At 46.1% G+C, this 141,135-nt stretch overlaps 1 protein-coding gene across 1 annotated transcript; it reads left to right on the plus strand.

The window, feature by feature from the left end:
- Window positions 1-684: 684 nt before the first annotated feature.
- LOC139274797 (transmembrane protein 182-like) lies at window positions 685-93,998 on the plus strand. The gene is made up of 5 exons (XM_070891492.1): window positions 685-965; window positions 24,757-24,877; window positions 60,106-60,204; window positions 63,315-63,452; window positions 93,528-93,998. Exons 1-5 carry the CDS (start codon window positions 816-818, stop codon window positions 93,752-93,754), a joined length of 735 nt encoding a protein of 244 aa, XP_070747593.1. The 5' UTR covers window positions 685-815; the 3' UTR covers window positions 93,755-93,998.
- The last annotated feature ends 47,137 nt before the right edge of the window (window positions 93,999-141,135 follow it).

The following is a 141,135-nucleotide window of genomic DNA, read 5'->3' on the forward strand; positions in this document are numbered from 1 at the left end:
AAGGAAAATTTTTCAGGGCTATGGGTAAAGAGTGAGGTAGTGGAATTTATTGGATAGCTCTTTCAAAGAAGGTCAAATTGCCTCCTTCTGTAAGATTCTATGATTCTATGAATGAAACTGTATAAGAAATACATTCAGTCTTTTGTGCATGGATTCTATTTTTGTTGTTTTTTTTAGGTATTGTACTCTGAGTATCTTGAAATGTCTCACTGTTTCTATGTATTATTCAAACAGTAAGTAGATTGAAACATATAGGCCAAGAATTTCCGATGTATCTTAATCTTATTCTCCTTTTGTTCCTCTCCATATCGCCAGCATTTTAAAGGAACATCCACAAACTTAATGTACGCGTGTGCTACTCGAAAGGCAAGCGATGTAACAGGTTCAGACATGAGGCACTCCTACAATATCGTGCTACATTTTGGCACGGCACTAAAAAAAGTTGCAGGCTTATAAACACTTCCCACAAATACTTATCACAGCTGTTTTCAGAAGCGCGATGTAATTTCTCAGTGAATTGCATTCTCCAGCATCTTAAACACTTTTGAGATCAAAACGAAAAGGGAGCGGTCAGCCAAGCCTTCTAAACCCTGCTCTGATATGCACATGAGAATTGTAATATGTCCCTCTCATGGTTACAAGAAGGTCGGTTATTTTTGAATCACCGCACCCGTGTGCAAAGAGGAGGGTAGCAGGATCAGATTCCTAAAACAGGGTGGAGACGGAGAGTGAGCGTGAGCGAGGGATCTTCTTGTGTAACGTCCTTCGCTCAATTAACAACGGTTAATAGTACAGAATAAACCAAGTGGATCACTATGAAACTCAGCGTGGCCCTATTCTTTGCCGGTGTGTTTGGAGCTCTCGGAGTTCTACTCTTTCTACTGGCTTTCGGCACAGATTACTGGCTGCTGGCCACTGAAACATGTCCCTCTGTCCGAAATAGAACGGATTCAATCTTTGCAGAGGTGAGTGTCAATCTCCGTTACTTTGCAGACTTCTGCAACCAGAACTAGTGGAGGAGCAAAGAATAAAATGGTTCAACAGTAATCTGGATGTATTGATTGCAGTGCGTGAAAATGAAAACGTGTGGCAGTTTCATTCATTTATATTCATCTATTCACACAATCTGAAAGCATGCATTGAATTTTGTTCAGGAAAGATCCAAAGCGGTTCCAGCGGGGAAAAAAGTGATCAATTTAAAACGTGTAACATGCATTTAAATGTGAAGCCCCACAATATGCCACACAGCTTCCTCTAAATACGAGTATCAGTCGTCCTAAGACTTTTATCATTTAATTTGCAGTATAATATTGTGCAGTTTGTGCAGTCGGGTCGTTCATTTTTCTTTGAGACATTTACACTCAATGCTGTCAATGCAAGTCACAATTCCAACATTAACATTTTTTAAATAATTATATAAAATGCATTATTTTATTAATTATGAATTGCATTTCTTATAGCATGAATTATTGTATCGGAGGAACCAACAGTAGGCAATACAACAGTTTAAATTTAATTAATATGTGAAAATTAAACCGGTTTTCCAAGTACAAAAGCAAAATACTGTGGATGCTGGAAATCTGAAATACAAACTGGAAATACTCAACAGGTTAGGCAGTATCTGTGGCGAGAGAAACAGAGTTAATGTTTCAGGTCGATTACTTAATAAGTATCTTGTGTTATTAACCACAGAGATTGCAAAACGTATTCCTTATAGGATCTTTATGGGTTCAGTCAGAGCAATCAAAATTCCATTATATACTCTCTTGCACTGTGGAAATGTCTTCAAATTCTTTAAAATAACGTGATCAGAGTTCCAAGTCTTGGTCCCGTTTTATGATAGATATAGTGAAAAATATAGACCTGTTAATTTGCAACACTTAAAGCCATGATTGCTGATTGGTCCCCTTGGAGGATAAGACACACCAAGCAGTTCCTCTGGAATGTGTATTGCCGACCGAATCAGTGACTTTGGAAAGTGCAATTTGAGCCATTCTGACTACCCTCCAGACAGACAGAGCTCACTTGGAACAGACACGGCTCACTCTCACAGGTTAAGACCATCTTCCACCCCGCAAACAAATTCCTGCCCCAACCTCCCACTGCCCAATCTCCTGACCTCCTCCCCACCAGCCCAAGTTTCTGACCTCCCCCAAGTCTCTGACATTCTCTACCTCCCAAGTTTCTGACCTCCCCCTAGCCTAATTTCCTGACCTCCATCCCCGCCCAGTTTCTGGCCTTCACCACCCACCCTGCCCAAGTTCCTGCCCTCCCCCAACTAAGTTTATGATCTCCCCTCTGCCGCCCCCCCCCCCACCTGAGTTCCTGTCCTTCCCTCCCTGCCCAAGTTCTTGACACTTCTCCCTCCCACCCCAGCTTCCTGACCACCCCTTGCCCAAATTCCTGACCCTCTTCCTTCACTGCCCCCCTGTGGGTTCCTGACCTCGCCCTGCCGAAGTTCCTCCCCCATTGATTCATGACTTTCTCCCCACTCCCAAACGTTCCTGATCTTTCCTCCACATCCCCTCCATAGATGGGGCATTGTGTGTGAGTCACAGATTGTTAACAGGTTTATTGGGTATGAAGTGAATAGTGACAGTCGTGTGAGTTCTGGATTTCGTCCAGTCTTACCATGTTCTCGCTCTCAGCCTCCCTTTTAGTCCTGGTTCACATTCTTGTGCCATCCCCATTGTGCTCTCTGTACTCCTTAACTCCTACCCAGCCCTCCGAGTTCCTGATCTCTCTCTCTGATTCCCCCTTTCTTTCTCTCACTCCAATTGTCCTCACTCTCAACCCTCTCCCTGCCCCTCACTCTCTCCCTCCGATCCTCTTTGGATCTGGGCTGGTGCCGGAGGATTGGAGGACTGCTAATGTAGTACCCTTGTTTAAGAAAGGAGAAAGGGATAGGCTGAGTAATTACAGGGTTTAGTATCTAGTAAGCAAGGAGGTTTTCCTGTGCTGAATGGTATATACTTTAATGTAAGGAGTATAGCGAATAAGGCGGATGAGCTAAGAGCACAGGTAGACACATGGGAGTATGACTTTATAGCCATTACAGAAACATGGCTGAAAGAGGGGCAGGTTTGGTAGATCAATATTCATGGCTACAAGATTTTTAGACAAGATAGAGAGGGGGGTAAAAAGAGGGGGGGATTGCGGTACTGATTAAAGAAAATATTACAGCGGTGAGGAGGGATGATATGTTAGAGGGACCATCAAATGAGGCCATATGGGTAGAATTGAAAAATAAAAAAGTGGCGATCACACTGCTGGGCATGTATTATAGACTCCCAAACAGTGGGAGGGAGATAGAGAAGCAAATATGTAGGCAAATTGCTGTGAAGTCCAAAAACCATAGGGTAGTAATAGTAGGGGATTTTAACTATCCAAATATTGATTGGGACAAATTTAGTGTAAAGGGTATAAAGGGTGCGGAATTCTTGAAATGCATTCAAGAGAACTTTTTTAGTCAGTATGTAGCAAGCCCAATACGAGAGGGGGCGGTCTGGATTTAGTTTTGGGTAATGAAGCTGGGCAGGTTGAAGGGGTATTAGTGGGCGAGCACTTGTGTGCCAGTGACCATAATTCAGTCAGATTCAAGTTGGTTATGGATAAGGACAAGAATAGGCCTGGAATAAAAGTTCCAAATTGGGGAAAAGCTAATTTTGCTAAGTTAAGGAGTGATTTGGCCATGGTGGACTGGAAACAGCTACTTGTGGGTAAATCAGTGTAGAAACAATGTGAGGCATTTAAGGAGAGAATCCAGAAGGCTCAGGCCAAACATGTGCCCTTAAAGAAAAAGGCTGGGAAAAATAATTCTAGAGCCCCTTGGATATCTAGGGACTTACAGGGGAGAATAAAGAAAAAAAGGGACGCTTACATCATAAATCAATGACTAAATAATATAGAATCTTTAGAGGAATATAGAAAGTTAAGAGGTAAAATTAAAAATTATATTAGGAATGCTGAGAGAGCACGAGAAATTCTTGGCCAGTAAAATTAAGGAAAACCCAAAGATGTTCTTTAAATATATTAAGAGTAAGAGGGTAACTAAAGAAAGGGTAGGGCCTATTAGAGACCATGAGGGTAATCTTTGTGTGGAGGCGGAAGATGTTGGGAGGGTTCTTAACGAATACTTTGCATCTGTTTTCACAAAGGAAAGGGCATACAGCTACTGCTATCAAGGAAGAGTGTGATATTCTGGATGAAATAAATATAGTGAGAGAGGAAGTATTAAGGGGTTTAGCAGCTTTGAAAGTAGATAAGTCCCCAGGCCCGGATGAAATGCATCACAGGCTGTTGAGCGAAGTAAAAGAGGAAATAGCAGAAGCCTTGACCATCATTTTCCAGTCCTCTTTGGATCTGGGCATGGTGCTGGAGGATTGGAGGACTGCTAATGTATTACCCTTGTTTAAGAAAGGAGAAAGGGATAGGCTGAATAATTACAGGCCTGTCAGCCTAACATTAGTGATGGGAAAATTATTGGAAAAATTCCTGAAAGACAGGATAAATCTGCATTTGGAAAGGCAAGGATTAATTAGGGGCAGTCAGCACGGATTTGTTAAGGGAAGATCATGTCTGACTAACCTGATTGAATTTTTTGAGGAGGTAACCAAGAGGGTCGATGAGGGTAGTGCGTACAATGTAGTATATATTGACTTTAGCAAAGCTTTTGATAAGGTCCCACATAGTAGACTGGTCATGAAGGTTAAAGCCCATGGAATACAGGGCAAAGTGTCAAGTTGGATCCAAAATTGGCTTGGAGGTAGGAAGCAAAGGGTAATGATTAATGGATGTTTTTGTGACTGGAAGAATGTTTCCAGTGGAGTTCCACAGGGCTCAGTACTATGACCCTTGCTTTTTGTGGTATATATCAACGATTTAGAGTTGAATATAGGGAGTATGATTAAGAAGTTTGCAGACGACAGTAAAATTGGCTAGGTAGATTGATAATGAAGAGGAAAGTCATGGGCTGCAGGAGGATATCAATCTACTGGTCAGGTGGGCAGAGCAGTGACAAATGGAATTTAATTCAGAGAAGTGTGCGGTGATGCACTTTGAGAGGGCGAATAAAGAAAGGGTATACACATTAAGCGGTAGGTCACTTAATAGTGTAGATGAACAAAAAGACCTTGGAGTGCTTGTCCACAGATCCCTGAAAGTAGCAGGCCAGGTGGATAAGGTGGTTAAGAAGGCATACGGAATGCTTGCCTTTATTGGCCGAGGCATAGAATATAAGAGCAGGGAGGTTATGCTTAAATTGTATAATACTTTGGTAAGGCCACAGCTGGAGTATTGCATGCAGTTTTGGTCGCCATATTATAGGAAGGACATGGTTGCACTAGAGAGGGTGCAGACGAGATTTACTCGGATGCTGCCTGGAATGGAGAATCTTAGTTATGAGGACAGATTGGATAGGCTGAGTTTGTTCTCGTTGGAACAGAGGAGGTTGAAAGGAGACTTCATTGAGGTGTACAACATATTGAGGGGCCTGGACATAGTGGATAGTAAGGGACTATTTCTATTGGTGGAGGGGTCTATTACGAGGGGGCATTGTTTTAAGGTGGTTGGTGGAAGGTATAGAGGGGATTTGAGGGGGGCTTCTTTATGCAGGGGCTTGTGGGGATCTGGAACTCGCTGCCTGGAACAGTGGTGGATGCAGAAACCCTCACCACTTTTAAGAGATGGTTGGATGTGCAGCAATCTGCAGGGTTACGGACCTAGAGCTGGTAATTGGGATTAGACTGGATGACCTTTTGTTGGACAGAGCAGATATAATGGTAAGTACTGCAGGGAATAGAATACAGCCAGGGTGATCTCCTGGACTAGTTTCGATCACCTGGATGGGTCGGAGAGGAATTTTCCCAGATTTTTTCTCCCTAAATTGGCCTATCTGTTTTTTGCCTCTCCCAGGAGGACAAATGGCTCCGGTTGGGGTGGAGTGTAGGCATAAGGGGTGTTGCAGTTGTGGTGAGGTGGATTGGTTGGGCTGAGTGCTCTTTGGCTTTCCGTCATTGTTCATACGTTTATATGTAACCTTTAGGGCTGTTGATCAAGGGCCGTATGGCTGTTTGTCGGCCGGTGTGGACACGATGGGTCGGAATGGCCTCCTTCTGCGCTGTGAATTTCTATGTTTCTATGATCCCACACTCTCCCCCTCTCTCTCTCCCTCCAATCACCCTCTACCTCCCCCCTCTCTCCCTTTGTCTCTCCCGTCTTTCTCCCTTTTGCTTTCTCCCTCCAATCCCTCCTCTCTCACCCCTCTCCTTCACCCAACTCTCTCTCCTTCACCCCACTCTCTCTCCTTCACCCCACTCTCTCTCCTTCACCCCACTCTCACTCTCCTTCACCCCACTCTCACTCTCCTTCACCCCACTCTCTCTCTCCTTCATCCCACTCTCTCTCTCCTTCATCCCACTCTCTCTCTCCTTCATCCCACTCTCTCTCCACCCCACTCTCTCTCCTTCACCCCACTCTCACTCTCCTTCACCCCACTCTCTCTCTCCTTCACCCCACTCTCTCTCCTTCACCCCACTCTCTCTCTCTCTCTCCTTCACCCCTCTCTCTCTCTCTCCCCCTCACCCCACTCTCTCTCTCTCGCTCTCTCTCCCTCACCCCACACTCTCTCTCTCTCTCTCTCTCTCTCTCTTTCTCCCCCTCACCCCGCTCCCTCTCTCTCTCTCCCCCTCACCCCACTCTCTCTCTCTCTCCCCCTCATCCCGCTCTCTCTCTCTCTCCCCCTCACCCCACTCTCTCTCTCTCTCTCCCCCTCACCCCATTCTCTCTCTCCCCCTCACCCCATTCTCTCTCTCCCCCTCACCCCACTCTCTCTCTCTCTCTCCCCCTCATCCCACTCTCTCTCTCTCTCCTCCTCACCCCACTCTCTCGCCCCTCCCCCACTCTCTCTCTTCCTCTCTCCCCCTCACTCCACTCTCTCTCTCTCTCTCTCTCTCCGCCCTCACCCCACTCTCTCTCTCCCCATCACCCCACTCTCTCTCTCTCTCCCCCTCACCCCACTCTCTCTCCCCTCCACTCTCTCTCTCTCTCCTCCACTCTCTCTCCCTGCCCCAATCTCTCTCCTCTCGCTCTCTCTCTCTCTCTTTGATTCTCTCTCTGCCCCACTCTCTTTCTCTCTCTGCACCACTCTCTCTTCGCCCCACACTCTTCTGCCCCACTCTCTCCCTCTATCTCTCTTCCCCCCTCACTCGGTCTCTCTCTCCCCCTCTCTCCCTCTCCCCCCGACTCTCCCCCCCCACTCTCCCCTCCCACTCTCTCGCTCTCCCGCCACTCTCTATCACCCTCCCTCCCTCTCTCTCGCCTCCTCCTTCTCTCTCCCACTCTCTCTCTCTTCCCTCCCTCACCCCACTCTCCCTGCCGCTCTCTCTCTCCCACTCTCTCATCCCCCATTGTTTCTCTCTCTCCCCATGCTCTCCCCCAATCTCTCACCCCCCCAACTCTCCTCCATTCTCTCTCTGCCCCACCCTCTCTGCCAAACCCTCTCTCTCTGCCCCACCCCCTCTCTCTCTCCCCCTCTCTCTCCCCCCACCCCCTCTCTCTCTCCCCCCCACCCCCTCTCTCTCTCCCCCCACCCCCTCTCTCTCTCCCCCCCACCCTCTCTCTCTCCCCTCACCCCCTCTCTCCCGCCACCCCCTCTCTCTCTCCCCCCACACCCACTCTCTCTCCCCCCACACCCCATCTCTCTCCCCCCACACCCCCTCTCTCTCCCCACTCCCTCTCTCCCCTGATACGTCCTTACTATACAGTATAAATGCACACGAGGCCCATACTTGAGAGAAGATCACTCTGACCAGTTACCTTTATTACTAAGACCTCAAGTGATGAAGGTGGGTGGAGCTTCCCCTTTTATACCTGAAAGTCCAGGTTAGGAGTGTCTCCTACAAGTTCGCCCCTTGTGGTCAATGTTCTCAAGGTGCACAACTTAGGTCAGCTTATACATGGGTTACAATGATAGTTGAATACATGACATCACCTTCCCCCCCAAAATCTTATTGGGATCACAGGTTAAGTCTCTCTAGTGGTTTACGCTCCCTTGTAGAGCGCCTGAGTTGGGGCTCCAGTCGTTGGGCGCTGGCCTGAGTTTCTGCTGTTTGCGGTGCCTCAGGCCTGTCCGGACTGCCCACAGTGACTGGGTTCTCCTCCACTTGGTTCTGATGTTTGATCACCTGTGGTGGAGTAAACTCTATGTTGTGTTCTTCCTCTGCTTCTTCTATGGGGTTGCAGAATCTCCTTTTAGTTTGATCCACTTGTTTGGGGCAGATTTGTCCATTGGTAAGTTTAACTATCAAAACCCTATTCCCTTCTTTGGCAATCACAGTGCCTGCAAGCCATTTGGGCCCTGCAGTGTAATTAAGGACAAAAACAGGGTCATTGACATCAATACATCGCGCCCTCGCATTCCTGTCATGGTAGTCACATTGTGACTGACGCCTGCTCTCAAAGATTTCTTTCATACTAGGGTGTATAACGGATAACCTGGTTTTGAGCGTCCTATTCATTAGCAGCTCTGTGGGTGGAACCCCTGTGAGTGAGTGTGGTCGGGATCTATTGGCCAACTGGAGGCGTGATAAGCGGCTTTGTAGGGAACCCCCTTGGATTCTGAGCCTCCCCTGTTTGATTATCTGCACTGCTCATTCCGCCTGGCGGTTTGAGGCCGGCTGTAACAGTGCTGGTCTGAGATGGTTGATTCCATTGCCTGCCATGAAGTCCTGGAATTGAGTGCTTGTGAAGCACGGGCCATTGTCGCTGAACAAGACATCCAGTCGACCATGGGCGGCAAACATTGCCCGTAGACTTTCTACCGTGGCAGAGGATGTGCTTGAATTTAAAATGGTGCATTCGATCCACTTTGAAAATGCATCTACAACTACGAGGAACATTTTGCCCATGAATGGGCCCGCATAATCTACGTGCACCCGCGACCACGGTTTGGTAGGCCAGGGCCAGGGGCTCAGTGGAGCCTCCCTGGGGGCATTGCTGAGTTGGGCACAAATGGTGCACCTTCGGACGCAGAGCTCCAAGTCCGCGTCAATACCAGGCCACCAGACGTGGGATCTGGCTATGGCCTTCATGAGAACGATCCCCGGGTGCTCGCGGTGGAGCTCCCGGACAAATGCCTCTCTGCCTCGCAGAGGCATGACTACTCGGCTGCCCCACATCAGGCAGTCTGCTTGTAGTGATAGCTCATGCATGTGCCTGTGAAAGGGTTTTAATTCCTTGGGGCAGGCATCGCGAGCCTCTGCCCAGTCACCGGTTAGGACACATCTTTTTTACTAAGGATAACGTGGGGTCGCTGGCCGTCCAGGCTCTGATTTGGCAAGCCGTCATGGGCGAACCTGTGGACCCAAAGGCATTGATTGCCATGACAATCTCACAATCCTGTTTGTCAGACCCTTCCGTGGTCGCCAGGTGTAGCCTGCTGAGCGTGTCGGCACAGTTGTCTGTGCCTGGTCTGTGCCATATGGCATAGTCGTAGGACACCAGCATGAGTGCCCACCGTTGAATTTGTGCCGAGGCGTTGGCGTTTATTGCCTTGCTCTCGGATAGGAGGGAGGTGAGGGGCTTGTGGTTGGTTTCTAATGCGAACTTGGCCTCAAAAAGGTATTGGTGCATCTTTTTGACACCGTACACGCACGCGAGCGCCTCCTTCTCTACCATTCCGTACCTGCGCTTCGCCCGCGAAAGTGACCTGGAGGCATAAGCTGTGGGTTGTAATTTGCCCGCACTATTGACATGTTGCAAAACCCACCCGACCCCATACGCTGACACATCGCATGTGAGAACTAGCTTTTTACCTGGGTCAAAGAAAGTCAAAACATTGTTGGAACACAGAAGGTTGCGTGCCTTATTGAAGGCGCGTTCCTGGGCGTCCCCCAAAAACCAATCGCATCCCTTCTTGAGTAGCATGTGGAGAGGCTCCAGCAGCATGCTTAAGTTCTGCATAAAGTTCCCAAAGTAATTGAGTAGCCCGAGAAAGGCGCGCAGTTCTGAGACATTCCGGGGCCTGGGTGCCAGGCGAATTGCTTTTGTTTTGGACTCTGTTGGGCTGATTCCATCAGCGGCAATCCTTCTGCCCAAAAATTCAGCCTCGGGTGCGAGAAACAGACACTTGAATTTCTTGACTCGTAGGCCTACCCGATCCAACCGCTTTAGTACTTCCTCCAAATTACAGAGATGGGAGTCGGTATCCCTGCCCATGATAAGTATGTCGTCTTGAAATACAACCGACCCCGGAATGGACTTGAGCAGACTCTCCATGTTGCGCTGGAATATGGCAGCTGCCGACCTGATGCCGAATGGGCATCGATTGTACATGAAAAGGCCTCGATGTGTGTTGATGGTGGTGAGTAGCTTGGATTCCTCAGTCAATTCTTGCGTCATATACACAGATGTGAGGTCTAATTTTGAGAAAAGTTTACCTCCAGCCAATGTGGCAAATAAGTCCTCCGCTCTGGGCAGCGGGTACTGGTCCTGTAGGGAGACTCTGTTTATGGTAGATTTGTAGTCCCCACAGATTCGTACGGATCCATCAGGCTTCATGACTGGGACGATGGGACTTGCCCAGTCGCTAAATTCCACAGGTGATATACTGCCTTCCCGCAGAAGCCTGTCTAGTTCGTGTTCAATCTTTTCCCTTATCACATAGGGTACAGCTCTGGCCTTGTGATGGACCAGTCTAGCATCCTGTGTGATGTAGATTTTGACTTTGGCCCCTTTGAAAGTGCCCACACCTGGCTGAAAGAGATGTTCAAATCGCTTTATAACTGTTGAGCAGGTGGTCCGTTCCTCTAATGACATGGCATGGACATCATCCCATTTCCAGTTTAGTTTTGCCAGCCAGCTTCTCCCCAGCAGTGCTGGGGGGTCTCCAGGGACAATCCACAGGGGAAGTCGGTTCACTGTCCCTTTGTGTGTGACAGAGAGCATGGTGCTGCCGAGGACTGGTACGATTTCTTTGGTATCGGTCCTTAGTTTGGTGTCGACCCTTGTGAGTCTCTTTTATGCGGCTACAGTTGTTCAAATTGTTGAGTGCCCATGAGAGATTGACTCGCTCCCGTATCCAGCTTCATGTTGACAGATATCCCGTTGAGTAGGACCCTCATCATTATAGGAGGCGTCCTATTGTAGGAGCAGCGGCCATTGATCGTGTTGACCGTGTTGACATTGGTGTCCCGTGTACTGTCCCCACCATCTTCTGGTCCTCTTTCCGACCCATCCGATTCGTATACCAGCCGAGCTGCCGTTTTTTTGCACATGTGGGCCAAATGCCCTGTATATTCACAATTTTTGCAAACAGCCTGCTGAAATCGACATCCCCTTGATGAGTGCCCACCCCCACACCTCCAGCACAGACCTGTTCCATTGTTCAAAGTGTTCCCAAAGAATGAGCTGCGTCTGGCTGATCTCTCTTGAGCTTCTCTCAGTTTGTAGTTGATTGCTCGCATTGTGGGTTGATGAGGTGTGAACATCCGTTCCTGTGGCCCTTGATGGCTCTGCCTGCTGTTGAGAGCTTGTTCTCCTGGTTTTGTCTGTGTGTGGGGGTAGCAGCTTGTTTAGTGCTGTGAACTTCTTGTTACGATATTTCGTTAGTTGTCGTACCTGCATTGTAAATCAACCTCATTTCTTCTTCCCCTACCAAGAATGTCTGTGCAACCAGTGCTGCTGCCTCTAAGGTCAGGTTCTTGGTCTCTATGAGCTTTCGGAATATGCCTGTGTGGCCTATTTCTTCAATGAAAAAGTCTCTCAGCATTTCTCTCCTCAGTTCATCGGAGAACTCACATAAACTAGCCAACCTCCGAAGTTCCGCCACGAAGTCGGGTATGCTATGTCCCACACAACATCTGTAGTTGTAGAACCTGTGTCTGGCCATGTGTAGGCTGCTCGCTGGCTTCAGGTTGTCTCTTACCAGTGTGCTCAATTCTTCAAACGACTTGCTTGCTTGTTTCTCGGGTGCCAACAGATCCTTCATTAAAGTGTATGTTTTCGAGCCACAGCTGGTCAAGAGATGGGCTCTTCTCTTGTCTGCCTTATCATTGCCTAACCAGTCTTTGGTTACAAAGCTTTGCTGGAGCCTTTCTATAAAGTCCTCCCAATTGTCTCCCGCATTGTATTTTTCATCTGATCCGTTGTTCGCCATTCTGTGGATTCTGTAATCCCGTAACTCGTCACCACTGTAAAGTCCTGTCCCCTCTGTACAGATTCACATGAGGCATGTAGTGAAGTCAAGGTCACTCTGGACGTGCACCTTTATTTCACAGCTCTGGAATGCTGCACTTGCCTGAGACCTCACCTTATATACCTGTCTCTTGCAAGTGCACCCCTGGTGGTAAGCTATGCTGGTGGTTACAGGTCATATCTTAATACAGTCATGTATAGCATGTTAGGATACAGTTATATATAATAATATAAGATACATGAAAGTCTGCAAATGTCGCCAGCTGTGGCCTGAAAAGAACCCAAGGCATAGAACGACTGTGCTGTGGTGACTTTGACCTCGACAGACAGCGCAGTACTGATGGTGCTGGCAGGCTGCAGATCTGCCCTTATCAGCTGGCATACCTCAGTGATAACCTGATAACCTCTTTGTGGAAGCGCAGTCTCCGAAGGCAGGTGGTGTCGGGCAAGTCGAGGTAAGATTACTTCTCCTTGTACTTGTGGGGGGTGTAACGTCTGGTCCTCCTCATCTGCCTGTCACTTCGTACATTGGGCTCATAATGCAGTGCAGTGTTCCTTCGGCGATGTCGAGTCTGCTGCATGTATTTGGTCACCAAGAGAGGGAAAGAAAGGACAGACCCCATTGCAGTAGCTCTCTGTTTTCCATCAATTGCTCACAAACAAGGAATGTCCCGACAAAACACCTCTTCAATTCCAATCGATCACAGTATGGTCAAGATGTTTTTACAGATGTTCACATCAATTCCAACAACCTGCAGATTACATCCGAACTCCACCGAGGTTGAAGCACAGCAGCCTTTTAAAGGACATGTGATCTACAACATGGCGTCCATAACGCTGTGATTTGTTTCGGTTAGATCCACTTTTTGTGGGCATTTTTTTGGACGAGCGATATTGTGGGCGATATGTGTGCGATGTGGTGAAATTGACGATGGGCGATCTCCATGGCCGCCAGTTTGGGTAAATATGCTCGTTACGACAAAAAACAGTGGGCAGGCGTTAATATTGAATCTCGGCGTAAATTCCATGTGAAAAGTAACGCTGGGCGATATTATGGGCATTCTGCTGATTCCGCCAAAAAAAGTAGGCAGGCGGTAATATTTTTTCTCAGCGTCAAGCACAAGGGGAAAGTGACGATAAGTTTCTGAAAAATGCCTGCCAGTTTCTATTTTGTGCCAAAATGGACGATATATGGGTGTTATACATCATTTTAGCGGTAACGTGGGCATTAAGCATGCAAAAAAAGTGGAGGTTCTAGCCCCAGGACTTTTGCCTAGAATATCAGTGTGATTATCTATGGATGTGTTTATTTGTACTAACTGAATTGCAGCCATTTCTCTGATTGGCTCTTCATTATCACATGACTTATTGCTGATTGGTCCCCTTGAATAATAAGCCACACCCTGAAGTTTCTCTGGAATGTGTAAATGGGACCGCCCAGCCTAACTTTGCACATTGTAACATGATCCACTTTGACTTCAGAAGTCAGAAAGGACACATCTTTCCCCCAGCCAAAGTCCCTCCTTACCCAAGCACAAGTACATCCTTCTCCCAACCAAAGTCCTTTCTTACCCAGTCGACACATTGGAGGCTGGTTCCGGTTCTGGGCATGGTCGGGGGGGGGGTAGCAGAGAGAGGATGCATGTATAGAAAATGGTTAGTGGAAATTGCGCTGGGGGGACGAAATCAGAGGGCGCATGCGCTGAAGTGAGTTGGGACAAATAGTCACTCCGTTTTAAAAATGTGCTACTAAGTTGATGCTTGATTTAAGTTTCTACGGCCAATTTCCATATGGGATGTCAATCAGAAGCCATGAAGCTAGATGGTCTCAGACAATAGGAACCCATTAAAATACTTTTCAGCATACATTCACACCTTAGGGATTTGAATATCTCATTCTTTCAAGTTTTGCATGGAGCTAATTTCAAGAGGGGGATCTAGACAGAATTGATTGATAGTTCCACTGGTCAGTCCACGGTCCTGAAAGTCAGAGAAAGAAAAAAACAACCTTACTTCTTGTCCAGGAGAACTTTTGAAGCAGCAAGGCAACAAGGGCACACAGTCTATTATTAAAGAAAAACGGCCTTCGATGAGGCGAAGAGGTCACAAATATGGGAAGATTAACTAGAAAATCTGTTGTTTAGGTTAAATAAGAGCACCCACCCAAATGGGGTAGTGTTGTCTGTTCTTTATTTTGCATTCTTACAGGAATATAAGGTATACAGACTGAACTAAACAATTCTGATCGCACCTGTAACTCTGTACATTTCACCATATTGTGAAATAAAAAGAAGTTTATGATTCAAATCAAACTTTGGCTCATTTAGTGTTAATTTAGTCCACCTTCAGAGAGATTGAAGAAACACATGTGCAAGAGACATGTGTACCCAGTTCAAATTGCATGGCAATGCTATTGTAACATTCCCACATGCTACAAGTATTTATAGGGAAGTGTGAGGCAGCTCCCATAAATGTTGATGGGGTGAATAAGGAAAAACTTCCTTATGGTTGGAGAATCAGCAACAAGGCGGGGGGCAGAGGGTCATCAATTTAAAGTGATATAATGGGAAGAAAGGTTAGAAGAAATTTCCTTATGCAGACAGTTAAAACATGGAATGTTTTACTAGAGGGAATAGGTGAGGCAGAAACCTACGCATCATTTGAGAAAAAAGTAGATAAATGTTGGAGACGGCAAAAGATACAGGACTACGGGGAGAGAGCAGAACAGTTCGATTAGTGTTGGATTGTTCAAAGAATGGCCACAGATGTGATAGGCTGAATGACCTTCCTCTGTGCTGTAAAGATCTATGGCTCTAAGATATCCTAAGACAATTGAAAGGTCAGCCAGTCTAACAGACCTCCATCTTACACTTACTCACTTGTCTTCACCCCTCATCTCCTTTGCTCCACCATCACCAGTGCCCTGTATTTTACCCAGTCTTTCCTCAGTAGGCTTGGATGCTGCTACGGTAAATGTTCCCGTGCAAACTACTAGGTTCTCCTCCATCTGTGAAAAGACAAAATGTAATATTTGTCATTACACAAAGGCAGGGATTTTCTTCAGAGCTGCTCCCGGCCTGTAATTTCACTGGGAGTGCAGCCGAAACCTTGTTTACATGCGTGAAAGGGGTTTTCACCACACTTCCAGTGTAGTTACGGATACAGACTGAGATTAGCTCCAAGGAAATTCCAGCAAAACTATTAAGCAAATGTGCACAATTAGACTGCATGGACATGCTGTTGTATAATATAGAATAAGAACATAAGAAATAGGAACAGGAAAAGGCCATACGACCACTGGAGCCTGCTCCGCCATTTAATACGATCATGGCTGATCCGATCATGGACTCAGGTCCACTTTCCTGTCCACTCTCCATAAACCATTCTTCCCTTATCATTCAAGAAACTGTCTATTTCTGTCTTAAATTTATTCAATGTCCCAGCTTCCACAGTTCTCTGAGGCAGCGAATTCCACAGGTCCACAACCCTCTGAGAGAAGAAATTTCTCCTCATCTCAGTTTTAAATGGGCGGCCCCTTATTCTAAGATTATGCCCTCTAGTTCTAGTCTCCCCCATCAGTGGAAACATCCTCTCTGCATCCACCTTGTCAAGCCCCCTCAAATTCTTATACGTTTCGATAAGATCACCTCTCATTCTTCTGAATTCCAATGAGTAGAGGTCCAACCTACTCAACCTTTCCTCATAAGTCAACCACATCATCTCTGGAATCAACCTTGTGAACCTTCTCTGAACTTCCTCTAAAGCAAGTATATCCTTTCTTAAATATGGAAACCAAAACTGCATGCAATATTCCAGGTGTGACCTCACCAATACCTTATATAGCTGTAGCAAGACTTCCCTGCTTTTATACTCCATCCCCTTTGCAATAAAGGTAAAGCTTCCATTGGCCTTCCTGATCACTTGCTGTATCTGCATACTAATCTTTTATGTTTCATGCACAAGTACCCCCAGGTCCTGCTGTACTGCAGCACTTTGCAATCTTTCTCCATTTAAATAATAACTTGCTCTTTGATTTTTCCTGCCAAAGTGCATGACCTCATACTATCCAACATTATACTCCATCTACCAAATTTTTGCCCATTCACTTAGCCTGTCTATGTCCTTTTGCAGATTTTGTGTGTCCTCCTCACACATTGCTTTTCCTCCCATCTTTATATTGTCGGCAAACTTGGCTACGTTACACTCAGTCCCTTCCTCCAAGTCGTTAATGTAGATTGTAAATAGTTGGGGTCGCAGCACTGATCCCTGCGGCACCCCACTGGTTACTGATTGCCAACCCAAGAATGAACCATTTATCCCTACTCTCTGTTTTCTGTTCGTTTGCCAATCCTCTATCCATGCTAATATATTACCCCCAACCCCGTGAACTTTTATCTTGTGCAGTAACCTTTTATGTGGCACCTTGTCAAATGCCTCCTGGAAGTACAAATACACTACATCCACTGGTTCTCCTTTATCCACCCTGTTCGTTACATCCTCAAAGAATTCCAGCAAATTTGTCAAACATGATTTCCCCTTCATAAATCCATGCTGATCAAATTTTGCTTTTCCAAATGTCCTGCTACTGCTTCTTTAATAATGAATTCCAGCATCTTCCCAACCACAGATGTTTGGCTAACTGATCTATAGTTTCTGCCTCCTTTTTTAAATAGGGGCGTTACATTTGCAGTTTTCCAATCTGCTGGGACCTCCCCAGAATCCAGGGAATTTTGGTAATTTACAACCAATGCATCCACTATCCCTGCCACTACTTCTCTTAAGACCTTAGGATGCAAGCCATCGAGTCCAGGAGATTTATCCAGCTTTAGTCCCATTATCTTACTAATTGTGTTAAGTTCCTCTCCCCGCCCCCCCCATAACCTCTTGACTATCCACTGCTGGAATATTATTAGTGTCCTCTACCGTAAAGACTGATACAAAATATTTGTTCAGAGTTTCTGCCATCTCCATGTTCCCCATTACTAATTCCCCGGTCTCGTGCTCCAAGGGACCAACATTTACTCTAGCCACTCTTTTCCTTTTTATATACCTATAGAAACTCTTGCTATCTGTTTTTATATTTCGTGCTAGTTTACTTTCATAGTCTATCTTCCCTTTCTTAATCATTTTTTTAGTCATTCTTTGTTGGCTTTTAAACACTTTCCATTCTTCTGTCCTCCCACTAGTTTTGGCCACTTTGTATGCCCTTGATTTTAATCAGATACCGCCCTTTATTTCTTTAGTTAGCCACGGATGACCATCTTTTCTCTACGCCCTTTCCTCCTCACTGAAATATATTTTTCTTGAGAGTTGTGAAATATATCTCCTTAAATGTACACCACTGTTCATCAACCGTCCTATACTTTCATCTATTTTCTCAGTCCACTTTAGCCAACTCTGCCCTCATACCTTCATAGTCTCCTTTATTTAAGCTTAATACGCTGGTTAGAGATCCAACTTTCTCACCCTTCATCTGAATTTGAAATTCAACCATGCTATAATCACTCATTCCAAGGGAATCCTTTACTAGGAGATTGTTTATTATCATAACATTCTCGTTGATCTGTGCACCTGTGCTTGTTGCTAACTTCATCAGCTGCAACTCCTTCAAATTATGTCCTTCTTATCATTGCAACAAGTCTCCTCTCCTCCATGAATTTCACACCCATATATATCTATAAAGGCCCTCCTCTGTCCTTTAGTGATACTATATTAAAGCCTACCTGTAACAAATGAGTTGGGAAACATCAAATGTGTTCATTAGACTCAATCAGTGCTCATTTCTCACTCGCAGCACTGTACTTACTAACTGTACTTACAGCGGTTCAGCTAGGACTCTCTGTTTGGCTCCTACTCATTTGTTGAATTTTTACTTTCAGATTTATAATGCTGGTGAGTTTCCACTGCTTTTTCTTGAATATGAAAGCTCTACACCTCAGCGCTATGCCAGGCAAAGACCAAGTTGTAAATTCTAAACGTTGTACCCATGATGTAATGAGGATTTGCTCTGTGTTCAACTGTTGCTCACTGACTTGTATTCATTACATTTGATTATAAATAATTAAGTTAACTACAGCAAATCTACAGGAAATATAACATTATTGTCTTATCTTGCTGATCTTTTTCATAGGATGAAACTATTTGTGCATTTCTTACCATAGAATCATAGGGGTCGAAATTGCCCTGTTTTGCAACGCCCGTTAGCATCTCCGGGGGACAACAAACAGTTTTCGGCTGGTGTGGGGGGGTTGGGAGTGGTGGGGGGGGGGGGGGGGCGGGGGGTGCTACTGGCTCCTGCAAAATTGTGCAGGAGTTAGCAGAGGTGCTGCCACGGTAACACCGTGCCCAGCTGGTAACGTCCCGGGCCACCACGCAACTGCCGGTAATACCATCGCCCTGCACGGCGACCACATAACGCCACTCGCCGACACCTTTCTGCCCCGTGGCGGAAATTGGGCAGTGCCCCTGAGAGGCTACCACGAGCGGTGTCAACGCCAGCCTCGTGGGTCGCGAACCGGGCCGACCTCTATTTGCAGGGCAGAAGTTAAAGGGGAGGTGGGGAGCACCCGGAGCCGCCATCTTGGCGGCTATGCCGACTCACCGGTTGGCCCGACTTCTTCCCTTGCGTGCAGCCTGGCACTCCGTTTTGGGTGCCTAGCTGTGACCTTGGTACCACGCCGCCCTGGTAGCCCAGTGGAGGCCCAGCAGAGTGTGCAGCGATCCTCCCCTTTAACTGAAGGGGAGGGGCATTGAAATGCGTCAGCGTTATGCAGAGCAACTGGGTAGCGCTGACCAATGCGCCCCAGTAGTGCCCCAGAACCCGCCCCAAGAAGAAGTGGAGCGCCGAGATTGCACTCCACTTCCTTTGAGGGGTGGCAACCGGAATGTTGCACAAGTTGGTTATCGCCCCCAATCAGGGTGCTGTCTGTTTTGTGCACATATACCCCTAGGTCTCTCTGTTCATGCACCCCTTTTAGGATTGTACCCTTTAGTTTATATTTCCTCTCATTCTTTCTACCAAAATGTAACACTTCACACTTTTCTCTGTTAAATCTCATCTGCCACATGTCCACCCATTACACGATTCTGTCTATGTCATCTTGAAGTCTATCACTATCCTCTTCACTGTTCACTATACTTCTAAGTTTTGTGTCATCTGCAAATGTTGATATTGTGCCCTGTACACCCATATCCAAGTCATTAATATATATCAAGAAAAGCAGTGGTTCTAGTACCGACCCCTGGGGAACACAACTCTATACCTGCCTCCAGTCCGAAAGACAACCGTTCACCACTACTCTCTGTTTCCTGTCATTTAGCCAATTTCTTATCCATGCTGCCACGGTTCCTTTTAGTCCATGGGCTTCAACTTTGCTGGCAAGCCTATTCTGTGGCAATTTGTCATGTGCCTTTTGGAAATCCATGTACACCACGTCAACTGCATTGTCCTCATCAACCGTCTCTGTTACCTCATCAAAAAACTCAATCAAGTTGGTTAAACACGACTTGCCTTTAACACATCCGTGCTGGATTTTCTTAATTAATCCACACCCATTCAAGTGATTGTTAATTTTGTCCCTGATCACTGTTTCTAAAAGCTTCCCCACTACCGAGGTTAAACTGACTGGCCTCTAGTTGCTGGGTTTAGCTTTACAACCTTTTTTGAACAATGGTGTAACATTTGCAATTCTCCAGTCTTCTGGCACCACCAGGATTGGAAGATTGGAAAAGGAGGATTGGTATATTATGGCCAAGACCTCCGCAATTTCCGCTCTTAATTCCTTCAGCATCCTAAAAATCATGGTTTAAAAACTAGGATTAAAACACTCTACCTAAATGCACGCAGCATTCGAAATAAAGTAAATGAGTTGATGGCATAAATCATTACAAATGGGTATGATTTGGTGGCCATTACCGAAACATGGTTGCAGGATGGCCAAGACTGGGAATTAAACATACAGGGGTATCTGATGATTCGGAAAGGTAGACAAGAAGGGAAAGGAGGTGGGGTAGCTCTGTTAATAAAGGATGATATCAGGGCAGTTGTGAGAGACGATATTGGCTCGAATGAACAAAATGTTGAATCATTGTGGGTGGAGATTAGAGATAGTAAGGGGAAAAAGTCACTGGTGGGCGTAGTTTATAGGCCCCCAAATACTAACTTCACGGTGGGACGGGCAATAATCAAGGGAATAATGGAGGCATGTGAAAAAGGAACGGCAGTAGTCATGGGGGATTTTAACCTACATATCGATTGGTCAAATCAAATCGCACGGGGTAGACTGGAGGAGGAATTCATAGAATGCATGCGGGATTGTTTCTGAGAACTACTATGTTACAGAACCTACAAGGGAGCAAGCTATCTTAGATCTGGTCCTGTGTAATGAGACAGGAATAATAAACGATCTCCTAGTAAAAGATCTTCTCGGAATGAGTGATCACAGTATGGTTGAATTTGTAATACAGATTGAGGGTGAGGAAGTTGTGTCAGAAACGAGCGTACTATGCTTAAACAAAGGGGACTACAGTGGGATGAGGGCAGTGTTGGCTAAAGTAGACTGGAAACACAGACTAAATGGCGGCACAATTGAGGAACAGTGGAGGACTTTTAAGGAGCTCTTTCATAGTACTCAACAAAAATATATTCCAGTGAAAAAGAAGGGCGGTAAGAGAAGGGATAACCAGCCGTGGATAACCAAGGAAATAAAGAAGAGTATCAAATTAAAGACCAATGCGTATAAGGTGGTCAAGGTTAGTGGGAAACTAGAAGATTGGGAAAATTTTAAACAACAGCAAAGAATGACTAAAAAATCAGTAAAGAAAGGAAAGATAGATTATGAAGGTAAACTTGTGCAAAACATAAAAACAGATAGTAAAAGCTTTTACAGATATATAAAACCGAAAAGAGTGACTAAAGTAAATGTTGGTCCCTGAGAAGATGAGAAGGGGGATTTAATAATGGGAAATGTGGAAATGGCTGAGACCTTAAACAATTATTTTGCTTCGGTCTTCACAGTGGAAGACACAAAAACCATGCCAAAAATTGCTGGTCACAGGAATGTGGGAAGGGAGGACCTTGAGACAATCACTATCACTAGCAGGGTAGTGCTGGACAGGCTAATGGGACTCAAGGTAGACAAGTCCCCTGGTCCTGATGAAATGCATCCCAGGGTATTAAAAGAGATGGCGGAAGTTATAGCAGATGCATTCGTTATAATCTACCAAAATTCTCTGGACTCTGGGGAGGTACCAGCGGATTGGAAAGCAGCTAATGTAACGCCTCTGTTTAAAAAAGGGGGCAGACAAAAGGCAGGTAACTATAGGCTGGTTAGTTTAACATCTGTAGTGGGGAAAATGCTTGAAGCTATCATTAAGGAAGAAATAGCGGGACATCTAGATAGGAATAGTGCAATCAAGCAGACGCAGCATGGATTCATGAAGGGGAAATCATATTTAACTAATTTACTGGAATTCTTTGAGGATATAACGAGCATGGTGGATAGAGGTGTACCGATGGATGTGGTGTATTTAGATTTCCAAAAGGCATTCGATAAGGTATCACACAAAAGGTTACTGCAGAAGATAGAGGTATGCGGAGTCAGAGGAAATGTATTAGCATGGATAGAGAATTGACTGGCGAACAGAAAGCAGATAGTCAGGATAAATGGGTCCTTTTCGGGTTGGAAATCGGTGGTTAGTGGTGTGCCACAGGGATCGGTGCTGGAACCACAACTGTTTACAATATACATAGATGACCTGGAAGAGGGGACAGAGTGTAGTGTAACAAAATTTGCAGATGACACAAAGATTAGTGGGAAAGCGGGTTGTGAAGAGGACACAGAGAGGCTACAAACAGATTTAGATAGGTTAAGCAAATGGGTTAAGGTTTGGCAGATGGAATACAATGTTGGAAAGTGTGAGGTCATCCACCTTGGGAAAAAAAACAGTAAAAGGGAATATTATTTGAATGGGGAGAAATTACAACATGCTGAGGTGCAGAGGGACCTGGGGGTCCTTGTGCATGAATCCCAAAAAGTTAGTTTGCAGGTGCAGCAGGTAATCAGGAAGGCAAATGGAATGTTGGCCTTCATTGCGAGAGGGATGGAGTACAAAAGCAGGGAGGTCCTGCTGCAACTGTACAGGGTATTGGTGAGGCCGCAGTTTTGGTCACCTTACTTAAGGAAGGATATACTGGCTTTGGAGGGGGTACAGAGACGATTCACTAGGCTGATTCCGGAGATGGGGGGGTTACCTTATGATGATAGATTGAGTAGACTGGGTCTTTACTCGTTGGAGTTCAGAAGGATGAGGGGTGATCTTATAGAAACATTTAAAATAATGAAAGGGATAGACAAGATAGAGGCAGAGAGGTTGTTTCCACTGGTAGGGGAGACTAGAACCAGGGGGCACAGCCTCAAAATACGGGGGAGCCAATTTAAAACCGAGTTGAGAAGGAATTTCTTCTCCCAGAGGGTTGTGAATCTGTGGAATTCTCTGCCCAAGGAAGCAGTTGAGGCTAGCTCATTGAATGTATTCAAGTCACAGATAGATAGATTTTTAACCAATTAAGGGTTATGGGGAGAGGGCGGGTAAGTGGAGCTGAGTCCACGGCCAGATCAGCCATGATCTTGTTGAATGGCGGAGCAGGCTCGAGGGGCTAGATGGCCTACTCCTGTTCCTAATTCTTATGTTCTTATGTTCTAAGATGCATTCCATCTGCTCCTGGAGATTTATCTAATTTAAGCACAGCCAGCCTTTCTAATACCTCTTCTTTATTAATTTTTATCCTATTAAGTGTCACCACTACCTCCTCCTTCACTGTCTCTATGGCAGTATCCTCTTCCTTGGTGAAGGCAAATGCAAAGTCCTCATTTAGTACCTCAGCCATCCCCTCTGCCTCCATGTATAGGTTTCCTTTTTGGTCCTTAATTGGCCCTACCCCTCCTCTTACTAACCTTTTACTATTCATATGCCTATAGAAGACTTTTGGATTACCTTTTATGTTGGATGTCATTCTATTCTCATACCCTCTCTTTGCCCCTCTTATTTTCTTTTTCACTTCTCCTTATTCTCGGATGTATTTGCAACCTGACATCTGTCATACGCGCTCCTTTTCTGGTTCATCATATTCTCTATCTGTTTCGTCATCCAGGGATTCCTGACTTTAGTTGTCCTGCCTTTCCCCCTCGTGGGAATGTACCTCAACTGTACCTGAACTATTTTCTCTTTAAAGGTAGCCCATTGTTCCATTGTAGTTTTGTCTGCTGATCTTTGATTCCAGTTTACCCGGAGCAGACACGTTCTAATCGCACTGAAATTGACCTTACAATGTCAATTCTCCACCCCACAGATATATTCGTTTCATTCTTTAGCAATTCCAACCACACCACATACCAAATGTCTTGATTACTCGAGATTTACTCTAGATTGCTCACTGTCCTTTTTCATAGCTAATCTAAACCTTATGATACAATGATCACTGTTCCCTCATCTGCTGCTGAAACCCTCATCCATGCCTTGGTTACCTCAAGACTTGACTATTTCAATGCTCTCCTGGCCGACCTCCCATCTTCTACCCTGCATAAATTGGAGCTCATCCAAAACTCTGCTGCCTGAATCAGTTTTTAAAATCTCCTCCTTCATATCAAATCCCTCCATGGCCTCGCCCCTCCCTATCTCTGTAACCTCCTTTAGCCCTACAAACCTTTGAGATCTCTGCGCTTTTCCAATTCTGGCATCTGGTGCATCCCCGATTTAAAACGCTCCACCATTAGCAGCTATGCCTTCAGCTGCCTAGGCACTAAGCTCTGGAATTCCCTCCCTAAACCTCTCCAACTCTCTACCTTTAAGATGCTCTTTAAAACCTACCTCTTTGTCCAATCGGTATCAATTTTTGTCAGATGATCTCTCCTATGAAGCGCCTTCGGACATTTTACTACATTAAGGGCGCTTGTTGTTGAGGGAAACAGATACCATTCTCATTACCAGACTCTAAAAGAGCCAAATATACCACCAAATCATTTTTAATTCCATCTCCCTCACATCTCCATCATTGAACAGGCACTGATTACTGCAGGTTTGTTCCTGAGATAAGGCATTATGGTGGTACTAACATTAGCAAAGTTAAACATTGAAAATCATGATAATATAACCACTTACATGTGTAACTGGTATTGCAGGTAAATGGGAACGTTTCCATAGGACCAGGTTGCTATAGGAGTTTACAATGCATTTTAAATGTAATATTGTGACCACTAGTTAATTTGCATAGATAATAGATGCTTTAATACAATTCATGACTTCAAACATAAGTTCATATAAAACATTTTGATGAAATATTCCACTTTAATAGAAAATGGTGCAAAAGTGTATTTCAGAAGTTTTTGTAATACCTGTAGTAAAATTGATTTTAGTAGTTTTTGCATTCAATCAATTTAATTGAAAAATCAGCAGAAATCTGAGAGAGTAAAATCGTAATACAATAAAGCTGATATAAGTTATTTATTTTTGTAATATAGAATGCTGCAAGCGATGAAATGACAAAACATTTCCTTTCGTGTTTAGAAGGGAGATATAATTGTGTCTCCCCATAAAGCTGGTGCCACTTTTCATCACGAGGGCTTTTTCTGGAGATGCTGGTTTAATGAAGCAGTGGTCGATGACAACATCTGGAAATTCTGGTTCAGTGAGTAAAATAATCGTTTAATTTAGAAAATAAAAAAATAGCGGAAGACCTTTCCAAATTTTAGTTGCAGTCATAGTAATTTTCAAAATGAAGCCTAACAGGCCAGATAGCCTAGTATCAGTACAGGTTGAACCTCCCTTATCCAGAAATCCCTTATCCAGAACCACCCCTCGTTGAGAACCATTCCCAGGTGGCACATGCACAGAACTCCGACATGAACAAATTGAAGTCCTTCCTCGCTGCTGACTCCCGCAATCGCTGGCCTGACCCCATGATCCACCGCCACCACCCCCATGATCTCTCTGCTGCACTCCCAGCCTCAAGCCAGCCAGTCCCGCTATCCCCTTGCTCAGTACTTGTACCATCCATTTAACGTCACCGCCCCTCGTCCGGAAAAATCCCTTTTCCAGAACGGACCAGGTCCCAGGGATTCCGGATAAGGGAGGTTCAGCCTGTAGTAGGAAAAATGTTAGAATGTATTATTAAGGATGTGGTAACAGGGCACTTGGGAAAATCACAATATGATTAGGTAGAGTCAATACAGTTTTATGAAAGAGAAATCGTGCTTGACAAATCTATTAGAGTTTTTCTGTGGTTGTAACTAGCAGGGTAGATAAGGGGGGACCAGAGGATGTAGTATATTTTGATTTTCAGAAGGCATTCGATAAGGTGCCATACAAGAGATTGTTACACAGGATTAAGGTTCATGGGATTAGGGGTAATATATTAGCATGGATTGAGGCTTGGTTAATGGACAGAAAACAGAGAGTAGGAATAAACGGGTCGTTTTCAGGATGTCAGGATGAAATTAGTGGAGTGCTATAAAGGTCAGTACTTGGACTTCAGCTATTTACAACATATATCAATGATTTAGATGAGGAGACCGCGTGTAATATATCCAAGTTTGCTGATGATACAAAGCTAGGTGGGAAAATAAGTTGTGAGGAGGATGTAAAGAGGCTGCAAAGGGATATAGATCGGTTAAGTGATTAGGCAATAATGTGGCAGATGGAGTATAATGTGGGCAAGTGTAAAATTATTAATTTTGGTAGGGAGAATGGGAAAGCAGAATATTATTTTTTAAAGTGAGAGACTAGTAAATGTTTGTATTCAGAGGGATTTAGGTGTCCTGGTGCATGAACCACACAAAGTTAACATGCAGGTACAGCAAGCAATTCGGAAGGCAAATGACATGTTAGCCTTTATTGCAAGGGGGTTGGAGTATAAGAGTAAGGGGGGCCAAACTTGCCTCCTGTCTGAAACAGGGCGCATGCAACCCGTTTTGAGTGTTTCGGGCAAAATTCCGTTCTTTTTTTTCCGGAAGTCGCTCTTAATGGGGGCGGATATGCGGGTGCCAACACTAGACGGGCGGAAGTTGGGGGCGGGGGGGGGTTGCGGAGTGGCCGCCTTGATGACATAATCATAGCGCCGTGTTACCACAGATCTGCGCGATCTTTAAACTTCGGTCCACTGGGCCACCAGGGTGGGTTTCGGCTGCATGGGCACCAAAGACATGGCAGTTGGCTGACAAAAAAAAACATGGCGGAAGCGGCAGTAGGTCCTCCCATTTTAGGGGAGCCGCACCGCCATTGCAGAAGGCCTCAGCCTCACTGGACCACCGCAAAAAAGCTTGTTTTGGCACCGCCGGGCGGGCCGAAGATTTTCATGGCGGAATTTTGCTGTCGGGGGGTAAATCTGTAGTGCACACTGATGACACACTTAACATGGATCAGCAGCAGCGGAGCGTTGGGGGAGGGGAGCGGGACACCGCCGGGATAACACTGGAGAGGAATTTTGATAATGGCTGCCATTACACGAAAAGTCATCAGCCATTGCACTCCACAGCATGGCTACCGCTTTCCGGTGTTAAGAGGCCTCAAGAAAAAGGGCAACTTCGGCTGCAATTATGGCTTTGGTGAGACCACACCTGGAGTACTCTGTACAGTTTTGATCTCCATACATAAGGAAGGATATACTTGCCTGAGAGGAGCTGCAACAATGGTTCACTAGATTGATTCCCGGGATGAGAGGGCTGTCCTAGGAAGAGAGATTATGAAGAATGGGCCTATATTCACTGTAGTTTAGAAGAATGAGAGGTGATCTTATTGAAACATATAAAATCCTCAGAGGCCTTGACAATGTAAATGCTGAGAGGTTGTTTCCCCTGGCTGCAGAGTCTAGAACTCGGGGCTGTATGGCCTACTTCTGCTCCTATTTCTTATGTTCTTAAAAGTGGAAAGGTATGTGCCAAACAAATAAAGTCTGTATAATAGGGGATTTTCCTAGAACACAATAGAAAAAAACTGCAACATCAGTGAAAGAGATTGAGAGCCCAGATGCAACAAAAGCAAGAATAGAAAAGAAAAAGAAAATGAAACTCCCAACAAAACCATGAGTTGTGCAACAATAAGAATGCAGAATAACAGATTATTACATCAAATGAAACACTGAGGAGTCAATTACAAAGAAAATATTTGGGAATATTGTAACAGAGGTCACAACTGGAAATCAAATAAACCATCAATATTGCTCTATACGTCTTCCTATCATGGGATCAGTTCACACCTGGCAGGAATAGAATTGTTTGGTGGGAATGTGTAATAACCCCTTTACATAATGATATTTTAGAGTTTGAGTACAGCTGATGAAGACTCAAGCTATCGCTCCAAAATATCAAGCATGGCTGAAAGAGGGGCAGGTTTGGCAGCTCAATATTCCTGGTTACAGGATTTCTAGACAGGACAGAGAGGAGGGTAAAATTGGGGGGGGGGGAATGGGGGGTCGCGGTATTGATTAAAGAAATTATTACAGCTGTGAGGAGGGATGATATGTTAGAGGGATCATCAAATGAGGCCATATGGATCAAACTGAAAAGTAAAAAAGGGGTGATCATACTGCTGGGCATGTATTATATACCCCCAAACAGTGGGAGGGAGATTGAAGAGCAAATATGTAGGCAAATTGCTGTGAAGTCCAAAAACCATAGGGCAGTAATAGTAAGGGATTTCAACTATCCTATTATTGAATGGGACAAATATAGTGTGAAGGGTATAGAGGATGCGGAATTCCTAAAATACATTCAAGAGAACTTTTTTAGTCAGTACGTAATGCCCAACACGGGAGGGGGCGGTTCTGAATTTAGTTTTAGTGAATGAAGCTGGGCAGGTGGAAGGGGTATCTGTGGGAGAGCACTTGGGTGCCAATGACCATAATTCAGTCAGATTCAAGGTAGTTATGGATAAGGACAAGGATAGACCAGGAATACAAGTCCCAAATTGGGTAAAAAGCTATCTTTGCTAAGTTGGGAAGTGATTTGGCCATAGTGGATTGGATACAGTTACTTGTGGGTAAATCTGTGTCAGAACAGTGGGAGGCATTCGAGGAGGAGATCCGGAGGGCTCAGGCCAAATATGTGCCCTTAAAAAAAAAAGGTTGGGATTAACAATTCTAGAGCCCCCTGGATGTCTAGGGATTTAGAGGGGAGGATAAAAAAAAAGAGAAGCTTATCATATACCCATGGCTAAATACTGTAGAATCTCTGGAGGAATATAGGAAGTTCAGAGGTGAAATTAAAAAGGATATTTGGAATGCTAAGAGAGAGCATGAAAAATTCTTGGCAAGTAAAAACAAAGAAAACCCAAAGATGTTCTATAAATATATTAAGAGCAAGAGGATAACTAAAGAAAGGGTAAGGCCTATTCGAGATCATGAGGGTAATCTGTGTGTGGAGGCGAAATATATGGGTATGTGTCTTAATGAATACTTTGCGTCTGTTTTCACAAAGTAAAGGGGCAGTGTAGATACTGCTATCAAGGAGGAGAATTAAATTCTGGACAAAATAGACATAATGAGAGAGGGGGTATTGGGGGGTTTGACAGCTTTAAAAGTGGATAAGTCCCCAGGCCCGGATGAAATGCATTACAGGCTGTTAAGCAAAGCAAGAGATGAAATAGCAGAGGCTTTGACCATCATTTTCCAGTCCTCTTTGGATTCAGGCATGTTGCTGGAGGACTGGAGAACGGCTAATGTGGTATCCTTGTTTAAGAAGGGAGAAAGGGATATGCCGAGTAATTACAGGCCTGTCAGTCAGTCTCAGTGGTGGAAAAATTATTGGAAAAAGTTCTGAAAGACAGGATAAATCTGCATTTGGAATGGCAATGATTAATCAGGGACAGTCAGCACAGATTTGTTAATGGAAGATTGTGTTTGACTAACCTGCTTGAATTTTTCGAGGAGGTAACCAGGAGGATCGATGAGGGTAGTGCGATGTAGTGTACATGGACTTTAACAATGCTTTTGATAAGGTTCCAAAATGGCAGACTGGTCACGAAGGTAAAAGCCCATGGGATCCAGTGCAAAGTGCCAAGTTAGATCCAAAATTGGCTTAGAGATAGGAAGCAAAGGGTAATGGTTGATGGATGTTTTTGTGACTGGAAGGATGTTTCCAGTGGGGTTCTGCAGGACTCAGTACTGGGTCCCTTGCTTTTTGTGGTATACATCAATGATCTATAATTGAACCCCGACCTGCATGGGAACATCTGAGGCAGGTCGGGGCTTTAAAAGGAGCAGCGAGCGGCGACCTCGGAGCAGCATGGCGGCCCTGACCTGCGAGGGAACATCTGAGCGAGCGGTGACCTGCAAGCAACCTGGTGGCCCGGGAGCATCGTGGTGGCATGCCACTCCAGGGAGCAGCGCGAGCTGGCCTAGGAGGGTGACAGCTGTGAAGAGGGCGACTGGATTGGGCATCAGTGTTTGGAGCGTGGGTAGGTACAGCAAGAGCGGCGAGGCCGAGGCAAAGGAGCGGTGAGAGATTGCAGGAGAGGCGTGAGTTCGGGGCCCAGAAGAGGCGAGGGCCCAGGGGCAGCACGGGTCAGCCCACACTGTGATATGTGTGCGCACTAGATCCGTGCAGCAGAGCTGGTCTCCAGTCATCTTGGTTAATCTTTGCCACTGGACCAAGCTCTGCCAAGCCCATGTAGTGGCTGGTGTGCAACGGCTACCACGTTAAAAAAATCCACACACAGGCATCTTCCATATGCAGTTCAGGACCTGGAATATCATTGAAACACCTGTGAACTCATCGACCTCATCCCTTTTTGGTGTGGAAGCAAGTCATCCTCGATTCGAGGGAGCGCTTAAGAAGAAGAAGAGAAGATTTGATTATAGGGGGTATGATTAAAAAGTTTGCAGCTGACATTAAAATTGTCTGTGTTGTTAATAATGAAAAGGAACTCATTGCCTGGAAGGGTGGTGGATGCAGAAACCCTCACCACATTTAAAAGGTGCTTGGATGGGCACTTGAAGTGCAGTAACCTGCAGGGTTACGGACCTAGAGCTGGTAAGTGGGATTAGACGGGATAACCTCTTGTTGGCTGGCACAGACACGATGGTAAGTACATCATTGAATCTAATATGGCCAGAGGGATCTCCTGGACTAGTTTCGATCGCCTGGATGGGTCGGAGAGGAATTTTCCCAGATTTTTTTCCCCCCAATTGACGTGGGTTTTTATCTGTTTTTTGCTTCTCCCAGGAGATTGCATGCCTCCAGGTGGGGTGGAGTGTAAAATATTGCGATACATGGGGTGTCGCAGTTGTGTGGGGCGGACTGGTTGGGCCGGATGCTCTTTACCTTTCCGCCATTATTTATTGTTCATAAGTTTATATGTAACCTTCAGGGCTGGTGACCGAGGGCCGTGCTGTTCTTTGTCGGCCGGCGCGGACATGATGCGGCGAAATGGCCTCCTTCTGTGCAGTAAATTTCTATGTTTCTATGAATATTCAACGAACATTGGTTTCATTTGAAGATCAGTAAAACTAAAATAATCCCCTAAAATTCCATGGATGATCCCCATAATTCCATAAATATACCAATTGCAAATATTTTCTACGAGATTGTTTTATTTTGTTCTCAGGATGTGGGCGATCATGGCAAGGCCACATTTATTGCCCATCCTTATTTGCCATGAGAAGTTCATGGTAGGTCTTCACCTTGGACCACTTAAGTCATCATGATGATGGCGCTCCCACAAATGTGTTAGGTAAAGAATTGTAGGATATTGACCTGCAATGTGATGATGGAGGATTGGCAATATATGTCCAATTCGGGATGGTGGGAAACTTGGAGGTGATGGTGTTCCCATAACATTGCTGTTCTTGTCTTTCTTGGTGGTAGAGGTTGCAGGAAAGGAGGTGCTGTCAATGTAACCTTGATGAGTTGCTGCAGTGCATCCTGTAGATATTACATACTGCAGCCTCAGTGTATTGGTGATGGAAGGGCTGGGTATTGAGTCCAGTGGCAGGGACACCAACCAGATGAACTGCCCTGTCCTAGACAGTGTTAAACGTCTTGAATATTGTTGCAGTGACACCCACCCAGGTGAGTGGTGAGTATTCCATTACACTCCTGATTTGAACCTTGTAGATAGTCAGGACCCTCATGGGCCACCCCAACAGTGACAGACCTGATCGTCGCCCTGCTGTCGTTGCCCGGGAACTCAGACGTTTTGACATAGACATCGCTGCCCTTAGTGAGTTCGGGCAGGCAGGGGAAGGCCAGCTCAAAGAACAAGATGGTGGTTACACCTTCTTCTGGAAATGTAAACCAGAAGAAGAACACTGCCTCCATGGCGTTGATTTCGCCATAAAAAATGAGTTAGTTGGCTGTCTCAGAGACTCCCCTTGCAGGTCAAATGAACGCCTCATGATTCTTCGGCTCACCCTAGCCCGGGACCAGTGCGCTATGGTCTTCAGCGCATAGGTCCCAACACTGGAAGATGAGACCAAAGAGGAATTCTACTCCAGCCTCGATCAATCCCTGTCTTGAGTCCCAATGGGGGACAAGCTGATCAGCAGAGAGGAGGTAGGGAAAACTAATTCTAATGGTACCCTCCTCCTGACAAAATGCTTAGAACATGGCCTTGTCATAACAACACCTTGTTCCGTCAGAAAGACATCAAGGCTTCATGGCAACACCCTCACTTCAAGCACTGGCATCTGCTAGACTACGTCATTGTCTGAGCGAGGGACTGCAAGGACATGCGCATCACCCACGCCATGACAGGAGCTGACGACCGCTGGATGGACGACTGCCTAATCCACCCTGTCATCTCCATCAATTTAGCCCCAAAACAGCAGCGGCAACAGAAACAATGCCACAGGAAAATCAATGCCGGAGCACTCAAAGACCCTGTTAAGACAGCCCTATTCAGCCAGTGCCTTACAACCAACCTGACGAATCCCAGTGACCCAGAGACGCGGAGTGTCCGCAGCGCCTGGTCTGCTCTCAAGGCTTCCATAATTAGCACCTGTGAAGAGACGCTCGGTCATTCGACCAGGAAACACCAAGACTGGTTCGACGAGAATGACCAGGAGATCCAGGAGCTAATAAGCCGCAAACGCAAAGCATTCTTGAACTGGAAATAGCAACACAACGCGAGAGCAAGAAAGCAGCTCTACAGACGTCTGAAGGCTGAGGTACAACAAAAAACTCATGACCTAAAGAAGAGATGGTGGGTGAAGAAAGCGCAGGAGATCCAGCAACTAGCCGACAACCACAACGTGCGAGGATTCTTTAGTGCAGTCAAGACCACCTACGGCCCTATCACTCTAGTTCCTACCCCACTGCTGGCCAAGAACGGAGAGGTACTCATCAAGGACAGAAAGGCAGTCAGTGCCTGCTGGAAGTAGCACTTTGAAGATCTCCTTAACCGAGACTCTGTCTTCGACGTGTGTCCACGACTCCATCCCGCAGCATGCTACCCGCCACCACCTCAGCACAACCCCAGCCCGGCATGAGGTAGAAAAGGCCATCCGTCAACTGAAGAACAACAAGGAGGCTTTTCCTCTGCCCACCTAAGGCTTGCTTGCCGTGTTGGAGCTCCGAGTAGAGCGCTTGTTTCTGGAGTCTCGTGTCAGGCATGCGGATGATGTGGCCCGTCCAGCAGAGCTGATCAAGTGTGGTCAGTGCTTCTATGCTGGGGATGTTGGCCTGAGCGAGAACACTGACGTTGGTGTGCCTATCCTGCCAATGGATTTGCAGGACCTTGCAAAAGCAGCGTTGGTGGTACTTCTCCAGTATTTTGAGGTGCCGGCTGTACATAGTCCCTGTCTCTGAGCCATATAGGAGGGCGGGTATCACCACTGCTCTGTAGAACATGAGCTTGTTGCTGGGTTTGAGGTCCTGGTCTTCAAACATTCTCTCCCTCAGGCTGGCACACTGAAGACGGTATTGGACCTCATCGTCGAAGACTGCCCTTGTTGACAGTAGGCTCCCGAGGTATAGAAAATGGTCCATTTAATGCTAAAAGTCTGAGGCCCCAAAACTGGTGGTCTTACCGCCCACTGCCGCCGATTGCCGCCAAATTTTGCTGCCAGTCTCCTCTCTGCCAGTTTCCACTCGGGCTGCAGTGGGTGTGAGGGGAGTGCCGCCTGGAACCGCCTGCTGATGGCTGCTGGCGGCCAATTAGCAAAAGTGTCCTCCCGCCCGCCGAGCTGCCAGATTGGTGTGGGTGGGAGTCGGCGGGAGTTGGCGTCAGTAGGGGGAAGGACTGCTGCATGGAGGCAGGTCCAACCCCCACGATATGTATGGAGACCTGCAAAAAAAGGTTAGTGAACATCTTAAAAATTTTATTTTTGCAGCGTCTTAATTGGATGGGCTCTCCTGAAGGTGTTCCGGTGTTTAATTTCTTTTTTGGTAATGGTTTTTATTTTCAACTTCTCCACCCTCCCTGGGCCCGACTCCGGCGGCACTTGGGTTGGCAAGCCCATTTGTAAGGGGGTGGTCCCGGGGGTCAGGTTCACCTCTGACCAACTTGAGCGGTTCGAATTGCTCCCACTCCCTTGGGTTCTGGACTCTGAATTTATTTGGTGGATGTGATAAAGTGCAAAGGACAACTGGTTTGGTGCAAAAGAATTTAGATTTTATTAAAGACAAGAAAATACAATGTCAAAACTTATAATCACTCTAATAAAGAACAATACATTACACATTCAAAGGGGGGTACAGTAAAATTACACCTCCCACCTCCCAATACCTAAATCTAGCTAGGTTAGACTCCAGGGCAGGCAGGGACAATGCTTACCAATCCTTTCTGGTCAGTTAGTGGTAGTTCGCGATTTCGGGGTTCGTTGAAATCTGTAGGTTCTGCTTGCCGTACCCCAAATGTTAGAGAAGACTTCTAGCTGCGCAATCTTCAGTTGGGTTGAGTCCGTTTTGGCGTGTTTTGGATCTATGGGGTAAGTACCCAGTTTTCTTCGTTAGAAACAGGTTCAATGTCTCTTTAGGTAATGTTTTCACCTGTTGGTATTCAGGCCTTAGATTGTAGAGTGGAAACTTTCGATTCTTCAGTTTCTTCCTGTTGGAGTTTTGTTTTGAGTTTGGTCGTTTGCGGTGGTTTTTTGTTAGTAGCACGTTGTCTGTGGTCGGTTGCTGCTGCTATGGTGGTGTTCTTCCTTCCTTCAGGACTTCAGGACTTCGAGGCTGGAGAAGTTAGTTTACAACTGTCGTGTTGGTTTTTCTCCCTTATTGATGACACAAGCATGGTCTCGGTTGTATGGCAAAGTATGTCATCTGAGGTAGTAGCAGCCTTGTAGTTACCTAGCAACCTAACCTCTGTTAAAACAGGGGCCAGTTATATGGTTTGAGCTGTTCTAATCTTTGCGCCAAATCAGTTCAGAATTCTTTGTTTAAATTTGGCGGGTTTGACTTCTCATTGTAATATTTTGGCGGACTCGTTAAAAGTTAATATGATTTGGGTGGGTTGATTTTCGAAAACTGTTTCCTGATGGAAATATTAACTTGGTAATCGCAATGTCCTTTTGTGCTTAGTTTCTCGCATACAGGCTGGATTGGGCCTCTTTGTGATGTATATGCTGAAATGGTTTTCCAGATTCAGGTTGATGGTTGGCTATCTCGCTCTCTCTCCTGCGACAGTTGGAACTGGTGCTCTCCACTCTCTCTCCTGCGACAGTTGGAACTGGTGCTCTCCACTCTCTCTCCTGCGACAGTTGGAACTGGTGCTCTCCACTCTCTCCTGCGACAGTTGGAACTGGTGCTCTCCACTCTCTCTCCTGCGACAGTTGGAACTGGTGCTCTCCACTCTCCTGTGACAGTTGGAACTGGTGCTCTCCACTGTCCTGCCCTTATATATATCAGTAATTAACTTTTAGCATTGTTGTTGCCAATTTAAGTGTATCTAAGGGTTAAGTCATGGCAGGAGAGCTCGGACATGTGTTATGCTCCTCCTGTACTATGTGGGAAGTCAGGAACACTTTCGGTGTCCCTGACAACTACGTGTGTGGGAAATGAGTCCGCCTCCAGCTTCTGATGGACCGCGTAGCGGAGCTGGAGCTGTGGGTGGATTCACTCTGGAGCATGCACGATGCTGGGAATGACGTGAATAGCACATTTAGTGAGTTGGTCTTGCCACAGGTAAAGAGTCCACAACCAGATAGGGAATGGAAGACCAGCAGGAAGAGCAGTGCAAGGAAGGTAGTGCAGGGGTCCCCTGCGGTCATCCCCCTGCAAAACAGATACACCGCTTTGGGTACTGTTGAGAGGGATGATTCATCAGGGGAGGGCAGAAGCAGCCAAGTTCATGCCGCCGTGGCTGGATCTGCTGCACAGGAGGGCAGGAAAAAGAGTGGGAGAGCAATAGTGATAGGAGATTCAATTGTAAGGGGAATAGATAGGCGTTTCTGCGGCCGCAACCGAGACTCCAGGATGGTATGTTATCTCCCTGGTGCAAGGGTCAAGGATGTCTCGGAGCGGGCGCAGGATATTCTGAAAAGGGAAGGTGAACAGCCAGTTGTTGTGATGCATATAGGTACCAACGATATAGGTAAAAAAACGGGATGAGGTGTTACGAGACAAATTTAGGGAGCTAGGAGTTAAATTAAAAAGTAGGACCTCAAAAGCAGTAATCTCAGGATTGCTACCAGTGCTACGTGCTAGTTAGAGTAGGAATCACAGGATAGCTCAGATGAATACGTGGCTTGAGAAATGGTGCAGAAGGGAGGGATTCAAATTCCTGGGACATTGGAACCGGTTCTGGGGAAGGTGGGATCAGTACAAACTGGATGGTCTGTACCTGGGCAGGACTGGAACCAATGTCCTAGGGGGACTGTTTGCTAGTGCTGTTGCGAGGAGTTAAACTAATATGGCAGGGGGATGGGAACCTATGCAGGGAGACAGAGGGAAATAGAAGGGGGGCAGAAGCAAAAGATAGCAAGGAGAATAGTAAGAGTGGAGGGTAGAGAAACCCAAGACAAAAAGCAAAAAGGGCAACATTACAGCAAGATTCTAAAGGGGCAAAGAGTGTTAACAAGACAAGCCTGAAGGCTCTGTGCCTCAATGTGAGGAGTGTTCGGAATAAGGTGGATGAATTAACTGCACAGATAGCAGTTAACGGATACGATGTGATTGGCATCACGGAGACATGGCTCCAGGGTGACCAAGGCTGGGAACTCAACATCCAAGAGTATTCAGCATTTAGGAAGGATAGACAGAAAGGAAAAGGAGGCGGGGTGGCATTGCTGGTTAAAGAGAAAAACAATGCAATTGTAAGGAAGGACATTAGCCTGGATGATGTGGAATCAGTATGGGTGGAGCTGCAGAATTCCAAAGGGCAGAAAACGCTAGTGGGAGTTGTGTACAGACCACCAAATAGTAGTAGTGAGGTTGGGGACAGCATCAAGCAAGAAATAAGGGATGTGTGCAATAAAGGTACAGCAGTAGTCATGGGCGACTTTATAGATTGGGGAACCTAACTGGTAGCAATGCGGTGGAGGAGGATTTCCTGGAGTGTATTAGGGATGGTTTTCTAGACCAATATGTCGAGGAACCAACCAGGGAGCTGGCCATCCTAGACTGGGTGATGTGTAATGAGAAGGGACTAATTAGCAATCTTGTTGTGCGAGGCCCTTTGGGGAAAAGTGACCATAATATGGTAGAATTCCTTATTAAGATAGAGAGTGACAAAGTTAATTCGGAAACGAGGGTCCTGAACTTAAGGAAAGGTAACTTCGACGGTATGAGGTGTGAATTGGCTGTAATAGACTGGCAGAGGATACTTAAAGGGTTGACGGTGGATAAGCAATGGCAAACATTTAAAGATCACATGGATTAACTTCAGCAATTGTACATCCATGTCTGGAGTAAAAATAAAACTGGGAAGGTGGCTCAACCATGGCTAACAAGGGAAATTAAGGATAGTGTTAAAACCAAGGAAGAGGCATATAAATTGGCTAGAAAAAGCAACAAACCTGAGGACTGATAGAAATTTAGAATTCAACAGAGGAGGACTAAGGGTTTAATTAAGAGGAGGAAAATAGAGTACGAGAGGAAGCTTGCAGGGAACATAGAAACTGACTGCAAAAGCTTCCATAAATATGTGAAGAGAAAAAGATTAGTAAAGACAAATGTAGGTCCCTTGCAGTCGGATTCAGGTGAATTTATAATGGGGAACAAAGAAATGGCAGGCCAATTGAACCAATACTTCGGTTCTGTCTTCACAAAGGAAGATACAAATAACCTACCAAATGTATTTGGGGACAGTGGGTCTAGTGAGAATGAGGAACTGAAGGATATCCTTATTAGGTGGGAAATTGTGTTAGGGAAATTGATGGGATTAAAGACTGATAAATCCCCAAGTCCTGATAGTCTGCATCCCAGAGTACTTAAGGAAGTGGCCCTAGAAATAGTGGATGCATTGGTGATCATTTTCCAACAACCTATCAACTCTGGATCAGTTACTAGGGACTGGAGGGTAGCTAATGTAACGTCACTTTTTTAAAAAGGAGGGAGAGAGAAAGCGGGTAATGATAGACCAGTTAGCCTGACATCAGTAGTGGGGAAAATGTTGGAATCAATCATTAAGGATGAAATAGCAGCCCATTTGGAAAGCAGTGACAGGATCGGACCGAGTCAGCATGGATTTATGAAAGGGAAATCATGCTTGACGAACCTGGAATTTTTTGAGGATGTAACTAGTAGACTGGACAAGGGAGAACCAGTGGATGTGGTGTATTTGGACTTTCAAAAGGCTTTAGACAAGGTCCCGCACAAGAGATTGGTGTACAAAATCAATGCGCATGGTATTGGGGGTAATGTACTGACATGGATAGAGAACTGGTTGGCAGACAGGAAGCAGAGAGTCGGGATAAATGGGTCCTTTTCAGAATGGCAGGCAGTTACTAGTTGGGTGCCGCAGGGCTGTGCTGGGACCCCAGCTCTTTACAATGCACATTAACGATTTGGATGAAGGAATAGAGTATAATATCTCCAAGTTTGCGAATGACACTAAACTGGGTGGCGGTGTGAGCTGTGAGGAGAACACTAAGAGGCTGCAGGGTGACTTGGACAGATTAGGTGAGTGGGCAAATACATGGCAGATGCAGTATAATGTGGATAAATGTGAGGTTATCTATTTTGAGGGCAAAAACACGAAGGCAGAATATTATCTGAATGGCGGCAGACTAGGAAAAAGGGAGGTACAACGAGACCTGGGTGTCATGGTTCATCAGTCACTGAAAGTGGGCACGCAGGTACAGCAGGCGGTAAAGAAGGCAAATGGTATGTTGGCCTTCATAGCTAGGGGATTTGAATATAGGAGCAGGGAGGTCTTACTGCAGTTGTACAGGGCCTTAGTGAGGCCTCACCTGGAATATTGTGTTCAGTTTTGGTCTCCTAATCTGAGGAAGGACGTTCTTGCTATTGAGGGAGTGCAGCGAAGATTCACCAGATTGATTCCAGGGATGGCTGGACTGTCATATGAGGAGAGACTGGATCAACTGGGCCTTTATTCACTGACGTTTAGAAGGATGAGAGGGGATCTCATAGAAACATATAAAATTCTGACAGGACTGGACAGGTTAGATGCGGGAAGAATGTTCTCGATGTTGGGGAAGTCCAGAACCAGAAGACATAGTCTTAGAATAAGGGGTAGGCCATTTAGGACCGAGATGAAGAGAAACTTCTTCACTCAGAGAGTTGTTAACCTGTGGAATTCCCTGCCGCAGAGAGTTGTTGATGCCAGTTCATTGGATATATTCAAGAGGGAGTTAGATATGGCCCTTACAGTTAAAGGGATCAAGGGGTATGGAGAGAAAGTAGGAAAGGGGTACTGAAGGAATGATCAGCCATGATCTTATTGAATGGCGGTGAAGATTCGTAGGGCCAAATGGCAACTATTTTCTATGTTTCTATGTTGCTATCTCTGGGTTATTTGTTGTAATGTTAATGTCTCTACTGGAGAAGGATTCTCGAATACCCATTTCTCCAGACAAGTTACGTTAGTCCCAACACCCAGACAGCCTCAATAATCAAGTTGTCTCCTGTTAGTTCTTTAGGTCCACCCACAGCCTTGAATTTGTCTTTTAAAAGTCCAAAATTCAATTAAAGTTCGTAGTTTCTTCCATAAGCACTTTAGGGTTCCAAACTTTCCAGTAGATAGTCCCAAATTAAATTTCCTTTCGAATGAGCCCAAACAGTGGGAGGGTGGAGGGGGGAGGTTTTTGTGAATTTTGCATCCTTTCACATTATTTTACCGCCGGACGGTACTGCTATCTCTTTTAGAGGAATCCTCCTGGCAACGTACCACTCGGTCTCTCAGCGGCCATCTGCGGTCCAATGGGTGGCACTTGGACGGGCCATGGCTTTGACCAAGTTCTGGCCTTAAAAGCTTAAAGCAGTAATGAATGTTCAACCACTACTCATGCTATAGTGCAAATATTAGTATACTTACAGTTTTTAAAAATGTATTTAGCAAATGAATTACTTTATTAGTTATTGAAAAGTTACATTTTTAAATTTCGTACTTCAGTATCTCACTGCATTCAGATTTTCATATTACTTCAGTTATCATTTACTACCCAGCCACTACCCTGTCCCATTTGTGCATCCTGGACTGCTAGGCCTGAATTTTCACATTGCAGAAAGTGCGGGTTTGATATCAGGTCGGCAGTTAAAAGCGCTGAAGTTGACAGTATGTCGGGAACCTGCCGTTAGCCCACCAACTTCCACCTTTCACAGAGGCGCGTTTCGAAGCGTGCCACGGACGCGCTCAGGAGAGGCGGGTGATCTCATTGAGGTAGTTAACTGCTCGATGAGAGATCTGTAAGAGCCTTTTTAACCTGAGGTTTCAACTTTAACTGGTTGTGCACGGGATTCACGCACCTCGGGAAACTCGCCTGTGAAGGGGAGGCGGGAGCTCAGTGGCCATTGTGCTACTTCATTAAGTGGCAGCTGGAAAAGCACATAAAGACTCACACCTTACACCTGCTTCCTTGCCTCAGGGAAAGGCGTTACTGACACCATTTTGTGCAGAAATGTTGCTTTCAGGAGTTTGCAGCCGATTTCTACAACCTCGGAAGCCCCTCTCACTACATTGCAAGTTACTCTCAGTGCATTGGAGGATTGTGCCTCTGATCTCAACTTTACCTGCCATCTATTACATCAGCATCGATGTCGCTTAAGCTGTTTCACCTTGGACCTCAGAATCGGACCAAGTGAGCCGCAGCAGCAACAACACCAGCAGCCGTCGCCTCACTGACCTGATGCTCCACAGAAAAGGGGATCAGCACAGAGGCACTGCACTAGAGGCAATACCCCCAACACAGGTTATACAGATAGAGGACGAGGTTCCTGGACATGACTGAGCAGTAGTGCTTCAGGAGGCTCAGGCTATCGCACCAGGTCATCGTAGACATTTGTAGCTTATTGGAAAAAGACCAGCTGCCCAGAGGCCCTGGAGGATACGCCTTACAAGTGACTGTCAAAGTCACCACCACCCTCAACCTCTTTGCCTCAGGCTCCTTCCAAGGATCTGCAACAGACATTTGCAGGATCTCGCAGTCGTCCGCACACAGATGCATCTCACAGGCGACCGATGCCATGTTTCACAAGCCAGCTAATTATATCAACTTTGCCACTGATTAAATCAGTGTCACTGAACGGGCACTGGGCTTTGCAGCTCTGGCTGGCTTCCCACAGGTGCAGGGCGTCATGGACTGCATACGTGTGGCCATTAAGGCACCCCCACATCACCCAGGTTTGTTTGTGAACCGCAAGAGCTTCCACTCTCTCAATGTGCAGCTCATCTGCAACCATAAAAATATCATCATGTATGTTTGTGCCAGATTCCCTGGGAAGTGTCATGACTCTTTCGTCCTCTGCCAGTCCACCCTCCCTCAGCTCTTCGCACCTCCGAACAGACTTACCAGCTGGCTGCTTGGAGACAAGGCCTATCCACTGAAGATGCGGCTGATGACACTCTTGAGGAGGCCAAGCAATGATGCCTAGGAGCATTATAATGAAAGCTATATATCCACCAGATGTGTCATAGAGAAAGCAATTGGCATGCTGAAGATGCATTTCAGATGCCTTGACAGATCTGGAGGAGCCCTTCAGTATGCACCAGCCGGGGTCTCCCAAATCATCGTCATCAACTGCGCGCTGCACAACATAGTACAGCAGCAAGGATTGGAGCTGCAGCAGGAACAAGGTACAGAGCACACAGCCTCTTTGGAGGAGGAGGAGGAGGAACAAGTGGAACACGAGGAGGAGGAGGAACCTGAGGTGAAGATGGCACCAGCAGCGATGCACATTGCTGCCCGGGAGGCCCAGGATGGTCTCATAATGGCCTAATTTACTTAAATTGCACCAGTGCACTCATCTGGCTCCTAGATGCTGTACCAACATCTCCTCCACCACCACCAACATCACAAAGCCATCTTAAAATGGCCAAACCATTCCTGTCAACCAAACCCCCATTGCTCGAGATTAAGTAATGTCCCACCTGTGACAGAGACTGTACTTCTCATATTGGACTGTGCAGTCACCTGAAAACTCACTTTTAGAGTGGAAGCAAGCCTTCTTCGATTTTGAGGGATTGCCTATGATGATGATCCCTTTAGCAGCGCTTGAAATCAACATCAGCGTTGTGTTTACTCCCAAACAACTGGTCGCTGTTAGGAGAGGGTGTTGGTTGAAATGCTAGGCACCAAAATGCTGTGCTAGCAGACATTTTAAGTGGCAATCAGCTGATTAATAAGCCTCCAGGCGGTTGTTCCTAATGTTGGCTTCAACTCCTTTACCAAGGTGGCACCTTGCGCTAAGCGCACGCTAAACCGACGTTTCAGCTTAAGACCCCTTTAGTGCCTAAACTATTCGGTGTAAATTGTCCCCACAGTCACCACATTATTGTTGAGGTATGTACTAATTATATACTGCCTCCTCCAAGGGAATGAAGGGCATATCTTTTTTAAGGCCTTCCTTAGTTTAGGTCTGTCCCCTGATATTCTGTGCTATCTTGTCATGCAAGCATAGAACTACTCTTCATATTTTGTAAATTATTGGAGTACATACACAGTAACTGACATATGCCCAATCTGCATGTCAGTGAGTGACCATCATGCAGCTAGGTTGCATTACAATGATTTTATGTGTGAAACCCTTTGAACATATGAGTAAGTCAAAGCTTTTATTATAACTTGCCATTTGAATATGTGTCCTGTTGAAGTACAGGTGTACATGGTCAGCAATGAAAGAGCTGTATGAGAGTTTGACATGAGTCAGTAATAAATGAAGTACAGCTTGAGAAGCAACACTTTGTGATATTTATACTTAGGCTATCTGCCTAATAAATGGCACAGTCCTGACTTGGCATCTTCCTTAAAATATGCCATCTTCTTCTGCATCTATTTTCAGGTCATTCATGCAATGTTGATCCAGGCTGCTAACTCCTGCTAGGCATGCTACACTGCAATCCTCCGTCAACAGTGCCCAGTAGTTTAAAGCAGCACAACCATCCTCATAGACACATAAGAACGTAAGAACATAAGAACATAAGAAATAGGAGCAAGAGTCGACATTTTGGCCCCTCGAGCCAGCTCTACCAATCAATAAGATCATGGCTGATCTTATTGTTACTCATGTTACTGCATCTCCACTTTGCCAGCCATCAAGTAGAGGGCTTGAATACTGTGCCTTTACATCACTTGCCCACAGACTGTTTTCTCTTTCCATATTTATTGTGTCTGCCGTTGATTTTGCCTGATGCTTTTTACCCAGTACAGTTTTTGTAAAGACTGAGAATGAAACTTGCAATATTTATAGCTTTTGTAAAGGATACAACAATTTTTGTCCCATGTTTGAGTACACTTATATTTAAGTGGCTTTAGCACTGGCTGTGACTAGACAATTTACACTCCAGCATGAATGGTACACACCAAATTCTGTTCTGTAAGACAATCTCTTTACAAATCTGAAAGCACATTGTTACATTCATAGAAACATAGAAAATAGGTGCAGGAGTAGGCCATTCGGCCCTTCAAGCCTACACTGCCATTCAACAAGATCATGGCTGATCACCCACCCCAGCACCTCCCCCCTACGCCCCCTCCACACCCCCCCGACCCCCCCAGCCGCAAGGACCACATCCAACTCCCTCCCGAACACATCCAATGAACTGGCATCAACAACTCTCCGCAGCAGGGAACCCCACAGGCCAACAACTCCCCGAGTGAAGAAGTCTCTCCCAATCCCAGCCCCAAACAGCCCACCCCCCCATCCCAAGAGCGTGCCCCCCCCCCGCCCCCGGCTCTGGACCCACGCAACACCGGGAACACTCCCCCCGCACCCAACCTGCCCCGTCCCGTCAGAATCCTTCTCAAATGCCGAACACCCCCGGATGTCGAGCCCCTAGCCCCGGCCACCCCGGAGCCACGCCCCCGCGACGCCAACCACACCACATCCACCAACCGCCATCTGCGCAGTCAACCCGTCCACCCCACTCTGAACACTCCCCGCACCGAGGCACAGAGCCCCCAGGCCCGCCCCTCCAACACACTTCGCCCACCCAGACCTCCGCCGCAATGTGGCCCCTCCTGTCCCCAGCCTGGGTTTCTCTGCCCCCCACCTCCACCACTCTCCCCTCCATCCCCCGCCCCCGTCTCCCCTCCACTTCCCTCTGCCTCCCCGCACAGGCTCCCATCTTGGGGGCGGTAACCTTCTGGGGACGGGAATTTTAGCTCCCAGCGTGGAAGTGGCCTTACCGCCCCTCAATGGAAGCGGAGTACAATTTCCCACATGCCACTTCCTTTGGGGGCAGTTACCGGGGCACGACTGGATGCTCCTGTGACAGTTTGAACTGGTGTTCTCCACTCTCTGTCCTGTGATAGTTTGAACTGGTGCTCTCCACTCTCTGTCCTGTGACAGTGGGAACTGGTGCTTTCCACTCTCCTGTCCTGTGACAGTGGGAACTGGTGCTCTCCACTCTCTCTCCTGTGACAGTTTGAACTGGTGCTCTCCACTCTCCTGTCCTGTGACAGTTGGAACTGGTGCTCTCCACTCTCCTGTCCTGTGACAGTTTGAACGGGTGCTCTCCACTCTCCTGTCCTGTGACAGTGGGAACTGGTGCTCTCCACTGTCCTGTGACAGTTTGAACTGGTGCTCTCCACTCTCTGTCCTGCGACAGTTGGAACTGGTGCTTTCCACTCCCGTCCTGTGACAGTTGATAGTGGATAAATGGAGATTATCCAGAAGTGAGGAAGTATCTGTGATATTCTTAGTTCTTGGATGATCTCGGTTTTATACCTCTTTTATTGAATGCCATCTGTTACTTACAGTAAGTAAATGCTTAGTTGTGACATTAATAATCATTCTGTCCATTGCCAGAACAGACAGTTTTGGTATCTGGGATTATTGCCAGGGTTTGACATTACTGTTGATAAATGAGCCTCAAGTAAATATTTCTCTGATAATCTTGGAATCTTTGGACTAAAATTTCCATTCCGATCACTCCCGCCCGATTCTTAGCGGTATTCCAGCAGTTGCGTCTTTTGAACCACCGGAATACCACTGCTGTGCGCTCCCGAGATTTTTGCTAGGTGATTCTCAGCAGTGGCGGTGTGCAGCGGTAGCAGGTCATAGAAACATAGAAAATAGGTGCAGGAGTAGGCCATTCGGCCCTTCGAGCCTGCACCACCATTCAATAGGATCATGGCTGATCATTCCCTCAGTACTCCTTTCCTGCTTTCTCTCCATACCCCTTGATCCCTTTAGCCGTAATGGCCATATCCAACTCCCTCTTGAATATATCTAACGGACTGGCATCAACAATTCTCTGCAGAAGAGAATTCTACAGGTTAACAACTCTCTGAGTGAAGAAGTTTCTCCTCATCTCGGACCTAAATGGCTTACCCCTTATCCTTAGACTGTGACCGCTGGTTCTGGACTCCCCCAACATCGGGAATATTCTTTCTGCATCTAACCTGTCCAGTCCCGTCAGAATTTTATATGTTTCTATGAGATACCCTCTCATTCTTCTAAACTCCAGTGAATACAGGCCCAGTCGATCCAGTCTCTCCTCATATGTCAGTCCTGCCATCCCAGGAATCAGTCTGGTGAACCTTCGCTGCACTCCCTCAATAGCAAGAACGTCCTTCCTCAGATTAGGAGACTAAAACTGAACACAATATTCCAGGTGAGGCCTCACCAAGACCCTGTACAGCTGCAGCAAGACCTCCCTGCTCCTCTACTCAAATCCCCTAGCTATGAAGGCCAACATACCATTTGCCTTCTTCACCGCCTGCTGCACCTGCATGCCAACTTTCAATGACTGATGTACCATGACACCCAGGTCTCGTTGCACCTCCCCTTTTCCTAATCTGCCGCCATTCAGATAATATTCTGCCTTTGTGTTTTTGCCACCAAAGTGGATAACCTCACATTTATCCACATTATACTGCATCTGCCATGCATTTGCCCACTCACCTAACCTGTCCAAGTCACCCTGCAGCCTCTGAGCATCCTCCTCACAGCTCACACCGCCACCCAGCTTTGTGTCATCTGAAAACTTGGAGATATTACTCTCGAGTCCTTTATCTAAATCATTGATGTTTTTTGTAAATAGCTGGGGTCCCAACACTGAGCCCTGCGGCTCCCTACTAGTCATTGCCTGCCATTCTGAAAAGGACCTGTTTATCCCGACTCTCTGCTTCCTGTCTGCCACCAGTTCTCTATCCACATCAGTACACAGTTTGCACACCAACCTCTTGTGCGGGACCTTGTCTAAAGCCTTTTGAAAGTCCAAATACATCACATCCACTGGTTCTCCCTTGTCCACTCTACTAGGTCGGAGCGGTGGTGGCGAAGTCCCTGAGCAAGCAGATCCCTAGAAACAAGCATTTCTTTTGTCTCTGCGCATGCGCGGGCATTCTCCTGCGATTTCAGGGTCAGAGGTGACCCTGCGCATACACAGAAAACAGTGAAAGCGGATTAGTGAGTTGGTGAGTGCTGAGGTGGAGATCGATTGTGTGGAAAGAGAAAGAGAGAGAGGAGTTATTTTACAACTATTTCTAAATGATTTGGAGCATTATTGTCATTCATAATCCATAATATAACAATAATACTCCAACATAAATAATAATAATAAATAAATTATTATTTAAATATAAATATCAGTATAAATAATAAAGAATTAAGATGCAAAAACAAGATATGGAAGTGGAGAGGGAGGTAGGTGGGAGGAGGAGGGCCGTGCATTTCTGTGAAGAAGCCCAGGAATTGTTGGTGCACGAAGTGGAGGCTCGCTGGGAGCCGGTTGACACGGGGTGGACGAGGAAAACCTGCACCAAACGTGTACCAGAGTTTATGGCGAGAGATCGCTGAGACGGTGTCGCCTCTCACGCCCATGATGCGGGGGCTGAACTAGTGCCCCAAATGGTGGAAAGACATCGTTGGGTCAGCGAGAGTAAGTAATAACTTTTTATCATGCACTGACAATTTACTGTTAAGTAGTGCCACGTTTTATTATGTTGTAAAGCTTGGTGTCATTTTTTATTTCCCATCATCGATCTCATTGTGTTAGTCCTCTGTATTTTCATTCTTCATCATGCAACACTTGCGTCCTAACAGAACTTAAATGGTGCACTCATTGACGAAAGGACTGGGGACGATTAATTGGGGATATCTACCTATATATGTATATGTGTATTCCTAATAGTAGCTGTGAAATTAGGAAATACATATTTTTTGTCACCTTCGCAGAAAAAATTAACCGGCAGTAGGGCGGAGCTCTGCAAAATAGGCAGAGGTCTGCCGAAGACTGTTGAATTGATGGACCTCGAAGAATGTGCTGCAACCCTGACGGGAGCGTATGTTCACACTGCCACGTGTGTTGGTGCCGAACCGGTTATCGTGGACGGTAAGTCTGCATAATCCCTGGGCTGTACTGCGCTCATATAATTTAATGTTACATCAATATAATGTAGAATCTAATGTAATGCTGGGAGCACGAAATTAGTTCTGACATGAATTTTTGGTTGATCACATTCTGCCACTCGAATAGCAGCATACTGTTTGGGACTCAAGTTTCTGTCTACTTTGCTTATGATAGTTTCATGTAATGATTCTCGATAATATATGTTTGTTCTCCACATAAGCCTGCACAAAGTGAATGGCTCTCATGTTACCTCTGACCCGTCCCCTTCCCTGTCACCAACCATTGTTATGTTTTTACAGTTGCACAGGAGGAGCTGCCTGTTGCTACCGGAGAGGAGTTATTGGAGCAAATGAGGATGGAAGAGATAGTGATGGAAGAATCGGTCGTGGAACAGGCGGTTGAGGAGCAGGAGGAGAACACTCCTCAAAGCTTTGTGGTGGTGGAGGAGGAGGGAGGGGTGGCAGGACTGGAAGGGTCTTTTCTACCTGTGGCCACCGGTTCCTTGTCGGAATCTACCTTTCCTGGATTCCGGTCTGAGGAAGCGGGACCAAGCGGCATGCAATGGCTCACAACGACCCCCATGCTGAATCCGCGGCGGCTGATCCAGCAAGGTGCGAATACTGTGAGACAGGCAGATGCGAACCTGGACATGGTGGGACTGACTAGGATGAGCATCGACTTGAGTCGCGAGCTCCTCCAGGCCATTGTGGGTTGTCTGCAAACATCGCCGGTTTAGCAGCCCGTCAATCGGAGGACATGGCGGAGCTGATTGCAGCGGCGAGGGAGAATGCCCAGTCCGTCAAGGCCAATGCAATGTGGCAATCGACGGTCCTGGGATATGGCACTGCACCCCAAGGTGCCATACCACCAATGGTGACAGCACCTGATCGTCGGGAGGAAGTTATTTCTTCCGACTATGAAGACGGATCCTCAGCACCCCTAGCTTCTCCAGAGCCCCCACATATAATGCTGCCATTGTCGCCCTCCCCTCAGCAGTCACGTTCATAAGAACATAAGAATTAGGAACAGGAGTAGGCCATCTAGCCCCTTGAGCCTGCTCCGCCATTCAACAAGATCATGGCTGATCTGGCCGTGGACTCAGCTTCACTTATCCGCCCGCTCGCCGTAACCCTTAATTCCCTTATTGGTTAAAAATCTATCTACCTGTGACTTGAATACATTCAATGAGCTAGCCTCAACTGCATCCATGGGCAGAGAATTCCACAGATTCACAACACTCTGGGAGAAGAAATTCCTTCTCAACTCGGTTTTAAATTGGCTCCCCCGTATTTTGAGGCTGTGCCCCCGAGTTCTAGTCTCCCCGACCAGTGGAAACAACCTCTACGCCTCTATCTTGTCTATCCCTTTCATTATTTTAAATGTTTCTATAAGATCACCCCTCATCCTTCTGAACTCCAACGAGTAAAGACCCAGTCTACTCAATCTATCATCATAAGGTAACCCCCTCATCTCCAGAATCAGCCCAGTGAATCGTCTCTGTACCCGCTCCAAAGCCAGTATATCCTTCCTTAAGTAAGGTGACCAAAACTGCACGCAGTACTCCAGGTGCGGCCTTACCAATACCCTATACAGTTGCAGCAGGACCTCCTTGCTTTTGTACTCCATCCCTCTCGCAATGAAGGCCAACATTCCATTCGCCTTCTTGATTACCTGCTGCACCTGCAAACTAACTTTTTGGGATTCATGCACAAGAACCCCCAGGTCCCTCTGCACCTCAGCATGTTGTAATTTCTCCCCATTCAAATAAAATTCCCTTTTACTGTTTTTTTTCCCCAAGGTGGATGACCTCACCCTTTCTGACATTGTATTCCATCTGCCAAACCTTAGCCCATTCGCTTAACCTATCTAAATCTCTTTGCAGCCTCTCTGTGTCCTCTACACAACCCGCTTTCCCACTAATATTTGTGTCATCTGCAAATTTTGTTACACTACACTCTGTCCCCTCTTCCAGGTCATCTATGTATATTGTAAACAGTTGTGGTCCCAGCACCGATCCCTGTGGCACACCACTAACCACCGATTTCCAAACCGAAAAGGACCCATTTATCCCGACTCTCTGCTTTCTGTTAGCCATCCAATTCTCTATCCATGCTAATACATTTCCTCTGACTCCGCGTACCTCTATCTTCTGCAGTAACCTTTTGTGTGGCACCTTATCGAATGCCTTTTGGAAATCTAAATACACCACATCCATCGGTACACCTCTATCCACCATGCTCGTTATATCCTCAAAGAATTCCAGTAAATTAGTTAAACATGATTTCCCCTTCATGAATCCATGCTGCGTCTGCTTGATTGCACTATTCCTATCTAGATGTCCCGCTATTTCTTCCTTAACGATAGCTTCAAGCATTTTCCCCACTACAGATGTTAAACTAACCGGCCTATAGTTACCTGCCTTTTGTCTGCCCCCTTTTTTAAACAGATGCGTTACATTAGCTGCTTTCCAATCCGCTGGTACCTCCCCAGAGTCCAGAGAAATTTGGTAGATTATAACGAATGCATCTGCTCTAACTTCCGCCATCTCTTTTAATACCCTGGGATGCATTTCATCAGGACCAGGGGACTTGTCTACCTCGAGTCCCATTAGCCTGTCCAGCACTACCTCCCTAGTGATAGTGATTGTCTCAAGGTCTTCCCTTCCCACATTCCTATGATCAGCAATTTTTGGCATAATTTTTGTGTCTTCCACTGTGAAGACCGAAGCAAAATAATTGTTTAAAGTCTCAGCCATTTCCACATTTCCCATTATTAAATCCCCCTTCTCATCTTCTCAGGGACCAACATTTACTTTAGTTGCTCTTTTCCTTTTTTTTTTATCTGTAAAAGCTTTTACTATCTGTTTTTATGTTTTGCGCAAGTTTACCTTCGTAATCTATCTTTCCTTTCTTTATTGCTTTCTTAGTCATTCTTAGCTGTCGTTTAAAATGTTCCCAATCTTCTAGTTTCCCACTAACCTTGGCCACCTTATACGCTCGAGGTACTCTGCTGCATGACCTACTGGTCCCGACGTGGACAGGGCCAAGGGTATTATTAGCGGAAGGAGGAGGGGGCAGAGCCAAGAATGAGGGGGGCATTAGGGAGAAAAGGCGTTGGGAAAGGTGGCCGCAGGTAGAATCGTAGGAGGGTGGCGCAGGGAGGCGGGGGGGGGGGGGGGGGGGAGGATTGTTTTTACTGTTGTTGTTGATGTTGTTGTTGGTTGTTGTTGATAATGTTTTGTTTTGTAAATTTTTCATTGAGAACAATTAGTTATTTTATTTCTTTTGTTTTATTGAAAATTGTTAAAGTTAAATTCAAATTACTACTTTTATGAAAAAATGTTATTCAACTAAACCATTCTTGTACAGTGTCTCACTCACTTCTGGAAAATGAGGAGTAACAATCATTGTAAGGGTGCAAGCAAAGCGTTCATTTATGAGCTGCTGATGTAACAGTTTTGCAGTTGCAAAAGCACCACGAGGCTTCCCCTGTGGTGTCGAGGGAGGTGGTGGCACAGGTTCATCACCAGGTTCCTTGACCTCGTCCTCCTCGATGTCCCTGTCATCCTCCTCCTCCACCCCTCTCTCCTGATGTCGTCCAGCAGTCCCATCTGGCAATTCCTGTCCCCTCTTGACAGCTAAGTTGTGCAACATGCAACACACCACAACAAACTGAGCAACCTGCTCAGGATGGTATTGCAGGCTACCCCCGGAGTGGTCTAGACATCGGAAGCGTTGCTTCAGCACTCCAATTGTCTTTTCGACTATATTGCGTGTGCCTATATGGCTTTTGTTGTAGTGCTTCTCGGCTTCTGTCTGAGTCTTTCGCTGGCAAGGCCATAATCTTTATCCCCCAGCATCCAACGTTGACCTTGTGGCTGACTCTTAAACAGGCCGGAGACAGTGCTCTCACACAAGATGTAGGTGTCATGAATGCTCCCTGGAAATTTAGCATTTACTGCCATGATTGTTTGATTGTGGTCGATAATGAGCTGCATGTTCAGGGAATAGAATCCCTTCTGGTTTCGGTACATCTCCGTTTCCTCTAAAGGTGCCCGCAGGGCGATGTGCACACAGTCTATTGCACCCTGGACCTTGGGTAAGTTTGCTCAAAAAACCCAAAGTCCTCTCACTCTGTGCCTCCTTGGTCATTGGAAAGTTAATAAAATCCATCCTGTGTGTGTACAGCACATCAGTTACCTGTCGAATGCAACGATGTGTGGCATATTGAGATATTCTGCATATGTCACCAGCTGATGCCTGAAATGAACCAGATGCATAGAAAGAAAATACAGCAGTCACCTTCACCTCGACAGGCAGTGCGGTGCTGATAGTGGTGGTAGGTTGCACATCTGCTTTAATGAGCTGACCTATCTCAGTGATGATCTCTTTTCAGAAGGGCAGCCTTCTAAATCGCTGCATATCGGTCAGGTGCAGGTACGAATAGTGCTCCCTGTAATTTCATTGAGGGTAAGATCTCCACCTCCTCAAGAGTCTGCATCGTATTTGATTGGGCACATAGTGCCCTTCAATGAACCTTCTTCCAGCTCTATTCTGCATCATGTAAGTAGTCAGCAATATTGGTAACATAGAAACATAGAAAATAGGTGCAGGAGTAGGCCATTCGGCCTTTCGAGCCTGCACCACCATTCAATAAGATCATGGCTGATCATTCCCTCAGTATCCCTTTCCTGCTTTCTCTCCATACCCCTTGATCCCCTTAGCCGTAAGGGCCATATCTAACCCCCTCTTGAATATATCCAATGAACTGGCATCAACAACTCTCTGCGGCAGGGAATTCCACAGGTTAACAACTATCTGAGTGAAGAAGTTTCTCCTCATCTCAGTCCTAAATGGCCTACCCCTTATCCTAAGACTATGTTCCCTGGTTCTGGACTTCCCCAACATCGGGAACATTCTTCCCGCATCTAACCTGTCCAGTCCCGTCAGAATCTTATACGTTTCTATGAGATCCCCTCTCATCCTTCTAAACTCCAGTGAATAAAGGTCCAGTTGACACAGTCTCTCCTCATATGACAGTCCAGCCATCCCTGGAATTAGTCTGGTGAACCTTTGCTGCATTCCCTCAAAAGCAAAAATGTCCTTTCTCAGATTAGAAGACCAAAACTGAACACAATATTCCAGGTGAGGCCTCACTAAGGCCCTGTACAACTGCAGTAAGACCACCCTGCTCCTATACTCAAATCCCCTAGCTATGAAGGCCAACATACCATTTGCCTTCTTCACCGCCTGCTGTACCTGCATGCCAACCTACAATGATTGATGAACCATGACACCCAGGTCTCATTGCACCTCCCCTTTTCCTAATCTGCCGCCATTCAGATAATATTCTGCCTTCGTGTTTTTGCCCATGTATAATTTATCCACATTATACTGTATCTGCCATGCATTTGCCCACTCATCTAACCTGTCCAAGTCATCCTACAACCTCTTCACAGCTCACACCGCCATCCAGTTTAGTGTCATCTGCAAACTTGGAGATATTACACTCAATTCCTTCATCCACATCGTTAATGTATATTGTAAAGAGCTGGGGTCCCAGCACTGAGCCCTGCGGCACTCCACTAGTCACTGCCTGCCATTCTGAAAAGGACCCATTTATCCCGACTCTCTGCTTCCTGTCTGCCAACCAGTTCTCTATCCACGTCAGTACATTACCCCCAATAACATGCGCTTTGATTTTGTACACCAATCTCTTGTGCAGGATCTTGTCAAAAGCCTTTTGAAATTCCAAATACACCACATCCACTGATTCTCCCTTGTCCACTCTACTAGTTACATCCTCAAAAAATTTGAGAAGATTCGTCAAGCATGATTTCCTTATCATAAATCCATGCTGACTTAGACCGATCCTGTCACTGCTTTCCAAATGCACTGCTATTTCATCCTTAATGATGAACATTTTCCCCACTACTGATGTCAGGCATAATTACCCATTTTCTCGCTCCCTCCTTTTTTAAAAAATGGTGTTACATTAGCTACCCTCCAGTCCATAGGAACTGATCCAGACTATCAGGCCCCGGGGATTTATCAGCCTTCAATCCCATCAATTTCCCGAACACAATTTCCCGCTTAATAAGGATATCCTTCAGTTCCTCCTTCTCACTAGACCTACATTCGGAAGGTTATTTATGTCTTCCTTCGTGAAGACAAAACCGAAGTATTTGTTCAATTGGTCTGCCATTTCTTTGTTCCCCATTATAAATTCACCTGAATCCGACTGCAAGGGACCTACATTTGTCTTCACTAATCTTTTTCTCTTTACATATTTATAGAGGCTTTTGCATCAGTTTTTATGTTCCCTGCAAGCTTCCTCTTGTACTCTATTTCCCTCCTCTTAATTAAACCCTTAGTCCTCCTCTGTTGAATTCTAAATTTCTCCCAATTCTCAGGTTTGTTACTTTTTCTAGCCAATTTATATGCCTCTTCCTTGGTTTTAACACTATCCTTAATTTCCCTTGTTAGCCATGGTTGAGCCACCTTCCCCATTTCATTTTTACTACAGACAGGGATGTACAATTGTTGAAGTTCATCCATGTGATCTTTAAATGTTTGCCATTGCTGATCCATCATCAACCTTTTAAGTATCCTTTGCCAGTCTATTCTAGCCAATTCACGCCTCATACCGTCGAAGTTACCTTTCCTTAAGTTCAGGACCCTAGTTTCCGAATTAACTGTGTCACTCTCCATCTTAATAAAGAATTCTACCATATTATAGTCACTCTTCTCCAAGGGGCCTCGCACAACAAGCTTGCTAATTAGTCCCTTCTCATTACACATCACCCTGTCTAGAATGGCCAGCTCTCTAGTTGGTTCCTCGACATATTGGTCAAGAAAACCATCCCTAATACACTCCAGGAAATGCTCCTCCACAGCATTGCTACCAGTTTGGTTAGCCCAATCAATATGTAGATTAAAGTCGCCCCATGATAACTTCTGTACCTTTATTGTACACATCCCTTATTTCTTGTTTGATGCTGTCCCCAACCTCACTACTCCTGTTTGGTGGTCTGAACACAACTCCCACGAGCGTTTTCTGCCCTTTTGTATTCCACAGCTCCATCCATACAGATTCCACATCATCCAGGCTAATGTCCCTCCTTACTATTGCATTAATTTCCTCTTTAACCAGCAATGCCACCCCGCCTCATTTTCCTTTCTGTCTATCCTTCCTAAATGTTGAATACCCCTGGATGTTGAGTTCCCAGCCTTGGTCACCCTGGAGCCATGTCTCTGTGATGCCAATTACATCATATCCGTTAACTGCTGTCTGCGCAGTTAATTCGTCCACCTTATTCCGAATACTCCTCGCAATGAGGCACAGAGCCTTCAGGCTTGTCTTGTTAACACTTTTTGTCCCTTTAGAATTTTGCTGTAATGTGGCCCTTTTTGTTTTTTGCCTTGGGTTTCTCTGCCCTCCATTTTACTATTCTAATTTCTATCTTTTGCTTCTGCCTCCATTTTATTTCGCTCTGTCTCCCTGCATAGTTTCCCATCCTCCTGCCATGTTAGTTTAACTTCTCCCCAACAGCACTAGCAAACACTTCTCCTAGGACATTGGTTCTGGTCCTGCCCAGGTGCAGACCGTTCGGTTTGTACTAGTCCCACCTCCCCCAGAACCGGTTCCAATGTCCCAGGAATTTGAATCCCTCCCTTTTGCACCACTCTCCAAGCCACGTATTAATCTGAGCTATCCTGCGATTCCTACTCTGACTAGCACGTGGCATTGGTAGCAATCCTGAGATTACTACTTTTGAGGTCCTACTTTTTAAATTTACCTCCTAGCTCCCTAAATTCGGCTTGTAGGACCTAATCCTGTTTTTTACCTAAATCGTTGGTACCTATGTGCACCACGACAACTGGCTGTTCACCCTCCTTTTCAGAATGTCCTGCACCTGCTCCGAGACATCATTGACCCTTGCACCAGGGAGGCAACATACCATCCTGGAGTCTTGGTTGTGGCCGCAGAAATGCCTATCTATTCCCCTTACAATCGGATCCCCTATCACTATAGCTCTCCCACTCTTTTTCCTGCCCTCCTGTGCAGCAGAGCCCCCCTGGTGCCATGAACTTGGCTGCTGCTGCCCTCCCCTGATCAGTCACCCCCTCAACAGTACCCAAAGCGGTGTATCCGTTTTGCAGGGGGATGACCGCAGGGGACTCCTGCACTACCTTCCTTCCACTGCTCTTCCTGTTGGTCACCCATTCTCTATCTGGCTGTGTACCCATTACCTGCGGTGAAACCAACTCACTAAATGTGCTATTCACGTCATTCTCAGCATCATGAATGCTCCAGTGTGAATCCACCCGTAGCTCCAGTGCCACAATGCGGTCCGTCAGGAGCTGGAGGCAGATACACTTCCCGCACACGTAGTCATCAGAGACACCGGAAGCGTCCCTGACTTCCCACATAGTACAGGAGGAGCATAACACGCGTCCGAGCTGGCCTGCCATGACTTAACCCTTAGATTAACTTAATTTGGCAACAACAATGCTCAAGGTTACTTACTGATATAGAAAATAAAAAGAAAAACTACTTACCAATCACCAGCCAGTCACTTACCCCCTTGGCTGTGACATCACCTTTCGATTTCTTTCTACTTTTTTGCCTTCTGCCCCTGCTGCAGCTGCAACTGCTGGCCTCTCCGACTCTGCTGCTCCGCCTCTCCGACGCTTCCTCAACCTCCCGCTGGCGCCTCTCGACTGATGGGCCTTTTGTAGGCCTCCCGACTCTGCTGCTCGAACTCCTGCTGGCCTTTATAGGCCTCCCGAAATCCTCGGACTCGCGCTGCTCCGAGCACCCGTCTCCCGACTCTGCTGCTCGAACTTCTGCTGGCCTTCATAGGCCTCCCGAAATCCCTGGACTCACGTTGCTCCGAGCTCCCGCCTCCTATTGTGAAACTATAGGCCCCATTTCTTTTAAAGCACACAAGTATGTTCAGATGTCCAGAAAAGAATTAAAGTAAATTATCCACAATATATTCAAAATCAAAAATCCCTTAATAACTACTCAAGAAATCACTCAAAATTATTGAAAATCACAAAAAAATAAATTCCAGCCTGCTGGCAACTTTACACAGCCTTTCCCCCACACAGAAAAAAAAATTCGAAATGGAGGCATAACGCTGGAACATGGCATGGTACCTAAAAAATGGGCGGTACGTATCCTCAGCAATAGCTGACGGTAGTGGGTGGTAAAAACGGCATAATTAGGGAATTTAGCGCTGGAGCAGGATTTTATTCATTTTTTGGGCGGGAAACATGGGCAGGCAATGTGTAGCAACGGCGACGGTAATCGTAGGCCGAAATTATCGCTTCGGGACTACAACGGGCAGCAAATGGGTGGTACCGGGCAATAATTTGCATTTCTTGCAAAAATGGGCGTTAACCGGGCGGTAATCCGGCGGGCAGAATGGAAATTCTAGCCCTTTGAGTTTTTATGGTCTAGAAATTGATAGTGTGGTGTATGAAATGATACAATGAACTCCGTACTGTGAGCCAGTGACTAGGTGTAACCTGGTCAGTCTTTAATGGCTTCCAGAAGTGAAGATACAAAGGTGAAGTTCAGGTTATATACTGGGCCCAGCACGAGTGTACCCATCACCCTAGGACCTCCGATGGTAGTGCCCCCTGTTAGTGAGCAGACCTTATGTACATACATTGCATCATTCCCCCCCCCCCCCCCAGTTCTTGGCACAAGTCCATATTACAAGTTCAAACGGTGAGAAGAACTGCCCTGCGCTTCTCTACATTACTGTCTTTGTTTAGGTCGTTTACCACGAAATACTGGTCAAGACGATCCGTGAAATCTCCCCAACCCTCTCCCTCATTGAATCGCTCGAGAATTCCAACAGTACTCGATCATGCTGTGCTCGCCATACTTTTTCATGGGTTCGTATTTGCCTCGTCGCCAGTTGTAGTATATGAAATGATACAATGAACTCCGTACTGCGAGCCAGTGACTGGGTGTAACCTGGTCAGTCTTTAATGGCTTACAGAAGTGAAGATACAAAGGTGAAGTTCAGCTTATATACTGGGCCCAGCACAAGTGTACCTATGACCCGTAGGACCTCCGACGGTAGTGCCCTCTGTTGGTGGGCAAACCTTATGTACATACATTACAGATAGGCGCAGGTGTGCCAGTGAAAACTAGTCACAGGGAATAATCCTGGCAATATTGAAATATTTACATGAGACTGCTGAGCTGCAGACACCTCCTGGGCATCCCCTGGCAGGTCACCGACAATGGGGCTTTCAATTCTGGGTCACTTCAATTTATCTGCTCCACCAGCAGGCAGGTCCTGAGAGAGGAGGAAGGAAACAATCAGGAGGGAGGGGATGCGATCGGGAGGGGGTCGAGCAACATTCTTCATCACTGCAGTAGACCTGGGAGCTTTTTTTTAAACATACCTTTTTGGTGGCAGTCTCCAGCAGTCCACTGGTTCAGTTGCATATAGACCACGTTTTCTTGAACACAGCTGCCCTAGCGCCGGCTGTGTTCAGGGCAACCTAATTTGGCAAAGGGGGCCTCAAACATGTGTTAAGACCCCTATTTGCATATGCAAAAAGCCTAATGCCTATTTCAGACACAGGCCTTGAGCAACTCCTTTTCTGCCGTTATCAACATGGTGGGCGGCGTACTCCTGGCATGTAATTAGCATGCATGCTCTGCCCGCCATATTTAATGTTTAGGTAGCCGTTTTGCACCTGTAAAACGAGTGAGATGCCTTCAAATTTCTGGGCCATTATGTTCACATTTCACATTGATAAGAACTCTCACCTAGCCTTTTTCTTGTGAAGAATTATGTTGGTCTTTTGAACTAGAATGATTGTATGAAATAGATAATGAGCAAAGTAAGACAGATTACAATAAAAGATTTATGAGTCTGTCCTTCAACCATGAAGCCTTAATCATTGGCAGTACATATCAGAATATGTACTGCTGGCAACACATGCTCATAAACTTATCCCTATTGACCTACAGCACCTGAACAGAAGTGCTTTTTGAAATCAGCGGTTCAGGCACTTAGGCGATTATTTCCTTTTTGAGAACCTGGTGTACTATTCTACTTTGCTGCCAAGATATTTCTGTGGTAACATCCTCTGTCTTATTGTCAATGTCATACTCTTGTCTTGACTGCAGGTGGGGTTACTTCTACAGCTCACACCAGCTTTTGCTTCCATAGAGCATACAGTAAACAATGGTGAACTTACAGACCCTAAAGGAGCTTATCGGTCTCGACTTCTCAGGGTAGAAATTCACCTCTGCCTGAAACAGGGCTCACCTACTGTTTTTGAAGTGTTCTGGCCGCCACATCCATCCATCGAAATTCAGCTATTCGTAGTTTTTTTTCCAGCGGGGCGGAAGTGGCCTCATCATGGGAGTTGCCGTTACTTGCGGGTTTGGAAGTCGGGGCAAAGCGGAGTACCTGAGGCTGTCAATCATCAGTGCCACCCTGATGATGTCATCGCGCTGGCGCATCGCAATGTCTCTCCCTTCAGTTAAAGGGGAGAGCCACTGCGACCTCTGCATTCATTTTGGTTAGGTCCACTGGGCCACCAGGGAGGGTTTTGGCCAGGCCTAGTACCCAAGATGGGGTGCTAGACAGCCTGGCCAAACCTGCGGCCATAGTTGTTGACCTGGCAGTTGGCCGACAAAAAAAAACATGTCGTCGATGGCAGCACTACCTCCCCTTTAAGGACGGCTGCGTCTCCATTTCACAGAGAGTGCATGACAGCAAAAGCTGTCGGAGCTACCAACCTACGGCAGCGCCACTCCAGCGGGCAATTTAACGTAAGGGGCAATTTCGGTAGGGCAATTTCGCAAGGGGGCTCCGCCAGATGGTAAGGGGTCAGCGCGTGCATGCCACAGTGGGAAAATGGGTGGAGGGGTCCCAGATACGACTCCGCTCCTGAGGAAGGGCAATTTACAATATGGCGGCCCATCCGCGGAGAGTCGGAGGCCATTCCGCGCTGCCCCGTGGCTGCCGCTTTCAGGCAATCAGAGGCCTTTTCGGAAGGGGCAATTTTGGCCCCCTAAAGCGTTGCTTCAAGTTTCCAATAATCTTCTCGGATCACCAAAATAGATGCCTCATTGTATTTCATTTTCTGACCATGGTTTTTAGTCACGCTTGTTGAGAGTACCTTTGATCTCCATAGAGCTCTCCAACATTCAGGCTTTAAAATAAAAGAATCATAGCTGTTGACTAGAAAGTAAGCATTAATATCAATGATCCTGCGCTCCCAGTCATTGGATACTGATGGGGTGAAAGGTTTTGTAGCTCATGCACTCAATAGTATCATGTCTAGGTGCCAGTGCGACAATCAGTGGACTTTTCATGAAGAAAGTGATAAAGAAATCTATCCTGGTGAACAAAGTATGAGTGATCTGATTGATACATCTGTGCACTAAAGATTGGCTAATGTTGCAAATGTCCCTGTTACAGCCTGGAAGGTCCTAAAGACATAGAACTTGAGGTAGTGATCTGCACTAGCACAGGCAGTGCAGTTCCAATGGTGGGGGTTGTCTGCAGTTCTGTTTGTAGCAAATGGTGTAGCTCCTTCACTGCCTACAGAGATAGTTCACTTCTATCCGTTCCAGATAGCACTTTGTGCTTTTCCACAGTCAAATGCAATTTTAATACATTCTATGTATTCATTAGCATAATTAATATAATCTTTAATGAATGGAGTCTTTATTGCTATCGGCTATAAGGAACATAAGCCTTGAAATTATGTTGTAGGGCACAAGTGTACGAATAATTAACCTGTTCATATGTGACAATGACCGATTGATTTTAAATGGGTTAAGCCTCTACTAAAATAACATAGAAGGAATTTGATATGTATGTATTAAGTGTTCATGAGCTAGTATCGAACAGCTTAATTCTAAGACCATAAATCATTTAACAGATAGACCAGATTATTAACAACAGTTGATTATGATTACTCAATGTTGCTCACACTGTTTACTTCCTTTAATACTCAGCGAATCAACCTCCTTCAAAATACTGTATGCATGCCTACCTCCTCCCATTCCCGCTGACAACAGAAGCACACAACTCCACTGCTTATGAGACTGCAATCAGTAAGTAAACTCAGATCTCATGACATAGAATCATAGAAGTTCCTTAGATAACTGGAAGATATTGACAACTTGATCGTGATTATAAGTGATTCAGGGGTTTGGGCAACCATAAGCCATAAGAATAATGCACTTGTTTATACATGTGACTGAAACTTAAAATGAGATTATAGTCATGCGATCACTCCAGGGTATTTTATAATTTTCATGGGTTGATTTTATTTGGATTAATGCCAATGTTTTGCTAACAGCAGCCCTCTTTGTAGACTTGGGTCTTTGATATATTCTGCCTTCCACATTTCAACTTATTCACAAATAACCAACACGTGTTTGTTTGGAATTAATATGGCCAGAATAAGTTTTATAGTATCATCAGATAAGTTCATAAGTGAACTTTTTAAAATAAACATTTCTGTATTTTGGTAAACAGTACCTGTACTAGTTTGAGCTACTTGCCTTGGCTTACACAATTTATAGGAAATATATTGCTGCAGAAATTACTAAACAGATAATTCTAATGTCAAGCATATGGGTGATTGAAAGATTTGAAACTGCTTTTACAAAGACATAAACATAGAAATTCTGGTATTAATATTACTTTGCTTGGTTAGATTCTGGATATCTGTGTTATAAATTTCTCAAGATATTTTAACCAATCACAGTGTATGTAGAGTGTCACAAAAGCTGTCCACAAGTAACTGTGTACATCAATTCTAAACCACAGTTGCTACTGTCTATGGGTTCATTCTTTCAGCTTTTAAAAATATCATCTGAATTATTGTAAAAGATATAAATTAGTAATATATTCACAATTTATGAAATACTTCTATTGTTCAGTGGAAGAGCATTCTCCGTTTTGGGGTAATACTCTCTTTTGAGGTGTTTTTATATTTCTCCTTCATTTGTTATTTGCAAGTCACAGCACCTCTCACTGAGGATAAATAACTGCCCTCCTCAAAGGCTTCTGCCAGCACCACTATAACAGGGCTCCATGTGCAAACACAGCCCAACGTGACTGCAATTTTCCCCTTCCTCTCTCTCAGGAAATGCCCAATGTTTGCTTGGCATCTGTGCTTTGGGCATTCAGCAGCATACTCTATCTGCCATCTCTCCACGCTGCAGGGCTGCATCATGCTGCACCACCTCACAATTCTGTACAATTCTTGATCACTGGCACACCTTTATAAACCTACATAGAGTACTGGTTAAATGAGTACCCAGCAATGAGAATAGTTTAAAAGCCTTCAAAACATATACTGAAAGGTGCTTCAACCTTCTATCAATTGACAGTAAATCATTTTTATGTTCACAAAATAATATTTCTGCCATTTTCTTAACACCACAATTTTTATACTTTTTATCTGTATATTAATTTCCAACAAGATAGCAAATAGCATTGTTTGCTTAAGGTAATTTGCTTGTCTCAATTGCAAGATCTTCTCACGCTGTTTAAAGAACTCAATTCTTGTGAAATGCTGCATAATCCTAAATGTTTGTGGTGAATATATCCCTGTATAACATTCATAGACACATAGATATTTCAGTTATTCCTTGTCTCTGTGCTTAATGAGCCATCTCTGCACTGATGACATCATCAGAAAAAAAACAGTGTGTGATATCAATAAAGGGGATATACTGGCTACACTGTATTCACAATCTTCCTCAGACCAGCACTTTTTCCCCTTCCAATTTTCTGCTCTCCTCTCAAAGACAACTCTTGCAGGAATCATGACAGCTACCTTGACTGGTTACCTTGACTATTAAATCATGAGGGCGACCATAATTTACAGCAGGGGTTACTGACTAGCTACCACGAATGGTACTCTGGCTAATTTTTTCCCCTCCTTAGCTTGGTGAACTCTCGCCAATTATCTTATCATTTAGGCAGTCCCTCAAAGTCGAGGATGACTTGCTTCCACTCTAAAAGTGAGTTCTCAGGTGACTGAAGAATCCAATGTGGGACCTACAGTCTCTGTCACAGGTGGGGCAGACAGTGGTTGAAGGAAAGGGTGGGTGGGGAGCCTGGGTTGGCGCACGATCCTTCCGCTGTCTACGCTTGGTTTCTGCTTGCTGTCGGCGATAGGACTTCAGGTGCTCGGCACCCTCCTGGATGCTTTTCCTTCACTTTGGGCGGTCTTTTCTCGCCAATTATAGCATCCCTGTCACCACAATGGTAGAGATTAGTTCATTCAGTATAGAGCAACAATTGAACATACAGTCAGCAGGTGGTCTCCGCAAGATCCTACAAATCCCCTGGGAGGACAGATGCACCAACATTAGCATCCTCGGCCAGGCCAACATCCCTAGCATTGAAGCACTGACCACACTTGATCAGCTCTGCTGGGCAGGCCACGTTGTTTGCATGCCTGACACGAGACTGCCAAAGCAAGCACTCTACTCGGAACTCCTTCACGGCAAACGAGCCAAAGGTGGGCAGAGGAAACGTTACAAGGACACCCTCAAAGCCTCCCTGATAAAGTGCAACATCCCCACTGACACCTGGGAGTCCCTGGCCAGAGACCGCCCTAAGCGGAGGAAGTGCATCCGGGAGGGCGCTGAGCACCTCGCGTCTCATCGCCGAGAGCGTGCAGAAAACAAATGCAGGCAGCGGAAAGAGCATGCGGCAAACCTGTCCCGCCCACTCCTTCCCTCAACGACTATCTGTCCCACCTGTGACAGGGACTATGGCTCTTGTATTGGACTGTTCAGCCACCTAAGAACTCATGTTAAGAGTGGAAGCAAGTCTTCCTATGATGATGATGAGCATAACAACAGCAGAAAGAAGAGACAAAGCAGGTCAGCCATTTTGTCCTCACTTAGAGGTACTATGATTTGCAAATAGCAAAAAAAGAATACAAAATTGACGTGTAAATTGATGTCTCCTTTGAAAATATTCATCATTATATGGGGAGATCAGTGCCATCAGTAAGAAGTGGTACCCGTCGCTCATTGTCTCCAGTAAAGAAATGAGCAATAAGTAGAATTACACAGATTTCTCAATTTATAACATTTATAACAATTTAGGCAAATACAGTTCACTTCTAAACAAACAATATTGGTATTTTCAATCTGATATTGAACTTAACTAATGCTTTTATTATCTGTACCTTCAGTTTACCGTGGTTTCTGGTCTGTATTCATGATGTTGGGTGTCATTGCTGTCACAGTAGGAGGTTTCATCATCATCTGTGCAGCTCCATTTTCTAATCATAGGCTCTACAAAGCGGGAGGTGGGCTATTTCTGTCTGCCGGTAAGTGGAATATTCAGACTGTGTGTATACTTTGCAGCACCTAACTACTTCATGTTTATAACAGAATATGCTATCAACGAATGAAGTAGATGTTGGCGCAATTGATTGATTCAAAAGAATAACTGGTTCAACTCCTGGTTTAGCAATGATTGAGTGATATGGGTTCTGATAAAATGATGACTAATGACTAGATCAGGTCCTGGATGGGATAATGGACTATTATCATTTTTACATTCATATATTCTTAATATATCGATATATCCAGATATATTTGAATAATAGGCAGTTCTCATAGCTATATATAGAATGGATAGAAATACTGAAGAGAAATCCAACTTTAAATCATCCCTTTTACAAGACTTACCTTAAAGTGGTGAACAGTCAGTTCCCAGGTGTAAAACAGAGGGAAAAGGGACAGAAAAAGAGATAAAAGCAGGCATGAGCATGGGGCAGCAATGCAAATAAGGCAGCAGGGCTGGGCCCTTAAAGGGCTTTCCACCATATTTTCCATCAGGTATATTGGACAGGTGCCCAATAGGAAGGACACCTAAAAAAAAGTAAGTGTTGGTCCTTGCAGCTGGCCTTGGTCTTGTCACATCAGTTTATGTATCACACTTTATGTGTCATACTTCAGCATATATGAGCATATTTCTTGCAAATAATTAGCTCAAGTTTTATAGTAGTAGTTTAATATTTTCTTAATAACATAATATATATATATATATATAAAAGATTTGGACTAAGCTACACTATCAAAATTTGCAGACAACACAAAGATAAGGAGCATGGTTAACTGGGAAGTGGATCCTAAGCGACTTCAGGAGGACAGAGGCAAGTCAATAGATTGGGCAAAGACAATTCAGATTAAGTTTAATGTGAAGAAATGCAAGGTGACATATATTGGGAGAAAGAATAGGTAAGGGACATATATACTGAACGGTAAAACTTTCAAAGGAGCAGAAAGACTTAGGAATGTAAATACACAAATCTTTAAAATTTGGAGGAACAGTTGATACACCTGTAATAAAAGCATATGGGGTCCATGATTTGGTAAATATGGGTATAGAGTACAAAAGTAAAGAGTGAATGCTAAAATTTTATGTTATTGGTTATGCTGCAGTTAAAATATTGGGGGAATTTCAAGCCAAAAAAGCGGGTGGGTTGGGGTTGTGTGGAAAGGTAAAGTGTTAAAAATCTGAATCTCGATCAGAACCCACCTCCAACCTGCCTACTTCCAGTTTTAACAGAGACAGGACGGGTGCGGGCAGCCAACCCACTCCCAGGAGGCGGGTCGTCCATTTAAATGTTAAATGCTGGCATTTAAATGCTGGCATTGTTATGTATTAATGCTTGGGGGTCACCAGGCACCAGAGGGTGCCACAGTCGGAGGTCATCGGGCTGTACGCCTGTGGCATGTGTGCTTGGTCACCTGTATATAAGCTGGGTGTCTTTGTCACGCAGGCACTCTTGGGCTGGAATAAAGATGGATCAGGTTGTACCTGAGTGAGCTTACAGTAACCAGACTCTTGAGTCATTACAATTGGCGACGAGGTAATTTAAGAACCTTCGCATGCACAATGGACACTGTTGGAATCCTGGAGAGATTCATGGAGGGTGAGGATTGAACGGATTTTGTCAACCGCCTGGATCAGTATTTTGTGGCCAACGGCATGGAAGCAGAGGCCCATGCAGTTAAGCAAAGGGCAGTTCTCCTCACCGTTTGTGGTCCAAAAATTTATGGCCTCATGAAGAATCTTCTCTCGCCTGTACATCCAGCGGATAAAGGGTACGAGGAATTGTGTATGTTGGTGGGTAACCATCTGAAGCCAAAAGAGGAAATCATCATATCATGCTACCGTTTCTACACACATGTTCGTGCTGAGGGCCAGGATGTGTCGGGATTTGTCGCCGACCTGCAACGTCTTGCTGAGCCATGTAAGTTTGGGAACATGCTGGAAGGCATGCTGCGTGATGTCTTCGTGATAGGCATCAGCCATGATGCGATCCTCAGGAAGCTGTTGGTTGCAGAGACGCTGGATTTGAAAAAGACCATCGCGACTGTCCAGGCATGCATGACTATCGATGATAATTTGCGGCAGATATCATCGACGAGTCGGAGTTCCACGGCAAATACTGTAAACAAGATGGCGTCGTTTTCGGGCAGAGCTGCTTACGCGAAACCTACCGCTGCTCAGAGTCCTCCAACTGGTTCGATCCAGATTTCACCCTGTTGGCGTTGTGGAGGCAATCATCGGCCTCATCTGTGTCGGTTTGGACAATACTCATGCAATGGATGTCCGAAAGTGGGGCATCTTCACAGGATGTGTCCACAATGGAGCAAGCATGCTGCAGCTCACCACGTGGTTGATGAGGACCAGTTCAGTGACGGCCCAGATACGCAACCCGAGGAGGAAGGGAATGGACTGTATTCGTTCCTGAGCAATAGCCAGCCGATAGTCATTAATGTGAAGCTGAATGGCGTACCTGTATCAATGGAGCTGGACACGGCTGCGAGCCAGTCGATAATGAGCCAAAGGACATAGAAGCATAGAAACATAGAAAATAGGTGCAGGAGTAGGCCATTTGGCCCTTCAAGCTTGCACCACCATTCAATATGATCATGGCTGATCATTCCCTCAGTACCCCTTTCCTGCTTTCTCTCCATACTCCTTGATCCCTTTGGCCGCAAGAGCCATATCTAACTCCCTCTTGAATATATCCAATGAACTGGCATCAACAACTCTCTGCGGTAGGGAATTCCACAGGTTAACAACTCTCTGAGTGAAGAAGTTTCTCCTCACCTCAGTCCGAAATGGCCTACCCCTTATCCTAAGACTGTGTCCCCTGGTTCTGGACTTCCCCATCATCGGGAACATTCTTCCCGCATCTAACTTGTCCAGTCCTATCAGAATCTTGTAAGTTTCTATGAGATCCCCTCTCATCCTTCTAAACTCCAGTGTATAAAGGCCCATTTGATCCAGCCTCTCCTCATATGTCAGTCCCGCCATCCCGGGAATCAGTTTGGTGAACCTTCGCTGCACTCCCTCAAAGGCAAGAACATCCTTCCTCAGATTAGGAGACCAAAACTGAACACAATATTCCAGGCGAGGTCTCACCAAGGTCCTGTACAACTGCAGTGAGAGCTCCCTGCTCCTATACTCAGATCCCCTAGCTATGAAGGCCAACATACCATTTGCCTTCTTTACCGCCTGCTGTAGCTGCAACTTTCAATGACTGATGAACCATGATACCCAGGTCTCGTTGCAACTCCCCCTTTCCTAATCTGCCACCATTCAGATAATATTTTGCCTTCGTGTTTTTGCCCCCAAAGTGGATAACCTCACATTTATCCACATTATACTGCATCTGCCATGCATTTGCCCACTCACCTAACCTGTCCAAGTCACCCTGCAGCCTCTTAGCATCCTCCTCACAGCTCACACCGCCACCCAGCTTAGTGTCGTCTGCAAACTTGGAGATATTACACTCAATTCCTTCATCTAAATCATTAATGTATATTGTAAAGAGCTGGGGTCCCAGCACTGAGCCCTGTGGTACTCCACTACTCACTGCCTGCCATTCTGAAAAGGACCCGTTTATCCCGACTCTCTGCTTCCTGTCTGCCAACCAGTTCTCTATCCACGTCAGTATATTACCCCCAATACCATGTGTTTTGATTTTGCACACCAATCTCTTGTGTGGGACCTTGTCAAAAGCCTTTTGAAAGTCCAAATACACCACATCCACTGGTTCTCCCTTGTCCACACTACTAGTTACATCCTCAAAAAATTCCAGAAGATTTGTCAAGCATGATTTCCCTTTCATAAATCCATGCTGACTTGGACCGATCCTGTCACTGCTTTCCAAATGCGCTGCTATTTCATCTTTAATAATTGATTCCAACATTTTCCCCACTACTGATATCAGGCTAACCGGTCTATAATTTCTCGTTTTCTCTGTCCCTCCTTTTTTAAACAGGGGTGTTACATTAGCTACCCTCCAGTCCATAGGAACTGATTCACAGTCAACAGACTGTTGGAAAATGATCACCAATGCATCCACTATTTCTAGGGCCACTTCCTTAAGTACTCTGGGATGCAGACTATCAGGCCCCGGGGATTTATCGGCCTTCAATCCCATCAATTTCCCTAACACAATTTCCCACTTTATAAGGATATCCTTCAGTTCCTCCTTCTCATTAGATCCTCGGTCTCCTAGTATTCCTGGAAGGTTATTTGTGTCTTCCTTCGTGAAAACAGAACCAAAGTATTTGTTTAACTGGTCCGCATTTCTTTGTTTTCCATTATAAATTCACCTGAATCTGACTGCAAGGGACCCACATTTGTTTTCACTAATCTTTTTCTCTTCATATATCTATAGAAGCTTTTACAGTCAGTTTTTAGGTTCCCAGCAAGCTTTCTCTCATACTCTATTTCCCCCCTCCTAATTAAACCTTTTGTCCTCCTCTACTGTATTACAAAATTCTCCAACTCCTCAGGTTTGCTGCTTTTTCTGGCCAATTTATATGCCTCTTCCTTGGATTTAACACTATCCTTAATTTCCCTTGTTAGCCACAGCTGAGCCACCTTCCCCATTTTATTTTTACTCCAGAATTGTTGAAGTTCATCCATGTGATCTTTAAATGTTTGCCATTGCTTATCCACCGTCAACCCTTTAAGTATCACTCACCAGTCTATTCTAGCCAAGGTATGTCTCATAACCATCGAAGTTACCTTTTCCCAAGTTCAGGACTCTACTCTCTGAATTAACTGTGTCATTCTCCATCTTAATAAAGAATTCTACCATATTATGGTCACTCTTCCCCAAGGGGCTTCGCACAACAAGATTGCTAATTAGTCCTTTCTTATTACACATCACCCAGTCTAGGATGGCCAGCCCTCTAGTTGGTTCCTCGACATATTGGTCTAGAAAACCATCCCTAATACACTCCAGGAAATCCTCCTCCATCACATTGCTACCAATTTGGTTAGCCCAGTCAATATGTTGATTAAAGTCGCCCATGATAACTCTTGTACCTTTATTGCACGCATCCCTAATTTCTTGTTTGATGCTGTCCTCATCCTCATTACTTCTGTTTGGTGGTCTGTACACAACTTCCACTAGCGTTTTCTGCCCTTTGGTGTTCCGTAGCTCCACCCATACAGATTCTACATCATCTAAGCTAATGTCCTTCCTTACTATTGCATTAATTTCCTCTTTAATCAGCAATGCTACCCCGCCTCCTTTTCCTTTCTGTCTATCCTTCCTAAATATTGAATACCCCTGGATGTTGAGTTCCCAGCCTTGGTCACCCTGCAGCCATGTCTTCGTGATGCCAATTTCATCTTTTCTGTTAACTGCTATCTGCGCAGTTAATTCATCCACCTTATTGCAAATGCTCCTTGCATTGAGGTACAGAGCCTTCAGGCTTGTCTTTTTAACACACTTTGCCCCTTTAGGGTTTTGCAGTAATGTGGCGCTTTTTGCTTTTTGCCTTGGGTTTCTCTGCCCTCCACTTTTACTTTTCTTCTTTCTATCTTTTGCTTCTGCCCCCATTCTACTTCCCTCTGTCTCCCTGCATAGGTTCCCACCCTCCTGCCATATTAGTTTAACCCCTCCCCAACAGCACTAGCAGACACTCCCCCTAGGACATTGGTTCTGGTCCTGTCCAGGTGCAGACCGTCCAGTTTGTACTGGTCCCACCTCCCCCAGAACTGGTTCCAATGTCCCAGGAATTTGAATTCCTCCCTTCTGCACCACTCCTGCACCACATATTCATCTGAGCTACCCTGCGATTCCTACTCTGACTAGCACGTGGCATTGATAGCAATCCTGAGATTACTACTTTTGAGCTCCTACTTTTTAATTTAGCTCCTAGCTCCCTAAATTCGTCTTGTAGGACCTCATCCCATTTTTTACCTATATCGTTGGTACCTATATGCATCATGACAACTGGCTGTTTATCCTCCTCCTTCAAAATGTCCTGCACCCGCTCTGAGACATCCTTGACCCTTGCACCAGGGAGGCAACATACCATCCTAGAGTCTCGGTTGCAGCCGCAGAAATGTCTATCTATTCCCCTTACAATAGAATCCCCTATCACTATAGCTCTCCCACTCTTTTTCCTGCCCTCCTGTGCAGCAGAGCCACCCCTGGTGCCATGGACTTGGCTGCTGCTGCCCTCCCCTGATGAGTCATCCCCCTTAACAGTACTCAAAGCGGTGTATCTGTTTTGCAGGGGGATGACTGCAGGGGACCCCTGCACTATCTTCCTTGCACTGCTCTTCCTGTTGGTCATCCATTCCCTATCTGGCTGTGTGCCCTTTTCCTGCGGTAAGACCACTCACTAAACATGCTATTCATGTCATTCTCAGCATCGTGCATGCTCCAGAGTGAATCCACCCACAGCCCCAGTGCCGCAATGCGGTCCGTCAGGAGCTGCAGCCGGATACACTTCCCGCACACGTAGTCGTCAGGGACACCGGAAACGTCCCTGACTTCCCATATCGTACAGGAGGAGCATAACACGTGTCCGAGCTCTCCTGCCATGACTTAACCCCTAGATTAACTTAATTTGGCAACAATAATGCTAAAGGTTACTTACTGATAAAGAAAACAAAAAGAAAAAACTACTCACCAATCACCAGCCAATCACTTACCCCCTTGGCTGTGACATCACCTTTCGATTTGTTTCTACTTTTTTGCCTTCTCTCCCTGCTGCAGCTGCACCAGCTGGGCCTTTATAGGCCGCACCGACGTCCCCGACCCTCTTGCTGTGACGTCACACTTAGTTTTCTTTTCGACATTCGACAAGCTGTGGGACACTAAGGCTGCGAAACCGAAGCTGAGTCCCGTCAATGCCAGGTTGCGTACTTACACTAAGGAACTCATACCGGTTCTAGGCAGTGCAGCAATCGAGGCGCCATATGACGGTGTGGTTCATGAGCTACCATTATGGATCGTCCCAGTTAATGGTCCAACGCTGTTTGGCAGGAATTGGCTCGAGAAAATCAAGCTGAACTGGAATGATGTCAAGATGTTGTTCTCAGTGGAAGATACTTCGTGTGCTCAAGTATTGAAAAAGTTTCCTTCTTTGTTTGAACCGGGCATTGGTAATTTTACGGGAGCCAAGGTGCAGATAAACCTGGACTCCAATGCAAGGCCTGTCTATCACAAATCTCGGTCTGTTCCGTACATGATGAGGGAGAAGGTTGAAATTGAGCTTGACAGATTCCAGCATGAAGGGATCATATCACCGGTCGAGCTTAACGAGTGGGCTAGTCCCATTGTTCCTGTGTTGAAGAGTGATGGCACTGTCAGCATTTGTGGAGACTACAAGTTTACGATTAACCCATTTTCGAAACAGGATCAGTATCCATTACCGAGGACTGATGACCTGTTCGCCATGCTAGCTGGTGGAAAGTCGTTCACGAAACTGGATCTGACGCCGGCCTATATGACCCAGGAGCTTGTCGACACTTCGAAGAAACTCACTTGCATCAACACCCATAAAGGACTATTCATCTGCAACAGGTGTCCTTTTGGGATTCGTTCGGCTGCAGCCATATTTCAGAGGAATATGGAGAGTTTACTGAAGTCCGTTCCTAGAACTGTCATGTTTCAAGATGACATTCTGGTCACAGGTCACTGCTGAACATCTGAACAATGTTGAAGAAGTCCTACAGCGTCTGGACAAAATGGGACTCAGGCTGAAACGCTCGAAGTGTGTCTTCATGGCACCTGAAGTCGAATTCCTTGGGAGAAAGATTGCTGCTGATGACATCAGGCCCCACTGATTCAAAAACCAAGGCCATCAAAAATGCACCCAGGCCTCAGAATGTGACGGAGCTGCGTTCGTTCCTTGGGCTACTCAACTACTTTGGTAATTTCTTACCCAGATTGAACACTTTACTAGAGCCACAGCATGTGTTACTAAGAAAAGGCGACAACTGGATCTGGGGTGCGTCTCAAGATAGAGCCTTTGAGAAAGCCAAGAATCTGCTATGTTCAAACAAGTTGCTTGTTCATCATGATCCATGTAAGCGTCTTGTATTGGCCTAGGATGCTTCATCATATGAGGTTGGCTGCGTACTCCAACAAGCAAATGAATCAGGCAAGCTACAACCTGTTGCGTATGCTTCGAGAAGTCTGTCTCAAGCGGAAAGAGCTTACAGTATGGTGGAAAAAAACTTTGGCCTGTGTGTAATGGTTAAAAAAAATGCACCAATACCTGTCTGGTCTTGGTTTTGAACTAGAAATGGATCACAAGCCACTCATTTCATTGATTGTGGAAAACAAAGGTATTAATACCAATGCATCGTCCCACATTCAAAGGTGGTCGCTGACATTGTCTGCCTATGATTACGTCATCCGTCATAGATCTGGTACTGAAAATTGTGCCGATGGACTGAGTCATCTGCCCTTACCCACAACTGAGATGGAGACGCCTCAACCTGCACATCTACTGTTAGTAATGGATGCTTTTGAGAGTGAAGGAACTCCTGTCACTGCTTGACAAGTTAGGATCTGAACCAGCCATGACCCTATTTTAGCGGTTGTGAAACGGTGTGTACTCAGTGGTGATTGGTCTGCCATACCTATGGAGATGCGTGAAGAGACCAAACCTCACAACCGTCGCAAGGATGAGCTGTCCATTCAGTCAGACTGTTTACTGTGAGGTAATCGTGTAATCATACCTAAGAAAGGTAGAGAAAAATTTGTACATGAACTTCATAGCACTCAACCTAGTATTGTCATGATGACGTCCATTGCTAGGTCTCATGTATGGTGGCCTGGAATTGACTCTGATCTGGAATCATGCATGCATCAGTGCAATACTTGCATGCAGCTCAGTAAAGTACCAGCGGAATCTCCGCTGAGTCTTAGGTCGTGGCCATCCAAACCATGGTTGAGGAACCACATTGATTTTGCGGGCCCGTTCCAAGGAAAGATGTTTTTTGTCTTAGTAGATGCACATTCTAAGTAGATAGAGTGTGTTATTATGTCGTTCAGCATGTCTACAGCTACCATTCAGAGCCTTTGTATCATGATTGCTACTCATGGTTTGCCTGACGTTGTTGTGAGCGACAACGGACCTTGCTCCACAAGTCTTGAGTTCCAGGAGTTCATGAAACTCAACGGCATCAGACATGTGAGATCAGCTCCATTCAAGCCTGCTTCTAATGGTCAAGCAGAGCGTGCCGTTCAAACGATCAAGCAAAGTATGAAACGTGTAACTCAGGGCTCACTGCAGAGACGATTGTCATGTATATTACTCAGTTACAGGTCAAGACCTCATACATTTACTGGGGTTCTTCCTGCTGAACTACTGATGAAGAGAAATCTCAAAACCAAGCTTTTTCTTGTTCATTCTGATTTGAATGATCGTGTTAAAAACAGACGTCAAAGTCAGCAATGGTGTCATGATCGCGTTGCCGTGTCATGTGACATCTCGGTCAACGATCCTGTTTATGTACTGAACTATGGTCAAGGTCCAAAGTGGATCTCTGACACTGTTACAGCCAAGGAGGGTAACAGTATTTATTGCCATGCTCAAGAATGGGCAAACATGCAGGAAACACCTTGACCAGGTTAAACTGTGGCACACGGATGAATTGGAACCGAGTGAGGAAGATGCGGTCAGTGACCAACCAACCATTGTTCACTCATCAGAGGACTCTGCTAACATTACTGACTCTGAACCTTCAGTCTCTGATATAGTCATGACCACTCCCATCAGATCGGCTACTCAGCCCTCAGTCTCAACAGACTCAGAACGCTCGCCCAGAGCCAAAGTTGAACTGAGACGACCAACTCGTGAGAGGAAAGCCCCAGACCGTCTTAGTTTGTAAAAAGACTGTTAAGATTTTAAAAGGGGGATGTTGTTATGCATTAATGCTTGGCGGTCACCAGACACCAGAGGGCACCATGGTCGGCGATCATCGGGCTGTACGCATGTGGCATGTGTGCTTGGTCACCTATATATAAATTGGGTGTCTTTGTCACGCAGGCACTCTTGGGCTGGAATAAAGATGGATCTGGTTGCACCCGAGTGAGTTTACAGTAACCAGACTCTTGAGTCATTACAGGCATGCCTCAGTTTTAATCTCCATTTTAAATTTAACAGTGGTTGGTCAGGTTTTGCACATCTCGTGAAACCCACCAGCTAATGGAAGGCGAGGACTGCTGGATCCAGGTGGTAAGTGACTTTACACTTACCACCTGGATCCAATGTTCCTGCCTAACCCACCCCTGCTGTCGGAGACCCTCCCAGGAAGTTTGCTCCAGCCCCCGCTCCGCTGGCCTCTCCAGCCCCTGACCTTCCCGGGTTTCCTGACCTGAGCCTCCCTTCCATTCCCAACTCGCTTCCTACATTGTGTGCAATTTAGGAACCATACTTTAGGAAGGATGGATAAGTTACAGATGAGAGTTAATAAGATGATATCAGGGATAAGAGCCATTAGTTATGAGAAGAATCTAAAGAAAGTGGAGCTCATTTCATTAGAGAAAAGTGGCATAAGAGGAAGCTTAATAGTGCTGTTCAACATTCTGAGGTGTTTTTATGATAAATCAAGAAAAACTATTTCTCCAGGTGATCAGTCAATAACTAGTTTTTAAATTTAAGATAATCCCCGCTAGAACAAAGTTCAGGCAAACCTTTTTTTTAAAAACTAATAATTAGGACATGAAATGCTCGATCAGAAATAGTGGTGGAAGCAGATTCTATCATAGCTTTTAAAAGGGAAGTAGACAAATATTTGAAAAAATCTTAAAGGTACATGGAGAAAGGGCACAGGAATGGGAAATAAAAGAACTCCAAAGAAATTGTAAATATATTCTTTTTTAACACATTTATAACGTAACTCCATTTCTTTAAAACTAAAAATGAATGATAACCATTGTAAAGATAGGTGTATTCCTTATTAGATGCGAGGGTCTATTTTCTGAATGTGTGCTCCCAGTTTGGAGACACTTCCGTTAGGAGTGCATATATAGAAATTTGCAGGTGTGCTCACCATGCTGAAAATAATGAATGAAGAGTGAGGAGAGGCCTATGATTTCCGCATAGGCATTCCTTGTAGGCGCAGCTCCATGCCAGGTGTGCATTTGGAAATCAGGCTCTATGAAGTGGAGTTAATCATTAATTGCTGATACATGGTTGCTGGTGTGTGTGTATTTTCTTAATTGATTCATGGGATGTGGGCGCCGCTGCCGTGGTTGGCATTTATTGCCTATCCTTAGTTGCCTAGAAGCAGTTTGATACAACTGAGTGGCTTGCTAGAACAGTTAAGAATCAACCCCATTGGTGTGGGACTGGAGTCACATACAAGAACATAAGAAATAAGAGCAAGACTAGGCCATTTGGCCACTCGAGCCAGCACCGCCATTTAATATCATGGCTGATCTGGTCTTACGCTCAGCTCCACTTCTCTGCCCATTCCCCATAACTCTTCACTCCCTTATCGTTCAAAAATCTGTCCCCAAATCTGACCCAAACTATGCCCCCTAGTTCTAGATTCCCCCACAAGTGAAAACATCCTCTCTGCATCTGCCTTGTCGAGCCCCCTCAGTATCTTATATGTTTCAATAAGATCACCTCTCATTTTTCTAAACTCCAATAAGTATAGGCCCAACCTGCTCAACCTTTCTTCATAAGTCAACCCCTTCATCTCCGGAATCAACCTAGTGAACCTTCTCTGAACTGCCTCCAATTCAAGTATATATTTTGTTAAATAAGGAGACCAAAATTGTATGCAATAATCTAGGTGAGGCCTCACCAATACCCTGTACAGTTGTAGCAGGACTTCCCTGCTTTTATATTCCATCCCCCTTGCAATAAAGGCCAACATTCCATTTGCCTTCCTGATTACTTGCATTACCTACATACTAACTTTTTGTGTTTCACGCACAAGGACTCCCAGATCCCTCTGTTCAGCAGCATTTTGTAATTTCTCTCCATTTAAATAATAATTTGTTTTATTTTTCCTGCCAAAATGGATAACTTCATATTTTCCCACATTATACTCCATCTGCCAAATGTTTGCCCACTCATTTAGCCTGTTTATATCCCTTTGCAGATTTTTTGTGTCCTCCTCACTACTTGTTTCCCACCCACTTTGTATCATCAGCAAACTTAGCTACATTACACTCGGTACCTTCATCCAAGTCATTAATATAGATTGTAAATAGTTGGGGCCCCAGCTCCGATCCCTGTGGAACCTCACGAGATGAAGTTTGCTGTTAGTTAGCCAATCCTCTATCCATACTAATATATTACCTCCAACCCCATGAGTTCTTATCTTGTGCAGTAACCTTTTATGTTGCACCTTATCGAATGCTTTCTGGAAATCCAAATACACCACATCCACTGGTTCCCCCTTATTCACCTTGCTCGTTACATCCTCAAAGAACTCCAGCAAATTTGTCAAATATGATTTCCCTTTCCTAAAACCATACTGACTCTGCTTGATTGAATTATGCTTTTCCATATGTCCTGTTACTGCTTCCTTAATAATGGTCTCCAGCATTTTCCCAACGACAGATATTAGGCTAACTGGTCTGTAGTTTCCTGCTTTCTGTCTGCCTCCTTTTTTAAATAGGAGCGATACGTTTGCAGTTTTTAATCTGCGGGGATCTCCCCTGAATTCAGGGAATTTTGATAGATTACAACCACTGCATCCACTATCTTTGTAGCCACTTCTTTAAAGACCCCAGAATGCAGGCCATCAGGTCCAGGGGAATTGTCGACCTTTAGTCCCATTATTTACCGAGTACTGTTTCTTTAGTGATAGTGATTGTTTTAAGTTCTTCCCTCCCTATAGCCCCTTGATTATCTATCATTGGGATGTTTTTAGTGTCTTCTACCATGAAGACCGATACAAAATATTTGTTCAAAGTCTCTGCCATTTAATTTCCCTGTTCCCCATTATTATTTCCTCAGTCTTGTCCTCTAAGGGACCAACATTTACTTTAGCTACTCTCTTCCTTTTTATATAACTGTAGAAGTTCTTACTATCTGTTTGTATATTTCTTGCTAATTTACTCTCATACTCTATCTTCCCTCTCCTTTTAAAAAAAAAATCATCCTTTGCTGGTTTAAAAAAAATTCCCAATCCTCTGGTCTCCCACTAATCTTGGCAACTTTGTATGCCATTGTTTTCAATTTGATACCATTCTTTACTTCCTTAGTTAGCCACAGATGGTTCTGCCTTCTCTTAAAATCTTTCCTGCTCACTGGAATATATTTTTGTTCAGAGTTATGAAATATCGCCTTAAATGTCTGCCACTGCTCATCAACTGTCCCATACTTTAATTTATGTTCCAAGTCCACTTTAGCCAAATCTGCCTTCATACCTTTGTAGTCTCCTTTATTTAAGCTTAGAACACTGGTTTGAGATCCAACTTTCTCACCCTCCAACTGAATTTGAAATTCAACCATGCTATGATCATTCTTTCCTAGAGGATCCTTTATTATAGGCCAGACCCAGTAGAGTTGGCAGGTTTCCTTCCCTAAAAGACATTAGTGAACCAGTTGGGTTGTAATGACAATCTGACAACTTCATGGTCACTTTTCCTGATACCAGATTTTGATTTCTAATTTTTTTTTTGTTATAAACTGAATTCAAATTCTCATACTGCCATTGTGGACTTAGAACTCATGTTCTCTAGATTGTTAGTTCAGGACTATGGGAGTGCATTGCTTATATTACTGGACTCGTAAGTCTATGGGATTTCTGTGACTTGACAACTGCCATTCCTGTACAATTTCTCCAATTCTTGGTGTTCCCAGTGACAAAGCAGGGCCACATTTGTGAGACACCTGTTATAGTTATAGTTGTTATAGTTGCCTCTAGCCTCACCCTTTTTTGGCATCTAGTTTATCACCTTTAAACTAGGATATTTTAAAACTACAATACTCAGATAAAACAGTTTTCTATTTTAAATGCTTCCAAACTGATGGAATTTTATTTTAAATGGACAACACTAGAGGCTGCAACCTATTACATGAAATGATTTGACATACATACCAGCTACATATTGTCAAGTTCCAATGACCAATTTAGATTGAAATGCAGCAGCTACTGTAGCATGTTGATGACTAGGACATGGATTTTTTTTAATGTAGCTTCAAGAGACAAAGAGTGAATTGCACTGGAATTGAATTGCATTTTGAAAGCATTCAAGAAATTCCACAACAACTTCATAGAGATAATTGAGAAATAATTGCTTAAAGTCAACCCGTCTCTCCTATACACTGGCTGAGATTAAAGTTCAATAAATACAAAAGCTGGGAGAAAAAGTGTGACTGGAATTGAAGTTTGAATGAAGTAGTGCAGTTGAAGTCTCAGTGCTGCTTGTTTTTCATACTGTGTGTTCTCAATTGGGATAAACTCAAATCTTTTTTGAGCCATGTTACCAGATGGAAGACCCCACAAAATTATTACATCTTACAAGAGAAAAATATCAGTTCAAAGCTAAACACGTGATGTCCCTCTCCAATATGGCTCAGTTCCAATGTGCAAAGGAGGAAAAGACAGCAGAGCCATGAGACACATTTAAACCTACCTTGCCCGGTGGGAAACTGATGCAGTCGATTGGCGGTCCATTTTACATCCCACCTGATTTTACTTTCCATGAGGGGGTGGGGGAGAGTACAGCCTTCTGTTTTGCAGTAATTGTTTGTACACCTGAGTGGCTTATTAGGCCACTTGAGAGGGCATGAAGAAGCAATCGGTTTTATCCCCCCACTCGCCCAACAAGAATGCTGTGTGGGAGAGGTTAAGATCAGGCCGAGCTCACTTGCCGGCCGGAGGCTGTACCATTTCCGTCCAGCGACATCTTATCTTCACTGACTTTGAAGTCAGCTGAGGTTCCCGCTGCAGGTAAGCAAGGGCCCAATTCAGAAGTCATGGCCCACGTACTAGTGAGGGTAGAAATAGGAAGGCTAGTCAGATAAATACGTGGCTGGGCCATTGGTGTAGGAGGGAGGGCTTTAGTTTCCTGAACAATTGGGACCCCTTCTGCGGTCGGTGAGACCTGTACAAGTCGAACAGGTTACACCTCAAAAGAGACGAGACCAATGTTCTCGTGGGTGGTTTTGATAGTGCGGTTGGGAGGGCTTTAAACTAGCTTGGCAGAAGGATGGGAAACCAGGAGAGGGCTCTGAGCTAGTTAGAGTGGGTGAGAGCTCAGATGAACAGAACCCCAAGAAAGGATGCAAAAGGCAGGAGGTAACAGAGCAGAGTAGCACTGGGGTAAGTGTAAACCACAAGGTGATAGGAAGGGACAATATGTATGAATATAAAGGGGCTGCAGGAGGGGTCAAAACAAAAAATCATGGTTTAAAAACTAGTATTAAAACACTTTACCTAAACACACGCAGCATTTGAAACAAAGTAAATGAGTTGACGGCACAAATCTTTACAAATGGGCATGATTTGGTGGCCATTACTGAAACGTGGTTGCAGGGTGGCCAAGACTGGGAATTAAACATTTTGGGCCCAAGTTTCCACATGATAAAAAACGGGCGCCCCTCCGAGCTGGGCGACCGTTTTTCGCGCCTAAAACGGCGCGGGAAAAAAAACTAGCGATTCTGGAGCGCTTTGCAGCTCCTTGTCTGCCTGGCGCGGCGCCCAGGGGGGCGGAGCCTACACTCGCGCCGATTTTGTAAGTGGGAGGGGGCGGGTACTATTTAAATTAGTTTTTTTCCTGCCGGCAACACTGCACGTGCGTGTTGGAGCGTTCGCGCATACTCAGTGTGAAAAAAACATTGGCACTCGGCTGTTTAGTTTTTGAACATTTTTTAATAAAAGTACATTGCCATCAGCACAGAGGCTTCTTGTAGCAGTGAGAAGACTGCAGGAAGCCTCAGAAAGTTGAGGCAGCCGTTTCCCGACGACCTCCCCCTTTTGCCGTCGGGAAATGGCTCCTCAATTTCTGAGGCTTCCTGCAGCCTTCTCTCTTTCCCGCCAGCCGTCTGGAACGGCTCCCTTCCCCCCCCCGCGTTCGGTCGGCTCCCTCCATCCCCCCCCACCGCCGCCCCCGCGTTCGGTCAGCTCCCTTCCCTCCCTCCCGCGTTCGGTCAGCTCCCTTCCCTCCCTCCCGCGTTCGGTCGGCTCCCTTCCCTCCCCCGCGTTCGGTCGGCTCCCTTCCCTCCCTCCCGCCCGCGTTCCCGCCCGCCCGCGTTCGTCGGCTCCCTTCCCTCCCGCGTTCGGTCGGCTCCCTCCATCCCCCCCCACCGCCGCCCCTGCGTTCGGTCAGCTCCCTTCCCTCCCTCCCGCGTTCGGTCGGCTCCCTCCATCCCCCCCCACCGCCGCCCCTGCGTTCGGTCAGCTCCCTTCCCTCCCTCCCGCGTTCGGTCGGCTCCCTCCATCCCCCCCCACCGCCGCCCCTGCGTTCGGTCAGCTCCCTTCCCTCCCTCCCGCGTTCGGTCGGCTCCCTCCATCCCCCCCCACCGCCGCCCCTGCGTTCGGTCAGCTCCCTTCCCTCCCTCCCGCGTTCGGTCGGCTCCCTTCCCTCCGCCCCCCACCCCCCGCGTTCGGTAGGCTCCCTCCCTGGCTCCTTCCTTCTCACCCGCCCGCGTTCGTCGGCTCCCTTCCCTCCCCCGCGTTCGTCGGCTCCCTTCCCTCCCTTCCCCCCCCCGCCCGCGTTCGTCGGCTCCCTTCCCTCCCTTCCCCCCCCCGCCCGCGTTCGTCGGCTCCCTTCCCTCCCTTCCCCCCCCCCGCCCGCGTTCGTCGGCTCCCTTCCCTCCCTTCCCCCCCCCGCCCGCGTTCATCGGCTCCCTTCCCTCCCCCGCGTTCGGTCGGCTCCCTTCCCCCCGCCCCCCCCGCCCCCCGCGTTCGGTAGGCTCCCTCCCTGGCTCCTTCCTTCCCGTCCGCGTTCGTCGGCTCCCTTCCCTCCCCCGCGTTCGGTCGGCTCCCTTCCCTCCCGCCCGCCCGTGTTCGTCGGCTCCCTTCCCTCAATCCCTCCCCCCCCCCGCCTGCGTTCGTCGGATCCCTTCCCTCCCTCCCCCCCGCCCGCGTTCGGTCGGCTCCCTCCTCCCTCCTCCCCCCCGCCCGCCCGCGTTCGGTTGGCTCCCTCATTTTGTGAGGCTTGCTGCACCATTCTTCCTGGCTGAAGCACTTTCACACAGGTAGGAAGATGGTTTATTTAATCTTTTCTTGGCTTATAAATGTTTATTCAGGTTGGATTTATTTGTATAATATTTGTAGAAGTATAAATAAGGATTGATTGTAGAATTTAATGAGTTCCCTTCCCCACCCCTCCTCCCCACCTCGTTCTGGACGCCTAATTTGTAACCTGCGCCTGATTTTTTAATGTGTAGAACAGGTTTTTTCAGTTCTACAAAAATCTTCACTTGCTCCATTCTACTTTAGTTTGGAGTACATTTTCACTGTGGAAACTTTCAAATCAGGCGTCAGTGGCCGGACACGCCCCGTTTTGAAGAAAAAATTCTGTTCCAAAGTAGAACTGTTCTACCAGACTAGAACTGCAGAAAAAAAAAATGTGGAGAATTGCGAATTCTAAGATAGTCCGTTCTCCACCAGTTGCTCCTAAAAATCAGGCGCAAATCATGTGGAAACGTGGGCCCACAGGGGTATCTGACAATTCAGTAAGATAGACAATAAGGGAAAGGAGGTGGGGTAGCTCTGTTAATAAAGGATGATATCAGGGCAGTTGTCAGAGACGATATTGGCTCTAATGAACAAAATGTTGAATCATTGTGGGTGGAGATTAGAGATAGTAAGGGGAAAAAGTCACTGGTGGGCGTAGTTTATAGGCCCCCAAATAATAACTTCACGGTGGGGCGGAAAATAATCAAGGGAATAATGGAGGCATGTGAAAAACGAACGGCAGTAATCATGGGGGATTTTAACCTACATATCGATTGGTCAAATCAAATCGCAAGGGGTAGCCTGGAGGAAGAATTCATAGAATGCATACGGGATTGTTTCTTAGAACAGTATGTTACAGAACCTACAAGGGAGCAAGCTATCTTAGATCTGGTCCTGTGTAATGAGACAGGAATAATAAACGATCTCCTAGTAAAAGATCCTCTCGGAATGAGTGATCACAGTATGGTTGAATTTGTAATATAGATTGAGGGTGAGGAAGTAGTGTCTCAAACAAGCGTACTATGCTTAAACAAAGGGGACTAGAGTGGGATGAGGGCAGAGTTGGCTAAAATAGACTGGGAACACAGACTAAACGGTGGCACAATTGAGGAACAGTGGAGGACTTTTAAGGAGCTCTTTCATAGTGCTCAACAAAAATATATTCCAGTGAAAAAGAAGGGCGGTAAGAGAAGGGATAACCAGGCATGGATAACTAAGGAAATAAAGGAGAGTATCAAATTAAAAACCAATGCGTATAAGGTGGCCAAGGTTAGTGGGAAACTAGAAGATTGGGAAAATTTTAAACAGCAAAGAATGACGAAGAAGGCAATAAAGAAAGGAAAGATAGATTATGAAAGTAAACTTGCGCAAAACATAAAAACAGATAGTAAAAGCTTTTACAGATATATAAAACGGAAAAGAGTGACTAAAGTAAATGTTGGTCCCTTAGAAGATGAGAAGGGGGATTTAATAATGGGAAATGTGGAAATGGCTGAGACCTTAAACAATTATTTTGCTTCGGTCTTCACAGTGGAAGACCCATAAACCATGCCAAAAAATGCTGGTCACGGGAATGTGGGAAGGGAGGACCTTGAGACAATCACCATCACTAGCGAGGTAGTGCTGGACAGGCTAATGGGACTCAAGGTAGACAAGTTCCCTGGTCCTGATGAAATGCATCCCAGGGTATTAAAAGAGATGGCGGAAGTTAGAGCAGATGCATTTGTTATAATCTACCAAAATTCTCTGGACTCTGGGGAGGTACCATTGGATTGGAAAGCAGCTAATGTAACACCTCTGTTTAAAAAAGGGGACAGACAAAAGGCAGGTAACTATAGGCCGGTTAGTTTAACATCTGTAGTGGGGAAAATGCTTGAAGCTATCATTAAGGAAGAAATAGTGGGACATCTAGATAGGAATAGTGCAATCAAGCAGACGCAACATGGATTCATGAAGGGGAAATCATGTTTAACTAATTTACTGGAATTCTTTGAGAATATAACGAGCATGGTGGATAGAGGTGTACCGATGGATGTGGTGTATTTAGATTTCCAAAAGGCATTCGATAAGGTGCCACACAAAAAGTTACTGCAGAAGATAAGGGCACGCAGAGTCAGAGGAAATGTATTAGCATGGATAGAGAATTGGCTGGCTAACAGAAAGCAGAGAGTTGGGATAAATGGGTCCTTTTCGGATTGGAAATCGGTGGTTAGTGGTGTGCCACAGGGATCGGTGCTGGGATCACAACTGTTTACAATATACATAGATGACCTGGAAGAGGGGACAGAGTGTTGTAACAAAATTTGCAGATGACACAAAGATTAATGGGAAAGCGGGTTATGTAGAGGACACAGAGAGGCTGCAAAGAGATTTAAATAGGTTAAGCGAATGGGCTAAGGTTTGGCAGATGGAATACAATGTCGGAAAATGTGAAGTCATCCACCTTGGAAAAAAAAACAGTAAAAGGGAATATTATTTGAATGGGGAGGAATTACAACATGCTGCGGTGCAGAGGGACCTGTGGGTCCTTGTGCATGAAACTCTTTTGGATCCTTGTGCATGAATCCCAAAAAATTGGTTTGCAGGTGCAGCAGATAATCAGGAAGGCAAATGGAATGTTGGCCTTCATTGCGAGAGGGATGGAGTACAAAAGCAGGGAGGTCCTGCTGCAACTGTACAGGGTATTGATGAGGCCGCACATGGAGTACTGCGTGCAGTTTTGGTCACCTTACTTAAGGAAGGATATACTAGCTTTGGAGGGGGTACAGAGACGATTCACTAGGCTGATTCCGGAAATGAGGGGGTTCCCTTACGATGATAGATTGAGTAGACTGGGTCTTTACTCGTTGGAGTTCAGAAGGATGAGGGGTGATCTTATCGAAACATTTAAAATAATGAAAGGGATAGACAAGATAGAGGCAGAGAGGTTGTTTCCACTGGTCGGCGAGATTAGAACTAGGGGGCACAGCCTCAAAATACGGGGGAGCCAATTTAAAACCGAATTGAGAAGGAATTTCTTCTCCCAGAGGGTTGTGAATCTGTGGAATTCTCTGCCCAAGGAAGCAGTTGAGGCTAGCTCATTGAATGTATTCAAGTCACAGATAGATAGATTTTTAACCAATTAAGGGTTACGGGGAGAGGGCGGGTAAGTGGAGCTGAGTCCACGGCCAGATCAGCCATGATCTTGTTGAATGGCGGAGCAGGCTCGAGGGGCTAGATGGCCTACTCCTGTTCCTAATTCTTATGTTCTTACATTACATCAGCCAGGCCTTCCTGGATTGGCCCACCCAAGAAACTATAGACCAGTTAGCCTCACATCTGTGGTTGGGAAGATGTTGGAGTCCATTATTAAAGAAGCAGTAGCAGGATATTTGGAAAAGCAAAATTCGGTCAGGCAGAGTCAGCATGGATTTATGAAGGGCAAGTCATGTTTGACAAATTTGCTAGAATTCTTTGAGGATGTACCGAACAGGGTGGATAAAGGGGAAACAGTGGATGTAGTGTATTTGAACTTCCAGAAGGCATTTGACCAGGTGCCACATAAAAGGTTACTGCACAAGATAAAAGATCACGGGGTTGGGCATAATATATTAACATGGAAAGAAGATTGGCTAACGAACAGAAAACAGAGAGTAGGGATAAATGGTTCATTCTCGGGTTGGCAATCAGTAACCAGTGGGGTGTCGCAGGGATCAGTGCTGTGACATCAACTATTTACAATCTATATTAACGACTTGGAGGAATGTACTGAGTACAATGTAGCCAAGTTTGCCGACGATACAAAGGTGGGAGGAAAAGCAATGTGTGAGGAGGACATACAAAATCTGCAAAAGGACATCGACAAGCTAAGTGAGTGGCCAAAAATTTGGTAGATGGAGTATAATGTTGGAACGTGTGAGGTCATGCACTTAGAAAAAAAATGAAAGAGCAAGTTATTATGTAAATGGAGAAAGATTGCAAAGTGCTGCAGTACAGCGGGGCCTAGGGGTACATGTGTGTTGTGTATTTGTAAAGCATGCACTCCCATGTTTCGCCACCAGGAAGTGCATCCCCTGAAGTCCCAAGGGATCCCTGCATCCCTTGGGAGCACTGTATATAAGCCGGCCCCTAAGGCCTGTTCCTCACTCTGGAATGTCTTAATAAAGACTGAGGTCATTGTTACTTGAACCTACCTGTGTGCAGTATCATCTGTGTTCGGAACACAACAACTGGTGACGAGTATACGCAAAGATGCAGCAAACTGTGGACATCCTGGAGAAGTTCTCAGAGGGTGAGGACTGGGAAGCCTATGTCAAACGGCTAGACCAGTACTTTGTAACCAACGAGCTGGACGGAGAAGGAGGCACTGCAAAAAGGAGAGCGGTCCTCCTCACGGTCTGCGGGGCACCGACCGACAGCCTCATGAAGAATCTTCTGGCTCCAGTGAAACCCACAGATAAGTCATGTGAGGAGCTGTGTACACTGGTTCTGGAGCATCTCAACCCAAGGGAGAGCGTGCTGATGGCGAGGTATCGATTCTACACGTACCAGCGATCTGAAGGTCAGGAAGTGGCGAGCTGCGTCGCCGAGCTAAGGCGACTTGCAGGACAATGTGAGTTTGATGGCGACCTGGAGCAAATGTTCAGAGACTTTTTTGTATTGGGCATTGGCCACGAGACCATTCTACGAAAACATTTGACTGTAGAGACACCGACCCTCAGTAAGGCCATTGCGATAGCACAGGCGTTTATGTCCACCAGTGATAACACCAAACAAATCTCTCAGCACACGAGTGCTAGCAATGTTCATAAATTAACTGGAACTGTGTTTGTGAGCAGAGCTGTACAGGGCAGAAACTACGAGTCTGCAACTGTCAGCAGGCCTCAGGTGACCCAGATGACTCAGAGTCCGCAACAAAGGATGAATGCAAGGCATTTCACACCTTGTTGGCGTTGTGGAGGCTTCCATTCAGCCTATTCATGCCGCTTCAAAGGGTATGTTTGCAAGAGCTGTGGAACAATGGGGCACCTCCAACGAGCTTGCAGACAAGCTGCAAGCTCTGCAAAGCCTGCTAACCACCACATGGCAGAGGAAGATCGGTCCATGGTGGATCAAAGAAAATTCGAGCCTCAGAGAGAGGAGGCAGATGCTGAAGTACATGGGGTGCACACATTTGAGACGAAAAGTCCACCTATAATGCTAAATGTAAAATTGAATGGCTTACCCGTAACCATGGAACTGGACACTGGCACTAGCTAATCCATCTTGTGTAAAAAGATGTTTGAGAGACTGTGGTGCAACATGGCACTCAGACCAGCCCTGAGCCCCATCCACACAAAACTGAGAACGTACACCAAAGAGCTTATCACTGTCCTGGGCAGCGCCATAGTCAAGGTCACCTACGAGGGCACGGTGCATGAACTGTCACTCTAGATTGTCCCGGGCGATGGCCCTACACTACTTGGAAGGAGCTGGCTGGGCAAAATCCGCTGGAACTGGGATTACATCCAAGCTCTATCACATGTCGATGAGGCCTCATGTACCCAGGTTCTTAAAAAATTTCCTTTTTGAGCCAGGCATTGAAAAATTTTCCGGGACGAAGGTGCAGATCCACTTGGTCCCAGAGGCATGACCCATTCACCACAAGGCGTGAGCGGTACCTCACATGATGAGGGAGAGAGTGGAAATTGAGCTGGACAGGCTGCAATGCGAGGGCATCATCTCCCCAGTGGAATTCAGCGAGTGGGCCAGCCCGATTGTTCCAGTACTCAAAAGTGATGGCACGGTCGGGATTTGTGGCCATTATAAAGTAACTATTAATCGTTTCTCACTACAAGACCAATACCCGCTACCTAAGGCAGACGACCTATTTGCGACACTGGCAGGAGGCAAGACGTTCACCAAGCTCGACCTGACTTCTGCCGACATGACACAGGAGCTGGAGGAGTCTTCGAATGGCCTCATTTGCATCAACATGCACGAGGGACTGTTCATCGACAACAGATGCCTGTTTGGAATTCGGTCGGCTGCAGCGATCTTCCAGAGAAACATGGAGAGCCTACTCAAGTCGGTACCACACACGGTGGTCTTTCAGGACGACATATTGGTCACGGGTCGGTACACCGTCGAACACCTACAGAACCTGGAGGAGATCCTCCAGCGACTGGATCGCGTAGGGCTGCGGCTGAAGAGGTCGAAATGCGTCTTCATGGCAACAGAAGTGGAGTTTTTTGGAGAAAGATCGCGGCAGACGGCATTCGACCGACAGACGCCAAGACAGAGGCTATCAGGAACGCGCCCAGGCCACAGGACGTCACGGAACTGCGGTCGTTCCTGGGACTCCTCAACTATTTTGGTAACTTCCTACCGGGGTTAAGCACCCTCTTAGAGCCCCTACATGTGTTATTGCGCACAGGTGAGAACTGGTTATGGAGACAAAACCAAGTAATTGCTTTTGAGAAAGCCAGAAACATTTTATGCTCCAACAAGCTGCTTGTATTGTATAACCCGTGTAAAAGATTTGTGCTGGCATGTGATGCATCGTCGTACGGAGTCGGGTGTGTATTACAACAAGCTAACATTGCGGGGAAGTTGCAACCTGTCGCCTATGCCTCCAGGAGCTTGTCTAAGGCCAAGAGGGCCTACAGCATGATTGAGAAAGAGGCATTAGCGTATGTGTTTGGGGTAAAGAAAATGCATCAGTACCTGTTTGGCCTTAAATTCGAGCTGGAAACCGATCACAAGCCCCTCATATCCCTGTTCGTTGAAAAGGGGATAAATACTAATGCCTCAGCCTACATACAAAGGTGGCACTCGCACTATCAACGTATAACTACAGGCCACAGGCCAGGCACCGAGAACTGTGCGGATGCTCTCAGTCGGCTACCATTGGCCACCATGGGGGTGGAAATGGCGCAGCCTGCAAACTTGTTGATGGTGGCGCAGCCCGCAGACTTGTTGATGGTCATGGAAGCGTTTGAAAATGATAAATCACCTGTCAGAGCCCGCCAGATTAGGACTTGGACCAGTCAAGATCCTCTGCTGTCCCGAGTAAAAAAACTGTGTACTGCATGGGAGCTGGGCCAGCATCCCCGTTGAAATGCAAGAACTAATCAAGCCGTTTCAGCGGCGAAAGGATGAGCTGTCCATTCAGGCAGACTGCCTGTTGTGGGGTAACCGCGTAGTACTACTCAAAAAGGGCAGGGAGATGTTCATCTCAGATCTCCACAGCACACACCCAGGTATAGTGATGATGAAAGCGATAGCCAGATCCCACGTGTGGTGGCCCGGTATTGACTCTGACTTAGAAGCCTGTGTATGGCAATGCAGTGTGTGTGCTCAGTTGAGCAACGCGCCCAGAGAGGCCCTCCAGATCATGGTCAAGGATCCATGTCGACTATGCGGGCCCGTTTCTCGGTAAAATTTTCCTGGTGATGGTGGATGCTTTTTCAAAATGGATTGAATGTGAAATAATGTCGGGAAGCACCGCCATCGGCACCATTGAAAGCCTGAGGACCATGTTTGCCACCTACTGCCTGCCTGACATACTGGTCAGTGACAACGGGCCATGTTTTACCAGTGTCGAATTTAAAGAATTCATGACCCGCAATGGGACCAAACATGTCAACTCGGCCCCATTTAAACCAGCTTCCAATGGGCAGGCAGAGCGGGCAGTACAAACAATCAAACAGAGTCTCAAACGAGTCACACAAGGCTCACTCCAAACCCGCCTGTCCCAAGTACTGCTCAGCTACCGCACGAGACCCCACTCGCTCACAGGGGTGCCCCCGGCTGAGCTACTCATGAAAAGGACACTTAAAACCAGACTCTCGCTGGTTCACCCCAACCTGCATGATCAGGTAGAAAGAAGGCGGCAGCAACAAAATGTAAACGATGGTCGCGCCACTGTGTCACGGGAAATTGATCTGAATGACCCTGTGTATATGCTAAACTATGGACATGGTCCCAAGTGGACCGCGGGCACAGTGATAGCTAAAGAAGGGAATAGGGTGTTTGTAGTCAAACTAGACAATGGACAAATTTGCAGAAAGCACCTGGACCAAATGAGGCTGTGGTTCACAGACTGACCTGAACAACCCACAGCAGTCACCACCTTTTTCGAGCCCACAACATACTCCCAAAGGATCAACAACACTACCTCGGACCAGGAAATCGAACCCATCATGCCCAACAGCCCAGCGAGGCCAGGCTCACCCAGCAGCCCCGAAGGGCAAACAACACGCCAGCCCAGCGAGGGCACAGCCAACACAACAGAACAGACATTTGTACCGAGGCGGTCCACCAGGGAAAGAAAGGCTCCCGACCGCCTCACCTTGTAAATAGTTTTCGCTTTGACTTTGGCGGGGGAGTGATGTTGTGTATCTGTAAAGCATGCACTCCCATGTTCCGCCACCAAGGAGCTCATCCCCTGAGCACTGTATATAAGCCGGCCCCTAATGCCTGTTCCTCACGCTGGAGTGTCTGAATAAAGACTGAGGTCACTTACTTTAACCTCCCTGTGTGCAGTCTCATTGTTAGGAAGACAACAATGTGCATGAAACACAAAAGGTTAGTATGCAGGTACAGCAAGTGATCAGGAAGGCCAATGGAATCTTGGCCTTTATTGCAAAGGGGATGGAGTATAAAAACAGGGAAGTCTTGCTACAGTTGTACAGGGTATTGGTGAGGCTGCACTGCTGCGTACAGTTTTGGTTTCCATATTTACGAAAGGATATACTTGCTTTGGAGGCAGTTCAGAGAAGGTTGACAAGGTTGATTCCAGAGATGAGGGGGTTGACTTATGAGGAAAGGTTGAGTAGGGTGGGCCTCTACTCATTAGAATTCAGAAGAATGAGAGGTGATCTTATTGAAACGTATAAGATTATGAGGGAGCTTGACAAGGTGGATGCAGAGAGGATGTTTCCGCTGATAGGGGAGACTAGAACTAGAGGGCATAATCTTAGATTTTAAGGGGCCGCCCATTTAAAACTGAGGTGAGGAGAAATTTCTTCTCTCAGAGGGTTGTGGATCTGTGGCATTCACTGCCTCAGAGAGCTGTAGAAGCTGGGACATTGAATAAATTTAAGACAGAAATAGACAGTTTCTTGAACGATAAGGGAATAAGGGGTTATGGAGAGCGGGCAGGGAAGTGGACCTGCGTCCATGATCAGATCAGCCATGATCGTACTAAATGGCGGAGCAGGCTCGAGGGACCGTATGGCCTTCTCCTGCTCCTATTTCTTATGTTCTTATATCTGACCCTCCACCTTTAGAATTGGGTTCTCAGTGTGGGAACTCGTGTTACATATCATCATCATAGGCAGTCCCTCGAAGCAAGGATAACTTACTTCCACGCCAAAAAAGGATGAGTTCACAGGTGTTTCAATGTTCCAGATCCCGAACTAATATTCCAGATCGCGAACTACATCTTGAAGGGTGGAAGATGCTTGTGCGTGGATTTTTTTTAACGTGTGGTGGCCATTGCATACCAGCCACCACACGGGCTTGACAGAGCTAGGTCTTGATCCAGTGGCAAGGATTAACCAAGACATATAGACTAGACACGATTCCATTCCCTGAAGGACATTAGTGAATCAGTTGGGTTTTTACAACGTTCTATCAGTTTTCATATTTATCTTTTCTGGTACTAGCTGACAAGCTAATGAATTCACTTGCACAATTTGCCATGGTGAGATATGAACTCATATAAACTTTGGGTTTCTCCTCCATTTTCATAATCACGATACCAGATCCGATGCTATGAAAGGGAAAGAGTGAGGTGCTGCTGAGTGATGGCTACACATGGGTGACATAACTGTCTGGAGTGACATAACTGAGGAGGCATCTAAACCTCAAGCAATACGTCTTTACTTTGCAATTTGGGAATGATTGCTACCCACATCCTGCTACTATGCAATCATCTCAGTGCATTTGGAAAGAGGTGACATGATAGGTCCAAGTCAGCATGGATTTGTGAAAGGGAAATCATGCTTGACAAATCTTCTGGAATTTTTTGAGGATGTTTCCAGTAGAATGGATAAGGGAGAACCAGTTGATGTGGTATATTTGGACTTTCAGAAGGCGTTCGACAAGGTCCCACACAAGAGATTGATGTGCAAAGTTAGAGCACATGGGATTGGGGGTAGTGTACTGACATGGATTGAGAACTGGTTGTCAGACAGGAAGCAAAGAGTAGGAGTAAATGGGTACTTTTCAGAATGGCAGGCAGTGACTAGTGGGGTACCGCAAGGTTCTGTGCTGGGGCCCCAGCTGTTTACACTGTACATTAATGAATTAGATGAGGGGATTAAATGTAGTATCTCCAAATTTGCGGATGACACTAAGTTGGGTGGCAGTGTGAGCTGCGAGGAGGATGCTGTGAGGCTGCAGAGCGACTTGGATAGGTTAGGTGAGTGGGCAAATGCATGGCAGATGAAGTATAATGTGGATAAATGTGAGGTTATCCACTTTGGTGGTAAAAACAGAGAGACAGACTATTATCTGAATGGTGACAGATTAGGAAAAGGGGAGATGCAACAAGACCTGGGTGTCATGGTACATCAGTCATTGAAGGTTGGCATGCAGGTGCAGCAGGCGGTTAAGAAAGCAAATGGCATGTTGGCCTTCATAGCAAGGGGATTTGAGTACAGGGGCAGGGAGGTGTTGCTACAGTTGTACAGGGCATTGGTGAGGCCACACCTGGAGTATTGTGTACAGTTTTGGTCTCCTAACCTGAGGAAGGACATTCTTGCTATTGAGGGAGTGCAGCGAAGGTTCACCAGACTGATTCCCGGGATGGCGGGACTGACCTATCAAGAAAGACTGGATCAACTGGGCTTGTATTCACTGGAGTTCAGAAGAATGAGAGGGGACCTCAGAAACATTTAAAATTCTGACAGGGTTAGACAGGTTAGATGCAGGAAGAATGTTCCCAATGTTGGGGAAGTCCAGAACCAGAGGTCACAGTGTAAGGATAAGGGGTAAGCCATTTAGGACCGAGATGCGGAGGAACTTCTTCACCCAGAGAGTGGTGAACCTGTGGAATTCTCTACCACAGAAAGTTGTTGAGGCCAATTCACTAAATATATTCAAAAAGGAGTTAACTAGGGGGATCAAGGGGTATGGCGAGAAAGCAGGAATGGGGTACTGAAGTTGAATGTTCAGCCATGAACTCATTGAATGGTGGTGCAGGCTAGAAGGGCCGAATGGCCTACTCCTGCACCTATTTTCTATGTTTCTATGAAACTGAGCCGATTGATAACATATTTTGTATGTGCTCTTTTCTAAGCTTGAGCGGGAGTGATAAAAATCAATGCAAATATTTACAATACCTGAGGCAGTTTATCGCTTGGCAGGAGGCTCGGAATTGCAGGTTGGTTGGTGGGGGGGTGGGGTGTCTGGTCGGCAGATCGCAGAGCAGGAAACTTTGGATTGTAGGGTGCAGGAGGGTCGGCAGATCGCAGCAGCGAGGAGCAGCCACGATTGGTGGAAAGTTTGCTTGAGGGGCTGGGGGAGTACTCCTGTTCCTCCTAGCTCACAAGCCGTGCTATTAAAAAGCACGTCCCTCTTGCAGCCAGCTGCTTCGGTCTCCGTTTAGCTGCCGAGCTTCCCGAGCCCTTTGAAACCCAGCCAGCAACTGTTAACTTTATATCAGGCTCCCAACTGCACTGTGGGAGCCTAATTTAAATATTGTAAGAAAGTACCCCGCCTCTTGAGAGCGGAACACAGACCCGCTGCTGTAAAAATAGTGTCAGATACTTACGTAGTAACGTTTCGCGTTTTAAAATGTTTAACCCTCCACCCTGACGATCGTAGTGGCGTTAATATCTACCCCCTAGTGGCCACTGATTCACATTTTTTACGAAGAGCTGATCCAATGTGAGCTTATTTATGAGTTGACTGTTGCCCTCTACAGATTGTGTAGCTCACTGCACATGTTATTGTGTAGAATTTCTCCATTGACTGTGAATGGGGAAGATTCTACTCTTTGCCTTTCTTTCCTTTTAACAATCACAGCTGAAATAAACTCCTCTGATTTGAAGACTTTAGGTAATAGTAAATAAAATCAGTTCTTAAATGACTCTCAATTTCACTATCCTAACTCATTCTGTCCCGTTCTCCTATCACCCCTGTGGTCACTAATCTACATTGGCTCCCAGTCCAGCAGCACCTTGAATTTAAAATGCTCATCCTTGTTTTCAAATCCCTCTATGACCTCCTTATCTCTGTAACCTCCAGCCCTACAACCCTTCGCGATGCCTGCGTTCCTGCAATTCTGGCCTCTTGCGCATCCCCGATTTCCATCGCCTAGATCCTAAGTTCAGGAATTTCCTCCCTAAACATCTGCACATTTCCACCTCTCTCTCTTCCTTTGGGATGCTCATTAAAATCTACCTCTCTCACCAAGCTTTTGATCACCTGTCCTAATATATCTTTATGTGGTTCTACGTCAAATCTTGACACTTGCAATCTTTCCTGATTCCTGGGGACCAACCCCAACAGTTCCCAGCTGTGGCCTTCTACCACTGGCTTCCCTGTCCAGCAGCCGGCCAGCCTATCAATCTGGCCTCTGGCTGGCTGCTGGGCGGGAAACAGAATTAAGAAATGATAATGAGGTCCTGTTGTTAAATTTGTGTCCCCAGGATTTCCAGGTCTCACCCCGCCGCCCCCCCCCACCCCCCCCGCCTCCACCTAAATATGGGGGTTCAGGAGTTTTCTGTTAAAAATAGTAACAATAACATCACATTGCCAGTTCGGGGGTCGGAGGAGCGGGGACGGAGGTTGCGGTCAGGCTAAAATATAACATCAGCAACTAATTATAATTAAAATCCAGCTCTCCTGGCTGGAGGAGAATGCCCCTGGTGGTGGTAACAGGACAGAGTGAACAGGGAGAACAATAGTGTTTAAAAATATAACATTTGAACATAAATAATTTTTTAAAAAGTTATTTTAATTGATTTTTTTCTTTTTTTTCCCTTTCCAGGTATTTTGTTCACAATACTTGTTATTATGTATGTCATCTGGATCGAAACTGTTATTGATATTCAAGAATACATTCAGAAGCAAAGAATCCAGCTCTGTCCTGATTTTGTACTGAACATTCAGTATGGATGGTCTTTCATAGTTGCACCAATTGGGATATTCTTCTCTTTGCTGGCAGGCTTGCTCTTCCTCCTTGCAGGCCACACCATTCACATTCACTTTGATTAAAAGACTACTTCTGAAGTGCTTTAAATAATTAGAAATCAATGCTTTTAATGCAAACAGAGTTTGCCAAATGTGCACATAGGAAATGAAAGTTCATTTGTCTCCCGTCTGTATCTTCAAACAGTATTTTGGTTATTTTCTTCATATAGTATACAGTGAACAAGGGTTTGTCTTGTTAACTATTTGAAGTATCCCTAAAACTGAAATTGTTGTTTGCTGCAAATAACCTCAAACTAAATATTTTAAAGTCTTGCAGTGTTACGTTTTAACTTGTAATAATTATCCCATCCCATCTAATGTTTAAAGAGTCAGTATTATTTTGCTTAGCAATTTATAATGTATTTACTGCTGCTACTCTAAGAAATTATTTTTTTCTTGATTTCTCCTAAGATAAATATTAAAGGATTGCTTAATGCTTAATGCAATAACTACAATGATTTAAAGCATTCAGGAATTTTAGGGGTGAGATTCAGGGTGTTGATACAATTTTCAATGTCTAATGATACCAGGAACAGTGTTGATGTGCACATTGAACCAGTTACCCGTTGGAGATGGAGTTTATCAGTTACCGACGTAAGTTTGTGATGTCGGGAATTAATCTGTAAACCAGCCGCGAAAGCACCAATTAAACGCACTGACTGATGACAGATGAAATAAAGCGACTGTGTTGCACGTTTTGATCGCTTAATCCTTCTGTACAGATGTCGCCTACATATACAACTCAATGGAATAAACCAGTTGTCAAACCCAGCAAGAGGACTGACAGTGGACTTTTTGTCCAATTGGTGGTAACAGATAGAACGAATGTCAGGTTGGAATTGGTGATTGCCATATTTCTATGTTAAGGGAATTTCCTGTGCCAAGGCAAAACATATCAAAGTATAGATCATCCATATGAGCTATCATACCAACCTTGTACTCACAGGAAGTATTACACAGATTTGTACATGATGATTGCTGGGTACAATAAATGTTGTTTCAGGACAGTTTATCTGTTTTGTTTTGTTACATTGGCAGCCATACCCATTGCTAGAACTTGCCGTTCCCTAGTCAGAAGTTCATATGGTAAAAGGGGCAAAGTAAAGATGGTGTTTATTTATTTTTAAGCGATTGTGAATTTTGCGTGACTGTGTAATTTGTGAACTTCACCTGTGAAATCCATTTACTTCTTCCTGTGATGATGTCCTCTGTAACATGATTCTAGTAACTACCATTGGCGATGGTAGTGGAAAGATCTGTGCAAGGAATGCCTCAAATAGGCACTGTAAGAACTCTCGGACTTCAGGTGTATACTGCTTTTCTCATTTCTGATGCCCTGCATCTGAAATCCCCGCTTAGATCACTATTGGAAGGCACCTACTCTTAACTGCCAGTGTCTATTTGGGGAGATACTACTTTATATTCATAAGTTTAGAGCAACATTCATAGCTGATAATAAGCTTTCTCCAAGACTTCCTAGCTCTGACTGCAGCGTTTCTTGAATTTTAGACTCAATGTGAACTAGAGCATTTAGAGTAAGTTCCTACATTGCTAAGTTCTTGGGTCATAGAAGTTTGCAATGCAATCACTATATTTGTTGTTTCATCCATGATGAATTAAAGTACAATAATTAATTGGTCCAGCACATTGAATTTAATTGAGATAGAGAAGTTTGCCTCTGACATCGATCTCTCCATCCTTCAAAATGTCTCATCTGTCATGGTACATATGGTGGTCACAACATTGTGCACATTTTGTTGGTGCTCCAGCACCTTCACTTTAAAATTGCTCCACTGATCTCTGTAACTATTACAAGTCTAGGATACGTATGACCTTTCTGAGACTTCTGTAATATACAGAGGAGGGATGCTACATCCTTTGGGCTTATATGCTGGTGAATCACTAACTTTTGAGGATGTACATATTTTTTCATCTGTATTGGTGCAGTGGTGGTCATTATGTGAGTGGCTCCTAGTGCAGTGTGTGATACAGTAAGGTTCTGTATCCTGGATAGTCCAGGATATTCCATGGGGAGAACAAAAGTGTGGGTGTTAATTATTATTATTTCACTCTCCATTAACTCCAGCAGACACTCCCAGCCCAACAGTTCCACCACAACTCCTTCTGATGATGTCAGCACTTTGAGACCTTGTAGCCCACCACTTGAGATCAAGCATGGCTGAAGGCCAATTCTGTTTCATAGTTTCCTTTACATCCAGATAACGTTTCTTGCTTCATGCAAGATCGTGTGGGTGATGTATATAGGCTGGCATTGTTGGTGATGTCCTCCAGGCTCATTTCTGGAATTTACATTAGGAATTGCATGCTTATGTCAAATACTTCCTGTTCACAGCAATTAAGCACTCTGTCTTGAAATAGGCTTTAATAAACAATTTCTGGAACATAGATTGAAGACACTCAACAACATTACTGATTGCAGACCATTTATTTTCCTACAGTGATTGAAAGGTTAGTTTCCTGCTAGTTAAGGTGTTAAACTGGTAATCACAGCTCTGGTCTGGTTGACATGCCAACTTTCATGAACAACTGATAACATGGGGCTATACAAAGGAAGTTGCTGTTTTCTTTGAGTGAATTATCCATGTTGTAATAACAATTCTTCCATTAAAGGTCAACACCTTGAAAATCAACAACTTTGGGAACTCTGGCACTATGCGAGCGAATTTCCTCTCGGCATCTTCCGCTCAGTCCCTGTAACTTTGACGGCTGATTGGCAAAAACCTCATATACATGAGTAAACGGGTCTTGCACCAACCTCCCACTGAATTAGAGCTGCTGATCAGGAGAAGCCCCGAGGAAATTCCCTGCGAATGGGTTAGTGACCTCACAGAAAAGGTGGGAAACTTTTCTGTCTTTACTATTTCTAATAAAATTGTAAACCTGCTTTAACATATAGCCACAAGAGTAAATATTCTTTACGTGGGGGTCATTTTTAACTTAGCTGATAACCTGGTGGGTCAAACCTGAATGGTTTTTGTTCTATTGAATTGAACTGATTCTATGAAGGGAGGAAAATGCATTCCGTGAGGTTACTGTTCATCTAGGCAGCAAAATTAAGAATTACCCCCATTGTCTCTTAAAGGGTAGCTGGATAACTTCATACTAAGGTAACATGTGAAAAATCGCAGTACAGCTCTGTTTTGTTTTGTTAAAACATTTGGCAATGTGTGGACAAATATGTAGAGTTTTGATATACTGAGGTAGGTATGGAGCAGATCACTCACTGCATTCTTCACAAAACAAGCACACACAAAGAATACAGCAGATCTTTGGAGAGTCTGAACACTCAGCTGTATTAAGCTACATTTCTACAGAGTCAGAACTTTCATATTCTTTACAAAAGTAAAATACTGTGGATGCTGGAAATCTGAAAAAAAAATCGAAAATGCTGGAAATACTCAGCAGGTGATGAGTATTTCCAACATTTTCTATTTTCCATATTCTTTATTCATTTAATCAGATTTTTTTTTGTCATGATCACCATGCCATTCACTCAAGGTATTTATGGGGAGAAATTCATTATTGCCCCATTTGGGGCGCTAATTTTTTTAAGTTTTAAAAGTTAGCGTGCTAACGATTTCAAACTTTAAAAAAAGTTGCCGTCTGCGTTCCAAGAAGGAAGTGGAGCGCTAAATCAAGCGCCTGAGTAAAATTGAAGTCATCCAAAACCCGGCTGCCCATGTCCTAACTTGCACCACGTCCCGTTCACCCATTACCCCTTGCTCACTGACCTACATTAGCTGACAGTTAACAGCCACTGAAAATGGCTGCTAAGGAGAATATATTCATCTGGGCGCTGGATTGGTCTTGCTGCACTAACCTTCCATGCCACGCCCTCCTGGTGGCGTTAGTGGAGACCACCGAGACGAAGTTCCCATCATGAAGTGGTGTTCGAGCTTCGCACAGCCTCTGCGTGTGAAGTTGTGAAGCTTGCAAGGAATTGTGGGCAATTAAAAGGCTATAAATTAAAGGGGCAATGCACTCAGATCTAATACAAATTAAAATGCAGTGAAAAAAATGCAGCTTTCAAAAAAAATTAACATATAAAATAAATCCTAAATGTGATTATTCAGCACTTAAAGCTGAATTCCCTTCTGAACTTCAAAAAAATGGGAAAACTGCTTCAGCACTAGCGCAAATGGCTCAGCAAGCAAGGGTAGGGGCACCAAGGGTCTCACACGCAGCATTCCAGCTTTGTGCAGGGGGTCAACACTGCAAGCGAGGTCTCTATCCACAGGAGCCAGGAGGCCCTCCAGAAAGAAGGAGGTGAGACCACATCACCGAGGCCATCATTGCCAGCAGTGTCGTCCCCATCACCTGGCTCCAGTGCACAAAGAAGCTTCATGACCTCAGACCATTGGTCAAGGTCAGTGAATGCATCTTCAAAAGCCGTCTCCTACCAACTGCACCACGAGTCTCACAAACTGCTCATTACACGACCCCCCACCCCACAATCACACAACTACCAACAATCTGCGCCAATCACGAGGCACATCTCCCATTTTTAGCCTCACCATACCCCCTTGGAGGAGACGGTGCATTCCATTCTTGGCAGGAGCATGGCTGAGCCCTTGGCCAGTGGTGGGGCTGAAAGGATAAAAGATGCTGGTATCCTCATATATATCCTCCTTCTGGCATGCACCTCTTGCTTTCCCGTCCTCCCATTACCACAACTCCACCCTTGTGCCTTCCTCATTTCACACACCCAAGAAGTGCAGCCTGCCCAGCCAGTGGGTGATTAAGAAGATTACATAGGATTACATAGAATATACTGCACAGAAACAAGCCATTTGGCCTAACCAGTCCATGCTGGCATTAATGCTCCACTTGAACCCTCTATTAACTTCTCCCTCATATGTTTCACTAGGCTCTCCTTAAATGCATCTATACTATTTGCTTCAACCACTCCCTGTAGTAGCGAGTTCCACATTCTCACCATTCTCTGGGTAAAGCAGTTCCTTCTGAATTCTCTTTTTGATTTTTTGGTAACTATCTTATATTGATGACCTTTTGCTCTTCCATACAAGTGGAATACACTCGCTCTCTATCCACACTATCAAAACCTTTCACAATTTTAAAGACATCTGTTAGGTGACCCCTCAGCCTTCTATTTTCAAGAGAAAATAGACCCAGCCTGGTCATCCTTTCCTGATAGGTACACCCTTGCATTTCTGATATCATCCTTGTAAGGATTTTTTGCATCCTTTCCAGTGCCTCTATATCCTTTTTATAATACGTCAATCAGAATTGTATGCAGTCCTCCAAGTATGGTTTAACCAAGGTTCAACACGAGTTTAGCATAACTTCTCTACTTTTCAATTCAGTTCTTCTAGAAATAAACCCTAGTGCTTAGTTTGATTTTTGTATGGTCTTGTTAAGGTGTGTCGCTACTTTCCGTGATTTGTGTATTTGTACTCCGAGATCCCTTTGCTCTTCTACTCCAATTAGATTTGTATTTTCCAAGGGATATGTGACCTCCCTAATTTTCTTTCCAAAATGTAATACTTCACTTTTATCTGTGTTGAATTTCATTTACCAATTATATGCCTATTCTTCTAGTTTATTAATGTCTTCTTGTAATTTGTTGCAGTCCTCCTCAATATTGACCAACCCCCTCCCCCTCCCCCCCACAATTTGGTGTCATCTGAAAATTTAGAAATTGTGTTTTTGATTCCAAAGTCTAAATCGTTAATATAAATTGTGAACAACAGTGGTCCCAGCACAGATCCTTGTGGAATACCATGTCCCACCTTCTGTCACTGTGAATAGCTACCCTTTACCCCTACTCTCTGCTTTCTTTCTCAAAGCCAGCTGGTTGTCCATTCTGCTACTTGTCCCCTGATTCCGCATTATCTGATCTTATTCATTAATCTATTATCTTATCGAAGGACCTTTGAAAATCTAGATAAATCACATTTACTGCATTACCATTGTCTACTCTCTGTGTTACCACTTCAAAAAATTCAATGCTGTTGGTCAAGCGAGTTTCCCTTTTGAAATCCATGCTGACTATTCATTATCATATTTTTAGTTTCTAGGGGCCCAAAATTCATCGCATTACCGCCCACTATTGCCCGGTTTGATGAAAACAACTCACCTACTGCTGACCTACCACCCAGCAGTATATTAATCAGAGAAGTACCACCAGTGGTAGTCTATACCACCCACCCATGGAAAAGTCTGCAAAAATGCCACTTTCATCAGTAAGATTGTCTAAGATCCTCAGGGTATAGAGGGTGCGAAATTCCTAAAATGCATTCAAGAGAACTTTTTTAGTCAGTATGTAACAAGCCCAACACGAGAGACGGCGGTTTTGGATTTAGTTTTGGGGAATGAAGCTGGGCATGTTGAAGGGTGCCAGTGACCATAATTCAGTTAGATTCAAGTTAATTATGGATAAGAACAAGAATAAACCTGGACTAAAAGTCCCAATTTGGGGTAAAGCTAACTTTGCTAAGTTGAGGAGTGATTTGGCCACAGTGGACTGGAAACAGCTACTTGTGGGTAAATCAATATTGGAACAGTGGGAGGCATTCAAGGAGGAGATCCGGAAGGCTCAGGCTAAACATGTGCTCTTAAAGAGAAAGGGTGGGAATAACAATTCTAGAGCCCCCTAGATGTCCAGGAACTTACAGAGGAGGATAAAGAAAAAAAGGAAGATTATACTGACGGCAAAGTACTATAGAATCTTTGGAAGAATATAAAAAGTTCAAAGGTAAAATTAAAAAGGATATTAGGAATACTAAGCGAGAGCATGAAAAATTCTTGGCTAATAAAATTAAGAAAAACCCAAAGATGTTCTATAAATATATTAAGAGCAAGAGGGTAACTAAAAAAAGGATAGGGCCGATTAGAGACCATGAGGGTAATCTCTGTGTGGAGGCGGAAGATGTTGGTATGGTTCTTAATGAATACTTTGCATCTGTTTTCACAAAGGAAAGGGGCAATGCAGATATTGCTATCAAGGAGGAGGGTGAAATTCTGGATGAAATAAACAGTGAGAGAGGAGGTATTAAGGGGTTTAGCAGCTTTGAAAGTAGATAAGTCCCCAGGCCCCGATGAAATGCATCCCAGGCTGTTGAGTGAAGTAAAAGAGGAAAAAGCAGAGGCCTTGACCATCATTTTCCAGTCCTCTTTGGATTTGGGCATGGTGCCGAAGGACTGGAGGACTGCTAATATTGTACCCTTGTTTAAGAAGGGAGAAAGGGATAGTCCAAGTAATTACTATCAGCCTAATCTCAGTAGTGGGTAAATTATTGGAAAAAATCCTGAAAGACCGAATAAATCTACATTTGTAAAAGCAAGGATTAATTAGGGACAGTCAGCATTTGTTAAGGGAAGATCGTGATTGACTAACCTGATTGAATTTTTTGAGGAGGTAACCAGGAGGGTGAATGAGGGTAGTGAGTACGATGTAGTGTATATAGACTTTAGCAAAACTTTTGATAAGGTCCTACATGGTAGACTGGTCACGAAGGTTAAAGCCTATGGGATCCAGGGCAAAGTGGCTAGTTGAATCCAAAATTGGCTTAGAGGTAGGAAGCAAAGGGTAATGGCTCCGGTTGGGGTGGAGTATAAAACGTTGCGATACATGGGGTATCGTAGTTGTGTGCGATGGACTGGTTGGGCCGGATGCTCTTTACCTTTCCGCAATTGTTCATTGTTCATAGATTTATATGTAACCTTCAGGGCTGCTGACTGAGGGCCGTGTGGCCCTTTGTCGGCCAGCACAGACATGATGGGCCGAAATGGCCTCCTTCTGCACTGTATGGGCCCAAGTTTCGAGCCGCGCCTAGAACGGCGCAGTCCCGACCTGGACGCCCATTTTTCGCGCCACAAAGTGCACCTAAAAAAACCCTCCGTATTCTCCACCTCTCTGCAGGTCCTCTGGCCCTCGGCGCAGCACAGCACGAGCTGTAGGGGGCGGAGCCAGGTCCCTGCGCTGAAAACAGTGCCGGGACCTCTGCACATGCACGCTACAGTGGACACGCAAGTGCAGTAGCTCCAGGCGCCCGAAACTGTGTGGGAGGGGCCCGAAGCACGCAGCCCCTAGCCCTGGACGAATGGCCTCACTGGGGCTGCGTGAATAAGGCTCCTCCCACGGCCAGCTCCTGCTTCCTCCCAACCCGACTCGACTCCCGCTTCCCGCCCCCCGCCCCCGCACCGGACCCGACAACCGCTCCCCAACCCCCCCCAGCCCCCGGACCGGACCCGACACCCGCTCCCACCCCCGCCCCCGACACCCGCTCCCCTCCCACCCGCCCCCGGACCGGACCCGACACCCGCTCCCCGCCCCGCCTCCGGACTGGATCCGACCTGACCTCCCTCCCCGCGATCTGACCTCCTCTCCCTCCTCCCCCCAACCCGAACCGAACCGACCTCCCTCCCACCACCCCCCCCCCGACCCGACCCAACGCCACCTACCTGTAAATCTGGTGCTGGGGACGGGCCCTGACCGAAGTCTCGGGCCCGGCCCGTTCAGCCTCCCTCCCCCTTTGCCTTCCCCCCCACCCCCCCAATCTCCTTCCCCCCCCAATCTCCTTCCCCCCATCTCCTTTCCCCCCCATCTCCTTCCCCCATCTCCTTCCCCCATCTCCTTTCCCCCCATCTCCTTTCTCCCCCTTCCCCCCCATCCCTCCCCCTTCTCCCCCATCCCTCCCCCTTCTTCCACCTCCCCCTTCTCCCCCATCCCTCCCCTTCCCTCCCCCTTCTCCCCCTCCCTCCCCCTTCTCCCCCTTCTCTCTCCCTTCTCCCCCTTCCCTCCCTCTGTTCCCCCCCTCTCTCCCTCTACCCCCCTCCTCCCCCTCCCCTCACTGTCAGAAACACAGACACTGACAGACAGAGAATGAGAGACACACAGACAGACAGAGAGATAGAGACACTGACAGAGACACACTGAGGGGGGCATCCCAGCACGCTGTTGGAGGGCTCCCGGTGCTGCAGTCGGTAAGTAGAAAATGTTTTATTTATTGATTTAAAAAAAAAATATTTCTTATTAATTTTTTTTGATTGATTTATTGGTTAATTTATTGATGTATTTATGATTTAATTATTGATGATGGCTCTTTATTTGTAAAACTGAAGTGTTTAATGTTTGTAAACTTCCCTTTAAACCCCCCTCCCACCATTCCTGACGCCTGATTTGTAACCTACGCCTGATTTTCTAAAGTGTAGACAAGGTTTTTTCGAGCGTACAAAAATCTTCACTTACTCCATTCTAAGTTAGTTTGGAGTAAGTTTTCACTCACAAATCTTTGAAATCAGGTGTAAGTGGCCGGACACGCCCCCTTTTGAAATAAAAATTCTGTTCCAAAGTGAAACTGTTCTAACTGACTAGAACTGGAGCAAACTAAATGACGAGAATTCCGATTTCTAAGATACTCCATTCTATACCAGTTGCTCCTAAAAATCAGGAGCAAATCATGTGGAAACTTGGGGCCTATATTTCTACGTTTCTATCCTTTTACCGCCTGCCAGAAAGACCATTCTGAAAAAGGTGTTCTTATCTCAATTTTGAACGGACGGTACGGATAATGGAACTGAACCATACAGAACAGTAGATCCCAGGTCTGATTCACTATTTGAGTGGTAGTAGGGATCACTACAATGGCCTCTGCTCACACCATTACATGAAGTAAGAAGCCTCTGTTGAGGGAAAACAAATGCATTTTTTGGGTTATAGAAATTTCGTCCGATCAATTTTAATTCCAGAATCGTCATAGCTTTCAGGAATACCACGTTGTAGTAGGGGATGCAGAGAGCAGAGTTTGGCTGTAGGATCTAGGTCATTTGAATATTGATGTTCACCTCTGAGCTGTCAATTTTTCTTTGCAATTTGAGAACGACCACCTCGTTTCACAGGCAGGTAGAGTATGGTGCCGACAAAAGCAGTGACTTTTCCAGTAACTGGCCGATGCTCCTTAAACATTCCATAGCGTATATTCCGACAATCTATATTAAGCCTGAAGGTGACGTGGTACTGATACAAGGCTTTGTTCCTGCAGTGTATCGTTTATTGCCACAGATAGGGGCATCTCCGATGATCCCTTCTTCACAACCGGCTGCTTGTAAGTTATTTTCTGATTGGGCATCTGAAAAGCCACCTTTGAGAACCACTTGGTCAATGCCTTATTCAGGCTGGCAACGAATCCAACGACCGACTGCTTTCCCCTGACGGGGTCGTGGTACACGTCCATTCTGATCACCATCAGCTGCTTCAGCGGGATGTCCACACCCCAAAGCTTGCCACCCAGTTGGCAATTGATCTGTAGCAGGACCATTTGAAAATTATATTTGAAAGGAGACTGTACTCCTCCTCCTCTTCCATTTCATTTTTATTGTGCACATCAAAATTGTGCACCTTCTACTTCAGTATAGATTTCCATCTTGGAAATGGAAGTATTTCCTAAAAGTTGCCGGGAGCTCAACAGTGCCTTTGCAGCACGATTTATAGGGAGCTGGCAGGGACTTTGACAATTTTAGCACACTGCAGTACATTTAAAGGACATTTGTATGCATCTCAGCACATAACCCTCATTATCTAAAAGTTAGACATTGACCAAGAGTGGTAAATAAAAAATATCTATATTGAATTCTACAACATTCAAAAGTGGCAGAAGATTCAAACATGTCAAGCAAAATATTTTAAACTATTTCCAAAAACAGTAAATTTTACATCAAAAGGCAACATCTTAAACACCAACAACAACAACATGAACAATATATACAAACATCACCAACACCCAACCCTCTGCCCACTCACACCACCTTTCTCCCCCCCCCCCCCCAAGTGAGCCCCATTCTCCTCTTGATGGGTTGCCCATCCCCACGCTGATCCACACCCCTGCCCCTCACCGCGTCGGTACCAGCACGTTGTGCAGCAGTGCACCTGGAGCACTGCTGTCCTGTTCGTCGGGGAGAGAATAGCGGTGCTGAGCTGGAAGACGCTGGCATCTCCAGACCCTCTGGTTCTGTCGGCCTGGCTAGTATGGCATGGGGGGGGGAGGTGTTGCATGCCATATCCCGAGACCATCGATTGCCGCATGGCATTGACAACCGACGGTTCGCTGCACCGCGGTGATCAGCTGCAACATACTGTTGGTATGCTGCTCCGCAAATGAAGCGATGTTGGCAGCTATCCCAGCCATGGCCTGGAGGAGCGCTTGACCTAGGTCGATGCTCATCCTCGATAGCTGAACCATTTCCTGCATTGTTTCCGCTCGTCTTACAGCATCATCTCCCTGCTGCATCAACCTGGGTGGATTGAACAGCACAGGTGCAGCGCTGCACAACACTTGATCCCGCTTCCTCCGAGTCGATCCTCAAAAACTTGGATCCTGATACCGTTGTTGGGCGCACAGGTGGTACACCTGTCAAGAGGATGGCGTCCTCCACTTCCACCTCCTTGAGTTTGTGGGACAAACACTGGCCCTTCTCCCTGCTCTTCATTCTGGTCTTTGTCTCTGTGGGTTGTGGAGGTGGAGGTGGGGGCTATGGGGGATGTTGAGTGCTGGGGGGCTGCTGGTGGAAGGAGCTGCTGGCACAGGCTCCTGATGAAGGCAAGGTGGATGGGGTGCCTAAGTCGGTGCTATCCAAGTCAACACCTGCAAGTACAATACAACATTTCAGTGTTAAGCAGGGGAGGGTGGTGGGTTGGTAATGCTGACATGAGTGCTGTGATGTATCAGTTATTTCAAGGATTATCAGTGCTACATCACCACACCCTAAATAGCTGACAGACAGTACATTAAAATGCATTTGAAATCACATTACATTACCTTGCATGACATGAGCGTAACACAGACCGGAGATTATGATCAATTTACCATGCTGTAGCACGGGATTGGCACCACCATGTGTGTTCACCCACCATCACCAAGGCACGCTCCTCGATGTCAGTCAGTTCGATGACCTCTCTCCCGTGCCACACTGCTTTGAGGCGTTGGCTGTTCTTTTCCTCTACAGAAATAAAAGTTGCAATCTTTAACCGGTTTGCAGATGCATAACACACACACACAAACACACAGTATGGCTACATGCACTTTTTCAGTAGTGCGGGAGTGCATCAATAAGATCTTTAATTACACTTGCTGCCGCTACCACATCGCTCCATCTCTTCCCGCGCCGGTTTCCATCACAAACCATGGTGCCCACTGCGGACACCGACTCCCCAATCTGCCACCAAATGGTTTATATTGGGGTGGGGTCGGCTTGCCACGACCATCCCGGGTGAGCTCTCTGTAATGGTACTCCACCTCAGAGACAAGTGCCTCCAGCTCATCATCAGTAAAACCAGGGAGCTCTGAGCCTCCCTGCATTAAACTTCTTGGCAACTTTTCTGCCACTCATGATAGGTTTTCAAGGTGGATGGTGTTATGTATTGTCCAGGTACATTAAATGTATAAGTACAATGGTGCGCCACAGAGGGCGCTGTGGTGGGAGACCTGAAAATACCTGCAAGACAGAGTATAAAAGGCTGCCCACCACACCTGAGAGGCACTCTGGAGTTGCACAATAAAGGATTAAGGTCACACCAGTTACTACAACACAAGACTGTGCGGAGTCAGTGATTTGAGTGCTACATACATCACATTGGCGACGAGGACACGGACGAGCTACACTCAACCATGGCTACTCTGGGCTCATTAAAGGATTTTACAGTGGACAATGATTGGGAGGCCTTTACGGAAAGGCTCAAGTACTACTTTACGGCAAACGACCTGACAGGGGCCCGGACGCACAGAGAGAAGCATAAGGCGATATTGCTTTCCAGTTGTGGCGATGAGGTTTACTGTCTCGTCAGGGATTTGCTGGCACCCGCGAGCACCAGGGACAAGTCATATGAGGAGCTGATCGAACTCATTCGTGACCAACTGAAACCAAAGGAGAGCATCCTCACGGCCAGGCACAAATTCTACCATTATTGCAGACATGAGGGCCAGGATGTCACCAAATATGCTGCGGACCTCAGAAGACTCGTGACGTTGTGTGACTTTGGCAAAAACCTTGACGAGGTGTTGCGAGACGTTTTTGTTATGGGGATTGGCCATGAAGGTCCTTCACAAGCTGCTATCCACTGAACCTACAGTCACCCTGAAGCACGCCATCACCATTAGCAGGGCATTTATGACCTCGACTTGCAGCACCAAGCAGATAATCCACACAGTCTCAAACCCGGCAGGCACTGTCCACAGGATAGCGCCCGCCACGGACAAAATTGCAGAACATGTCTCTGCCCAGGTCAGAGAGCATGGACCTCGGGGTCCTGGAACTTAAAGTCCGCCGAGGGGGACTAATCAAGTAGCACCATGCTGGCGCTGCGGAGGAAGCCATGGGGCTCACCGGTGCAGGTTTGCGGAGTATGCGTGCAATGCCTGCCACACGAAAGGCCACCTTCAGCGTATGTGCAAAAGAAACCTGACTCACCGTGTGGCTGAGGAGATGGTAGAGGATCCCAGCAAGGAGCAGGCAGAAGAAGATGAGGCGTTTGGACTGTACACGTGTACCGACGATTTGGCCCCAGTGATTATGGAAGTCAAGATTAACGGAGTCCCAGTGAGTATGGAAGTGGACACTGGATCGGATCCGTTGTTGATGAGTCAGGAAACTTTTGATAAACTGTGGGTCAACCCAGCTGTGTACTTACACCAAGGAACTGATACCTGTTCTTGGCAGAGCGGATGTGCAGGTATCTCACGGGGGCGAGACGCACGGTTTACCTTTGTGGATCATTGCAGGCGATGGGCCGACGCTACTCGGCAGGAGATAGATGGGGAAGGTCCGTGGGAGCTGGGAAGACTTCATTCTTCCACAGACCGCTGTCTCCCGGGTTCCCAAAGAGCAGCGCCGACCGAGCTGGAGGAAAAAGAAGCAGTTCATTGGCAGTCTAAATCCTCACACAGATGAGCAGACCCTGGAAGAGCAGTTTTGTAGTTGTGGGCCGATCGCTGGGGTGCGGGCCGGCGATGCGCTGTGGGCGATGAGCGGGAGGCCCATCGATGGCCGACAAATCCGTGGGGCCCACGCAGGGGAAAAGTCGGGCGGCGGTCGCGGCTACGGTGGTGGCAGCTACGGCGGCCGCAGGAGAGGCGGCTATGGTGGCCACAAGAGGGGCGGCTACGGCGGCCGCAGGAGGGGTGGCAGTTGCGGGGACAGCGACAAGAGCGGAGGCTACAGCGGCGGTGGAGGCTACGGCGGCAGCTGGTGTGACTCGGGAGAATGCGAGCCAGAGTGGCGGATACAGCAGCAATTACGGAGGCTGCTCTCACAGGGACTATGACTGATCGAGTCCAGGGAACCACTTCTGCCAGAGTCAAGATCAAGCTGTTCATGGCCGTTTTTCTCCTTTCTTTCTTCTTTGTTCCTTCTGTTCCTTCTTCGCCAGCGAGCTCAAGGTGGTGGCGAGCCTCGTGGCAGCAGAGTTCTGCAGAGAAAGGCAAGCAGAGCAACTAAAATGGCGGTGCCCAGTGGAAGCCTCGTGGGAAGCACAAGATGGCGTCTTAAAAGGGAAATGCACCCGGGAGTCTTAAAAGGGCCTTACACCTTTGGCGGTCCCCACAAAGAGACTTTTGTAAGGCAAGAGCGAGTTTAAATGAGCAATGTGAATGTAGGATGACGGATTTATGATAAGAGTTAATATTTTAATGCTGAATGGTTACTGTGTTTAAAATAATGGATATGAATTACAAAAGAGTTACTACCACGAGATACAAGTAAAAGGGTAATGGATCCGTGACTAACATGACTGATGGACGAATGCGATTTTCTATTTATGTGATTCATGCAATGGTTCAGCGGCTGCAGGTGAGCTGCCAAGGTGACTACTTTCTGAGAGCAGAGGCAATGCACCAGTTGCAATACCCTGTCTCAGCGCAGCCCATTACCTCGGGCAAAAAGGGGCAGTATACCGCCACCGTACCTCACCCAGAGGAGCTGGGATTAAATAACTGTTCAGTGTACCTGCAACTTTTTTGACATAACATCTGTACCACATATTATATGTACCATACAAATGTACTGTCTATGTGTACCTGCTTTCTGTTGGAGGTTATGCTCGTGTACTTCATCACCCATGTAAGGACTGCAAACACCACATGCTTGCACCGGATCGCAAGCATAATCTCCACATGGGGGAGAAGAGGGAAGTGGATGGTCATGGACTCACACTCACAAATCAACCAGGACGAACAAGGCCGAGGTTACCGGCAATGGCTTTTGGAACTGGGGGGGGCGGGAGGGAGTGAGATGTTATGTATTGTCCAGGTACATTAAATATATAAGTACAATGGTGCGCTGTGGTGGGAGACCTGAAAGTACCTGCAAGATAGAGTATAAAAGGCTGCCCACCACACCCGAGAGGCACTCTGGAGTTGCACAATAAAGGACTAAGGTCACAGCAGTTACTACAACACGAGACCATGTGGAGTCAGTGATTTGAGTGCTACATACATCACAGATGGCTAATGATTCTCTTCCCTCTCTCTCTCAATGACTTCCTTCTCTGTCAGGTGGAAGTCACTCCCGAGCTTTTCTGCACATGGGCAGCTCACCACTCAGCCCCAATCACAGGAAAAGTGAGTTCAGCATTAAAACAAAACCCCCAAAAATCCCAAATCTCGCGCTTGCGCAGTACGCGGCCTCTGATCTTTCCCGCGTCAAGAGGCCTGCACCTACCGCTGACTCCCGCTACTGCCCGCTGCCTCCAGCTCCCGCTCCCACCGAGAAAACCAGGACGAGTCTCGCGCCCAATCGATCCCAGCGGTAGCGAGCGGTCAAAACACAAGGACCGCCCAGGTAATGCCGAGAAACGGGCGGCAGTTGAAGAATTTTGGGGTCTTTGTGTGCTGCACGATCAAAAATAAGAACAAAATACAGTTAGCCCTACCTCCGATCATATTTGATGAAAATAGCTGCCTTGAGTGAAAGTGGTATTTCGGTGGTTAAAAAAAAGCTCGATTTTTAAATAGCACCCAAATACCATCGGAAAACCAATGGTAGGGCTAAATGATGAAAATCCAGCCCTAGATGTTCTTCTATTTTCTCCTTTAGTAGGCATTCCATGATTTTCCCTACTGTTATGTCTTTAATACTCTTATGAATGACTCCACGAGGTCTAGTATTGTACTTGAGCTGTTGTGACCTTAGTTCCTTTTATTGTAACTCCAGAGTGAGGCACAAGCATTGTGGGCAGCCTTTTATACTGGGCCCTGCACACCTATGCAGGTGACCATCAGGTCTTCCACCACAGTGCCCTCTGGTGGCACACCTTATGTGACTATACAGTTAGTATACATGGTCTACATACATGACATCACTTGCCCCAAGTCTTTAATGCAAATTGACTCGCACATTGACGGTGACCTGGGCTTTGCTCTTCCTGATTGACCATTGGAGGGTCACTTCTACCTTGGGTGGGTTGGTAGTGAGATTTGTTGCCAGTGGAGGTCCCAGTAGTTTCTGGTTGTGAGTCCATGACTCCATTCTCCCCCCACCCCCCCCTCCGCCCCCTGCCCACACACAGAGATCATGCTAATGGCCCGTTACATGCAAGTTCCATTCAAGTTCATCACATGGGTTTTACATTTACACCTTGGTACATTTGTTGGGCAGATTACAATTGCATTTCTTTTTGTGTGGTACATTTACATGATCAGTGCAGGTATCTCAGTATAGGTACACAAGGACACCGGGTCGTCTGGTGGAGGCACAGCGCCCCATGCTAGTGGGTCTGTGGGCGAGGTAAGCTCATTTTGCTCGAGTTGCCGGAGCTCAGGGCTCTTGCCATTATTTCTAGTGTCGGGCACGTCCAAAGACAGCTGATGTATCTGTGACCTCCCTGTCCTTTTCATTTCCACAGTGTTGCTGCTGCTCCCTGTGAAATGGTCTGAGCGAGTGAGTGTTTCGACTAAGCGACGGTAGGGCTGCCTCGTCTTGTCTAGCAGTTCGCAGGGGACTACTGACTTGCTTTCCTTAAGGGCACCATTGTGAACACTCTCTAGTTTGGGATCCTGGCTGGTCCAGGTCCCGTTCGGAGGAGCCGTTGCGGGTGACCCTTTGCTCTTGGGCATTGCCATGGTGGCGAGTGGGTTGGTGGGCTGCGCCTTTTCCACCCGGGTAGTGGGCAACGGTAGCCGACTGCGAGCATAGGCACAGTTTACTGTTTCTGGCCCGTGGCGGTTCATGCCATCGGGTGCCTGCAATGTTAAACTGATCTGAGGCAGGTATCGCTACCGGTGCCTCTGATCTCTGGGGATCATTTACTCTGCGGCTTGTCTACTTCTGTCAGCTGTGGGGACACTTTACGATACATTGTTCTGATCTCGGGGACGCAGGCTACAGCATAGGGTAGCCCGCTGGATCTGTAAATTACCGTTAGGTGTTCGCCCGCTACATTGGCTGATTGCAATTTGCACCCGACATTGCTCAACATTTTGCTCATTATAGCTGGACTTTTACATTGGTTACCAATTTCAAGCAGTTCATTCAAAAATGGCGGGTTGCTGGCCTCCTTTAAAATGGCCTTACTGCTTTTACCACAATCATCTTCCTTGCGTGGAACCATGTGTCATTGCTCCATTAGCGCTGCACCTCGTGGTTTGGACGCCATCTTTTCCCTGTCCATGATGTCAACTGCTGTGATCTTCTTTCCCAAGGATTTTGCCACTGAAGCTGGGAAAGCTCCCTCGGATCCAATATTCCTCCCCAGGAGTCCTGCTACTGAAACCGGGAAGGTGCGTTCGGGTCGTCTCGGCTGGATCACCGCCACGCAGTCGTGATGAGCGGTCTGTGCGTCGGGGGCTGCGCGGATCTGCTCTCCAGTGCATGGTCCAACCGAAGGTGGAGATTTGCTCTGCCTCTGAGCACGGGGGATGTCGATTTCTGGTGGGAAGAAATCTTCCCAGTTCCAATGAATCTTCCCCATCCATCTTCTTCCAAGTAGTGTTGGTCCATCACCTGAAACAATCCACAATGGTAAATTGTGCACCGCGCCATCATGAGATACACTTACATCCACACTACCAACAACAGATATCAGTTCCTTGGTGTAGGTGCGCAGCTTTGCCTGAACCGGGACCAGCTTGGGTCATTCAGCTTGATCGTTCCATAGCCTCTCAAAGGCTTCCTGGCTCATTACTGACTGACTTGCCCCCGTGTCCACTTCCATGAAGACTGGAACGCCATTTATCTCGACTTCCATTATCACTGGAGGACAATCTGTGGTGCAGGTATATACTCCATATACTTCGTCCTGGGACTGAGCTGCCTCTCTAGCCACCTCCTCGTAATCCGCGCTGGATTCACAACCATCTGCTGACTCCTCTTCCACGTGGTGAATCACAGCTCTTTTGCACATTCGCTGGACGTGGCCCTTTGTGCTGCAGCCTTTGCACACATAGTCTCTGAACCGACACTGATGAGCCTTGTGATTACCTCCACAATACCAGCATGGTGCTACTCGACTTACGTTTGCACCCCTCGGTGGATTCTGAGTTAAAGGACTCAGGGGCCTGTACGCTCTGCCCTGGGCAGATTCATGTTCAACAGCTCTGCCTACCCATTCTATTTACAGTACTTGCTGGGTTTGAGTCCTGAGAGTGAGTCATCATCTGCTTGGAGCTGCAGTTTGTGGTCATGAACGCCTGGCTGATGCTGATGGCCTTCTGCAGAATGATGGTGGGTTCGGCAGACAGTAGCCTGTGAAGCAGGACCTCTTGACCGATGCCAATTACGAAGATGTCCTGCAACGCATCAGCAAGTGATGCGCCGAATTCACACGGTCCTGCCAGTCTCCTGAGGTCGGCAGCGTACTTCGCGATTTCCTGGCTCTCGGGGCGGCAGTGTGTATAAAATCGATGCCTGGCCGTGAGGATGTTCTCCTTCGGTTTGAGTTGGTCCTGAATTAGCACTTTCAGCTCCTCATATGACTTGGTCATTGTTTTCTCTGGTGCAAGCAAGTCCCTGATGAGGCCGTAGACTGCGGGCCCACAACTGGTCAACAGGATAGCTCTGCACTTATCTGCCAGCATGGCCGGATCATCGCCTACCAGGTCGTTTGCTACGAAATATTGGTCGAGCCACTCTGTAAAGGCTTCCCAATCTTCACCCTCTGAGAACTTTTCTAATGCATCAATGTTAGTCATTTTTTCATGAAAGTTCGTAATCTTGTCACCAGTTGTTATGTCTTTAATACTCTTATGAATGACTCCACGAGGTCTAGTATTGTACCAGAGCTGTTGTGACCTTAGTCCCATTTATTGTAACTCCAGAGTGAGGCACAAGCATGGTGGGCAGCCTTTTATACTGGGCCCTGCACACCTATGCAGGTGACCCTCAGGTCTCCCACTGCAGTGCCCTCTGGTGGCACTCCTTATGTGACTATACATGGTATACATACATGACACCTACCACTGGTGTTAAGCTGACTGGTCTATAGTTCCCTGGAAATGTTCTCTCTCCCTTCTTAAATATAGATATTACATTAGCTATCCACCAGTCCTCTGGCATTACTTCTTGTTCTAATAAATTAGTAAATGTGCCTCTGCTATTTCTTCCCTATATTCTTTTAAAATGTGCAGACATAGGACCAGGAATTTTATCCTCTTTGAGTTTGATTAATTTATTTAATATCTCTCCTCATTTTATTTTAAATACTGTCATCTCATTTCTAATCTCATCATCCAATGTCATGTTTAACTGTTCTGTCTCCCTAGTAAATACTGAAGCAATATAATTATTTAATATTTCTGCCATTTCTCTATCACTGCCTGTGATATTATCCTGTCCATCCCTTAGTGGCCCTATTCCCATCCTACCTTTCCTTTTTTACTTTATGCGCCTGTAAAATATTTTACTATTTTTTAAAATTTCCTTGATAATTTAATTTCATAGTTCCTTTTTGCCTTTCTAATTGTTTTTTTGACTTCTCCTAATCTCTTTGTATTTTCCCTTCTCCTACTCTCCCCTGCTGTCCATGTACTTAGCGTATGCCTCTTTTCTTACCCTCAATTTTTCCCTTATATCTTTATTCATCCATGATGTCTCATTGGTGTTTAGCTTGTCCTTGTTTTTTAGTGGAATATATTTTTCCCATGAATGCAGTGCATTTGTTGAGCGTGTCTATTGGGGAGAGGCATTAAATTGCTTAAGGGTGAGGGTAAGTGGCAGTGGTAGATGGATAGATGGGGATGTGAGGAAGAGCATAGAAAGAGAAGGATGAGTGCGTGCAAGTTAAGCGGGTGTGAAGAGTGATGTGATGCATTGGGCTTGAGAAGGCAGAGTGAAGCGATGGGGTGATGTGTACCGCAGGATGTAGGTGAATGTGCATCTGTACTCACCTTTCCTGACCTGCTTAGGTTATTAAAGTGCTTCCTGAACTGACTCCAGGAGTATGGCAATACGTCCCTGCTGTTCACCTCTTGAGCCACCTCCAGCCATGCCTCCTTGCTGTCACCAGCAGGTTTCTTGCTCACATTTCTGGGGAAGAGTATCTCTTTGCAGCTCCTCACAGTCCCCAGCTGTACATTAAGGGAACGCCGCTCAGCCTTTGCCTGTCTGGAATCCATTCTTTAACTTCCACTTCTTTTGTTTCAAACTCCAACTCCTTCAAATTCCAACTTCAGATTGGCCCTTTAAATACTGGAGTTGAGATTGCATCATTTGAATCCTCATCACGCCCACTGCCGCGCATTAGACACAAAACCCGGACGTAAAATGCTAATGAGCTGGTTGAGATAAAAAGCCATTGACTGATGTACTGATCTTACTTTTGGGTTTCCTGCACAATATCGGACCAACTTCACCAGCACTGCTCCTACGCTCCCAGTGCTTCTCTGAGTTAATATCAAGGCCTATGTCTCTCCAATTGAATATTGGGAAGACCGAAGCCGTTGTTTTCGGTCCCCACCACAAACTCCATTCCCTAGACACTGACTCCATCCCTCTCCCCAACTCCTGTCTGAGGCTGAACCAAACTGTTTGCAATGTTGGTGTCATATTTGACCTTGAAATGAGCTTTCGACCACATAGGCACAGTATAACTAAGACCGCCTAGTTCCACCTCCGTCACATCACCAGTCTCCACCCTTGCCTCAGCTCATTTGCTGATGAAGCCCTCATCTATGCCTTTGTACCTCTAGACTGGACTATTCCAATGCATCCTGGCTGGCCTCCCACATTCTACCCTACGTAAACTGAAGGTGATCCAAAACTCGGCTGCTCATGTCCTATCTCGCACCAAGTCCCACTCACCCATCATCTCTGTGCTCGCTGACCTACATTGGCTTTCAGTTAAGCAATGCCTCAGTTTCAAAATTCTCATCCTTATTTTCAAATCCCTCCATGGTCTCGCCCCTCCCTTTCTCTGTAATCTCCTCCAGCCCCACAACCCCCCCGAGATGTCTACGCTCCTCTAATTCTGCCCTCCTGAGCATCCCTGATTGTAATCATTCAACCATTGGTGGCCGTGCCTTTTGTTGCCTAGGCCCCAAGCTCTGGAACTCCCTGCCTAAACCTCTTCGCCTCTCTAACTCTCTCTCCTCCTTCAAGACACTCCTTAAAACATACCTCTTTGACCAAACTTTTGGTCACCTGCGCTAATTTTTACTTACACGGCTCAGTATCAAATTTTTAGTGCATAATACTCTTGCGAAGTGCCTTGGGATGTTAAAGGCACTATATAAATACAAGTTGTTGTTGCATGTCTTCTTCATATTTTTCCCACTCATTTGCTGAGCATAACTTTCCTGTTACAAACTATTTTCTACAATAGTAGATTTAAAGAATGAATACATTTCTGAAAATGTCATAATTTTGGAGATTTTTTTCAGGTTATGTCGGTTCATGTTGCCCATTTGGAGAAAGTTCACTGTTCAGTCGATGCTTCACTTGCTACAAGTTAATATTTGCTAGGTACGTAGAAGATGATGCAGCTTTAAGTTACTCTATGACAAGGGAGGTTCTGGTTCATTTGTAATGTAATATTAACTCAATGTTGTTTTTGTTCTGTTAGTGGTTCAGATTTGATATTTTAAAATCTGGCATAAATACAATTTGGCTATGAAAAGAATCTCCAACATTCAAAACAATTCCACTCATTTTGGAGATATTAGAATTTTAAGTTCGCAGATGGAAGTCAAGTTATCAATAACAAAACCTTGCATTCGTAAGTTATTTATTCATTTTGAGATTTAAATTTAGTCATATCATGCTTCCAGCAGGGAGTTGTGTTCAAAAGGAGTGCAGGTCAGTGAATCAGGGCCTCACTGTTGTAACCCTATCTCTGACCTCTGCTTCCTTTCAGCATGACTTTTCCATTGTGAGCACATGATTGCTGAAGTTGCTCTTATATTTTTTCTAATTATCAAAGAACAACATTACACAGATATAGGAGCCAATAATGCGATGGCAAGAGTCAGTTGTTCTGATTCACTAGTAATGATTGGGCTAAAGAGGCCTGAGACATACACTATTCCTAATATACTTAGCACAACATAATGCAATGAACATGGGCAGTACACATAGAAACATAGAAAACATAGAAAATAGGTGCAGGAGCAGGCCATTCAGCCCTTCTAGCCTGCACCGCCATTCAATGAGTTCATGGCTGAACATGAAACTTCAGTACCCCCTTCCTATAGAAACATAGAACCTGTGCACAAAGTGTTCGTAAGGAACATTATAGCCTGCAAATATGTTTAAAAGAACATAAGAACATAAGAAATAGGAGCAGGAGTATGCCATACAGCCCCTCGAGCCTGCTCCGCCATTTAATACGATAATGGCTGATCCGATCATGTACTCAGGTCCACTTCCCTGCCCGCATTAAATGATGAGTCCTCCCCAAAATGTGATTGGGAGGCAGCTTCCGATTGACAGGGCACTGGCTAAAATGGTTACTGTTAAGAACCTCTGTTCCTTTAAATCGAGCTCTTTTAAGAATATAGGGCCATTCAGCCCCTTAAGCCTGTCACACCATGCAATTAGATTATGGCTGATCTGTACCTCAGCTCCCTTTACCCGCCTTTGCTCCATATTACTTGATCATCATAGGCAGTCCCTTAAAACCGAGGAAGACTTGCTTCCACTCTAAAAGTGAGTTCTCAGGTGACTGAACAGTCCAATGTGGGAATTACAGTCTCTGTCACAGGTGGGACAAACAGTCGGAGGAAAGGGTGGGGAGTCTGGTTTGCCGCACGCTCCTTCCGCTGCCTGCGCTTGCTTTCTGCATGCTCTCGGCGGCGAGACTCGTGGTGCTCAGCACCCTCCCGGATGCTCTTCCTCCACTTTTGGCTGTCTATGGCCAGGGACTCCCAGGTGCCGGTGAGGATGTTGCTCTTTATCGCTTTGAGGATGTCTTTGAAATGTTTCATCTGCCCACCTTTGGCTCGCTTACCGTGTAGGAGCTCTGAGTAGAGCACTTGTTTTGGGAGTCTTGTGTCAGGCCGAACAGAGCTGGTCGAGTGTGGTCAATGCTTCAATGCTGGGGATGTTGGCCTGATCGAGAACACTAACGTTGGTGCTTCTGAGCTCCCAGGGGATTTTCAGGATCTTGCGGAGACATCATTGGTGGTTCTTCTCCAGCGATTTGAGGTGTCTACTGTATATGTCCTTTTCTCTGAGCCATACAGGAGGGCGGATATCACTAGACCATAAGCTTTAGATTTGAGGTCCTGGTCTTCGAACACTCTCTTCCTCAGGCACCGAAGGCTGTGCTGGTGCACCGGAGGCGGTGTTGAACCTCGTCGTTGATGCCTTCCCTTGCTAATAATAGGCTCTCGAGGTATGGAAATTGGTCCACATTGTCCAGGGCCGCGCTGTGGATCTTGATGGCGGGGGGCAGTGCTGTGTGACGGGGTCAGGTTGGTGGAGGACCTTTGTCTTACGGATGTTTAGTGTAAGGCCCATGCTTTCATACGCCTCGGTGAAGATGTTGACGATGACTTGGAGTTCAGTCTCTGAATGTGTGCAGATGCAAGCGTCGTCCACTTACTGTAGTTCGATGACAGAGGATGGGATGGTCTTGGATCTGGCCTGGAGGCGACAAAGGTTGAACAGGTTCCCACTAGTTCTATAGTTTAGTCCCACTCCAGCAGGGAGCTTGGAGCTTGTTGAGCATGAGATGGAGCACTGCAGCGAGGATGATCGAGAAGAGGGTTGGCGCGATGACTCAGCCCTGCTTGACCCCGGTCCGAATATGGATTGAGTCTGTGGTGCATCCATTGTCAGGATCACAGCTTGCATGTCGTCATGGAGCAGTCGGAGGATGGCGTCAAACTTTTGTGGAAAGCCGAAACGGAGGAAGACGCTCTATAGTCCCTCGCGGTTAACAGTCTCGAAGGCCTTTGTAAGGTCAACGAAGGCCATGTACAAGGGTTGGTGCTGTTCCCTGCATTTCTCTTACAGTTGTCGCGCCGTAAAGATCATGTCTGTTGTACCCCGTAGTGGACGGAATCCGCACTGTGACTCCGGGAGGAGCTCCTCAGCCATAGGGAGAAGACGGTTGAGGAGGATTCTAGTGATTACTTTCCCAGTGGCTGATAACAGGGAGATTCCTTTGTAGTTGCTGCAGTTGGACTTGTCCCCTTTTTTAAAGATAGCCACAATTACTGCACCTCTCAGATCTCCCGGCATGCTCGCCACCTTCCAGATGAGAGAGATAAGGTCATGCATTCGTGCCAATAGTGCCTCTCTGCCATATTTTAGTGACTCAACGGGGATTCCATCCACTCCTGATGCCTTGTTGTTCTTGAGCTGATGGATGGCCTTTTCTATCTTGTGCAGGGTTGGGGTTTCACTGAGGTGGTGGCGGGTAGCATGCTGTGGGATGGAGTCGAGGACACTCGTGTCAAAGGCAGAGTCTCGGTTAAGGTAATCTTTGAACTGCTCCTTCCAGCAGGTCCTGACTGCCTTGGTGTCCTTGATGAGCGTCTCCCCGTTCTTGGCCAGCAGTGGGGTGGGGCCTTTGGTAGGTTGTGCCGTAGGTAAACTTGACTGCGGTGAAGTATCCTCACACATCATGGCTGTCGGCCAGCTGCTGAATCTCCTGTGCTTCCACCACCCACTGTCAATTCTTTAGGTCATGGGTTTTTTGTTGGATCTCGGCCTTATGCCGTCTGTAAAGCTGCTTTGCTGCTCCCGAGTTGAATTGTTGTTTTAGGTTCATAAATGCTCTGCGCTTGCGATTTCTTAGCCTTAGCTACAAAAATCTATCAATCACAGATTTGAATGTTTCAATTGACACAGCATCTACAAACTTTTGGGGCAGAGAGTTATAGATTTCTTGAACACTTTGTGGGAAGAAGTGCTTCCTGATTTCAGTCCAGAATGGCTTGTCTCTAATTTTAAGATTTGGCACAACTCCAAATCGAGAGTGCTTTGGAAGATTATAACTAAGACATCAGCAATTTTCTCACCTATTTGTTTTAATACACTGAAGTGGAAACCATCAGGCCCTGTTGATTTGTTTATCTTAAATCCCATTATTTTCTCCATTATCATTACTTATATTGTATTCAATAAGTTCCTCCCCTTGATTTATTTTTAGTGTCCCTTGAACTACTGGTATTTTGCGATCTTCCTCTACTATGAAGATGGATGTAAGGTACTTATTTAACAATGAGAAGCTATTAAAGGTACATTGCTGTATCTCTTAGCCATGGATTGTTTTAGCACTGTTTTGGTACTACTGACAAAATAAATTATTGAAATTTGTTGGAGTCTTCCTGATAGCTAGTTTTCCTGGTGACCATGGGCTAGACTTTTCACTTCACATTACTAGCCTAGTGCCCATATAGCGCCCAAAATGGCCTTTTATCGCCCATTTTGACCAAAAAGTGGAAATTCAAGCTGGAACATCGCCGGAAAATTATCCCTCCAACTTTTGGCTCACATCGCTGAGCTAATCGCTGAGGTGATTGCCCGCACATCGCCCAGTGCAACTTTTGGCACATCGCCGGTGTTATGTATGCATGTTAATGATGTACTGTAACACTAGACCTGAATGTGCCTTCACCCTGTATATACAATACCTGTACACCAGAGGGTGCTGCTGCTAGAGTCCTAAGGGTCACCTGTACACGGCAGGTAACCAAGTACAAAAGGGAGCTCACCTCTTGGTGTCCTCACTCTAGGAGCTGCAATAAAGGACTACAGTCTGTACAGTTCAAGTGTCATACCCCTACCTCATGGCGTCATTAAGAGAGTGCTTGCATACACAATAACTGGCAACGAGAATGGGTTATGGCACTTGAACTGTACAGACCAAGACCTATACAGAGCTCATAACTTTAATAGAGGAACAACAAAACCGAGCCAGCCATCGGTTTTACACTCACCGGAGGCCCAAAGGCCAAGAAATTGCTAAATATGCTGCAGATCTAAGAACGTTGGCTGCACCATGTGATTTGGGCGACCACCTCACCAAAGCACTAAGGTTCATCTTCATTATTGGAATCGGCCACGAGGGTCTCCCCCATAAACTGTTCTCTGCGGACACTACGGTCACCCTGCAGAAGGCAATCAAAGTGAGCCAGGCATTCATGATTTCGGTCTGCGACTCCAAACGGGTGATGATCTGCACCCAGGACTCTAATCCGACGAGCACAGTGAACAGAATGGTGACTTTCAGAGGCAAGAATGCTGCCCCGAGTCCCGCAACCCTGAGTCCGCCACATGGGGCCAACCGGCTAACCCTGTGCTGGCGCTGTGGGGGAAACCACAGGGCCCACCAGTGCCGATACAAAGACTACACCTGCAAAGGCTGCAACACTAAAGGTCACCTTCAGCGAATGTGTAGAAAAAGTTTTACTCACTGCATCGCTGAAGAGTTGGCCGATCACCTGCGTTCCGACACTGATGAAGATGAAGTTGCTCAGCTCCTGGAAGAAGAGTATGGAATATATACCTACTCCACTGAGAGTTCCCCATGGAAAATGGAAGTGGAAATCAATGGGGTTCCAGTCTCGATGGAGATCGACACGGGTGAGCCAGTTGTTGATGAATCAGACGGCCTTTGAGAAACTCTAGGACAATCCCGCCAAACAACCAAAACTGTCCCCAATCCAGGCAAAGCTGCTCACCTATACAAAAGGACCATTCCAGTCATTGGCATCGTGGACATCCAGGTGTCCCATGGCTGCACGATGTATAAGCTCCCCTTGTGTATTGTTGCGGTGATGGTCCAACGCTGCTGGGAAGAAGTTGGATGAAGCAAGTCCAAATCTGTTGGAGCGACGACAGCCTCCGGGCCTCGGCGATCGACATCCCACGTGGCCCCAAACTTGGATTCATCGCAGCACCTAGAAATCCTACCGTCCAGCTCGACTGCGTGGCGATGACACAGACTGCACAACACCGCGGCGAGATGATCCAACCCGAACGACCAGATCTCACTTTCCGGACCGTGGCACGACTCCGAGGGAAGAAGATCGACGCAGAAGGTAGATTTCCGGCGGCCGTGGCAGAACCTGAGGAGAAAAGTATCACTGCAGCTTACCTCGCGGCGAGAGAGAAGATGGCGCCCGCACCACGAGGTGAAGAACCTGGGGTCAAGATGGCCGCGATCAGACCACGAGGGGCAGTGTTGAAGGAGCAATATGTGTTACCGAGCGGCGAACCAGATTGGGGTAAAGATTGCAAGGCCCTCTTAAAGGAGACCGGCAACCCAAGACAATTAAAGGGACAGTTCCAGTCTAGGCACAGCGATGCCAGCGTGATTAAAGATAAAAGTATTGTAAATGAATGCAGGTATACGAATGTAATGTTTAATGGTGATGCCGGCAAATCTAAAAGTGAAGTAAGTAACGAGTTTGTATCGTTGAACAAGGATGCCAGAAATGCTAATGTGATAAATGTAACTCTGTACAGAGATACCGACATACAAGAAAGCGTTGTAAGTGCAAAATGTGAAAGTGTAAAGAGTTATAACAATGTTGAATTGACTAGTTGCGATCAGAGCCAATGTGTCATGTATGCTAAAAGTAGAATGATAAATAATACAGGGTTCGACAGGTATAATGTCAATGCCAGAGGAAACCCCCCATGGGAGACACCCAGGTCCAGCGGGCTACCCAAACATGTAGCCTGCGCTTTCGGGACCAAGAAGGGCTCACACACACCCAGTGGGAGCAGACCCACTGCAGGGACAGCTATCAATGGACAGCACAGCCACCACCATTGGCAACCTGCCCTAGATTGGCCCTACCCCCCTTGGCCACCAGGGCCAGCACCGGGAGCGAGAGACCAGTACCCTCCAGCTTTCCCAGCAGAACATGGGATGACCAGACTTCCACCACCAATGGAGGACAAGGAGCCCACAGAGCCCTGTGGCCCTGCCCACCACCAAATGCCACCACTTACTCATTCTACACTGTATGTACCTTACCCATTGCACTGGTTCCACCACTGCGGAATCCTCCAACAGTGACACCCACATGGTGTGAGAGGGGGGGGGGGCGGGGGAGAAACGGATGAGTGTAGCCACAAGCACAGGGCTCACACCTGGCACCCACACAACCCTCACCACAACCTCCCACAGCCCACTACTGATCACCTCCCCATGTCATGGCAATAAGGACTTGGAAAAGGCTTAGGGGGGAGTATTGTTATGTATGCATGTTAATTATGTACTGTAACACTAGACCTGAATGTACCTTCACCCTGTATATGCCATACCTGTATACCAGAGGTTGCTGCTGCTGGAGACCTAATGGTTACCTGTACACTGCAGGTAACCAAGTATACAAGAGAGCTCACCTGTTGGTGTCCTCACTCTGGGAGCTGCAATAAAGGACTACAGTCTGTACAGTTCAAATGCCATACCCCTACCTTGTGGAGTCATTAAAAGAGTACTTGCATACATAATAGCTGGCACATTGGCGGGCTGATCGCTCGCTGAGAACATCTCTGGAGAATAGTTGCTTTTCCCGGGCTTTCCCCACATAACTGGGCACTATGGATGCCATTTTGATGGCATTTTGAATACCCGAGGAAGGGAGAAGGCTGCTAAAACAAGAGTGCTTACGAATTTGTGAGTTATTAAGTGTATTTTACAGATATATTCACTCAAATTTAAACTCATATTTATTATTATAATTATATTTTCATTTATTTTAGTAGACAGGTCAGTTTAGTATTAGAAAGGGCATTTACATCAGCAGTGAAAGTAATAGCTTCTCTGCCATTACTTGTAAGTGCACAACTGCTGACTTCTGAGCTTGAGTTAAGTGAAGGGTTTAGTGAAGGGGTCAATCGTAGAGGTCGCAGACTAACATGTGGACGGAGGAAGAGACCTTACAGCCAAAGAACTTACAAGGAGTATCCGCAATAAGGTGGATGAATTAACTGTGCAAATAGATGTTAACAAATATGATGTGATTGGGATTACGGAGACGTGGCTCCAGGATGATCAGGGCTGGGAACTCAACATCCAGGGGTATTCAACATTCAGGAAGGATAGAATAAAAAGAAAAGGAGGTGGGGTAGCATTGCTGGTTAAGGAGGAGATTAATGCAATAGTTAGGAAGAACATTAGCTTGGATGATGTGGAATCTATATTGGTAGAGCTGCAGAACACCAAAGGGCAAAAAACGTTAGTGGGAGTTGTGTACAGACCTCCAAACAGTAGTAGTGATGTTGGGGAGGGCATCAAACATGAAATTAGGGGTGCGTGCAATAAAGGTGCAGCAGTTATAATGGGTGACTTTAATATGCACATAGATTGGGCTAACCAAACTGGAAGCAATACGGTGGAGGAGGATTTTCTGGAGTGCATAAGGGATGGTTTTTTAGACCAATATGTCGAGGAACCAACTAGGGGGGAGGCCATCTTAGACTGGATGTTATGTAATGAGAGAGGATTAATTAGCAATCTCGTTGTGCGAGGCCCCTTGGGGAAGAGTGACCATAATATGGTGGAATTCTGCATTGGGATGGAGAAAGAAACAGTTAATTCAGAGACCTTAAAGAAGGCTAACTTTGAAGGTATGAGGCGTGAATTGGCTGGGATGGATTGGCGAATGATACTTAACGGGTTGACTGTGGATGGGCAATGGCAGACATTTAGAGACCGCATGGATGAACTACAACAATTGTACATTCCTGTCTGGCATAAAAATAAAAAAGGGAAGGTGGCTCAACCGTGGCTATCAAGGGAAATCAGGGATAGTATAAAAGCCAAGGAAGTGGCATACAAATTGGCCAGAAATAGCAGCGAACCTGGGGACTGGGAGAAATTTAGAACTCAGCAGAGGAGGACAAAGGGTTTGATTAGGGCAGGGAAAATGGAGTATGAGAAGAAGCTTGCAGGGAACATTAAGACGGATTGCAAAAGTTTCTATAGATATGTAAAGAGAAAAAGGTTAGTAAAGACAAACGCAGGTCCGCTGCAGTCAGAATCAGGGGAAGTCATAACGGGGAACAAAGAAATGGCGGACCAATTGAACAAGTACTTTGGTTCGGTATTCACGAAGGAGGACACGAACAACCTTCCGGTTATAAAAGGGGTCGGGGGGTCTAGTAAGGAGGAGGAACTGAGGGAAATCCTTATTAGCCGGGAAATTGTGTTGGGGAAATTGATGGGATTGAAGGCCGATAAATCCCCAGGGCCTGATGGACTGCATCACAGAGTACTTAAGGAGGTGGCCTTGGAAATAGTGGATGCGTTGACAGTCATTTTCCAACATTCCATTGACTCTGGATCAGTTCCTATGGAGTGGAGGGTAGCCAATGTAACCCCACTTTTTAAAAAAGGAGGGAGAGAGAAAATAGGGAATTATAGACTGGTCAGCCTGACATCGGTAGTGGGTAAAATGATGGAATCAATTATTAAGAATGTCATAGCAGTGCATTTGGAAAGAGGCGACATGATAGGTCCAAGTCAGCATGGATTTGTGAAAGAGAAATCATGCTTGACAAATCTTCTGGAATTTTTTGAGGATGTTTCCAGTAGAGTGGATAAGGGAGAACCAGTTGATGTGGTATATTTGGACTTTCAGAAGGCGTTCGACAAGGTCCCACACAAGAGATTGATGTGCAAAGTTAGAGCACATGGGATTGGGGGTAGTGTACTGACATGGATTGAGAACTGGTTGTCAGACAGGAAGCAAAGAGTAGGAGTAAACGGGTACTTTTCAGAATGGCAGGCAGTGACTAGTGGGGTACCGCAAGGTTCTGTGCTGGGGCCCCAGCTGTTTACACTGTACATTAATAATTTAGATGAGGGGATTAAATGTAGTATCTCCAAATTTGCGGATGACACTAAGTTGGGTGGCAGTGTGAGCTGCGAGGAGGATGCTGTGAGGCTGCAGAGCGACTTGGATAGGTTAGGTGAGTGGGCAAATGCATGGCAGATGAAGTATAATGTGGATAAATGTGAGGTTATCCACTTTGGTGGTAAAAACAGAGAGACAGACTATTATCTGAATGGTGACAGATTAGGAAAAGGGGAGGTGCAAAGAGACCTGGGTGTCATGGTACATCAGTCATTGAAGGTTGGCATGCAGGTGCAGCAGGCGGTTAAGAAAGCAAATGGCATGTTGGCCTTCATAGCAAGGGGATTTGAGTACAGGGGCAGGGAGGTGTTGCTACAGTTGTACAGGGCACTGGAGTATTGTGTACAGTTTTGGTCTCCTAACCTGAGGAAGGACATTCTTGCTATTGAGGGAGTGCAGCGAAGGTTCACCAGACTGATTCCCGGGATGGCGGGACTGACCTATCAAGAAAGACTGGATCAACTGGGCTTGTATTCACTGGAGTTCAGAAGAATGAGAGGGGACCTCATAGAAACATTTAAAATTCTGACGGGGTTAGACAGGTTAGATGCAGGAAGAATGTTCCCAATGTTGGGGAAGTCCAGAACCAGAGGTCACAGTCTAAGGATAAGGGGTAAGCCATTTAGGACCGAGATGCGGAGGAACTTCTTCACCCAGAGAGTGGTGAACCCGTGGAATTCTCTACCACAGAAAGTTGTTGAGGCCAATTCACTAAATATATTCAAAAAGGAATTAGATGAGGTCCTTACTACTAGGGGGATCAAGGGGTATGGCGAGAAAGCAGGAATGGGGTACTGAAGTTGAATGTTCAGCCATGAACTCATTGAATGGCGGTGCAGGCTAGAAGGGCCGAATGGCCTACTCCTGCACCTATTTTCTATGTTTCTATGTTTCTATGTTTCTAAAAGCAATCTTACCTCAACTTGTCTGATATCGCATGTCTTCGGAGGTTGCGCTTCCGAAAGGAGATCATCGATGAGATATGTCAGCTCATCAAGGGGGATCTGCAGCCTCCCAGCACCTTCAGGACCGCATTGCCCGTTGAGATAAAGATTACTGTGGCACTATCCTTCTACACATCGGGCTCCTTTCAGGCTTCATCTGGTGACATTTGTGGTATCTCTCAGCATGCCACACACTGCGTATAAGGTGGCCAAGGTTAGTGGGAAAATAGAAGATTGGGAAAATTTTAAACGACAGCAAAGAATGACTAAGAAAGCAATAAAGAAAGGAAAGATAGATTACGAAGGTAAACTTGCGCAAAACATAAAAACGGATAGTAAAAGCTTTTACAGATATATAAAACGGAAAAGAGTGACTAAAGTAAATGTTGGTCCCTTAGAAGATGAGAAGGGGGATTTAATAATGGGAAATGTGGAAATGGCTGAGACCTTAAACAATTATTTTGCTTCAGTCTTCACAGTGGAAGACACAGAAACCATGCCAGAAATTGCTGGTCACAGGAATGTGGGAAGGGAGAACCTGGAGACAATCACTACCACTAGGGGGGTAGTGCTGGACAGGCTAATGGGACTCAAGGTAGACAAGTCCCCTGGTCCTGATGAAATGCATCCCAGGGCATTAAAAGAGGTGGCAGAAGTTATAGCAGATGCATTCATTATAATCTACCAAAATTCTCTGGACTCTGGGGAGGTACCAGCGGATTGGAAAGCAGCTAATGTAACGCCTCTGTTTAAAAAAGGGGGCAGACAAAAGGCAGGTAACTGTAGGCCGGTTAGTTTAACATCTGTAGTGGGGAAAATGCTTGAAGCTATCATTAAGGAAGAAATAGCGGGACATCTAGATAGGAATAGTGCAATCAAGCAGACGCAGCATGGATTCATGAAGGGGAAATCATGTTTAACTAATTTACTGGAATTCTTTGAGGAAAGAACGATCATGGTGGATAGAGGTGTACCGATGGATGTGGTGTATTTAGATTTCCAAAAGGCATTCGATAAGGTGCCACACAAAAGGTTACTGCAGAAGATAAATGTACGCGGGGTCAGTGGAAATGTATTAGCATGGATAGAGAATTGGCTGGCTAACAGAAAGCAGAGAGTCGGGATAAATGGGTCCTTTTCGGTTTGGAAATCGGTGGTTAGTGGTGTGCCATAGGGATCGGTGCTGGGACCACAACTGTTTACAATATACATAGATGACCTGGAAGAGGGGACAGAGTGTAGTGTAACAAAATTTGCAGATGACACAAAGATTAGTGGGAAAGCGGGTTGTGTAGAGGACACAGAGAGGCTGCAAAGATATTTAGATAGGTTAAGCAAATGGGCTAAGGTTTGGCAGAGGGAATACAATGTCGGAAAGTGTGAGGTCATCTACCTTGGGAAAATAAACAGTAAAAGGGAATACTATTTGAATGGGGAGAAATTACAACATGCTGCGTTGCAGAGGGACCTGGGGGTCCTTGTGCATGAATCCCAAAAAGTTATTTTGTAGGTGCAGCAGGCAATCAGGAAAGTGAATGTAATGTTGGCCTTCATTGCGAGAGGGATGGAGTACAAAAGCAGGAACGTCCTTCTGCAAGTGTATAGGGTATTGGTGAGGCCGCACCTGGAGTATTACATGCAGTTTTGGTCGCCTTACTTAAGGAAGGATATACTGGCTTTGGAGGGGGTACAGAGATGATTCACTCGGCTGATTTCGGAGATGAGGGGGTTACCTTATGATGATAGATTGAGTAGACTAGGTCTTTACTCGTTGGAGTTCAGAAGGATGAGGGGTGATCTTATAGAAACATTTAAAATAATGAAAGGGATAGACAAGATAGAGGCAGAGAGGTTGTTTCCACTGGTAGGGGAGACTAGAACTAGGGGGCACAGCCTCAAAATACGGGGGAGCCAATTTAAAACCGAGTTGAGAAGGAATTTCTTCTCCCAGAGTGTTGTAAATCTGTGGAATTCTCTGCCCAAGGAAGCAGTTGAGGCTAGCTCATTGAATGTATTCAAGTCACAGATAGATAGATTTTTAACCAATAAGGGAATTAAGGGTTATGGGGAGCGGGCGGGTAAGTGGAGCTGAGTCCACGGCCAGATCAGGCGTGATCTTGTTGAATGGCAGAGCAGGCTCGAGAGGCTAGATGGCCTACGCCTGTTCCTAATTCTTATGTTATGTTCTTACACTGCTCCATTCGACAGGTGACTCAAGCCCTTCGCGCTTGCAGCATGGACTTTATAAGCTTCTCTGTGACCAGGGAGGCACAGACCGGGAGAGCTTTGGGTTTCTCATGAATCGCTAAACTTCCCCAACGTGCAGGGAGCAATAGGCTGCACGCACATCGCCCTGAAATCACCTTTACAGAATGCGGAGGTATTTCATAACCGAAAGGGATTTCACTCGCTGAATGTGCAGCTCGTTGTCGACCACAACCATATTATCATGGCAGTTAATGCTAATTTTCTAGGCAGCATCTATGATGCACACATCCTTCATAAGAATGCTGTCTCTGACCTGTTTGACAGTCAGCCACAAGGTCACTGTTGAATGCTGGGGGATAAAGGATATGGCCTTGCCTGCTGGCTCATGACCCCCGCGTAATCCCGTTACTGAAGCCGAAAAGCATTGCAACGAAAGCCACATAGCTACACGCAACATCGTCGAAAAGACAATTGGAGTCCTAAGGTAGCACTTCAGATGCCTGGACCACTCTGGAGGCAGCCTACAGTACCATCCTGACCAGGTTGCTGAGTTTATTGTGGTGTGTTGCATGTTACATAACCTGGCTGTAAGGAGAGGACAACATTTGCCAGATGGGGCTGCCGGTCCACCTCAAGAAGGATTGGAGGCGGAAGAGATAGACGAGGATGATGGTGACGGCGGCGGCCACCGCCACTACCACCACCACCACCACGGGGAGGACAATCAACCTGGCGATGAACCCATGCCCACCCACAAGACTGGAAAAACCCCATGGGAGTTACACAGCTGCAAAACTGTTGCAGCTCATAAATGAATGCTTTGCATGAATTTACATTGTGGATAGTCACAGTTACAGTTACAGTTATCGCAAAACAATGGTTGTGTTTGCGTTTGCGTTGAGTTACGTTACATCCTTGCCCGGTCTGGTAGGCCATTGTTTACATTAATACATTATGTTATTAGAAGAAAATGCACAATAATTGCAAATTATAAAATGTAATAAAAACATTTTACTCAAATAAAATTTATATTTTAACAACAATAACAACCCAACAACCCAACCACCCACCCTCCCACCCAACCTCCTCAAACCAAACTACAACAGTAAACCAGTAACAGCAACAATAATAAACATTAACAATATCAATAACAATTAACACATCACCTGCAGCCACATTTCCCTCCAGATCCTCGGCCTCCTCGTACTTTAGCCCCAATTTGGTCCCCGGTTGGCACTGAGACGTTGCGGGCATGTAACTGCCAACGGCAAGACTTCCTGCCGTGGTGGGGGAACTGCTGGTGCGATCGCCTGTTGGGGGGGTGTAGGAGGGGAAGGTGAAGCGGGGGATCGCCTTCCAAGTCAGAAGGAATTGTGTGCTGGCGTTTGTATTCTGCGGCATCACATCACATCGTGTCCCGCCAACAATGCATGTTGCAGGTCTTACAGGTGAATCAAGCAGAGGCAGAGGGATGCTGGGGCATCCTCCTCCGTTTTCACTTCCTCCTCTTCCTCAGGCTCGGTGGTATCATCCTCCTCCTCCTCCTCCCCACCCATGGTGAGGACCACCTTCAACGATGCAGGTTCAGGTTCAGGTTCCGGTCTGCACATTGGTGTTGTGGGACCTGCAAAACACAATTGAGCTTATTGAGCTTATTAGAACAGAAGGGTACACATTCTTGCGCTGCGCTGGTATACGAAGGAGGAGCATCACTGCTACAATAAATGAGACCAAGAGACGTTACATAACAAAGCATCATATGTTAGTACATATGGTAGTACATCTATGCGGAATTGAGTAACAAGGAGGAGGCAGGATTAGTCTGAAATCGACAGATTAAGAGTACTGTACATTTGTATATTGTCATGAAATGATGTTACATTACTTTAACACTGCTTGACACATTACTCACGTGACAAATCCGAGGGCTCTGCAGCACCACGGGAGGTGGCCGCTTGACTGTGGCTCCCAATCAAAGTCGCAGCACGCTCCTCGATTTCACTTAGCGGCTGTAAGGCAGCAGGCCCCCCTCCCGTGCGCCTCTGATGTGCCCTGTTCGATATCTTCCTCTGTAAAAGTTTCAAAGTGCATGGCATAATCTCTATGGTATAGGTACTATCATGGACAGACATTTTCACAGTTATAACAAATATCAGGGATAGGAGCTAATGATTGACACAAACATATCTCTCTCTAATACAATCTCCATTGAGGTTGGCAATGTCAGGAGCTGATGTACAAAAGTGTCCCACTATGTACAAAATATATTTCAATCCAGGAGATTTAATATTAAAATTATAATTACAATGTTCATCAATACAATATAAAATCTGTACTTACTCTTGCTGACGGAACCAGGCTGTTCCAATGCTTGTGGCATTGGTCGGCTCCCCTCGCCTCGTGGGAAGCCGATGAGATGACGTCTGAAATCTCCACCCATATTTTCCTATAAGCCCGGGGTGGAGGCTTCCCACTGCCACCCCGGGTTAACTCGCCCCACCTAGCGTACACCACCTCAACAAGGGCCTCGTTCGCTTCATCTGAGAAGGGGTTTGTCCTTTTGCGACCCTCCTCTGCACTCTCCGACGAGGAGGACATTGTATATAATTTGCGTTTTGTATGTACCTTTTAAAATTTTCCTTACTTTGGCTTATTATTAATATTAATATTATCTTCTATCAATATTATCTTTTTTTCAAAACAATGCACTTCTTTCTCTCTTTTTCCTCATTTAATCATTCTCTTTCCTCCACTGCTTTCGCTCTCCTCCTTCTCTCTCTCTCTCTCTCTCTCCCCCACCACAAACAGCCTTCTGCGCATATGTAGATCACCCCTGACCTCCCGAAACACGGGAAAGGCTGTCAACCGAAAAAAAATTGCATGCGCAGAAGACCGTTGCTAGGGAAGCTTTTGACTTCCACATCGCTGGCCGTTCGTTGGGCGCACATAACATCGCTGACCTTTTGCAATGCCCATTTCACATCGCTGGCCTATCGTTGAGTGGAAAATCGCTATCCAAAAAATGGACGATGTTCCAGTGATCGGTAAGGCTGAGACACCGAACATCGCTGGAATATTGCCCATTTTTTGGACGATAGACAGCAGTGGAAAGTCTAGCCCTATATGTACAGCTGTATTTGTTACAGATCACATTATTTTACAACTATAGGTATTCCTGATGGCACATGTCTCTATTTGTAGTTGCTGGAGGCATAGGAGGAGGGGTTAAGAACTGGCACTCAAGACAGCTGAAATTGCAACTTAGATATTTGAACATCTCCTGAAACAGACACCTATATATGCAAAGCCAGGAACCCACAAATTCTGTGGTGCTGTTGCACTGCCTTTCCAGCACTGCTTGTGGGCCAAGAGGAGCAAGAGTACTTCTGCCCCAACCCTCCAAACAAACATGCTTCCCTTCCTGCAATCCCCCGACCTTCCCCCGTGATGATTTCAACTCCTCCCGACCCACAATCTCCGCACCCACCCACAATCACCCCCCGCGATTACTTCAGCTCCACCCACAATCACTTCAGCCCCGGATGCAGACTTCCAGCAAAGGCTCTCCTACCAGACAGCCTCTCAATCTGGCCTGGAAATGATGAAATAAAATTCAAATGAGGTCCTACCATTAAAATCAGTAGAACTTCTGTGTTATCGACATTTCTGGATTTCCCAGCCACTGCGACCACCTCTCATAGTGAAATCTTTCTTCTAAGAATCTATGGCCCCCCACTGTAGATACACACTATGCAACATTATCCCCCTGCTTATTCCTAACCATTTACCATGCCCATTATCAACTGGATAGATATCCACATCTTAACATACCCATTTCTAACCTATAGAACATCATCTTAGGCAACAAATATTTGTCTTTCATTTTCCTCTGTAACTAACCATATAACATTATATCATGACACAATCATACTTATGTTTTGTTGCCACCACATGCTGCTTTAAGTATGTCTAACCTAATATTCCTAGTGAGATGCTATCGTGTATGAGATAGTTGGCTGCTGATTGTCCATATGAACCTTTTAGGACTGTAGTGGCTTCTCCTGATGTCTACATTCTCAGAACAGCAAACTGGATCTCCAGTGCTGCCACCTGGGCAGTCTGGCCCTGCTGTCTTACTGACACACATACAGGTGTCTGTGGGAATTGGCTCGAGAGTTTGCTTGTGAGACATAGCAGGATCATGTGAGCACATTACTGCCTGGCCACTGGCATTGCACACTTCAGCAGTCGGACTGGAGTTCACTGTTGTTAAGATTAGCACAATGGTGACCAGACACTGCCTTGGTGCCATGGCAAATTCTTCTTGCCTTGTGCAGCCTCACCCTGCAGCAGCAAGAGGTTTCCCACCCCTGGGCACAAATCACCAATTCCTGGTGGGATTCTGGCATGAGCCCATCCCAAAAATAGTCACGTTAGCTGACTTTTGAAAAATAGGTTGCAGTCTATATGTCGCAGCACATACAAAGCAGCTGGAGGTCCCCAACTACTGCAGTTTCCACCAGCTTTTGGCCAAGTGAGCTAGAGCTTTTAATTATTTTATGGAAAATAAGGAAGAGGTAACATTTGCATCTTGTCTTTCATGTTATAAAAAGTAAACAAAAGTTAACTATTCCTCCTCGTCCTTCTGGACCTGTCTGCAGTCTTTGACATAGTTGACCACTCCCTCCTCCTCCAACACCTCTCCACCATCGTCCAGCTGGTTGGGACTGCATTTGCCTGGTTCCATTCTTATCTATCGAATCGCAGCCAGAAAATCTCCTATAATGGCTTCTCTTCCCACTCCCGCATCGTTACCTCTGGTGTCCCCCAAGGACCCCTCCTATTTCTCATCAATATGCTGCCCCTTGGCGGATATCATCCGAAAACATGGAGTTAGTTTCCACATGTACGCTGATGACACCCAGCTCTACCTCTCCACCACTTCTCTCAACCTTGCTTGGTATCTAAATTGTCAGATTGCTTGTCCGACATCCAATACTGGATGAGCAGAAATTTTCTCCAAGTAAATACTGGGATGACCGAAGCCTTTATCTTTGGTCCCCGCCACAAACTGCGTTCCCTAATCACTGACTCCATCCCTCTTCCGAGCATCAATCTGAGGGTGAACAAGACTGTTCGCAATCTAGGTGTCACATTTGACTCTGAAATGAATTTTCAACCACATATCCGCAGCATAACTAAGACCGCCTTTTAACACCTCCATAACATTGCCAGCCTCCGCCCCTGCCTCAGCTCTTCTGCTGCTGAAACCCTCATCCATGTCTTTGTTACCCCTAGACTTGACTACTCCAACTCACTCCTGGCTGGCCTCCCACATTCTACACTACATAAACTTGAGGTCATCTAAAACTCAGCAGCCCATGTCCTAACCTGCACCAAGTCATGATCACCTATCACCCCTGTGCTTTCTGACCTACATTGGCTCCCGGTTAAACAACACCTCAATTTCAAAATTCTCATCCTTGTTTACAAATCACTCCATGGCCTTGCGCTCCCTAGCTCTGTAATCCCTTTCAGCCTCACAACCCCACAAGATGTCTGCGCTCCTCAAATTCTGCCCTCTTGAACATACCTCATTACAACTGCTCAACCATCAGTGGCCGTGCCTTCAGCTGTTTGGGCCCCAAGCTCTGGAACTCCTTCCCTAAATCTCTCTGCCTCTCTAACTCTCTTTCCTCCTTTAAGACACTCCTTAAAACCTACCTCTTTAACCGAGATTTTAGTCATCTACCTTAATTTCTTCTTTTGCAGCTCTTTGTCAAATTTATCTGTTCTGTCTTGTAACACTGCTGTGAAGCGCCTTGGGACGTTTTACTACGTTAAAGGTGCTATATAAATAAAAGTTGTTGTTGTTACCAGGATGTCCAAAAGTGCTTCACAGCCAATTAATTACTTTTAAAATGTGGCCACTTACCTTGTAAGCAAATACGACAGTAAATCTGCAAACAGCAAAATCTCACAAAAAGCAATGAGATGAATGACCAGTTAATTGTTTTTGGCAATGTTGTTTGAAGGATAAATGTTGGACACCAGGAGAACTTTCCTGCTGTTCTTCAAATTGTGTCAGGTGACCTTCTACATTCATCTGTGCAGGCAGGTGAGGTGGGGCCTGATTTTAACATTTCATATAATAGATGTTACCTCCAACAGTGCAGCACTCCCTCAGTACTGCATTAAAGCTTCAGCCCAAGTTTATGTGCTCAAGTCATGGAATGCAGTTTAAACCCACAACCTTCACGGATTAGAGGCAGGAGTACCACTATTGAGCCAAGTCTGACACTGGAGAAAGGAAAATAAGGTTCATTATTGATTTAATAGTCGAAAAAAAATGAAATTGCAGAGATTTTGTGGACCCAAAACCCTTCAATATTGGTGCAAATTCTAGTTTTTAATGCTCCCAGTGCAGAATATGAACTGTCTGTATATATATATAAGCTGTTCCCATGCTCCCAGTGGGGAGTAGTTCTCACAGTGAGTACTTTGTGAGAAATTGTGGGAATGCAGCATGTGATTTTCAATACTAATGGGTGACTCTCAGTGAGCACTACTCCCTACTGAAGCATGGAATCTGCTTGATTGAAAATTCAGATACATGCCCAATTCATGAACCTATGAATTTTAATTACTCTGTCCTAGGAGAGCAAAAGGCAAACATGTATGCCCGGGTTTCCTCACAACCATGCAATAGTATATGTAGCACCATTAGTTTCAATACACCAGAAAGAGACAGAAAGGCAAAGGATATAAAAGATGTCTTTATGATTGAGGATCTGAGGAGAGCTCTTGTTTTCTATTTATGTGCTTTAGACTAATTTTCCATCAAGACCTGCAGTCAGTTTTGAAAATTGCTTTATACTTATGGTCTGCGGAATGTGAAGATGGCCAAACTGTTATTCAACAAGAAAAATGTGATGAGCTGAAGTTAAGAACATAAGAAAATAAGAAATAAGCGCAGGAGTAGGCCATTTGGTCCCTCGAGCCTGATCTGCCATTTAATAAGATAATGACTGATCTGATCATGGACTCAGCTCCACTTCCCTGCCAGTTCCCCATAAATCTCTATTCCTTTTTCGCTCAAAAATCTGTCTATCTCCGCCTCTGCAGCTCTCTGGGGCAGAGAATTCCACAGATTTACAAGAGAAGAAATTCCTCCTCATCTCATTTTTAAATGGACAGCCCCTTATTCTGAGACTATGTCCCCTAGTTTTAGTTTCCCCTATGTGGAAATATCCTCTCTGCATCTACCTTATCGAGCCCCCTCATTATCTTATATGTTTCGATGAGATCATCTCTCATTCTTCTGAACTCCAATGAGAATGGGCCCAACCTACTCAACTTATCTTCATTAGTCAATCCCCTCATCTCCGGAATCAACCTAGTGAACCTTCTCTGGACAGCCTCCAATGCAAGTATATCCTTCCTTAAATACAGAGACCAAAACTGTACACAGTACTCTAGGTTTGGCCACACCCTGTACTGTTGCAACAAGACTTCTCTGCTTTTATACTCTATCCCTCTTGCAATAAAGGCCAACATTCCATTTGCCTTCCTGATTACTTGCTGTACCTGTGTACTAACCTTTTGTGTTTCATGCACAAGGACCCCCAGGTCCCTCTGTACTGCAGCATTTTGCAATTTTTCTCCATTTAAATTATAATTTGCTTTTCTATTTTTTCTCACATTATACTCCATCTGCCAAATGTTTGCTACTCACTTAGCCTGTCTATATCCCTTTGCTGATTTTTTGTGTCCACCTCACAACTTGCTTTCCCACCCATCTTTGTATCATCAGCAAACTTGGCTACATTACACTCGGTCCCTTCATCCAAGTCATTAATATAGATTGTAAATAGTTGAGGCCCTAGCACCGATCCCTCTGGCAACCCACTATTACGGTTTGCCAACCGTAAAATGACCCATTTATTCCAACTCTCTGTTTCCTGTTGGTTAGCCAATCCTCTATCCATGCTAATATATTACCCCCAACCCCATGAACTTTTATCTTGTGTAGTAACCTTTTATGTGGCACCTTATCAAATGACTTCTGGAAATCCAAATAGACCACATCCACTGATTCCCCCTTATCCACCCTGCTCGTTACATCCTCAAAGAACTCCAGCAAATTTGTCAAACATGATTTCCCTTTCATAAAACCATGCTGGCTCTGCTTGATTGAATTATGCTTTTCCAAATGTCCTGCTACTGCTTCCTTAATAATGGACTCCAGCATTTTCCCAAGGTCAGATGTTAGGCTAACTGGTCTATCGTATCCTGCTTTCTATCTGCCTCGTCTATAAATAGGGCATTACATTTGCGGTTTTCCAATCCGCTGGGATCTCCCCAGAATCCAGGTAATTTTGGTAGTTGAAGATTTCAGAGCTTTCATGCCAAGCTTGAAAGTCCTGAAAGTCTAAGCTAAGGAGCAGTCAGGGACGTCTTAGTTCTTCCACCACTGTGGAAGCACATACTGCAACACTGGAGACAATAAGGGACAGATTGGAGGGCAGTATTAATCATAGCTTTCAGACTGTAGTGACTGCCATCTCTCAAGGCTGTCAATATCTGATATCTGACATTAGGCTAGCCATCCTAAAGGCAGATAACTGGGACCAGAGATGCAGTGGAATATCAATGACTGCAGTCTACTTGGCTGATACTGCCATCTCTCAGACCACATGCCAAGCCTTGTCCCTCAGAGCATCACATCAGTAGGATGAGGGAGGCGAGACCAAGACTCCAATGATCTGCTCAATAACACTCCGATAGAAGGATCGAACTCATCATTTATCAGGTGTATATCATCATAGGCAGTCCCTTGAAATTGAGGAAGCCTTGCTTCCACTCTAAAAGTGAGTTATTAGCAGACTGAACAGTCTCTGTCACAGGTGGGACAGACAGTCATTGAAAGAAAGGGTGGGTGGGGAGTCTGGTTTGCCGCACGCTCCTTCTGCTGCCTGCACTTGTTTTCTGCATGCTCTCGGTGACGAAACTCGAGGTGCTCAGTGCCCTCCCGGATGCTCTTCATCCACTTAGGGCGGTCTTTGGCCAGGGATTCCCAGGTGTCGGTGTGGATGTCGCATTTTATCAAGGAGGCTTTGAGGGTGTCCTTGAAACATTTCATCTGCCCACCTGGGACTCGCTTGCCGTGTAGGAGTTCTGAATAGAGCGCTTGCTTTGGGAGTCTTGCGTCAAGCATGTGAACAATGTGGCCCGCCCAACGGAGCTGGTCGAGTGTGTTCAGTGCTTCGATGCTGGGGATGTTGGCCTGATCGAGGACACTAATGTTGGTGCGTCTGTCCTCTTCGGGGATTTGCAGGATCTTGCGGAAACAACGCTGGTGGTATTTCTCCAGTGATTTGTGGTGTCTTCTGTATATGGGCCATGTCTCTGAGCCATACAGGAGGGCGGGTATCACTACAGCTCTGTAGATCATAAGCTTGGTGCCAGATTTGAGGGCCTGATCTTCGAACACTTTCTTCCTCAAACAGCCGAAGGCTGCGCTGGTACACTGGAGGCGGTGTTGAACCTCGTCATCGATGCCTGCCCTTACTGATAATAGGCTCCCGAGGTATGGAAAGTGGTCCACGTTGTCCAGGGCTGTGCTATGGATCTTGATGACGGGGGGGCAGTGCTGTGTGGCGGGGTCAGGTTGGTGGAGGACCGTTGTGTTACAGATGTTTACTGTAAGGCCCATGCTTTCGTACGCCTCAGTGAAGATGTTGACTATGACTTAGAGTTCAGCCTCTGAATGTGCGCAGACACAAGCGTCGTCCGTGTACTGTAATTCGATGACAGAGGATGGGATGGTCTTGGATCTGGCCTGGAGGCAACAAAGATTGAACAAGTTCCCACTGGTTCTATAGTTTAGTTCTAGTCCAGCGGGGAGCTTGTTGAGTGTGAGGTGGAACATTGCAGCGAGGAAGATCGAGAAGAGGATTGGCACAATGACGCAGTCCTGCTTGCCCCCGGTCCGGATGTGGATTGGGTCTGTGGTGGATCCATTGGTCAGGATCATGGCTTGCGTGTCATCGTGGAGCAGGCGGAGGATGGCGACAAACTTTTTGGGGCAGCCGAAACAGAAGAGGACACTCCATAGTCCCTCGCGGTTAACAGTGTCAAAGGCCTTAGTAAGGTCAAAGAAGGCCATGTACAAGGGTTGGTGCTGTTCCCTGCATTTCTCTTGCAACTGCTGCGCCGTAAAGATCATGTCCGTTGTACCCCGTAGAGGACGGAATCCGCACTGTGACTCCGGGAGGAGCTCCTCAGCCACAGGGAGAAGACGATTGAGGAGGATTCTAGTGATGACCTTCCCATTGGCTAATAACAGGGAGATTCCTCTGTACTTGCTGCAGTCGGATTTGTCCCTTTTTTAAAAGATGGTCACGATTACTGCATCTCTGAGATCTCCCAGCATGCTCTCCTCCTTCCAGATGAGAGAGATGAGGTGATGCATTCGTACCACTAGTGCCTCTCTGCCATACTTTAGTGCCTCAGTGGGGTTTCCATTCGCTCCCGATGCCTTGTTGTTCTTGAGCTGACGGATGGCCTTTTCTACCTCATGCAGGGCTGAGGTTTTCCTGCGATGGTGGCAGGTGTCATGCTATGGGATGAAGTCGTGGACACTCGTGATAAAGGCAGATCTCGATTAAAGAGATCTTCAAAGTGTTCCTTCCAGTGGGTCTTGATTGCCTCGGTGTCCTTGATGAGTGTCTCCCCGTTCGTGGTCAGCAGTGGGGTGGGGCCTTGGGTGCTTGGGCCGTAGGTGGACTTGACTGCGGTGAAGAATCCTCACACATCATGGCTGTCGGCCAGCTGCTGAATCTACTGAACTTTCTCCGCCCACCATCTATTCTTTAGGTCACAGGTTTTATGTTGGACCTCGGCCTTAATCCGTCTGAAAAACTGCTTTGATGCTCCCGAGTTGGGTTGTTGTTTTCGCTTCATAAATGCCCTGCTCTTGCGATTTATTAGCTCTTGGACTTCCTGATCAAACCAGTCCTGGTGTTTCCTGGTTGAGTAACCGAGCGTCTCTTCGCAGGCACAGGTTATGGTGGCCTGGAGGGCCGACCAAGCGCTGTTGGCATTCTGCGTCTCAGGGTCATCAAGTGTCGCCAGGTTAGCAGTGAGGTGCTGGCTGTATAAGGCTCTCTTCGCTGCGTCTTTGAGTGCCCTGGCGTTGATTTTTCTGTGGCACCGCTTCTGCTGCCGTCACCACTTTGGGGCTATATTGATGTTGATGACGGAACGGATTAGCCGTTGATCTGTCCAGCAGTCGGCAGCTCCTGTCATGGCGCAGGTGATGCACACATCCTTGCAATCCCTGGCTCGAATGATGACGTAGTCAAGCAGGTGCCAGTGTTTGGAACGAGGGTGTGCCACGATGCCTTGTACTTGTCCCTCTGGCGGAACAAGGTGTTAGTGATGACAATGTCGTGTTCGAGGCATTTTGTCAGGAGTAGGGTATCACAGGAATTGGTTTTCCCTACGTTTTCCCTTTTTTTCTGCCGATCACTCCTCCCCAGAGGCCTGTGTCCTTCCCAACCCTGGCATTAAATTCAACAAGGAGGATAGTTTGTCGTCCGTAGGTACGCGGGACAAGGATTTTTCGAGGCTGGAGTAAAATCCCTCTTTGGCCTCATCTGTTGCGTCGAGTGTTGGGGCGTACACACTGATAACTGGCGCATTGGTTCCGGGATAGGATGAGTCGGAGAGTCATGAGATGTTCGCTAATCCCGCAGTGGGAGTTTCTGATGGGGTCGACCAGCTTGTTCTTGATGGCGAAACCGACTCCGTGGAGGCGGCGTTCTTCCTCAGGTTTTCCTTTCCAGAAGAAGGTGTAACCTCCACCTTGTTCTTTGAGCTGGCCTTCCCTTGCCCGCCGGGTCTCGCTTAGGGCAGCAATGTCGACATCGAAGCATCTAAGTTCCCAGGCAACAATGGCGGTGCGGTGTTCCGGCCTGTCGCTATTGGAGTTATTCATGAGGGCCCTGACATTGCAGGTCCCGAATTTAATTTTGAGAGGTGGAAGATGCCTGTGCGTGTGTTCTTTTAATGTGAGGTGGCCATTGCACACTGGCTACCACACGGGCTTAGCAGAGCGAGGTCTTGGCCCAGTGGCAAGGGGGTCCAAGACGACTGGAGACCAAGCACTGCTGTATGAGCCTAGATAACTACAGTGAGATGTGAACTGTAAGCTCGGCACTGAGCAGTGCCTTTAGGAGAGATGGTGCGAAATCCGAGATGTGGAGAGTAAAAGTAAGAAACTTGAGGAAATGCTTCACTCTCCCAGGTATTGGTCCTTGGCTGAGGGCAGACACTGGGGACCCGCTCGTGCTTTTTAGCTACACCCCGCTCCATCTTTGCTTCTCGGTGGGTCGCAGGACACGTGGTGCGTGTAATGGCAGCGGCCATTCTATATTCTCCAGGTGTATATGGATATCACACAGATGTAATAAGCTAGGCTCACAGCCTTGGTCTCCAAGAAGTCAAGTTTGTTGCCCAGGGTCAAATAACGGATAAATCAATGACCAAAATGAGATAAAGGCATCATTGCAGCTGCTTGAAAGCAGGCGATGAATTGCAGGATCTATTGCAGATGGTTACAGATTAGCCTCACATTGATGGGAGTGGAATCTCTTATGATTCATGAAGGCTACAGCATTGTGGGCAGGAGTACATAGAACTACATGTGTGCAATCTATAGCATCTTAAACTTTGGGGAATCCTGCCATGTCTGCTGATGCTTCAGGAGGTACATGGGGAAATTGACGAAGGTGCTTGTTTCACAAACGCCATGGCCCAGAAATCCCGGTCGGCTGCTTACCGGGCGATCTGGTAAAAAAGTTAAAAAAGATGAGCACCTACCTGTTCCTGCTGCGCCCACACGAGTTCCCGGTCCTGAGACCTCCACTGGCTGCGCGTCGCAGCGCGTGCATATCAGGACCTC

Source organism: Pristiophorus japonicus, chromosome 10 (genome assembly GCF_044704955.1).
Source record: "Pristiophorus japonicus isolate sPriJap1 chromosome 10, sPriJap1.hap1, whole genome shotgun sequence".
Classification (NCBI taxonomy): domain Eukaryota; kingdom Metazoa; phylum Chordata; class Chondrichthyes; family Pristiophoridae; genus Pristiophorus; species Pristiophorus japonicus.

Excerpts from the sequence above, each read along its gene's own strand:
- LOC139274797 (XM_070891492.1), top strand. The coding sequence starts at position 816 with ATGAAACTCAGCGTGGCCCTATTCTTTGCCGGTGTGTTTGGAGCTCTC. Across the intron at positions 60,205-63,314 it reads TGCTTATGAGACTGCAATCA|TTTACCGTGGTTTCTGGTCT; the intron begins GTAAGTAAACTC and ends CTGTACCTTCAG. Across the intron at positions 63,453-93,527 it reads TGGGCTATTTCTGTCTGCCG|GTATTTTGTTCACAATACTT; the intron begins GTAAGTGGAATA and ends TTCCCTTTCCAG.